This window comes from Megascapheus bottae, chromosome 14 (genome assembly GCF_031878675.1).
Source record: "Megascapheus bottae isolate mThoBot1 chromosome 14, mThoBot2.hap1, whole genome shotgun sequence".
Taxonomy (NCBI): domain Eukaryota; kingdom Metazoa; phylum Chordata; class Mammalia; order Rodentia; family Geomyidae; genus Megascapheus; species Megascapheus bottae.
The window spans coordinates 1970542-2091305 of NC_143522.1; the positions used below are offsets into that span (position 1 = coordinate 1970542).

Consider the following 120764-nt stretch of genomic DNA (forward strand, 5'->3'; position numbering starts at 1 on the left):
CCCTAGCTTTGAGAAAGCCCAAGGACAGTGCTCAGGTCCTGAGTTCAAGCCCTGGGACTGGAAAAAAAAAAGACAAACAAGGAATAGTTTTGTTAGAAATATTCTGCTTCTAGCTGCTTTTATTTTATAAAAATATCAATTACAGCATTCTATTATCCTTTTAAAAATAGTTTGTAGACCAAGTGCAAGCATTTTAGTGTTATGTTTTTTGTTTTGATGAAATTTTTCTTTATAATTAAAATGAAATTGATTTAATGAAACAATAATGAAGTTATGTTACCCTAGCAATAGAATATACAAAGCATTCAGAAGATCTTTGAAAGTATTACTTGAAATTTATATTTTTATTTTATTAAATCATACCCTAACTGTATACTATTTTCAGTCAAAAATATCAAAAATGGTCATATTTGATATAAGTTGCCAGAGTGCTAAATACAAAGTTAGAATGGATTTTCCTTTATATTGTGTCAGTAAATATAATAGTATTTCCATATGCTCTAAATTTTTTTAAAATGCATCAGGACATTTTAATAAGTTTTTATAATAAATTATGATCAAGTATGACAACAGAAATATAAAATATTTTTCACAAAATAGATATATAACTTTACATTTAGATAAATATAAATATATAGATCTGCATATTGTTCTGGTCTATATCTTAAAATTCTAATTTCTAAATGTTATATTTCAGAGCCAGTTATTTTTAAAGATTAAAAATAGAAAATAATTAACATTAGTAATGATCTCATTCTTTTACAAACCATAAAAATAACTTTTGTGTGTTGGGGGGGAGTCATGGGGCTTGAACTCAGGGCCTGGGAACTGTCCCTAAGCTCTTCAGTTCAAGGCTACCACCCTACCTCCTTGTGCAAAGCCCCACTTCCCATTTTCTAATGATTAGTTAGAGATAAGAGTCTCACGTTCTTCAGTGCCCAGGCTGGTTTGAACTGTGATCATCTGATCATCAGATCTCAGCCTCCTGAGTAGCAGGGATTACAGTGTGAGCCACCACACCTGGCATAAAAATGATTTTTAATCACAGAAAAATAAAGTAGTGATATTTAAAAGCTGTAATTAATACTTGTAGTCCATGTGTTTTATGTCTCACTTATTATGAAGTAAGTTTAAATTTGCCAGAAAATAATTTTAGTGGCTTGATTTTATGATTTATTCTCTTTGATATAACAAAGTATACCTGTCCCTCCCATCCTAGAATGTTTTACAACTGTTATCTGTCACAGAACAGCTAAAAAAGACTAATACATTTTATATATATATATATACATATAGCTTATGTGTAATATATATATTTCAATAGCATTTTTAAGTTTCCAGTTATTTCTCCTCATCAAGTTGGCTTAAAACATATTTACGAACACTGGCAGTCTACTTTCATATGGCTTTTCATTTTTTTGAAGTGCTTTGAAAGAGTTCAATCAACCCTAATGGTGCATTTTTAGTCAAGGAAATAGAATGGGGAGAAGTCAATTTGAGCTCCGAAATGAACAAGTGTCTTTAGGAAGAATAGGCATAAATGGGTTTAGAAAACAGAGGACGTGTAAAATGCAGCAAGCAGAGCACTTGGGGAAGCCAGGATACAATGGAAAGAGTAAAATACTGCAGAGCTTTTTAAGCTACATACAATTGGAACAATGGACTTGATCCAACCATCTACGTTAAACTGTTAAAAGATAAGTGAAAAACAAGTTGGAATTTTATAAAGAGTGTTGAGGCACAGTAAATGAAGAGCTGAATCCAAAGAAAATGAATGCAGTCATTCAACAGAATGAAAATGAAGTCAAAATTGGCCTATTTCCCTGGTTATTTTACCTTGTGAAGGACTCTGGTCTGTTTTAGGTATTAAGCCATTAATAGCAACAAACAAGCTTTATAAACTGCCATTACTGGGGTTTTTAAACAGAGTCCACATGTGTGAATTTTATAAATATACGCATGTGCATATGTACATTTATACATTCAAGTAAAAGTGCAACATAGGTCTCATGATTATAGGAAACAGTAGAGCCTATAACAATCATATTAAGCTGAACTTCTTGCACTCCATGGATAACGAAAGAGACTAGATTTAGGGGCCATCATAAAACTTGAAATAGAAAATATACTACTTATATACGAAGGAATTTTTAAATGTTTGACTTTTTTTTTTTTTAGTTGGTCATGGGAGTTGAACTCTGGGCCTGGGCATTGTCCCTGAGCAGTTCAGCTCAAGGCTACTGCCTTACCCACAGCACCACTTCTGTTTTTCTGGTGATTAATTGGAGATAAGAGTCTCCCAAACTTTAGTGCCCAGGCTGGCTTTGAACCAAAATCCTCAGCTCTTAGCCTCCTGAGTAACTAAGATTACAGGCATGAGCTACCACACCCAGCTTAAATGTTTGATTTTTTCATTAGGTAAGAATTGTAGTTGGCCTTCCCACTAAGGCTCTGATAATGACAAATTTCATAAAGGAACGGGATTCAAATGTAGAGAAGCTGAGAGGAGACAAGCATGCAGTACTTTAAATTATTTAAAATATTATATCTTAAACAGAAGTATTGGTGTTTAATGTAGCTGGGGGGAGGGGGGTATGGCCATTATAAAATGGGAAAAATATTGGTTTATAGACAATGAGAATATTTTGTTTCTGCCTAACTTTCCCATCCCCTTTTCAGATTCCATTGGGAAATTTTTTCCCAATTCTACTGATCATGGAACAGTAGTCACTTTGAGCCTGAAACTGAAAAAGAGATAGTAGGAAAGATTTCTCTGGTTTATTTCCTCCAATGCAATTTAGTCTCTGGGAGCCATTTTCCAGCCTCTAAGTCTAATTGAAGAATAGGCCAACACAAAGAGATACTGTTTTGACAATAGTATCCTTGCCTCCTGGAGCAGCCTTTCCTTAAGATGAACCCTTTGACTTTTCAATTATATGATCTGATACAGATTTCTGTCACTTATAAACACATGTTTCTTAGAATAATGCATGATCTCTGGGATATGTAGCCATTTTCATTTTTTTTGCCAGTCCTGGGCCTTGAACTCAGTGTCTGGGCACTGTCCTTGGACTTTCTCTAGGTTAGAGCTGTACCACTTAAGCCACAGCACCATTTCCTGCTTTTTCCTATGTATGTACCAAGGAATCAACCCAGGTCTTTGTGCATGGTAAGCAAGCACTCTGCCACTAGGCTAAACCCATGGCCCACCATTTTCATTTCTGCTTTTCATTTTACAATTACAGAAATTTGAGGAAATATGATTCAAGGTAAGAGTAGGGTAGGAATAAAATAAGTTTATAAAAATAGATTATTCTTTACACAAGTCAATCTCTTGGCATCAAAGGTGGATTGGGAAAAGAGAAGGATGGAAAATTAGCAAATCTTTGAGACACTAAACAGCATACCAAAGGCAGGAATTTAAAAGATGAACACTATTGTATAGAAAATATATGTTTTATAGAATCTGGTAGAAAAATGATTTCACCCTTATAACATGTTTCTACAGAGTAGAATCTGAATGCTAAAGGTAAAACATGTATAATAGGTTGAAGAATTGGTTCTAGACTGATCTGTCATCTATTATTACTGATCTATTATTACCCTACCGATACAATCTTAACTACTCTGGATCTCTGGCTTCTTACTTCTACAGCAAGCAATTCTCTTACCTCTCAAATTGTGAATGAATAAAGTTCATTTCATCTAGACATACTTTTTTTTGCTACTGCCTACAGCCAATAAGAAAATGAGAAGCAAGAAAGATATTCAAGTAGAAGAGATTTCAGATTACAAATTTCAGTTAAATACAATTTGATATTTATCTTTAGAATTCTCTTTCACATAGCTTTAGAAATTCTCTTTTCATTGTACTTTCCATGAACTAGCTCCCTGATTATCAATTTCTGATACATATCTAGAAATCTATTGTTTCCTGACCACTTTTTTATTAAAATATATTCTGAAGTTTCTAGAACCTTTACCATTTTCAGTTTTTTTGGAAGCTGTAGTAAAATGCACATAAAATTTACCATCATTTTTAAGTATAAAGTTCAATAATACTTCAGTCTCATTGATGTACAATCATCATTATTCTCCATTTCCAGAACTTTTTTTTTTTTTTTTAGCATCCTGGGGCTTGACCTCTGCCTGGGTGCTGTCCCTGAGCTCTTCAGCTCAAGGCTACCACCCTACCCTTGAGCCAAGCTCCACTTCCCCGTTTTCTAGAGGTTAATTGGAGATAAGAGTCTCAGGTCCTTTTGTGCCCCGGCTGGCTTTGAACCTTGATCCTCAGATCTCAGCTTCCTGAGTAGCTAGGATTACAGCCCAGCAAAAGTGAAACTTTTACCCATGAAATAATTCCACATCCCCAATCTCTTAACAACTGCCATATTTATGTTTATATACATTTATAATTTTCAGTATTTCATAAAATGTAAATAAGTATTTAGGGTAAAATGTATTATGCTAAATGTTTATTTTTGTTTGAGCTAATTGTTGAGGTAGAAATTAAGTATAGATGCATTAAAAGACATATCACAAGTATCCCTCTTTATGTTAAAGTCACATAATAAAATTTTCAGACAAAAAGGAAGCTTTGAAACTGCACTTATAGTGTGGTCCTCAATTCTTTGCAGATTGTAAATTATAGTGGGACTGTTACTACAACAGTCAAAATCTTCCCAAAGCAATCTTCAAGGCTAATCAACATAGACAAATCACTCTTTTCATTTCTGTAGCAATAATAATTTAAGCAATATCTTTTGATTGGAGTTGTCTTGAAAATTGCTTAGCCAGAGGCCTTATTTTAAAATGCAACAAGCCTGAAATATTAAGTGTAATTTGCCATGAGGCCTTACAGAAAGAATGAGAATGAGACATCTTGGTACATTTTTCCTAATTGTTTCTGATTGCTGCCTGGGCAGCTCCAGTACTTCTTATCTTCAAAATCACCTTTAAGGGTTTCAACATCTTTGATCACTACTTTTAATCAAAAAGAGACAAAGAGTAAAAATAATTTGACTATTACAAGGAAGAAATCTTCACAATGTTTCAACATTTTTTTTTTACTTGACCTTAAAGAGTCTTCAGAAGCTAAATAAGGTGACACATAACCTGAGGTTAATACTGACAGAAGCACTATCCCAGGAAAAGTGGTCAATATGGAAGGTGAAGCTTTAGTTTTCCAGTGATAATTATGTTTAAGTTCACTTACAATAAAGCTCACTTTTTTTTTTTTTGCCAGTCCTGGGGCACAAACTCAGTGCTTGAGCACTGTCCTTGGGCTTTCCTCAAGGCTAGTGTTCTACCACTTCAGCCACAGCACTACTGGCTTTTTTTTTTTTCTGTATATGTATTACTAAGGAATCGAACCCAGGTCTTCATGTATGCTAGGCAAGCACTCCTGGCCCAAAGCTCGCTTTTAAGTGGAAGTGATGTTACTTAAAATGTATGCACCCAAAATTTTAATTGCACAAAAAATAGAATGTTAGCCTGGTGCAGTGGCTCACGCCTGTAATCCTAGCTACTCGGGAGGCTGAGATCTGAGAATCAAGATTCAAAGTCAGCCCAGACACAAAAAGACCTGAGACTATTATCTCCAACTAACCTCTAGAAAATGGGAAATGAGGCTCTGGGGTAGGGCAGTAGCCTTGAGCTGAAGAGCTCAGGATAGTGCCCAGGCTGAGTTCAAGCACACACACACACACACACACACACACACACACGCACACACACGCGCATGCACGCGCGCGCATAAAAAAATTAAACACAAAACAATACAAGAGCAGAAATAGAGAAGTAGACAGAAATTTAGAAGTATAGTCCAGTTTCTTAATATTTCTAAGGAAAGACACTAGACTCTGGAAACTTTGACTTGTCCAATATCAAATTGTAAAATTTCTCATATTTAGTTATAATTTAGGTATCATGTACACTGATTAAATGTTTTGCATAGCTTCATGAAAAGTATCCACTATTTTAATCTGGAGTAGAGTTCTTATGTCTATTTATCCATGTTTTGCTAAGATCTGAGGAAAATGTTTGTCTAATAAATCCATGCCATACAAAGAGGGTGAGATATTTTCAGAGTGCTCTCAGGTAGGGAGGCTTGTGTGCTTGAATGGAAGGACCCATCTCTTTGGGAGGAAGTGGTAATGGATAAGGTATAGGGCATACAATCATTATACTTGAAGAAATTTAATTCATTCTGTGCATTGGGAAAAAAATAAAGATTTCTTCTGGAAGAGTTCAGACTATACTCAGGTTATAACTTTTTAAATGTATTATAAAGAATTTCTACATTGGTTTATTTGAAATAGAATAGGGAAGGGGGAAAACAAGATGAAAGGAGGGGGTGGAAGAAGGGAAATAGGGGACAAAAAACATAAGAAGGGGTAGCAATGTTTGTTAAGTAATGTACCTTCTATCTGTCGAATATATTGTAACCCTTCTATTAATTAGAATAAAATTTTAAAAAGAATTTATACATTGGAGAAAGGAGGCATAGACAATGGCTTATCAAAATTAGAAATGTAACTTAGGTTTTACATAGCCTGATCTTCTACTCTAGAATACATTTGAGTATATCAACAACAACAAAGAAAGGAACAGGTTTTCCAAAGGTAATGAATTGTGGAAGTTAGACTATATACCTCTGCACTAATAGGGCTAGCTAAAAACAAAATTTTTAATATCTGCTATTTCTAACAGAACTAATTATTTGTTTGGCTTTATTACATGTGTTAGGCAGAAAACATATGCCCTTAAAAGAAATCTTGTGTCTAAAATATTTTCAGTATTAGGAAGCCAGAATAGAATATTGACAAGGAAATAACCTGTAGACTAGTTTTATACAAAAGAGTCAAATAAAAACAACCCATTGTTAATATATGGTTATCTCCATAAGTAAATCCATTTATACATTCTATTCTTTACTGGTATAGAAAAATTGTAAAACAATATAACATTGTCTTACAATTCAGAAATAAAAAGATTTAAATTTCAGTAAGTCTTTTTTTTTTTTTTTTTGCCAGTCCTGGGCTTGAGCTCAGGGCCTGAGCACTGTCCTTGGACTTTCTCAAGGCTAGAGCTCTACCACTTGAGCCTCAGCACCACTTCTGGCTTTTTTCTATATGTGGTACCGAGGAATCGAACCCGGGTCTTCATGCATGCTAGGCAAGCACTTTAACCACTAGGCCAAACTCCCGGCCCCGTAATTTCAGTAAGTCTTAAATCTCAGCTGCCTGAGAACCACCAACATTCAACTTGTATTCTCTGTGTTCTTTTTATACCCCTGTGTTTTCTTTTAGAATATATGAAATTTTCAGTAATGACAGTGTTCTAAACTAATACTAAATATCAATAAAATTTTAAAATGTATCTGAGATTACAGATCCAAGATGACAAAAAAAGTAAGAGCTACCCAAGATAATTCTTAATCATAACCAATACCTGAAAAATTATTCTTTTATTCCCCACCTACCGATCAGGAATTATTCCAATGTTTTCAGAGCTGTAATTCAAAACATATACGTTACAATAAATGCTGAAACTAACTAGTGGCAAAACTCTGATCATGTTATCCATTGTTTTATACTCCTATTTATGTTCATGGGATATGACATTTTCTATATTAAAGCATGCTTCAACATGAAACTTTGTAATTAGTTATTGGTTACTCCGTAACATCCTCATACCTCCATGTCACCCAGACCATATGCCTGTGAACATGATGAGACATTCTAACATTTTTACTTGCTACATGCTTATTCATATAATATTTAAGAGAGATGCATGCCATAATTTTTACATAAATATAAAGAATTTTAAAACAATACATGGAAGAAATCAACCTAAAACAGAATAGTCCTACTCAGGTGTGCTGTGTGTCTTCTCTTTCATGTTCCACCCTGTATTTCTATCTTGTCTTGGTTTTCTTTTGTTTACATGAGAATTTCATTCCATTATGTCCTAAAAGCCAAATGCTTAACAACTAAGAAAGCCAACTCTAGGACAACTAAGAAAAGAATAAATATAATTTGCATTAATAATTTTAAGGTAAGAAGACCCAAATGAGACAGTCCTTGAGGCACTTAAGAATCCCGTGTGCAGAATTTGTACAGGATCAGTCACATAGGGACCCTAACATAGACAAAATGGCTTCAGTGTTCCCTTATATGAGTTTCTAAAGCACTTGAAATGAAACATTGTGCAAGCTCTGAGAAGTCATCTTGAAGACTCTAATCTGGCAATGTAGATGGTATCCAGAGCTTGCAAGGAACTTCCAATTTCATAAAGAATAGTGATGGTGGGCATTAAGCATATGGGTATGTCTTTGTGGATAGCTTGCTAACATTCCTAGATCTACAATTCCAAATGGATCAAAAATCTGGACATAAAAGCAGATACCCTGAAAATATTACAATAAGGAATAGGAGAAACACTAGGACTACTTGACACAGGTTAAAACTTTTTTTTTTTCCAGTCTTGGGCTTGACCTCAGGGACTGAGCACTGTCCTTGGGCTTTCTCAAGGTTAGCACTCTACCACTTGGGCCACAGAGCCTCTTCTGACTTTTTCTATGTATATGGTACCAAGGAATTAAACCGGGGTCTCTGTCCATACTAGGCAAGCACTCTACCACAAGGCCAAATTTCCGGCTCCAAACTTTCCTAATATAGACCCAGAAACACAACCAAAGGTTGGACAAACCCTTGATTGAATTGGGATTACATTAAACTGCAGAGCTTCTACATGGCAACATGGCTAACAAGATAAACTAGTAAGCTCACAAATTGGGAGATGATCTTCATTAGCCATACAACAGACAAGAGCCTCGTATCTAAGATATACTTGAATTAAATCCTCAAATCACCCCATTAAAAAGTGGGCTAAAGGGCCGGGAGTTTGGCCTAATGGTAGAGTGCTTGCCTAGCATGCGCGAAGGCCAGGGTTTGATTCCTTGGTACCACATACGTAGAAAAAAGCCAGGAGTGGTGCTGAGGCTCAAGTGGTAGAGCTCTAGCCTTGAGAAAAGTCCAAGGACAGTGCTCAGGCCCTGAGCTCAAGCCCAGGATTGGCAAAAAAAAAAAAAAGGCCAAAGACTTAATAAGAGACTTCTCTGAAGAATAAGAATACTTTCATACATGCTATGAGATACTACACTAGACCAATAAAACAAATATTGAAATAAAGTGAGTCATACAATTTCCTAATACACAAAGGTTTTTCTGAGTGCCAATGGCTCATGCCTGTGACATTGCCTACTGAGGAAGCTGAGACTTGAGGATTCCAATTCAAAACCTGACAGGGCAGAAAAGTATGATGCTATCTCCAATTAACCAGCAAATGACCTATTGGAAGTATGGCTCAAGAGGTAGAGCCCCAACCATGAGCAAATCCATGATCTCAGCTAGCTATAATTTGCCACAGCTTTTATCTCAGACACTTGCTCTTTTACCCTCCACTTTTGTTTTGAAAATAGCTTCTTAAACATGATGAACCAACTTCTGTTAGCTTGAGTTTTTTGTTCAGCTTCTTTACCCCTCTCAGCCTTCATGGAATTGAAGTTAGGATTTTGGGCTTAAAGGCATGTAGCAGTTGGTTTGATCTACCATCCAAATACTAAATCTTTTCCCCATATCAACAATAAACCTGTTTCACTTTCATATCTATATGCTTCCTGAGAATCACTTCTAATTACCTTCAAGAAATCTGCAAACTTAGCTGTTTGACTCAAGAGGCCTAGTTTTTGGCTGTTGACATGACTTCACTGATTTCTAGTTTATTTAAAATAAGGAATATACAATTCTTTTTGCATGAATTCTTAAGAGTCCATTGCAGTTACTGGCTAATTTCAATAGTGTCCTGACTCCAGGAGAGGGAGAGATAAATGAGAGCAAGAGGTTGGTAGAACACAACTTAGTGGACTTGCCTCCCTCCCCCACATTTGTTAAGTTCACCCCCACATTAAGTTCACCGTGTTCTAGGGGTGGAGTTTGTAATGGCCCCCAAACAAATGTGTAGAGGGGAAAGTCGACAGTGAAGAAATTGAGGGCCTACCCAATTTGCAGAGCCAGGTTAAACTGACAACCCAAAAACCTAAGAGCAACAAAATAGGAACATGTGGCTAAAAGGAAACTGGAGAGTAGATATGCTGAGTAAGGACAAAAGAACAAGGAAAGACTCAGTAGTCTTTGGTGACAAGGATGAATATGGAAAGACAGGAACGCCATCAATCCTAGGTGGGCCTGAACCCTGGCTAGAGGAAATACACAAAACCCCGAGACCATGCCATTACTGTGGTCCGGTCTTCCTCCTGTTTGGGGAGTTCCTTCTCTTTCTCATTTTCAACAGTTTTCGGCGTAACTTGTCCCCATTCTTCCACAGTGCGGGATCCGATGGCCTTAGCTTAAGTTCTGGTAGAATGGTGCCTTTTGTCAACATAAAAGCAACGGGGAAAAGCTTGCAATAAGGTGAGAATTTCCAAAATAGGAATGGGCAAACGTCAGAAAGATAACACCAATAATAGGCTTGCTCGATAAACTGTGACCCGGGTTCGATTCCTCGGTATCACAGACATAGAACAAAAGCCAGGAGTGGTGCTGAGGGTCAAGTGGTGGAGCGCTAGCCTTGAGAAAGTCCAAGGACAGGGCTCAGGCCCTGAGCTCAAGCCCAGGACTAGCCAAAAAAAATAAACAAATAAAAGCATTTATCTCGGTGGGGTCTCGGATAGTAATGGCCTGAGGTCGCTGGGCCCCAACACTCCGGAATCGGTCAACTAGGCCCAAACATGGTAACTGGAGGATCCCAAAATGGTGGTCACAGCATAGGCTGGGAGCCCTAGCTTGCTGGAGGAAGCGTCCCGTCACCGGGGCAACGACGCTCCTACGTAGGGGGCGTGGCTCGAGAGGACTCGTGGAAGAAACTTGAGTCCCAGTAGCTTCCACAAACCCAGGCCCGGCGCGTGCGGGCCTAGGCCCAGCGCGAACAAAGCGCGCTGCTTCTGCGCAACTCCCGGCCTAAGGCCCACCCGGCCCGCCCGGGGTGCGCGCGCAGGCTGGAACCGAGGCGAGCCGGCGTCGGCCCCAGATCCCGAGCGCGCGCTCCAGCGACTCTCGCGAGGCTGTGGCGGGAGTTGACGGTCGCCATGGCAACGGGGAGCGGCTCGGGAGGCTTGGTGTTTTTAGCTCGCCCGGGGCCCGCGGCGGCTCCTCCGCTTCCGCGTTCCGAAGCATCCCGCCTCCCGGACTCAGTTTACCTACAAACATGCTGTGCCCAGGGTGGCTCCGGGTGTCCTCTCCCCTCGGGTGACGCGAGGTACGTTCCCTCCCCGACACCCACCCGGGGCCGCGCCGCCCCCGGTCCCGCGCCTGGCCTGGCCTGGCGGGCTTGGCTGTGGGGCCGTGCGGTGGTCGCGCTGAAAACGGGGTGTGGCCTCGCCGAGAAGAAAGACTTCGGGAGCCCCGGGGTGAACGGCCCTTGGGCCCTCGACGGGCCGGTCGTGGGTCCCCGCGCGGTTTACCATCCACGCCCCAGTGGTCAGAGGAAAGCCCCCTCCATGGGAACGGGTCGTTCCCCGAGGGGCTCAGCCCCGCTGCACGGCTCCGCCTGTCCAGGCCCCCTCTGTGAACCCTACCGCCCTTACCAAATCGTTTGTCTGCCCCGAGCGCATCATTACTCCCTTAGGCATTCCCTGTTTTGGGTGTGCTGGTACCCAGGGCCTCGAACTCGCGGGGCCTCCGGCTCTGCCTGTCTCCCCCACAGGTTGGCGCTCCTAAGCTACAACTTCACTTCTGCAGGTTAATTAGAGAGGAGAGTTTCTTGGATTTTAACTGCCTGGGCTGGGTTCGAGCTCAGATCTCAGCCTCCTGACTAGCTGGGATTACATCCCTCTACTCCGTTTTGCTATTGTTAAGTGGGTTTTTTTTTTTTGGGGGGGGGTTCTCTTTCATTAAGTCATCGCTATTGTTAGGATATTTTTCCTATGAATTCTGTAGCCACTGCTACACCTCCCGCCCCCAAATCACCCACATTCACTTTGTTACTTTTACTCTTCCTGTTGAAAAATTGCCTATTACTAACTGTTGGAGAAAATACAAGACAAGTGATCATTCCCAATTGTAAGAGCTTGGAAGTGGCACTGTGGCTCAAGTGGTGAGGTGAAGAGCTCAGGGACAGTGCCCAGGACCAGAGTTCAAGCCCCACGACCAACCAAAAAAGAAAAATGAAATGTAATTCACATTGCATACATTTGTCACATTTAAAGTGTATATACATTTTAGTGCATACGCAGAGCCTTTACTACAATTTTAGAACTTTCATTATCCCTGAAGTCCCCCTTCATCCACTATCACTGTTGTCTCCATGTTTTAGGCAACCAGTAATTTATTTTCTATCCTTACAGATTTGCCTTTCCTAATAGGACATTTTATATACATAGAGCCTTACAATAATTGGTGGAATGTGACTATTTCGGTACGGTTGAGGAACCTTTTTCTGCCAAGGGCCATTTTGGAAGGCCATACAAAATTATCAGTATAGGCGCAGAGTGAGCGGAGAAGCATGTGTGCCTGCCTCATCATGTACATATGATTTCACAAGCCTTATAATGTCACAAGTCATCATTCCTCATTGGTAGAATAATGTTTTCAAAGTTTACTCATGTTGTACTGTATATATTACCATTATTACTTTCCATTATGTATATATGTCCTACTTTAGCCATTCAGCTATTGATGAACATTTGGATTTCCATTTTTTGACAGTAACAATATTTTTGCTCTGAACATTTCTGCTGTTGTATACATTTTTGTGTAGATGTGTTTTCATTTCTCTTGAGTATAATACCTATGATTGGAATTGCTCTTCCTGAATCATTTTCCATTCCTACTAGGTGTGTTTGGGGGTTTTTACTTTTTCCATTACCTTGTCAACATTTGTTACTCTTTAAGCAATCTAGGGAAATTTGAAGTGGTACCTCACTCTGGTTTTGATTTGCATTTTGTTAATGAATAATGTTGCTGATCTTCATATCCTGGCTTATTGGCTCCCTAAATGTCATCTTTAGGAAAATAACTTATAGTGGTAGCTATCTTTGTATCTCTGCATTCTGACTGGCACACTCAACAGTTCCATACTATTTAAGAAAATTCCTGTCTACATATTTTTTAGAACTACTTTGGTGGTCACAAATGATTTTTCTGCTCACCACAATTCAGCATTAATTTGTTTTATATCATGTTTTTTTGTGTATTGAAAAACAAGCCAGCTTTCAAGATGTTTTTAGTCTACTTTCATGTATTGTTGGGGTAAACTTTTGACAACTAAGAATTCCCTCCCAGTAGGTTGCCAATTTCTTATCCTTCTGGATAATTCATAAGAAATATGACTCAGATCCTAAATAAAGCAGTATTGCTGTCTTGATTTTGTTGGCCTACATTCAGAGTAGCATATGAAGAAAGCATATGGCCTAAATCAGTATTGTGATGCCATCTTTATCCCTTAAGCTCCTTTTTCACAGCTTTTGTTTCCTCAGTCATGAGCCATTTTCATTCAGCTGTGCTAGAGATAGCAGCATATAAGTGCATCCAAGTTCTTCCAAGAATTCAGCCTTTCAGAAGCACATACCAAATTATTACTCAGAGAGTGACTTTATTATCAGTGCAAATAATCCAGGTTACCATTTGTATAATTTTATGTAAGTTTTTTTTACTGTTGCTTCCTACGTTGAAAATATTTTTTAATTCTTTAAAAAAAATTGGGGCATACTGATGGTTTTTGATCTCAGGGATTTAGGTGTGTGTGTGTGTGTGTGTGTGTGTGTGTGTGTGTGTGTGTGAGTGTGCGTTTTCCATGAAGCTGTGCTTCCTGCTTTGTTTTCCCTCTGTTTTTGTTTGTTTCTGTTTTTATTTTGTTGTAAAGAATAGGTTGTTTCCCACCTGGGTACATGCCTGAGCTACATACTCACCTACTTTAGGCTAGGCATAATTTCTGTTTTTCTTTTCTTTTTTATTATTTATTTATTGCTAGTCCTTGGGCTTGGATTCGGATTCAGAGCCTGAGCACTGTCCTTGGGCTTTCTGAAGGCTAGAGTTCTACCACTTGAGCCACAGCACACTTTCTAGCTTTTTCTATGTATGTGGTACCAAGGAATCGAATCTGAGTCTTCTTGTGTGCTAGGCAAGCACTCTACCACTAGGCCAAACTCCCAGCCCCATGGCATAATTTCTAAGATCACAGACATTGTACCACTGTGTCCAGCTTCCCTCCATGGAGATGGAATCTCAGTAGCTTCCCACACAACTTGGTATGACAGGTTTGCATCACTGTGCTTAGCTATGTTCTGAGAAAGGGTCTCATGTATATTTCACCCAGGGCCAACTTTGACCCATGATCCTCCTGCTCTCAGCTTCTTGAGTAGCTAAAATTGTAGATAACATATGGCTTTAATTCAATATCTTCTTAAATGTTCCATGGTTTGTAATTTACATGTGTGTGTCCACACACACACACACACACACACACACACACAGAAACATGATTCTATGAGACTGTTTAAGGGGAGAAGGAGGAGAGGGAAATAGAGAGAGGGAGCATGAATAATTTCAAAATATAGCTATGCATAAAGATGACATAAGGAACCTCAGTGAAAGCTGTTGATCAAAGGGGCATTGTAAGAATGTGGAAAGAGAAAGAAGTTTGATTTGATTAAAATACAGTGTATATATGTCTAACATGCCATAATGAAACTCTTCATACAATTAATATACATAAAAATAACTAACAGTAAAGTTAAACAGTTAAGGGAAAAGGTATCAGCCAGAAGGCTTACAGAAAGGATGATGAACAGTAAAATTTGAAATTGTTTTAAGAAGGGGAAAGGGAAAAACATGAGAAGGTATCAGTGTGCGAAAAGTAATTCACCCCTACCTGACAAAAGTAACTGGAACCTGACAAATGTAACTGTACATTACCGTGACAATGAAAAAAAAAATGGGGAAGGGAGATAAGGGATAGTGATTGACAGGGATAAGTTTGATTTGGCTACATTGTATTTATATATGAAAAATGTCACAGTGGACACCCTTTTATTTTTTGTTCCCTTACCTTCTATTGAATTGCTGAACAATGGATATCCATTTTCTTAGTATTCCTAATATATTCTAAGCTGTCCATAGTATAAATCAGTCTTTAAGTCTGATTTGCTATCATATTTCCCTCATGTACAATATTCCTCCCTCGCTGATACACTCTTTCACTTCTACTTGTCCTAGCACTGTGTGCATGTCTTGAACTCAGGGCATGGACTCTGTCCCTTGCTTATTAGCTCAAGGCTAGCACTCCTTCCACTTGAGCAACAGCTCCACTTGTGGCTCACAGACTTTCCTGCCTGGGCTGGCTTTGAACCTTCATCCTCATATCTCACCACCTTGAGTAGCTAGGATTACAGACATAAACCATCAGCACCTGGCCTGAAGCCTTTTTTAAAAAATGCCCCATTAAAATAACTCAAATTCCCATTCAAATTTTCTCTCCCACGTTTCTTTTTTTTTTTTTCCCCAGTCCTGGGCTTGAGCTCAGGGCCTGAGACTGTCCTTGGACTTTCTCGAGGCTAGAGCTCTACCACTTGAGCCTCAGCACCACTTCTGGCTTTTTTCTATGTATGTGGTACCGAGGAATCGAACCCGGGTCTTCATGCATGCTAGGCAAGCACTTTAACCACTAGGCCAAACTCCTGGCCCTCTCTCCCACGTTTCTAAGGCTTCTGAATGAACCTACATTTATATTCTCTTCTACTTCTTGGTTTTCTCACTTAATTATTAATTATTCCTTCCTATGACTACTGCTGTACATTTTCATACATTTCTCTCAGTATGAACTCCATTTTTATGATATTGAAGATTAAGCCTTAGTGTAGGACAATGACTAAATTAAGAATGTACATCGAGGTCTTCAAGTTCTCCATTATTTTGTTTTGTGTAGGTAAAAAGACTTTCTGTATCTCAGTTAGGGCCATCTTTCTCCTTTGTTGCTTGATCTGTACTAATAGTGTACTTGGAGAAATACATATGAGGAGATGAGTAGTAATTTCTTTTGTTGTTAGCCTCTTTTCATATGCATTTCTTTTCTTTACTAGTATTAAGGTATTTGTAGACAGAGACCAAATGCTGAGATTGCTTTGATTCTCCCACATTTAGTAGAATATCGTGGTATGACAGGAGTTTAACATAATAAAGTTAGAAAACATATTTTCCTGTCTCAAAGGAAAGCTGTGAGAATTTGCTATTTTTGAAACTTCTTGCACCATACCTTGCCTCCCATGACACAGTAAATGCAAAAACCATAATACCACTTGAGCCACAGCTCCACTTTTTTTCATATATTTTTATTGTAATTAATAGAAGGGTTATATTATATTCACCAGATAGAAGGTGCATTACTTCACAAACATTGATACCCTTTCTCATGTCTTGGTCCCCATTTCCCTCCCCTCACCCCTGCCTCTCATCTTGTTTTCCCTCCTTCCCTATCCTATTTCAAATAACCAAATGAGCATATATACAGTATATCAGATGCCAAGATAAAATACTGTAACAATATGAAATAACCAAGGGACAGCAAAAGAGATGAGAAATGACATAGTACATTAAGGAAAATAATCACTCATTATATGTCTTTTGTTTCTATATCCTGGAGGTCCTTTCATTTAGTGTCATACAATATGGCTTTATGTATCCAGGTTTTGCTCTATTGTAAATCTCTGCTAGGAGAGCCCAAGGTTTCTACTGATTATGGCAAATGAGGGAAACTATTGAGCCTATGTTCCTTTGAGTCTGGCTTACTTCACTTAACATGATTTTTTCTAAGTCTTTCCATTTCCTTACAGATGGGGCAATGTCGTTCTTTCTGACAGCAGCATAGAATTCCTTGTGTGTAAATAACCACATCTTGTTGATCCATTTATCAACTGAGGGGCATCTGGGTTGGTTCCATATTTTTGCTATGGTAAATAGTGCTGCAGTGAACATCGTTGTGCTAGTGGATTTAATATATCCTTGTTTCTGGACAAGTGGGTAAATGCCAGGTAGTGGAATTCACAGCTCCACTTTTAAGGTAGTTTATTGGAGACAAGATTCTCATGGACTTTCCTGCCCAAGCTGACTTTGAACTGCCATCCTCAGATCTCAGCCTCCTGAGTAGCTAGGATTACAGGTGTGAGCCACCAGTGCCGGCTTATTTTGTGTTTTAAAAACAGTTTAGTGCCTAATATGTGCCAGGCAATCAAACTCTGATAAGAAGGCTCTCTCTCTTGTTTAAAAAATAATAAATGTAGCCGAGTGAGGAGGCTCATGCCTGTAATCCTAGCTATTCAGGAGGCTGAGATCTGAGAATCAAGGTTCAGAGCCAGCTGGGGCACAAAAGGACCTGAACTCTTATCTCTAATTAACCTCTAGAAAATTGGAAGTGGGGCTTGGCTCAAGGGTAGGATGGTAGCCTTGAGCTGAAGGGCTCAGGGACAGCACCCAGGCTGAGTTCAAGCCCCATGACCCACAAAAAATAAATAGATAAAATTAAAAAATAAATAAGCAATGTCTTTATTTATAGATGAAATTATAAATCCTTCCCTCAAAGAAATTAAGGAAATAAAATAGAAATGATGTCTCACACCCTCCACTCTAGGTTTTCAATGTGACATTTTCAAATAGCACTTTTTTCTTTTTCATAGAGCCTGCTGATTATGAAAAAGGATGTGACTTTCAGATGAATCCTGAATGAGAAGCATGAGTCCTAATGTTCCTCTGCTGAACGATTACAAACAGGACTTCCTTCTGAAGCGCTTCCCACAGACTGTTCTTGGAGGCCCTCGACTCAAATTAGGCTATTGTGCCCCTCCTTATATTTACGTCAATCAGATTATCCTCTTCTTGATGCCATGGGTTTTGGGTGGACTAGGAACACTTTTTTATCAGCTAGGTGTCCTGAAAGACTACTCTGCAGCAGCTCTTTCAGGTGGACTAATGCTTTTCACTGCATTTGTTTTCCAGTTAACAAGTTTATATGCCAAAACAAAATCGGCAACAGTAGAACAAATACTAACCACAGATATTTTAGCAGAGGAAGATGACCATGAATTTACAAGCTGTACTGGGGCAGAGACTGTTAAATTTCTGATTCCTGGCAAGAAATATGTAGCCAATACAGTTTTCCATTCTCTTCTTGCTGGGTTGATATGTGGTCTTGGAACGTGGTATTTGCTCCCAAATAGAATAACCTTGCTGTATGGCAGTACTGGAGGCACTGCTCTGCTCTTTGTCTTTGGATGGATGACACTTTGTATAGGAGAATATTCATTAATTGTAAACACAGCTACAGAGACTGCAACGTTCCAAACCCAGGATACTTATGAAATCATTCCTCTCATGAGACCACTTTATATTTTTTTCTTTGTTTCCGTGGATCTTGCACACAGGTAAAAGCATATCAGATTTTTTTTTAACTTGCTTTGTTTTTAAGTATAGCTGGTAAAAGGGCTCTTCTTTGTGTTTAAAAAATGATAAATCTATTACTTAAAAATCAAGACCCTGCCATTGGGTAGGAAGTTGTTTTGGTTAATCTTTTTGGACTAGTCTCTAAAATTCATATTACAAAGCACCTGTTAAAACTTATTGAAGATACAAAATGAAACAAAATGTCCTTTTAAAGATAAGAAGCAAGTTTTCAATCCTGTACTTCATGTTAAATAACCAATACTAAAAAAAAAAAAAAAATGGCTGAAACCTGAGACAAGAAATAGAACTTTCTGGGGCAGGGGTAAATTTAAAATTTATGCACTTAAATATTATATTAAGATTGAGTATACTTAACACGAATAGAAAATATATTTTATTATGGAAACAATGTGTAGAAGGAATTTTGATTTTTAAGTTATAGAGCAAAAATAATTTTTAAAAAATTACAAAATTGCTTGATAATATCATTTTCTTACCTTTTCTAAATCTGACTTTTCTTTCTCTGTTTCTGTAGATTGCAGCTTTCTCTTTCCCAGGTTAGTGTCCAGGTAGAAATGTGCAAAAAAGTTATGCATTGAATGTTTATTCCCTGCAAAAGCCATATGTTGAAGTCCAAAATCCCAGTGTAAAATGTTATTTGGAGATGGAGGTTTTGAGAAATAATTAGGTCATGAAGTTGAGCCCCTAGTCTGATGGGATTAGTATTCTCCTAAGAGACAGCAAGAAGGCAGCCATCCTAAGCCAGGAAGGAAGTCCTCACCAGAACTTGAACATACTGACAGCTTGATCCTGGACTTCTAACCTCCAGAACTGTGAGAAAATAAATTTCTGTTACTTAAGTCATCCTACTATGTTATTTTGTTATAGCAGCCAAAACATTTTAGTACTGACAAGATGCCGCCATCACAAATTCCTTATAACTGGGTAAGTGGAGAAGTTGGAAGTGTCCTGACTTACCTACTAGAAATTGTATTATTAAAGGAATTCTAATTATGTCTGATTATGTCTCCGATGGAAATGATGAATATGTTATTGGAAACTGGAAGAAAGATAATCCTTGTTATAAAGTAGAAACACCTTCACTAAACTGAGCTGGTGTTTTGCACAAGTCAGATTATCTTTATAGGAAATTAAATTGGAATTTTTAGGTAAGAAGAACATGAAGGAAAGTGAAGAAATAACCTGTTTTAAAAGGCAAAACATGAAAGATGAAGGAGTTGCTGGGTGCGGTGGCTCACGCCTGTAATCCTAGCTACTCAGGAGACTGAGATCTGAGGATCAAGGTTCAAAGTCAGCCTGGGCTCAAAACAACCTGAGACTCTTATCTCCAATTAACCTCCAGAAAATGGGAAGTGGGATTTGGCTCAAGGGTAGCCTTGAGCTAAAGAGCTCAGGGACAATGTCCAAGCCCAGGGATAGGGTGGTAGCCTTGAGCTGAAGAGCTCAGGGACAGCGCGCAGGCCAAATTCAAGCCCCATGACCCACAAAAGATGGAGGAGTTAAAAGAATTATGATTTGGAAATTTGCCATTTATAGTATTGTCAAACATGGAAAGTGATAAGAGTATCATGGATGTGACTGGATTGACTTAAAGCACATATGTGATTATGTGAGCAAAAACACTGCCAGTTTAAACTGAAAGGGACAGAGACAGGAACAAATAAAGGAAGGCTATTTAACTTCTTGGATTTGACAAGATGAGATGCTAGAACTGGTCAACTGTGAATGTGTGCTATTCTTTAAGAAAAGGAAAGAAAAACCATGTCCAAAGTTACTCAGAGACTATTGTCTCAGTTTCAGCAGGCTAGATGAACTCTACCTAAATCTTTAAGTGGCAGGACTACTGAGTACAGACACTGATTTAAGGCTTAGTCTTAAGCCTTAAGATCTAAAAATTTAGCCAAGTACTGGTACTGGTGGCTCACTTCTATAATCCTGGCTACTCAGGAGGCTGAGATATGAGAATTGCAGTTCAAAGCCAGCCTGGGCACAAATGTCTGTGAGACTCATCTCCAGTTAACTACCAGAAAACTGAAAGTGGCGCTGTGGTTCAAAGTGGAAGAGTGGTAGTCTTGAACTGAAATGCTCAAGGACAGCGCCCAGGCCCAGAGTTCAAGCCCCATGACTAACAACAGCAAAAAAAAAAAAAAAAAACTTAAGAATTTGCCTTGCTGTGTTTGGTACTTCTTTGTGACCCATCCCTTTTTTTTCTTATGTCTCTTTTTTGGGAGTAAGGTGCAATTTTTCCCATGTGAGCTCCACTTGTATTTTGGGAGTACTTACCTAGTTTCACAGGTTCTCAGAAAAGGGACTTTGTTTTACCAAGGATGTATCTCAGTTAATGTGATTTTAGAATTAATGCTGGGCAGGTTAAGACGCTAGGCACTGTTGGGACAGAATAAATGCATTCAACATGTGAAAAGGACATGTATCTGGAGGTAAGGTAGGAATGGAATGTTATGGACTGAATAGTCTCTCTCCTACCACCCCACCCCAAATTCTTGTATAGAAGCCACAGCCTTCAGTATGATGTTATTTGGAAATAGGGCCTTTAAAAGATTATTAGTTTATGAAAGGCACCTCAGTCCAAAGGAATTGGCCCATCAGACTAATAAGAAGAGACACATGATGGCTTGATTTCTCTACAGTGAGAACAGCAATATGGTAGCTACTCATGAACCAGGAAAAAAAGCTCTTAACAGACCTATCTTACTGACATTGTGGTCTTCAACTTCCAACCTCCACAAATGCGAAAATAAATTTCTCTTGTTTTAAGCCATGCTGCCTGTTGTATTTTGTTTTGAAAGCCCAAATAAGACATTTTAAAATGTTTGTATACTGAAACTGACCTCAAGTTTCCGTTCCCTATGCCAGTACATAATTCTCCAGTCCAGCAGGTTGTTCATAAATTAGAGATAGGCTCTTAGACTTTTCTGCCTGCACTGGCTTCAAACCAAAATCTTCAAGTCTCAGCCTCCTGACTAGCGAGTATTATACACATGAACCACTAGTTCCTGGCATATAGTTAGTTTCTTAATATCACTATCATTTACTAACTATAAAATAGACTACACATAAATGCTTAATTTCTTTAAAAAAATCAGTAAAAAATGAGTTTAGGTCTGTGAACATTTTCTTCTTGAGTCAAGTTGCTAAGATTGTTATTTTCAGAACATAAATTCTTAAGTTGCTTTCATACCACATATGAAATTAGGAGTTATATACCCATTGAAAAGATATCTTTGTAGAGTCCTAAGCTCTTTTAAGAAATCAGAGTTGAGGGCCGGGAGTATTGTCTAGTGGTAGAGTGCTTGCCTAGCATGCACGAAGACCCAGGTTTGATACCTCGTTACCACATACATAGAAAAAAAAAAGCCAGAAGTGGTGCTGCAGCTCAGGTGGTAGAGCTGTAGCCTTGAGAAAGTCCAAGGACAGTGCCCAGGCCCTGAGCCCAAGCCCAAGGATTGGCAAAAAAAAAAAAGGAAATCAGAGTTGATTTTTCATTTTGTTACTTTGACTTTCTATGTTACTCCTGTAGTGAAAGGGCATAAATTTAATATATTGTTTTAATATTTAAAGTTTGATAGTTATGGTGATTATTTTTACAATGTCTAAAAGACCAAGACATCCCCAAATATATATGTAAATATTCATATATATGTATGTATACATACATACTACCTGGCACTGTCCCTGAGCTTCTTTCGTTCAAGACTAGTGCTTTACCACTTGAGCTACAGTACCATTTCTAGCTTTTTCTGAATAGTTTATTGGTGATAAGAGTCTTACAACGTTTCTTGCTGGCTTTGAACCACAATCTTAAGATCTCAACCGCTTGAGTAGCTAGGATTACACTTTTGAGCCTCTAGTAACTGGCTCCCTGTTTTTAAAGAATAAAATAATCTGTTCTTGAACAGATTCCCCATTCTTAAGAAATAAAAAAGAGTTTGCTTCTTACTTCGTTTTCAGAAAAATACACCTAAATAACATAGTATAACTAAACTATGTATAAAATACACACACTCCTTAATTATGGAGAGTGAGCAGAAATACCAAATTGTTTCTTGGATTTATTGTGGAAGATTTAAGAGAAAACTAGAGAGCTGCACCCCATCATCCCATCCATAGTTTATGAATTTTCTATCTCTCCATACTTTATTCTAAGACATAATATATAGACTATATATACAATTATATATGCTTATATAATTTTAAGTGATTTTGTACATTTTTGTTTTGTCAGCACAAACATGAATTAAATTTAGGTGCTCAGCTTAGAGACTCAGGAATTATTTGGCTAAATGAACACATTTACATCCTGTTAGCCACTATGCAGACTGCTTTTATGGTATATGAATCTTAAGTATTCAGCTGTTAGTTAAAAACTTTTTTTCTTAAGGACTGATATTATTTAACCCTAGAAAATTCCTATTATCTTCAGAACATTAGGTTTAAACATTTTTCTCCATAAAAGGAGCCACAGTAAGCTGGGCGTGGTGGCTCATGCCTGTTATCCTAGCTACTCCCGAGGCTGAGATTTGAGGATTGCAGTTCAAAGCCAGCCCGGGCACTAAAATCCATGAGACTCTTATCTCCAATTAACCACCAGAAAACTGGAAGTGGTGCTATGGCTCAAGGGGTAGGGTGGTATTCTTGAGCTGAAGAGCTCAGGGACAATGTGTAGGTCCAGAGCTCAAGTCCCACGACCAACAACAACAACAAAAGAGCCACAGTAATCTAAGTGAGTCTGTTATATATGCAAGAAAAAATGTTTTACTTGGTATACTTACATTTATTTGTAAATTGATGTCCAATATCCTTTCAATTGTTTATAAAGATATTGTTTATATTGTGCTTATTTAAGAACAAAAAGATTTAAGGGTAGAACCTAATTTTGGTAAATTTCCTGAATTTACATTATTTTTTACACAAATCTTATGAATGTAAGGAGAGTATTGTCTTTTCAAAACAACAGCAACTGTACAAATCTGTATGTTTTTCTTCACCTTCCTGTGGCTTGCTGTGTAGCCTGATTTTGGTTGTTGTTACTTGAGTGTTTTCCTTTTAGAATGAAATGACCTCTAAAATAACAGAAAATAGTGTCCTCTAATTTATTTACTTTGTGCTCATTATCTCCACTTACAACAATTTGAAGGATATACATTATGAGGTACTCTAATTTGCTATAGTCCTGGTATCTGTGGGCAGATATGTCTATACCTTTAATATATTTATAGTTGTTATACATTTGTTCAACAGACCTTTAACTAAGTAAATATTACAGAAGTTGTCTTTCTCTTTGAAGCTTAGGTATCCAGGTATAATTACGCTATAAATTTTTAACTTTAGTTTTCTCTTTTGAAAGTCTTTAGTAATCCATACCTACTCTGACCCTGTTGGCTTCTGGACACAGTGTTTAATTAACCTTATTCCATAATAATGCTAATATGTTGATTCACCTTTTTTGCTATGCTATAATATTTATATTAAATTATTTGAAACGGTTTCAATAATTTTATATTTAGCTATAAAATTCAATACCGAGTGTCATTTTCTCTATTTCGTGTAAAGGCACTAGACCAAGCTTATAAGGAGATTATATTGTAAAAATCTGTGTCCTGAAAATCACAGCTTTGCTTGTACAAAATGCTAAGATTAGTTCTTGTTACCTCAGATTCTGAGATTTAAGAGGAAGGCAGTACAATACAGAGAATGGGAAGAAGGCAAGAACTTCCTTTCTTTGACACCTATTAATGTATGAATGCTAGTAAGGCGTTGGCTTTTCCCAAAGTTATTTGCAATTTTAAATTCTTAAAATTTTCAGACATTTTACAAATCCCTCTGTTCAATTTTATCACTATACAGTGATGGCTTTGAAGTGTTTCTTTGTACATTTAAATCCGTATGTCCTCTATAGCTTGCACATAATTGAGGTAGTGCCAAATAATGTGTAGACTGTTTGCAAGTTAGGATGAGAACCTTTAAGGATTCCTTCCCTCCCTCCCTTCCTCCCTCCCTTTCTTCCTTTCCCCATTTTGTGTATTTTTATATGACTTAAGTGTTTTCTTTATCCTATAGATTTCTTGTAAATATTCCAGCTCTAGAACAGATGAATCAGATTTTGCACATCTTGTTTATATTTTTACCCTTTCTGTGGGCACTTGGGACTCTGCCTCCACCTGATGCACTTTTCTTATGGTCAATGGAACAAGTTTTACAGTTCGGACTTGGAGGCTCACCTATGTCAACCCACCTGAGGTAATAATTTTTCTTAGTACTGAAATTTCATATAAATTTCCTAAAGAACATATTTCTTTTCTAGTAAATCCCTCTTTCTTTCTCCAGGTTATTGGTAATGTTTACCATCTCTGCTGGAACAGCTGTAACATCCTATTTCATTCCCAGCACTGTTGGTGTGGTTCTGTTCATGACTGGACTTGGATTCTTACTGAGCCTTAACCTGTGTGACATGAGTATTGTCTTCAAACACAGAGTGACCAGACATAGAGTAGAAACCAAATCACAGCCTTTCCCTGGGGATTCAGCAAAACTGTTTACATGGAAGCAGTACCTCATGTACATCATTATATTAGTTCTGGCTCTCTTAGAAACAAGTTTGCTGCATCATTTTGCTGGTTTCTCACAGATTTCCAAAAACAACTTCCAGGATACTATTGCCTATACTTTGGTGGTAATACTTACAGTACTGTGGATACTTAGGGAAATTCAGAGTGTCTATATCTTTGGAATTTTCCGAAACCCTTTCTTTCCAAAGGATGTGCATACAACTGTGACTGTATTCTCAGAGAAGCAAACAAACCTCCTGAAGATTGGTCGTGTTAGACGGATTTTGCTAAACCTAGGTAGGAAGATAAAAGCACACAACCTTGTATTATAAGCTGTCTTGGAACTCTTAAGTGTGATTAAACTCGCATTTGTGTGATATTATACTATATACAGTCAGTTGTATAGGGTATTTGATCTTACCATGTCCATTTATGTATACAGGGCTCTGCATCTTGATCAGAATCACTCTATCATTCTCCCTCCTCTTACCTTCCTCTTTCCAAAGCAGTCTCTACACGTTTCCTTGTTCCATTTTCACACATGTACCTAAATAATTTTGACTATATTCACCCTCCCACTGGTACTTACATCCCAGTCCGTGCATGTTTCTGCATCCTAGTACTTATTTTTGTTTAGTGCATGTTAATTGTTCAAAGGAGTTTACCACACATGGATATATCAGATTGATAGTATATGTGTACCATATACAGATATTTTATAGAGATATATAGGGAATGTATGTATATATATGCATATATACATGTATGTATGTATGTATGCATTCATGTATGTATGTATACACATATAATAATGCTGCAATGAATGTAGGTGTACAAGTGCCTTGATTATATCCTGGCTTAGATTCCTTCTGATAAATGCCCAAGTGGTATTTCTGTATTGTATGGTACTTCTATTTTCAAGTCCCAATGAGATACTTTATATCCATTTTCACAGTAGTTACACTGGATTACATGTCCACCAACTGTATATTAGGATCCCTTTTTCCCATATCTTTGCCAACATTTGTTTTTATTCTGACTGGAGTATGATGGAATCTCAATGTCATTTTGATTGTGTTTCCTTTAGGATCAGAGATGTTGAGTGTTTCTTCATGTATTTATTGGCCATTTGTACTTCGGAGAAGACTCTGTTGGACTTTTATCTATTCAGGTTATCAATTAGGTTACTGATTCTTTGGGAGTTTAAGTATCTTAAATTCCCAGTATATTTTAGATGTATACATCTGGTTATACATCTTGTCATATGTACGAATCTGGTAATACATCTTGTCAGATTTATAGCTAACTGTACATTGCTATCTTTTCAGCATAGTGGCTGTCCTTTGCTACACACAGACTTTTAACTTGATGCAGTCCCATTTGTCATTCCTCACTCCCATTTACTGAGCTATTAATGTTTTTGTAAAATTTCTTTAGCTAATTAATTAATGTTTGTGACAACTTAAAGTATGATAGAAGAAATTCTTATATGAATCAAACTAACCTTTTTGTTTGTTTTTAGTATCACCTTTTGCTATGATAGCATTTCTTTCATTGGATAGTTCTTTACAAGGACTACACTCTGTGTCTATTTCCATTGGATTCACAAGAGCTTTTAGAATGGTAATCCTAATTGCATTTAATAGTGCTTTATAGTTGCTAAGTGTAATTCTGAACTTTATTTAAGTTTGCTTGTATTATCAGACTCTACCCAGTAACAGGATACTTTGCATGCGGCAGGTCTGGCAAAATACAGAACATGCTTTATTGGAGACTGTCATTGTATCAGCAGTGCACTTGTTCTCCACTGCAGACTCATGGTGGAACAGAAGCCTGAATACAGGAATCAGACTCTTATTGGTAATTGTATTTTTTAAACAAATGTTAGCTTTATTGATATATATTTCACACACTATAACATTTTCCATTTAATGTATACTGTTCAGTGTTGTATATATTGAGCATTTTCATACCATCTCAATTTATAGAATTTTTTTATTTTATTGCAAAGGTGATATACAGAGAGGTTTCAGCAACTAGAATTTTTTAAACACTCTAAAAGAAAACATACATTAAGAGTATTTCTCATTCTCAGTCTCCATCCTCTTCATACCCACTCCAGATCCAACACTTACCTACTTTCTATTTCTACATAATTTTCCTGTTGAACATTTTACCTGAATGAAATATTAGGGAATATGTAGTCTTTTGCATCTAATGCTTTTCATTTATACATTCCAAACATCAGTTCCTAAGAGGTGTATCATTATTGTAATTCTTTTACTGCCAAATAATATTCCATTGTATACATATGCCACATTTGGTTGACTTACTCATCAGATGATAGCAAATATTTAGGTTGATTTTACAATTTATACTTGAAGATATTGCTATGAATATACCTGTATATATTTTTGGATGAGCATATATTTATTTCTTTTTTTTTTCTTTTTGGTTGGTTGTGGGGCTTGAACTCTGGGCCTAGGCGTTGTCTCTGAGCTCTTCAGCTGAAGGTTAGAGATTTACAACTTGAACCACAGTGCCACTTCTGATTTTCTGGCCATTTAATTGGTGATAAGAGTCACAACTTTCATGCCTGGTCTGGCTTCGATCCCTGATTCTTAGATCTCAGCCTCCCAAGTAGCTAGGATTACAGGTGTGAGACACCAGCACCTGGCTATTTCTTTTTAATATATATTACCATGGCTGGAATTTTTGGTCGTGTAGTAATTCCATATTTAACAGTGTATACTACAATAGTCTTCTACAAAGGCTATACCTTTTCTTTTATATATATGTATATATATATATTTTTTTTTCTTTTAAACCAGTCCTGGGGCTTGAACTCAGGGCTTGGGCACTATCCTTGATTTTTCTCAAGGCTAGTTCTCTACCACTTGAGTTACGGCACCACTTGTGGATTTTTCTGAGTGGTTTATTGGAGATAAAAGTGTTATGGACTTACTTGCCTGGGATGGCTTCAAACTACAGTGCTCAGATCTCAGCCTCCTAAGTAGCTAGGATTACAGGCATGAGCCACCACTGCACAGCAAGACTGAACCTTCTTATAGTTAGCAGTGTATGAGGATTCCATTTTCTCTGTATCCTAACTGGCACTAGTCCTTGCCTCATTTTTTTCATTTTAGCCAGCCATTCTTAGGGGTGTACACTACTCCTGTTGTGATTTTCATTTGCATTTCCCTGATTGCTACTGATCATCTTTTAATGCATTCCCTGTCATTTGTCTGTGTGCGTTTTGTTATTGTTGTTGTTTATGTGTTTTATTTTGTTTAGTTTTGTGGGGAATGCCAGTACTTGAACTCAGAGCCTTGTGCTCTCACTTGACTTTTTTTTTTTTTTTGCCAGTCTTGGGCTTGGGCTCAGGGCCTGAGCACTGTCCTTGGACTTTCTCAAGGCTAGAGCTCTACCACTTGAGCCTCAGCACCACTTCTGGCTTTTTTCTATGTATGTGGTACCGAGGAATCGAACCCGGGTCTTCATGCATGCTAGGCAAGCACTTTAACCACTAGGCCAAACTCCCGGCCCCGACTTTTTTTTTTTTAATATATACTGAAAGTGTTGCTTTAATGCTTGAACCAAACCTCCATATCTTTTTTTTTTCTGGTTAATTGTAGATAAGAGTCTCATGGACTTTGCTTCATGAGCCAGCTTCAAACCTTGGTCCTTAGATCTCAGCCTCCTGATGAGTACCCAGCTTAGATTTTTTTGGTTGTTAAACCAATCTTTATGTTTCTAAAGTAAATCCCATTGATCATATGGTACAATACTTTCCATGTTATAGAATCCAGTGGATGTTTTTATTTTTTGTTCATTTGTTTTGTGCCAGTACTAGGGTTTGAACTCAGGGCCTGGGTGCTGTCTTTGAGTTTTTGTTTTTTTTTTCCAAGTCCAACATTCTACCACTTGAACCACAGCTCTACTTCTGGATTTTAGTAGTTAATTGGAAATAAGAGTTTCATGGACTTTCCTGCCCAGATTGGCTTAGAATTGTAATCTTCAGATTTCATCTTCCTGAGTAGTTAGGATTACAGGTGTGAGTGGCTAGTATTTTGTCTGTCATTTCTATTCATAAGGTACACGTGCATGAATAGGTAGGTGTGTGTGTGTGTGTGTGTGTGTGTGTGTGTGTGTGTGTGTGTTTCTCTTTCCTGGGGATATTGTTGGTTTTAGTAATGAATGAGAAGCTTGCTGCTGGTGGCTCATATCTCTAATCCTAGCTATTTATGAGACTGTGATCCGAGAATATTTGGAGCCAGCTTGGTGAAACAAAACAAAGACTCTCATCTTCAATTCATGAACAAAAAGCTGTAAGTGGAGGTGTGGCTTGAGAAGTAGATCATCGATTATAAACTAAAATACCAAAAAGAGCAAGATGCCGAGTTCAATGTATTGGTACATGCATACACTTACATTTGCACTCACGCACATGTGTGCGCGCACACACACACACACACACACACACACACACACACACACACACAGACCCAAAGTTCAGGAGGTACTCTATAAGCTTCTGATTTTGGAAGAACTGGTGAAGAAGTGGTATTTATATTCTAAATGGTGTTAATATATATATATATTTTTTTTTTTTTTGCCAGTCCTGGGCCTTGAACTCAGGGCCTGAGCCCTGTCCTTGGGCTTTTTCCTTAAGGCTAGCACTCTGCCACTTGAGCCACAGCACCATGAATGTATGTGGTACCAAGGAATCGAACTTCGGTCTTCATGCATGCTAGGCAAGCACTCTACCACGAGGCCAAACTCCTGGCCCAATGGTGTTAATATTTAGTAAATAGTGTAAATGTTTTACAATACATGGTATTTTATACTATTAAAATAATTTGAATCTCAGCTTTCCTCCATGAGTAGTTTTTAAATTGCTAATTCAGTCTCTTCTTATTGATCAATTCTATTTTTCCTGTAATTATCTTTCTAGGAATTTGTAAATTTCATCTACTAAGTTATCGAATTTGTTTTCACCCTTAAAGTACAAGTAGTAGTTACTATGTCAATTTTCTTTAATGTTACTTAACTTTTTTTGGTGGGGGTGCTTAGTTAGTGAGGTTTGAACTTGGGACTCTGTGCTTGTTGGGCAGGTGCTCTGTGCCCAAGCCACACATCCAATCCCCACTTTTCACTGGTTATTTTTGAGATAGTCTTTTAAGTTGTTATTGTTGCTTTGTTTGCTGTGTCATGCACCAGGATGACAGGCATTTGTCACTACAACCAGCTTTTTCTATTGAGATGAAGTCTTAGGAGTTTTCTAAATAGGCTGGCCTGGAACCACAATCCTCCCAATCTCAGCCTCCCATATAGTATAACAGATGAATGATATTGCTTCCAGTCATCAGTTGAGAAGGGGTCTCATGTGTATGCCTGGGCTGTCATAAAACTACACTCAATCTCCAACCTCCCAAAGTAGCAAAGATTATAGGCTGTAGCGAGTACCCAACTTAGATTTCTTTCTTTCTTTTTTTCTTTTTTGCCAGTCCTGGAGACTGAACTCAGGGCCTGAGTACTATCCTTGGGCTTTCTCAAGGCTAGAGCCCTACCACTTGAGCCATAGTACCACTTCTGGTTTTTTCCTATGTATGTGGTACCAAGGAATCGAACCCAGGTCTTCGTGCAAGCAGTCTAACACTAGGCCAAACTCCCAACCCCTCTTACTTTCTTAAAACCAGAACTTACACATGTAATTACATTAGCTAAATTTATGGTTATAGAAAGCCAGGCACAGTGGCTCACGCCTGTAATCCTAGCTACTCAGGAGGCTGAGTTCTGAGGACCAAGGTTCAAAGCCAACCTGGGCACAAAAGGACCTGAGATTCTTATCTCCACTTCCCACTAGAAAATGGGAAGTGGGGCTTAGCTCCAGGGTAGGTAGTAGCCTTGAGCTTAAGAACTCAAGGACAGTGCCCAGGCCCAGAGTTCAAGCCCTGTGACCCACAAAAAAAAAAAAAGGGATTAACTGCCAGCCTTGAGCTGAGGAACTCAGGGACATCAACCCAGGCCCAGAGTTCAAGCTCCATGATTGACCAAAAAAAAACAATCACATTTAAGGGCTTTTTCCCATAAATTATTAGGGAAATAATAAAATTATGATTTTTTAAATACAGTCTCAGAAATACATGAAATTCATAAAAATGTTTATTTATTTAAAGAATTTATTAACATTGATTTTTACATCATATTTCAAATGTCATGTTTAATAAACAAGAATTCAAGAAGGGAATCTACATAGAATCACTGGCACTTAGATTTTAGAACATAATTAAAATTAGGTTGAGGACTTACATGTCATAGATACATACTAATCTAGGTAGTAAAACATTATGTCTATAGAGTCATAAATTTTTATGTCTATGTAGTTGTGTTTATATTTCCAATACCATGTCCGTAGCATTGGGTATGCAAATATTGAGTCATCGCTCTAGAAGTTCATGAAAAAATTTTTTAAATATTTTTTCTGTTTCTGCAGGTTGGTATCTTTCGTGATCGCTTGACTCAGTTTCTCTCTAAATTGCAGTTTGCAGTGACTGTACTTTTGGCAACCTGGACAGATAAAAAACATGGGAAATCAGCTACCACTGTGTGTATACTCAGCACTATCTTCTCTCCAGTCGTGTTGGTCATCATAGCTTTTTCTGCATTACTCTCTTCTCCCTTACTCCCCCTCTTCACGCTGCCTGTGTTCTTGGTGGGGTTTCCCCGACCCATGCAGAGTTGGCCAGGAGCAGTAGGCACTGCTGCTTGTGTGTGTGCAGATACAGTGTACTACTGCCAGATGGTCCCCAGGCTGGCTGCTGCACTGCAGACTGCAATGGCAGCTGGGAGTTTAGGTGAGTAAATGAGTTTACTTATATATATCAGCATATAAAAATCCAATACTTGGATCTAATAATTGGATATGTATACATAAATGAAGTATGAAATGGAATTTTATTGTTTGTTCCTTGTTTGAAGCTAAGCTGAAATTATAAAGTAATCCTTAGGGAAATTTTTCATTCGGGTGATTTGATAATTTTTTTAAAAAGTTTTGGCAGTTCTGAAGTTTGAACTCAGGGCCTCACACTTGCTGAGCTGGTGCTGTACCACTCTGTCAGGTACCTTTTTGGGGGGGTGGGGATTATGGGGCTTGAACTCAGGGCCTGGGCATCGTCCCTGAGCCTCTTTGTTCTCAAGGCTAGTGCTCTACCACTTGAGCCACAGTGCTACTTCAGGTTTTTGAGTGGTTAACTGACGGTGAGAGTCTCATGGGGATTTTCCTGCCCAGACAGGCTTTGAACCAAGATCCTCAAATCTCAGCCTCCTGAGTAGTTAGGATTACAGGCATGAGCCACCAGTGCCCCGCATCCACCAGCTCCTTTTTGTGTTAGTTGTTTTATTTATTGAGTCTCATTTTAGACCCAGGCCAGGCTGGGAATATGAATTCCTATAATGAATTATCAACAGCAGTTGTAATGAGCTTAATATTTGTGCTTCCTTGTGTCACTCATATAACAGGCATAGAGCACTCACCCAGCCATTTGTCTAAATATAGTCCAGCAGACATTATTATTTTTTTTTGCCAAGACTGATCTCAAACTATATCCCTCTGTTCTCATCTCCATCTCCTAAATAGGTAGCATTACAGGTTTTAGCCACTATGATTGGCCTGATTTAATGGTTAAAAAACAAGTATTTTCTTGAATAAATTAAGTTTACAGGACTTCCTGTGAAACATAAAAACACCTTTACACTTGCAATTTATAATGAATTCATATCAAGTAGATGCGGTAACATAAAGAGTAAAAACTAGCTGACTCAGAGGCAATATCAATGGCTAATGTCAGGTTCCTAGAAAGGAAAGCAGATATTCAGTATATCTTATTGTGTGCACAATGAGAGATTCTTACCAGGTTTGGTGGTTCCAAAATGCCAGCCAAGGTCCAACCTGTAGGCAGAGCTTTGGAAGAATAGCAGACAGTGCTCCTCTTCTGCACAACATGTTAAATGAGTAGGCATTTGCAAAGATTATTTCCATAGCATTATTTCTAATCATAAAAAATTGGAAGCCTTTAAAGTATATGTCAACAAGGAGATGAAGATTCAGTTATAGGGTTAGGAATGTAGCCTAGGGGTAGAGTCTTGCCTAGCATGCATGAAGCCCTGGGTTCCATTCCTTGGTATAACGTACATAGAAAATGCTGGAAGTAGTGCTGTGGCTCAAATGGTAGAGCACTAACCTTGAGCACACATAAGCTCAGAAACAGCATGCAGGCCCTAGGACTGGCCAAAAATAAATGCTTTTTGGCTTTTTTTTTTTTTGCCAGTCCTGGGCTTGAGCTCAGGGCCTCAGGGCCTGAGCACTGTCCTTGGGCTTTCTTAAGGCTAGAGCTCTACCACTTGGGCCTCAGCACCATTTCCAGATTTTTTTCTGTGTATGTGGTACCGAGGAATCAAACCTGGGTCTTCGTGCATGCTAGGCAAGCACTCTAACACTAGGCCAAACTCCTGGCCCCAAATAAATGCTTTATGTTGCAAACTATAAAAAAAATTATGTGAAAATTTAAAACCACAATGCATTGTTATTTAGTTATATACATGTATACTTAAAAGATACAAACTTTTAAATCAGCCTGAAACTGGCTTATATGTACTTCTTTTCTTACTATACTTCACATGTACTTACAATTTTTATTGTTGGGGTAATATAAAGAGGGGTTACAGTTACATTCGCCAGGTAGTAGGTGCATTACTTCTCACACATTGATACCCCTTCTCATGTTTTTGTACATGTACTTACCATTTTAATCAAGTCTAATTTTTGGTCTAGAGAAGCTACCCTTTATTTTATATATGATAATACACACACACACATATATATATATATATATGTATTCCTACTGCTCATATAGAGCTTAATTAGTTTAATGCCTCCTGATATGCAATTAATGGGTTTTTTTGTTACTTACCTAAAGAGAGAATAAAAGATGGGAATTAGTTCTAAATTTGTTATCAATTTTTGAAGATTCATATGGCAAAACAATTTGAAGATGTTTTTTAATTTTTTTATTTTATTTTAGGTATCCTCTTACCTGGATCTCATTACATGGGCCGTTTTCAGGATCGTCTGATATGGATAATGATTCTGGAACGTGGCTATACTTATTGCTGTATAAACATTAAGGTCAATGTACATTTGAAACTTCCTTAGCATTTTTATGATATATATATAATTTTATTTCTTACGTGCACATCAGATAATCCCATAAGTCAATTTGAAAGAAATTCTTTCACTTACCTGTGAAAACAACTATTGACATTTAAAGGTCTTTCAATAAACATATTAATAGCTGACTAGTACTGATTGCATAATTGAGCATGATAACAAACATACCTGTTTTCTTTTCTTTCAGTCCTACTCTTGTTATCCATATCTAGCTGAACATCTCAAAAACAGGACTCAATAGTGGTTTAACTTACAAAAGTATTTTCAGTTTAATAAAACCATCTTCCCACCCTATTCTGCCTGTTTTCTCCTTTATGAGAAAAACGCCTTACTGTTGCCATATCTCTTATTTCATTTTCCTGTTCCCAACTCTAGGATTTTAACCCTACTACTCCACTACGACTGCCCTTGTCTGGGCCCTCACTGACTGTCACATTGATAAACCCAAATGTCTCCTCTTAGATTCACCTTTCTTTTGATAGTTGTTCTCCCTTGCATTGTAGATTGTTCTTACTTTACTCTTCTTTCATGGTTCTCTTTTTCCTAGACCTCTTTATATCAGTGTTCTCATTCTTAGAAGTCCTTAAAATAGCTGTGCCCTTCTGAAATTATGTTTGACTCTTTTACTTCTGCACTCTACATTCAGACAAACAAGCAATCTATTGGCTCTTCTTTTAAATTAGCTTTTTATTCTATCACTTTTTGGTACAATGTAGACAATAGAATAATGTTTTTGTTCTCATATAAGTAGGGTAGAATGGTGCAACCCATAATTCTAATTGTGCTTTAAAAAAAAAGAATTCTGACTTTTAGGAGGGTTTTTTGTTTGTGGAGGGGGTTGTACAGTTCTAGGGTTTTAACTGCCCAGCGCTATCCTTGAGCTTCTTTTACTCATAGCTTTTTTGCTGTACCACTTGAACCACAGCTCCATTTCTGGCTTTTTTTTGGGGGGGGGGCGTTAATTGGGAAGAAGAATCTAATCTCATAGACTTTTCTGCCTGGGTTGGCTTCAAACCATAATCCTCAGATCTCTGCCTCCTGAGTAGCTGGGACTACAGGAATGTGCCACTAACACTTGGCTTAAAGGTTTTTACTGTATGATTCAGTCTTGACAATAGTCTTATAAAATTATATTTATAGTCCATAAACTCTCTTTCTAATATAATTTCCATAATCTCTTTTAAGTAGTGGTAATATTTTCTTATCATGTTTTTATTAGCTTTATATTAGTTATACAGAGGATTTCATTGTTACACTTCCACACATATTTATGATATATTTTAATTGATATTACCCCTCTGTCACTCTCCCTGCATAATTTTTAATCTCTCTATCCAATATCAGATGTATTAGCCAGGTGCTGGTGGCTCATGTGTATACCCTTAGCACAGCTCAAAACTATTCTAGGCAGAAAAGTACAAGAATGGGCCGGGAGTTTGGCCAAGTGGTTAAAGTGCTTGCCTAGCATGCATGAAGACCCGGGTTCGATTCCTTGGTACCACATATATAGAAAAAAGCCAGAAGTGGTGCTGAGGCTCAAGTGGTAGAGCTCTAGCCTTGAGAAAGTCCAGGGACAGTGCTCAGGCCCTGAGCTCAAGCCCAAGACTGGCAAAAAAAAAAAAAAAGAAAAAAGTACAAGAATAACTAGCAAGAAGCAGGCCTAGAAACATGGCTTGAGTGTTAGAGCAGTAGCCAGGTAAGCAGTATGAGTGAGCACAGTACTCTGAGTTCAAACCCCAGTAATGCCAAAAGAAAAAAGAGGCGGGGAGTATATAAGTATAGCTCATGAGGGGAGAAGGCACTCAAGACTCATCGTGCATCTACCACAAAATTAAGGAAAGTAATGGGAAGGTTGGGTCGAAGAGAAATGAGTTAATGACACTGATCACGAGAATTAAATTCATAAACTGTTAATCAGTACCTACTTAGTGCTTAAAGATAAAAAATGAAGTATAGCTCTTTAATTTGTCATTTTTCCATATTTTATGATGAAAATATGATATTACAAGATTAATGGTATTCCCAATATAATAAATAATTATAAAACTAAAGCACTTTTTATTTCTTCTTTAGGGGTTAGAATTGCAAGAAACAACCTGTCATACTATAGAAGCCCGAAGAGTTGATGAAGTATTTGAAGGTGCTTTTGAGCAAGAACACACCAAAGTATGCTCCTTTAATGAACACTTTGGAAATATCTTGACACCCTGTACTGTTTTGCCCGTAAAAGTATATTCTGATGCCAAGAATGTCCTGTCTGGAATCATTGATTCTCATGACAACTTAAAAGAATTTAAAGATGACCTTCTCAAAGTACTTGTGTGGATACTTATTCAGTACTGCTCCAAAAAGCCCAGCATGCAGGAGAATATACCCAAGACTGAAAATAAAAGGGAAACATCTCTAATAGTCTTGCCTGCTTTGAATAGTGTACCTCATCCCAGATCCCTGGAAGACACAGATAGTTCAAGTTCTGCAACTTTCAACGACTGGTCTGATGATGGTAATCTTTTTGATGATGAGCTAACCATCACAAAAGGAAAAGAAGAAAAAAATAACTTCAAAGTGGTACCAAGTACAAATTTGCCTATTCCAGGATCAGTCAACTCACAGAGAGCCAGTGATCATCCCTCAGGCACAGTTCCTGAAAATGATCTTTTCAAAATAATTATGTTAGGATACCCTGCCGTAGACAAAGGAAAACAAGGAGACCTGGTATCTATCCCTCTTAGGGAGTTCTCTTGTTCCCATTCTCACTTACTGAGCTTACCTCAAGAATGGACACCAAGTTGTATGCCCAGTTCTAAAATGAAGGAGATGAGCTCGTTATTTCCAGAAGACTGGTACCAATTTATTTTAAGGCAATTGGAATGTTTCCCCTCAAAAGAAAATGCCTCAAGTGTACTAGAAGAGATTGCAAAGGATAAAGTTTTAAAAGACTTGTATTGTCATACAACAATGACTTGTTATTTTAGTTTATTTGGAATAGACAATATGGCTCCTACTCCTGGTCATATATTAAGAGTTTACAATGGTGTTTTACCCTGGTCTAGTGCCTTGGATTGGCTCACAGGAAAGCCAGAATTGTTCCAGCTAGCTCTGAAAGCATTCAGGTAACTCATTTCGATTATATACAAGTTGTATAATTGGCCTAAAAAGTCATTTTATAGTTACCCAAAAGACTGATTTCTACTGTTTTAAATCATTTCTTAAAAGTGAAAAAAAAATGGGCTGGGAGTGTGGCCTAGTGGTAGAGTGTTTTCCTAACATGCACGAAAACCCGGGTTCGATTCCTCCATGCCACATACACAGAAAAGGCCGGAAGTGGTGCTGTGGCTCAAGTGGTAGAGCACTAGCCTTGAGAAAAGCCCAAAAATAGTGCTTAGGCTCTGAATCCAAGCCCCCAGGACTGGCAAAAAAAACCCCAAAACTTATTTACTGTGATATATCTGCAGCTCAGTTAATTTCTTCTTTTAGCTGTTGCTGCTGTTTTTGTTTGGCTTAAACTCAGAGTCTAGGTACTGTCCCCATTGCTTAGTTGTTTCTCTCAAGGCTAGGACTTTACTTCTTGAGCCATCTCTGGCACTACTTCTCAGTCTTAGGTGGTTAATTATCAGTCTCAGACTTTCCTGCCTGTGGTGGCTTCAGACTGTGATCCTCAGATCTCAGCCTCCTGAATAGCCAGGACTGCAGGTGTGAGTCATTGACACCCAGTTCCTTCCTTTGCTTTTTATGTTAAGTACTCTGGCTTACTAGATTTCTTCACTTCAGCAGCTTCCTTTCTCAACTTTTTATCTAAAATACAGACTATTTAAATTCAAAGTCTTAAAAATATTGATTGAAAAAATCTACTTTATCCATGGAGTTGATTTCAAAATATCCTAAAATTGTTTGGGTCTTCATTGTTTTAGGTATACTCTGAAACTAATGGTTGACAAAGCAAGTTTAGGTCCCATAGAAGACTTTAAAGAGCTGTTCAAATGCCTTGAAGAATATGACAGTGATTGGTACATTGGCTTGGTATCTGATGAAAAATGGAAGGAAGCAGTTTTACAAGAAAAGCCATGCCTGTTTTCTCTGGGATATGATCCTAATATGGTAAGGTTAAAAATATTTTTTAAAACATTTTCATAAAAAAAATTTTCATATATTAACCCTAAAGCTTAGAAATCAGTTCCAAAATATTTGAACTGAGTGATATATGATATAACATTCTAGCTGTTAATTCTAGCTGTTACAGTTTTCAAGACATTTATAATCATGACTTCATGGTCAAAATAGCTGGCCATGTACACAGGAAGATCACAAGTTCAAGACCAGCCTGGGCCACACCATTTCCTGATGCTTGTAATCCTAGCTACTCAAGAGCCTGAGATGTGAGGATCTCAGTTTGAAGCCAGCCCAGATAGGGAAGTCCAAGAGACTCTAATCTCCGGTTAACCACCAGATAACTGGAAGAAGAGCTGTGGTTCAAAGTGATAGAGTGCTAGCTGAGCAAAAAAGCTCAGAGACAGTTCCCAGGCCATGCATTCATGCCTTATGACTAGAAAAAAAAAAGTCCAATATTGGAACACCTAATTCATTATTTTTGCCAACTGAAGAAGCAATTAAAATGTTATATATAACAGCTAATCTGTAAATCAAGTACATGTAACTTGCTATAACATCTTTAGCAAGATGGATTGTATTCTTATGCCCAGTCAAGTGTGAGAATGATGGCTTTGCTTTTAATTTTCTGAATGAAAATTAATTTGTACACAGAAAATTCTTTGTGTTCTATTTCTTCCCCAAAAGTACCAAGGTTTGAGCTCAAGGTTCTACCTCATGAGTTATACCTCTGGCTCTAGATTTTTATTTATTTATTTATTTATTTATTGCTTTAGGTTATTTTCCAGATAGGGTCTCATGTTTTGGTTGAGACTGGCCTCTAACCTGAGATCCTCCTACCTATAGCATGACGCTGGGACCACCAGTGCCTACCCTCCAAAACTGACTTATTAAGATAGAGCTTGCTGCCTCTTTTGTCTGGCTGGTCTCAGACTGCCACCTTGTCTATTTCTGCCTCACGTGTAGCTGTGATTATGTGTGTGAGCCACAATGTCCAGCTAATAAACTATTCTCTATTCTAATAAAACTTTCTCTTACTGACATCTCTACTATATTTTAAACAAATCTACCCTGAGAATTCAGAACTTCCAAATACAAGATGGTTGTTTCAGGATTAAATACTTGTTCTTACACTTAAAAAAGGTCATTGTTTTTGCATAGTACGAAAGATTCAACCCTACTGGGAGTTCCCAGTCTATCATAGTGTTAGGACTTCTTCTACAAATGCTCTCCCAAAGAAAAACTAAAGGAAACAAAATTAAGAACTAAAATCCCCAAAATCATCCTAAAGGCCTACAGCAAATTAAGAAAAATCAGTTCTGGAAAATTAAATTCCTTATAGGAAAACCCCAATACGAACAGCAAGAAAGCAGTATTTGGACCAAAAGCACAGGATTCTCTTTCCCTTCTGCTCTCTACTGGAGGACTGTTTTCTCATCTACTTTCTAGCTACATGTTGCTAAAGTCAACAGGTAGACTCCCTTCTAGCCATCTCTCTACACAAGGCAGAGGCTTTCTCTTGGGCATGTTGTCACTGAAAATACTGATTACTTATTAATAAGATACAGGCTATATAAGGTAAGTTAAGGCAAGTTAAGGCATGTGGTCCCTGTTCCATTCCATTAAGTGCTCATCTTCTAAACCAGGAATGTCTAGATCCAGAACTCCACCACACAAACCCATCACAAGAAAAATAGAGCTCCAAAACTCTTCCCAAAGGAGTTGGTTCCATTTACAACAGTAAAAATGGACAGTGGAGACATGGAAACACAAGATGTTCTTAAAAACACTGAAAGCAGTGGCAAAAAGGAATTATAAAGAGAAATACTTATGTCATTGAACATATAAGGTAAATGTAAACTGGCTGGATAACAAGAAGAGAAACAACAAAGAAGCCCTTCTGAGATCAGAACAGATACCCACACACTAAAGGCAAACGCTCCTTTGTAAAAGTCCACGTTTAACTGGATCTACCTATAGAGCAATTTATCTTTCTGTGCAGCAGTCATCTGGAAGTCAGGGAAACATAACAGTTGGGTGTTAGCATTTAACAAAGGGAGTCCTCCCCAAACCTAAGGTAACTGGGCATTCACTGGGCTGCATTCCTAGAAGAGTAATATCTGAGGTATAACACATTAGGGGTACTTGGAGCAAGCAAGTTTACTTCTCTAAAGTTATAAAGTCATTTACTAAACAAGTATCTAACAAATGGCCTATGACAGAGAGTGAGTAATTTCTGTAAGGTTATCTAAGATGCCCAATTTTCAACAAAAAGTTTAAAACATGCAAAATATAAGGTCTGTCCCAAGAAGGTTGCTCTAGCCTCTCCCACTCCTTCACCTCCATTACCTAGGTAACTGACATACCTGGAGGCAGTTACCACTCCCTTCTCTGAGTTCATATCATGGACCACTTCCCTAAGATCTTGGAGGATACCAGGGTCTGAGGTCACATCCGAATCCAGCTAGGTCACATCCTCATCCAGAGTGGCCACCCCTGCCCCACCTGGCCATGCCATCAAATAGGGAACGACAATAGAGACAAACTATAAAAAGAAAAAAATTACATTAGAAGGGCTCAGTAGTAGATTTGAACTGGCAGAAGAAAGATCAGTAGAGATTATACTATACAATCCAAAGAAGAGGAGAAAAATGAGTTCAAGTTCAGGATGGGCATACAAAAAAAGGAAAGAAAAAGAAAAACATGGAATTATATAAGTATTAAGTCTGTAGTATTTATAAATATAATATGCCTAATAATATCACAAAAAGGAAGAAAAGAGAATAGAACTATGTAAAAGTAACATTACTATGTTTTACTCGTTAGTTGTAAATTAAGATTGAGTTAGGTTAAAATGGTAAACATCTGATACTATTGCTGAAGAAGTGGAAAACATTCAAAGAAAATGTCAGTTACAAAGTATTTATGTAAAAGAAAAATCATAATGGAATAAAGGTGAGACAAGACAAGGAGATAACAATACCAACTACATCAATTATAAAAATATTGTTGGGAAAAGTTAAACATATGAATAACGTTAAATGAGAATGGATTAAATAATCTAAACAAATCTAAACAATGAAACTACATGTTGCCTACCAGCCACACACTTTAGATTCCAAAACAAAGTTCAAAGTAAAAAGATGAAAGCCGGGGGCTGGGAGTTTGGCCTAGTGGTTAAAGTGCTTGCCTAGCATGCATGAAGACCCGGGTTCGATTCCTCAGTACCACATACATAGAAAAAAAAAAGCCGGAAGTGGTGCTGAGGCTCAAGTGGTAGAGCTCAAGCCTTGAGAAAGTCCAAGGACAGTGCTCAGGCCCTGAGCTCAAGCCCAGGACTGGCAAAGAAAAAAAAAAAAAGATGAAAGCCGGGTGTGCTGGCTCACTCCTGTAATCCTAGCTACTCAGGAAGCTGAGATCTGAGGATCAAGGTTCAAAGCCAGCTCAGGGGCATGGCATTAAGGACAGTGAGATTCTTATCTCTAGTTAGCCACTAGAAAACCAGAAGTGGCACTGTGGCTCAAGAGGTAGGGCTGTAGCCATGAGCTGAAGAGCTCACAGACAGTACCCAGGCCCAGAGTCCAAGCCCTGAGACTGATCTAAAAATGAAACAAACAAAAAAAAAGATTTTTCCTGAAAATAGAAACCTCAAGGCAATTGGAATACTTACACTACTAACGGGTAGACTTTAAGAGAAAAACAATAAAAGAATCAGCCCACAGGGTCCGGGAGTTTGGCCTAGTGGTAGAGTGCTTGCCTAGCATTCAGGAAGACCCAGGTTCGATTCCTCGGTACCCCATATACATAGCAAAAAGCCGGAAGTGGTGCTGAGGTTCAAGTGGTAGAGCTCTAGCCTTGAGAAAGTCCAAGGACAGTGCTCAAGCCCTGAGCTCAAGCCCAGGACTGGCAAAAAAAAAAAAGAAAAAAGAATCAGCCCATTATAAATACAAATAATTAATGAAACACACACCAAAATACATGAAGAAAAAACTGACAGAAACGTGGAGAAGAACAAAAACAACTGGAGATTTCTATACCTCCATTTTCCATTGTGCAAATTGAAAAAAAAATCACTAACAGATGCGAGCAGCACTAATCCAATAATACCAGACACCTGTGGAGTGTCCCTCCTAACAGTGACTCAGCATGCATCCAACTGTGCATAGGGTCATCCAGATGCTAGCACATGAAACACATTTCCATACATTCAAAAGGATCAGTGGACGCCTTCAAATATGTCCTCACCACAACCAAAAGAAAGGTATCAAAGTTACAGATACATTCCTAAGAACTCAGTGGCGCAGAGATCCAAAGTGAAACAGGAAAATACGTTGAGTTAAAGATGAAAACCCCATATACCAAAACTTTGGAAATGGATTTAATGTTCTCCTTTGAGAGACATATAGCTATCCTGTTGATTAAATGACATTTTTCTTCACATACTTATTTAGAGAGCTAAGATAATACAACTGAATTTTTAACCTAAAGGTAAGTTTTTATCTTAAAGGTAAACTAATTTGTGTGTGCTAGCTAGCCCTGGGCTTTTGTGCTAAGGCTAGCACTCTACCACTTAAGCCACAGCTCTACTTCCTGCTTTTGGGTGGTTAATTGGAGATGAAAGTCTCATGGATTGCTACAAACAGCACTCGTCAGAACTCAGCCTCCTGAGAGGCTTGGACCACCAAACCCAGCTTGCGTGTACATTTGAAAATAGTGTTTTCCTTTTTATTAATCTTGAAAGAAGGCTTACCTGTGATGGGTTTTTTTTTCTCCAAGGATAGAAACAAAGTAAGATCTAAATGTAATCTTTCTCTTTCTCCTCCCACTCCTGTTACACTTGAAAGAGAGGTTATACTAGCAGAGTGCTTACCCTTCAAGAATTATTGGTACAAGTTGGGAAGTTAAATTCTGAAGCTGTTAGAGGTCAGTGGGCCAATCTCTCGTGGGAATTGCTTTACGCCACCAACGATGATGAGGAGCGCTACAGCATCCAGGCACATCAACTACTTCTCAGAAACCTCACGGTGCAAGCAGCTGATCCTCCCCTGGGCTATCCAGTTTTCTCATCAAAACCTCTCCCTATACATTTGTGTTAGAAAGCCCCTTTCCACTTGTAATGCCATCAGAGGAGGCAATATGTGCAAAGCTGCAATGTCCTCCTTCATGGTGAAAAACACAACAATCTTATGTCTAACATAAAGCTAGAATTAATGGCCAATATTTGTGCTCTGTAGCTTATCTTAGGCTTTGACAGTTAAACTTTTGTTTAAGATTGGTTACTAAATTTTTTATTGCTTTGTTAGATGTTTGATAGGTGACTTACCTTACAAAAGTCAGCAGCCACGTAATTACATAAAAAGCATGTTTATCAGTGTTTTTAATGATAATGGATCCTTTTGAAGCTTAACATAATGTATACATGTATTTATTTGAAAAATAGTTTTGTAGTATTTTCAAATGTACTGTTTTATTTTTGCATTTAATATGATCTAAATGTTTCTATATAATATATTCCTTTTTATCATAATACTTCAATCCAGAAACCTTAAAAGCTTTTAATAAAATTTCTCCAATAAACTTTATGTTCAGTTTCGCAGTTTTTATATTTAATGTTAATTGGGTCATTTAAAATCAGGCATGTGCAACAATTCAGCTCTGGCATGGCCTCTAGAAGCCCGTATGTTCAGTCTTGTTCCCCAGAATGGCTCTATTGAGAGATGGAGGAACCTTTAAGAATGGGATCCTCATAGAGATTCTAGGTCATTGGAAGCATGACCTTAAAGGAGAAAGGAGGACTCAAAATGCTTTGTTCTGTCACAAGCCCAAAGCAATGGGGTCATTTGGTCATGAACTGAAACCTTAAAACTGATCCAAAAATAAAAACTTTTCTCTGAGTTGACTGTGTCAGGTATTTGTTGCAGTAATGGAACATTAACATCAAGAGACAAAACAACCTGATCCAAAGACAAAAGGAAAACAGACCCCCCCAGGAGACCAAATAATAGTAACTAAATATAGACTCTCAGATTGTTAGTGTTTTGACTATACAAAAGGTAAGATTGAAAATTTGAACAAAGAATTAGTAACTATTAAGAAGAATCAATTACTAAATCCAAAAAGAAAAAAAAAATCTGGGCACTGGTACTCAAGAGGCTCAGATCTGAGGATCTCAGTTTAAAGCTAGCACAGGTTGAAAAATCTACAAGACTCTGAATACCAGATATTAATTGACACACACATATATCAGAAAAGTTAAACTGAAGGTAGTGAAAGAAATAAAATGATGTAGATGAGAACAAAAACTGACATAATGGAAATAAAGTAAATCAAGTACACCAGTTGCTCTGAAAACTTTATAGAGCTTTTGAAAATCAATATGAAAAGTCCTCAAAAGTGTTAAAATAGTAGTATAAAACATTCAGCAATTCTACTTATACATATATATTAAATATACTTTCCATTGTTGCTACAAAATACCCAAGGATAGTACTGTATAAAGAACACTTTTTAAGCTCACAGTTTTGAAGCTTGAAATCCAAGATCAGTGCCTCATCCATTTGCCCTGGAGACAGACTTCACTTAGCTTTAATAACAGGACAGAGAACACTGAATTCTTAGGATAATCTTCATCTAGTAAGGTGGAAAATACCACCCACTTTGGTGGCTATTCAGAAGAATAGTTCACTAATACTAAAGCATTCCAATAGAGCAAATTACATACCACAAGTAATAAACTATGGCTGCTGTGGTTCTGCTTAATGCTTCAAATTGCAATTTATTTCTACCTGTCCACTCTTCTTAAAGATTAGAAACAGGGCCGGGAGTTTGGCCTAATGGTTAAAGTGCTTGCCTAGCATGCATGAAGACCCGGGTTCGATTCCTCGGTACCACATACATAGCAAAAAAGCCAGAAGTGGTTCGGTGGCTCAAGGGGTAGAGCCCTAGCCTTGAGAAAGTCCAAGGACAGTGCTCAGGCCCTGAGCTCAAGCCCAGGACTGGCAAAAAAAAAAAAAAAAAAAAAAAAAAAAAAGATTAGAAACAACATGGAAGCAGAAATATTCAAAATGCTGCTTTATATTTTCTCAGTGTTCTGCAATACAGTTTTGCTGCTATGCTATAAAGGTTTCTGTTCTTTCAGTAGGTAATGTTGCAATTTAATCCCAAAAGCAACAGTAGTAACAGTCATGACCTCTGGGAGATGAATGAGATTAGGTACCCTTAAAAAGGATTTGGCATGGAATGTTTTCCTGTTATCCTTCCCCGACTTCCTTAACAGAGGACTGAGTATACCCATCTGGAGGAACAGTAAAAAGGTATCTTAGAGGAACAGAATAACCAGCCAGACCCCAGTACCTTGACCTTGGGCTTTCCAGCTTCCAGAACTGGAAAATTTATATTTTTATAAATTTAGTATAATTAACTTTTCTTTTGTTCAAGGATGTAATATGTGTTTAACAGCTTTTTGCAAGATTCATGACAATAATTTAGAATTCATTGTATGTTGAAACTTGATTCAAAACTTAAAGAAATCTTAAATTAGTCTTATATTGATTAGTCTTCTTTGTAGATGAGACTGGTGTAGTTCTCCAATTGAAAACTTCCAACTGCTTCTATTAGTCATGTTTTCTCTTCCAGACTTTAAAATAAGAGGAATCTGCATCCTGTGAAGGAATGAAAGTAGCATGCATTAGTTTTTAACAATTAAGGCCTTCTGGTTTTGGTTTTGTTTTGGAAGCCTGGAGTTTGACCTTAGGACCTGGGCTGTCCCTAAGCTCTAAGATAGTGCTCTACCACTTGAGCCACAGCTGCACTTCAGCTTTTCGGTGGTTAATTGAAAATAAGAGTCTCTATAAATTATACCGTACTCTGGGCATTCACACACAGTGAGACCAAAGGAGGACACTCTGAGAAGAGGAATACAAAGGTGCAATGCCGACATGCATCTGATCATACAAAATAATATTTATTGGAATGAACTCCAGAAAATAGAAATGAGATTTTTCCTTTGTTGCTGTTTTTTTGTTTTTGTTGGTTCTTTTATCTGTTCTTAGGAGAGCAAGCAGGAGGGCACAGAAATGGTGGGACAATGTGTAAAATATGCAGCGATGATACTCACTAGACACTATGTTGAAAAGGATCTATACAACCTTGTGGGTGGGAATGGGAGGGAAAACGGGGAGAGCCCAAAGGACAGGGTCACACTGTCCAAAAAGAAACGCACTCAGTACCTGACTTGTGTAACCATAACTTTATAGTAACAACTTAAAACCTGTTTTCATTGTCCTTTCCAAGTAATCAGGAGTCTTCCAATAAGGAAAAGTCCAGATCTCCATGGATTCATGGCTGAATTCTATATGACTTTTAAAATTGAACTAACAAGTACTCCTTAAACGTTTTCATGAAATAGAAACAGAAGGATCTATTCCAAACACATTTTATGAAGCCAGCATTACACTATTCCCAAAGCTAGGTAGGAATCCAATGGGAAAAAAAAACAAACCAATATCTCTGATGAACACAAAGCTCATCAATACAATACTAGCCAACAGAATCCAGCAACTAATAGAAAATATATGTACATTATCTGGTTCTATCCCAGAGATGCAAGCCTGGTTTAAAGAAAAGAAAAAGAAGAAAGAAAGTAAGTCTTACAGACTTTTCCTGCCCAGGTTGGCTTCTAAGCTGCTAAGATTAGAGGTATGAGCCACCAGTGCCCATCTAATCCTGTTTTGAGGCACTAGCTATATTATTAATCACTGTGAAGAATTATTTCAAAACTTGAACAAATGCTTAAAGGAGATTCTAGAGCTATATACAAAAAAAAAGCTTTATGTTTATCACTATTATAATTTCTAGCGTTGGTCAGATTCTACTCATGTCCTTTGTTAAATGCTAAGTTTTCTTATTACAAATAAGCGCTAATAATTTCTCATAATTGTCCTTGTAACTGCAGATAAGTAATAGTACTAGAATTATTTAGGAAATAACTATTAAATTATTTGTGAACACAGTATATTTAAAGAAATAGGACTGGGGGTGTGGCCTAGTGGTAGAGTGCTCACCTAGCTGCATGAATCCCTGAGTTCCATTCCTCGATACCACATACACAGAAAATGCTGGAAGTGGCGTTATGGCTCAAGTGGCACAGCGCTAGCCTTGAGTAAAAATTGTCCAAGGACAGTGCCCAGTCCCTGAGTTCAAGCCTCAGGACTGGCTAAATGAATTAACTAAAGCATTCTAATAACCCCTAATATATTATTTTCATTTGGGAAGATAGACATTTATTTCTTTCAAGAACTTTCACTAGGAAAAACAAAATATATTAACAAAATTTAGCAGTGTAGCTTTGTTCTTTGGTTTTGTGTAAAAGAAAATGAGTATTCATGTCTCAGAAACAGTACTGGGAAATGAGAGGACATTCAGTTCACCATTTAAAAAAGAATGATAAAACAATAAAACTATGCACAAGCAATTCAATAAAGAGAGTATCAGGAAAAGCCACTGACTTTAGAAAGTCTAAATGTAATCAAACTGTGGTGTCTAGGTGGTGTTAATTTCTTACAGTTAGATATTTTGTAAGCAAAACAAAATAATCATGTGGAAATTTCAGACAAGAAGCTCTCCAATCTCTGCCTCTCTTTCCCTCTAAAATAATTATTTCTGTAATATATTCTTTTTCTAAATTACTGATAAACAATTCAGAATGTAAATTGGTACCAAGATTATGATGAATAGTATGGAGATCCCTTTAAAAAGTTTCAAGAAATTGAATTATGGGCCAGGAGTTTGGCCTAGTGGTAGAATGTTTGCCTCGCATGCATGAAGATCGCAGTTGGATTCCTTGGTACCATATATATGTAGAAAATGCCAGAAATAGTGCTGTGGCTCAAGTGCTAGAGCTCTAGCCTTGAGAAAGCCCAAGGACAGTGCTCAGGTCCTGAGTTCAAGGCCCAGGACTAGAAAAAAGAGGGGGGGGGAATAGAATTATTATATGACCTTCAGTAATGTCATTTACTGGTCATTCATTACTCCATTTTCTGTGGTTCTGACAAAATAGCTGAGACTGTGTACTGTATAAAGAACAAGCAATTTCTATATAACAGGTGTGGAGGCTCAAAGTCTCAGACAAGGGGGTGTCACCTGTCAGCTTCTGATGAGGAATCCCTCCGCTGGGTCCTAACTTGGAGGAACAATGGAAACAGAACCAGCCACGTATAGAAGGGAACATATTTGTTGGGTGGACTTGCTTTATGACAAATGACTCCCTCAAAAAGCAACCCTGTTCCAGTGAGAAGTAGAGTAGCCCTTAGGAGGCTAAAACCTCAAAGACTAAGATTGAATGCCAGCCTGAGCTGAAAAGTCTGTGAGACTATCTCAAATTAATCTCCTGGATTGAGGCCTGGTTCAAGTGGTAGATCAACAGCTATGAGCAACAAGCCACCTAAGAGTGCCAGGGCCTTCACTTGATCCAAGCTCATTACATTTGTGATATTTATACAGTATACAGTTTTGAGGAGCAAAAGAGACATTAGCTGTCTCAGAAACAGTTAATCACGTTCCCCACTCAGTGCTGTAGGAAAAATGATGAAGGAACAATCAGCCTTTGTTTTCAGACATGGATGTGAGTACAAGAACAGAGTGATTTAGGAGCAAGGCAAAAAGGGAGGAAGCACACATCTATCTTCAGAGTGCAGCAGGTGATCTGCCAGGAACATACAGAAAGATGACCAGACCTGGGGAGAGCTGGGAGGGAAGGCCAGGTAATCAGTTCGAGGAGGTGACAACTGAGGTGGGACCTCAGGTGGTTAGAAGATGGTGGGGAGAAGTAGTGAGGAAAGAGTATTGAGATGCTGTCATACAATAAGTGTAAAAGGAAAAATATGGCAAATTTTCACTTGATTTTACCTCTTAGCAACCTTAATTCTCCAGACTAGTAATAATTTATATCATTAGATATGTGTAGAAACAATATTTTGGTATCTTTATGTTTATATCCTAAGAGCACAGAAAATGTGAAGTAGTAGAAAATGTACTTTTCTGCAAAACTGGTATATATTTTAAGAAATACATAAATCCTTCTTACCACACCCTTCTTAAAGTTTTCAATCCTTTTCTTCGAAAGCTTGCTGATTAACCACCAGCCAAAGGTTGGCATATACTGACATATATATACTGCCAACAAGAAAGGTTGATCACCAATCCAAACTTCTTTCAGGTCATTGGCCATGGAGATGAGCATCAGTTGCACACAGCGACTAGTTGCCATCTTGTACAACTGGTCTCCAGCATTTCCTACAGTCTAAAAACAGTTGTAAAAAAAAGTGAACATGGAGTCCTTATCTAGGTTATATCACAGAAGTCTTAAGACCAAAAGACCATCCAGTCATGTGGCTCCATCATTTAGGTTTTCAGGCTCATTGAGCACTCCCAGAGGGACTAATGGGAGTTATAAATTCAACAATATTTCCAACGCCTAACAGAAAGAATACACTTACCAGATAAGACTATGCAGGCTAATTCATGGATGAAGAATTTTTACTTTGTACATGTGTGGGGAGGACAGGAGTATTTGAGTGTGTCTCTACTAAGACCTGGACTCAGGCATTTGCATTCATGCCCTTGTTTAGATTTTTTTGCTCAAAGGAAAAACAAAAACAAAAGATCCAGGTGCTCTGCCATTTGAACCATCCCTTGGGTTCCTGCTTTTTGATGATTAACTAGATCAGAATTCGCATAGTCTTTTATGCCAGGCTCATGTTGACATCTGATCCTTAGATCATGGCCTTCACAGTAATTAAGGTTACAGGTATGAGCGATTAGTGGCCCAAATGGATTTTTTACTTTTAATCAGAATTGCTGAGAGTGCTAGATTAAAGCGGTTTCTTAGTGGTGAACAAACCTATTGTGTAACAGGACACATGATAGTAGACCACTTGGTGTTACTTTTGCAATTTATTAACCTTAATTAAAACTAGTGGCTGAAAGCACAGTGTTGTTAATTAGGTTTTGGGAGTAATTCCTAACCACTTCTTTTTTTTTTTTTTTTTTTTGCCAGTCCTGGGCTTGAGCTCAGGGCCTGAGCACTGTCCTTGGACTTTCTCAAGGCTAGAGCTCTACCACTTGAGCCTCAGCACCACTTCCGACTTTTTTCTATGTATGTGGTACCGAGGAATCGAACCCGGGTCTTCATGCATGCTAGGCAAGCACTTTAACCACTAGGCCAAACTCCCGGCCCTTCCTAACCACTTCTGACATTTTAAAAATACTGTTGATATAACACACCAGGCACCAGTGACTCACTCCTGTAACTCTAGCTACTCAAGGGCTAAGAGTTGAGTATTGCAGAACAAAGCCAGTCCAAGTAGAGAAGTCCATGACACTCATCCCCAGTTAACTACAAAAAAAAAAAAAGTATCTTAGGTGGTAGTGTCAGCCTTGAATAAAGCTACGAGTTCAAGCCTGACCTGACACCAAAAAAAAAAAAAAAAAAAAAGATATAAATAGTAATATTCCCAACAGGAATTTTTACCTTCGTGGTTTCCTCAGTTAGGGCATTCTTCACAATATTTGACTGCACAGGTCCGGGGCACACAGTGGAAATGGATATGCCTGGATAGCTGGCAAGTTCTGCTCGGAGAGCATTAAAAAAGCCCTAACAGAAAAAAGGAAGCAATAACAAAAATAAGAAAAAGATACATGAAATTCAATACAGACACATCAAAACATGTTCTGTATTGCCTCAGGGAGAAAAAAAGGAAATGAAATCACAGAGTATATAGAAGAAAGCCAAGGTGGACTCCAGTATGTCATGAGGATGTGATGTGAACACAGAGAAAAGTGGCCAGGTTGACGAGCCTAGGTTCCAAAGAGCAGAAATTGTATCTTCTCTCTCTGTTCTAGTTCTGTTGCACCATGTGGCACAATACAAGGGCTCCATACTCACCTGTAACACAAATACAAGAAAGCGTGGCTGAAGACATGTCCTCTATAAAAATCCTTTCCCTATCCCCACATCTCACACCTGCTCAAACAACTTCACCCAGAGATGGCTGCATCCCCCAGAGGCACTGCAAAGTCAATTCTGTCAAACTTGAATTTGAGCAACCTTACCCGAAGAGCATGCTTGCTGGCACAATAGCCACTGGAAAGGGGTACAGATACAATTCCCGCAAAGCTATTCACAGTTACAATCTTCCCTTGCTTCCTCTCCAGCATATGAGGTAGGACACACTTAGTCAAGGACACTGTCCCTAGGTAGTTAACGTCCATTAGCTCCTTGAAGACATCTATGCTGGATTCCATAAACAAAGAACGCTGAGATATCCCACCATTGTTGACCAGAATGTCGATCTAATTTAAAAAAAGAACATTTTCAAAGTGAGCATTTTGAGAACGTACCTAGGTGATAGCTGGTTTTATCATTAATGTTAGAACCAATGGGGCAATAGAATATCTCTAGAAATGAGCAATAATAAGATGATATAACTAGAATTCATCTACACAAGTCTCATTTTTGCCAAGCACCAACGGCTCACACCTGGAATTCTAGCTTCTCAAGAGGCTGAGATCTGAGGATCACAGTTCAAACCCAGCCTAGGCAAGAAAGTCTGTGAGACTACTTATCTCCAATTAAACACACACACACACACACACACACACACACACACACACAGCCAGAAGTGGCTCTGTGGCTCAAGTGGTAGAGCAAAAGAAGCTCAGGCACTGGCCGGGAGTTGGCCTAGTGGTAGAGTGCTTGCCTAGTAGGCATTAAGACCAAGGTTGATTCCTCGGTACCACATACATAGAAAAAAAAAACAACAAAAATGGTGCAATGGCTGAAGTGGTAGAGCTCTAGCCTTGAGAAAGCCCAAACACAGTGCTCAGGCCCTGAGTTCAAGCCCCAGGTCTGGCCAAAAAAAAAAAAAAACAAGCTCAGGCACAGTGCCCAGGTCTGGAGTTCAAACTCAGGACTAGCATTGTTCTGCAAAGAAGAATCAGTTATTGTAAAGATGTGAAAAGCAATTATCTAAAGCTAAAAATACAGAGATTAGAAGGCCTTCTTTGTAGGCCTCATCTTGCTGTGTGGAACCCATCCGTCAAGCTCTCTGTAAATGAGAGAATCCAAATCTCATCAGCAATCACTTCTAAGCCAGGCAAAGCAACAAAATGAATATTCTAGCAACACACAGAGATGTTACTTACTTTTCCAAACTTCTGGAGAACAGTTCTGGTTGCCACCTCATGGGAACTTCTATCAGTCAAGTCAAGGGGCAAAATCAGAATATCTTTTTCCTTTAAACTGCCATTCTCTAAATAAAGACACACAAATACTACTGTGCTATTACGTCATTAGTCATTAGAAATCCTTGTTATTCCCATTTTAGCATTAACCATCCCATACCTTACAAGAGGAATTGGCAATCCTATCATTTCTCCGGGGCCTTGTGAGTGTTTCTTATTTAGCAGGAAGAGGACAGTGGTAATACAGAAATATCTTAAGGAAAAACTGGCTGGCCTATCAAGAAGGAATGGCACGCTGCACTCTGGCAAAACTCTTATAGTAGAATCAAAAGATTATACTATCAGATTAAAAAAGAACGAGGCTCAAGAAAATGAGTCAAGGGAAATAGCACAAATCTATATGATTCCAGAACTTAGAAGAGTCTGTAGAATGGTAAGTTCAAGGACAGCTTGAGATTCATTATAAGATCACATCTCAAAAACAACAAAATTAAAAAATAAAAATGTAAATAACAAAAAGCAAAATACAATACCTTAAAAAAAATACAGAGCCATATTATGTTTTACAATAGATTAACCAAATTTGTTATCTTAACAAAATACTTTTTAACACACAGTTTATATTATAGTTTGGTAAGAAGCTCAGAAGCCTTGGGCCAAGAGTTTGGCCTAGTGGTGCAGTGCCTGCCTAGTATGCACAGAGACCAGGGTTCGATTCCTTGATACCACATATACTAGAAACGCCAGAAGTGGTGCTGTGGCTCAAGTGATAGAGCACTAGCCTTGAGAAAGCCCAAGCACAATGCTCAGGCCTTGAGTTCAAGCCCTAGGACTGGCAAAAAAAAAAAAAAATGCTAAGAAGCCTTGTAACAACAGCTTCTCTTTAGAGGCTAAGGTCTACAAGAGATAAGAAGACACAATGCACTATTTGTTTCTCACCTAGAAACAGTAAGTAGGACTATCACTGGCCCTTCCTTCTTCTATTCATCAAAAGAACAATTGAAAGTAATTTTCCTGAACCCTGCCTTTAAATAGAAGAAGTGCCAATAAGAGCATAGGAGAATGATTCAGTGATAAGGGCCTTGTTAGACAAGCATCTGACCCTGAAGTCCATCCTCAATACCATGTGTAGAGCAAGAGTATGACAGCAAGGGTGAAGAATGCCAGTAAGTAAAGCAAGCAAGACTTAAAAAAAAAAGTATTAAAAGTACATTATTAAAGGCTTGTGTGTTAAAATAGGAAATAGTGAAACACTGTGTATGTATTAAAAGCAACCAGAAGCCTTGTATCAATGGTCTAACAGAAAAAGAAAAATTAACATCTCTGTAGGAGCAAACTTTACAAATCACGGCCATGGAGGACCAAAGATGAGAGAAATGGTACAGCGTGGCCAAGTGTCAATGGATGATGAATGTAATCCTAGCTATTCAGGGGGCTAAGATCTAGAGGACTGCAGTTCCAGCCCCAGCCCAGGCAGTACAGTTTGCCAGACTCCATTTGCAAAATAACCAGCAAAAAGCAGAGCAGGGCATGCAACTCAAGTGACAGAGCACCAACCTAGCAAGTATGAGGCCTAAGTTCAAACCCTGATACTACTTTTTTTTCAAGGGGGAAAAAAAAAAGATGACAAACAGAAGCACAAGAGGCAGAGGACTTATAAACTAGTATCAAGAATTAAGTTTTGTGTCCTTGCTGACGGTGTATGGGGATGAATTCTCACATTGGTCTGTGGTTAGCTCAATCAGAGATAGAAAAGAATGAGTTTTGAAAGAATGATAGATGACCAAAATGTGACCTGGGAGAAAATTCAAAATTATCTCAGTTTAGATACTAAAGTCCCTAGCATGTAGTAACTTTTCTTAAGGCTGTTGTTTTTAAAGCAGCCAAAACCCAAGCCATCAAAAATACAAACACTAGGCTAAGGCTGGTGGCACATACACATCTAAAATCCCAGCAGGCAGGTCTCTGAGGTGCCTGGCTTCAAAGCCAGCCTGTTCTGTACACTGTAGTACATTAAAGGCCAGCCTGAGCTATCAAGTGAGACCTTGTCTCAAAAAAAATAAAAAATTTAACACTGCCTTAGCATACAAATATGAAAGATGAATCCCAGGTTTTATTTTTTAAACCTAAGTTCATTCGTTTTCTTCTATCCTATATGATAGAAGTTTTACATCATCCCACATGACTTCAACATTTGACATTAAGCAAAAGTGAACGAGTCCAACTTTGTTTCAGTGTCATTACAGGCTTACGCCTGTAATCCTAACTACTCAGGAGGCTGAGATCTGAGGATCAAGGTTCAAAGCCAGCCCGGGCACAAAAGAACCTGAGACTCCATTTCCAGTTAACTCCCAGAAAATAGGAAGTGGGGCTTGGCTCAAGGGTAGGGCAGTAGCCTTGAGCTGAAGAGCTCAGGGACAGCACCCAGGCCAAGTATAAGCCCCATGACACACTCCCCCCCCCCCAAAAAAAAAGAAACAGAAAAATCAAATTATACTTCTGCAAAGCTATAAGTCACTCAGTGACTAAAAATCCACCAGAATTTGAGAAATGGTGGCTACTCCCTAACACTAAGGGTCACTGCAAAAGCTAGGTAGACTAGGATCTATGGGTTTTGGCTGCTTTGCACTATAATAAAGAGAAGGCAAGGGCAGCCCTTTGGGAGATGACAAAAGAAGAGGTCAAGGTCAGAGTGCTTAGAGCTCTGGAAGCATCACCTCATCTCTCAAAATTTCCCAGAGTTTCAAGTGAACTGGATTCTGACTCATTTCTAGCAAGCTCGACTGCTGTTCTGGATTTACTCACCCAGGCATCTTCTTTTTACCCTCTCCAGCTCATTTACTCTTCTGGCTGATAGCACAAGAGAAACTCCTAGTTTAGACAATTGGTAAACCAGCTCCTCGCCAATGCCACTTGATGCTCCAGTTACCCACACCACCATATCCGTCAGCTCCCATTCTGTGGGGGGGAGGGGGGAGAAAGGCCAGGGAGCAAAGGAGGCACAGATTAGACCCTCACTGTAAAGAGTAGAAAACTTATGTAAATCTTAAAAAAAATGTTGAATCTCTTTAAAATGAAAACATCTATCTAAAGGCTTAAAAAATGAATTGAAACCACACTTTCTGTTGCTGTTTGCCAGTCTAGGTCTTGAAATCGAGGCCTCATGCTTAGCTTTTTCACTCATGATTTCACTCTACCACTTGAACCACATCTTCATTTTCAGCTTTTTGTGAGGTACATGGATATGTGACCCATGGATTTGTTTTGATTAAGCTAGTTCCAAACTTCTATTTTCAGATCTAAGCATCTGAGTAGCTAAAATTATAAATGTGAGTCACTGGCACCTGGCACAAGCCATATTATTAATAATTGTACGTGTGTGTGTGTGTGTGTGTGTGTGTGTGTGTGTGTGTGTGTGTGTGTGTCCATGCGCACGTGCATGCATGAGCATGCTTGAACTCAGGCCCGGGCACTGTTCCTGAGCCACAGCTCTATTTCTGGTTCTTCAGTGGTTATTAGAGATGGTCTCACAGACTTTCCTGCCCTGGCTGGCTTCAAACTGCAATCCTTAGATCTCAGCTTCCTGAGAGCTAGGATTACAGGAGTGAGCCACTGTCACCCAGCACAGAATTTCATACATTCCAGAATTGTGAGAACCTGTAAATGCTGAGCCGTGAGGTCTAATAAAGAGAATTAGAATGACATTCTCTGACTCTCAGAAAGTTGGGAAGGGCCCAAGGAAGACTAATTCACTCAGCACTATAGAAACCCAAGATTCTGTCCTAAATCTGAGTTAATTAGTATCCAAACTTCTTTGGACCTTGGAGTTAAAACTGTGGTTGTTTATCTCTGCTTCCAAAGACAAGGAAGTCACTGATCCTGAGATTGTTTCACTTGCTTATGTCTATAACTTCAAAGAGATTGCTACCTTACTTCCTGCACATACTCCCCTATCTCATAATTAACAAATACTCTATTAAGGGAAAGTTGAGCTGATTGGTGCTGGCAAGAGACACAGGCCCCCTGACTCCCCCAAACCAATTCCATGGTCAGTTTCCATCACTGTGTTATTAACAGGACTCTGCAGGATGAGGTGCTGGCAGAGGTTTGCAACACAGAATCTTGTTAAAATCTCCAGATTATATTCCTAGTTAAGGCTTCTAAACCCTCAGTTGGGCTCCAAGGTTCTCATCTAAGTATTTGATGAAAAAAAGTGAAGCTTAGTGGATAGAAAGTCAATGCCTAGACGTAATTTCCTTGTCTGTTAGATGAGGAATTCAGAGGAGATGATCACAGTGGGTCTTGACCAATTTTTTGTTCTATTTTTCCAATTTTTTGCAGTGGACATATTGATAAATAATCCAAATATACCAACTTTTGCTCCATGTTTTGATATAATTCAAAGTAATATCTTCTCTATTTGACAGTGACATCTAATGTCTATCAGATAATATCATTTTACCAAATTGGTGTGTTCTCATCTTAAGAGAATCTTGAATTCATACAAGATGGAAGAGACAAAACAGAGATAATGCATTCTGCTTGCCACATAATGTTCCTGTGAACGACTAGAATGTCACAGTACTAAAGCAATGACAAATGGTTTATCTGCTCACTGCCCATCAGTCACTGTGTACTAGACAATTCCTATGGTACAATTTCCCTCTGTAGCTTCTTGCAAGAAAATAACAAACCAGGTATCACTTAACTCCAGAGATCTGACTTTAGATCAGAAAAATTAAAATCAGAAATCTAGTGACCTGTTTTAGTTAAACTAGTTTAAAACTGCTTCAAGGGAAAATTTTTAATCCTGTTTGGTTACCAGAACCAGCTCTGGAGATGTCAAATGCCAGCTTCAGCACACTAGCAGGGAGCATCTGCCCACATGGGAGCGCCATGCCTTTATTTTCCCATGACCAGAAATGCAAGTCAATAAAGCACTTTACCTCTAGACCACTCTCCTGGCCCACCATAGATACTTTTAAATGTTTCTCAGACATTCAAGAAAATAGAACTTGTAGATAGCTCTGAATCTAGCACATAGTCAATGCTTACGAAGTGCCAATTCTAATTATCACTAAAGAGGTTGAGCAGAAGGATTTTACAAGACATAATACCCTTAATCAACCACTCACATGTTTCATTTTCTTCTAGCAGGGCAACAGGACTCCTGGTCTTAGTGGCTCAATATTATTTTAAAAAATATATATTTTATTACACTCTATGAACTTAACACATTACCTTATTAAAACCCTACTAAGGACCTTATGAAGTAGGCATGATTATCTCAGTTTCACAGAAGTAGAAGCTGAAATCCAATGAGATTCATATACCCTTCTAATCTATAAACTCCTTCAAGGCTGGGAGCCTGTCTGCCTTCTTCAGGGCTGTGACCTAAGTGCCTGGCAGAGACTGAAAGACAAATACCTACTGATTAAATACCCATGAGCCCGAGCAGACCTGTGATAAGAGCCCAGGCCCATCTAGCTGCAAAGTCCACACTGACCATTATCCTATGCTGTGTCACATCAAGGGTAAAAGGCCTACCTCGTGGCCCAGTGCTCACTTCCTGGTTTTGGAAATCCAACCTGCCTGTCTCCTGGTTGGGAGGTTTGGCTGTGGTTTGTGATGTAAAATAAGGCTACCTTGAACCCATGGATTGGCCCCGCTGCCCTATCTGACCCCACCTACCTCCCCCTGTCCTGCCTACTTTTATGTTAATAGACAATCCTGCTTCTTACTTTAGCCCCTGGTATCTTCCCATTAAATGAGTCTGCTGTGACATTCTCCCTGGCACGTCTGTGTTTTCCCTCTGAAGAGGGAGGGTTGGGTGAAGGTGGCCAGCTGGCCCTATCCTTTCTCAGTCTAGTCTTAGTCGGGGCGTGTTCTCTTTGCCCTTACTGCTGGTCAGGAGGCAAAGAGTGCTAAAAACCCCAACACTATGCAACACTATGCTACACTACAAATGATCAGGTTTCCCCCCCCCCCATGCCTTTCCCACACAGGCAAGTGTTTCACCACTGAACAACAGTCCCCGCTTTAAATAGCATCAATGCTTTTTTTTTTTTTCTGCCAATCCCGGAGCTTAAACTCAAGGCCTGAGCACTGGTCTTGACTTTTCTCAAGGCTGGAGCTCTACCATTTGAGCTACAGCACTACTTCTGGCTTTTTCTATGTATGTGGTACTGAGGAATCAAATCTTTGTGCAAGCTAGGCAAGCACTCTACCTCTAGACCACTCTCCTGGCCCACCATAGACACTTTTAAATGTTTCTCAGACATTCAAGAAAATAGAACTTGTTGAGTGCCAGTGGCTCATACCTACTCAAGAGGCTGAGATCTAAGGATTAAGGTTCAAAGCCAGCCAGTCTTTAGTGGAGAAAGCTAAGAAACAGTACTCAGGCACTTATTTCAAGCTCTGGTTCCTGTACTCACACACAAAGGAAAGATGGAAGAAAGGGAGGGAGGAGAAGAGGAAGGGGAAATACTATTTATCCTTTTGAAAAATTTGCTGTAAACATCTCCAACTCTACATCTGAGCTACAGTGTTTGCTGTTCTTGAAACATAGTTGCATAAATGACTAAGAAAAATTAAGAACAGAAATCATATTCAAATGCTTACCCTATCAATCCTTATTCCAAAGTGTGGCAAAATTCAGATTCTACAATCAATGTGGTTTCCTTGGGAAGTATTTACTAACCATATTAGAGTTAGTGATCATTTTATTTTTTCACCAGTAATAAACATTAGGTAAAACCTTAAGTAAAGCCTTAATGCTTACCTTAGTACAATCTCAGATCTCACTCCTGTTTTTTTCACCCTGAACAATCTATGTTTAATTTATCACTGACTTTTACTTACCAATTCTAGAGACTCTGCCACACAAAATGATCTGAAAGCAGATCCGTAAGAGTTAAAAGAAACCTAGAGCTCAAACCCATGACCAACAACAACAACAAAAAACCTAGAATTGATGCCCAATCCAGTTTGAGAATTCTCTCTTCTGGCCTGGATTGCTCTGTTTTTCTCTCATTCCTAGAAGGATGTGGGAGCTGGTGTCTCTGAACTGAGGGTGCCTGCTGCTGCCTGCTCTTGTCCACTCCCAGTTCCTGTCCTCTCCTATTAGTCCTTACATGACAGGGCCTCCAATTTCCTCCCACCCAACCCATCTCCTCTGCACTGCTCACATAGATCGCAGTTGCTGTTTCAGACAGAGACAGCAAACATCTATGATGGCAGCCCACACTTGCCTAAACTTTTCTGGCACTTTGCAGCTGCCTCACTTCATGGCTATGGTTAAACTAAATTCTGAGTTTTCCCCATGGCCTTCCATGCTCTAGATTTGTGCCATGGATGTTTCAGAACAAAAGTGCAGTATCTCAAATCAGTCACCCTATGTGAGATATGGAGATACAGGGAGTTTCTCTAGAAGATAAGCAACAGACCAGGGACTAGGGGCAGGCTAGGGATAACTGTATTTTTTTTAACCACACATCTTTTGGATTTTTTTAATTTCGTATTACATGAACTGTGTTGCCCAATTAAAAATAATAAACTTACAGAGAAACACACACACAATACTCACATGGTGGCTGATTGTGCACTTGAAGTGCACCTGCTTAAGTTGGTCAATCAACAAAGTCCTACCATTAATAAATGCATGGTATAATGGGGGATTTTGCTTTCAAAGTAAGAAAAAGTCCACCAGCCACAACTTTCTATTTGCCATAGTTGGTGACCTTTACAACACAAAATATTGTACTGTTTGATAGTTTTTTCAGTCCCCAAAGAACAATTTTCACCCTTTCACACACACTACAATCACCGACCCATTTAGAAAAAAAAAAAAAAAAAGATAGGCTATCTATTGAGCTACCAGCACTTATTTTCAAGCAAAACCAATCACATGTGTTGGGAATTTTCTTTCTGGAACTTAGGTCAGGAAAAAAAAAATCACTTTACAGTGCTTAAACATACATCCAAAGCACACTTTTGAGAGGGTCGTTTCATATGACTATCTACAAAACAATACTGGTAACACCAGTTTTGTTAGAGTGGTTCTAACACTGGGTCAGTGATCACACAAGGCAGAACCTGGGTTTAGCAAAGGAACCCACAAATACGTTGTGTGGCCATTCACCATGAAGCAAGGTACAGAGTGGAAGCCAGCTACGACCTTGTTCCTGAAAATATTAAAAAATAAATTTTTTTAAATCCATCATCAGTGAGTGGGTCGGTGAGGGACTTGGAATATTCTCAGATTTCATTTCCAGACCACAGCAGAGTAGAAAGTGGAGGAGCCATGACTTCAGGAAGAAACCGAAGTCCCCTGGCCCCCAGGCACTTTCGCAAGCTTGCTCGGTAGCTTGGCAAGCTCCGCAAAGGTTTCCCAAGATGGAACGGGAAACACCACAGCCGGGCGGAGCCTCCGCCCCCGGCATCGCGTCTTCTTCCCCGACCTTCAGCCCCCCAAAGGCGGTACCTCGGGGAGGGCGACAGGCCCTCGGGCCGCCGCGACCCGTCCTCGTGGGGCGGGCGGCCTCTCGCGGGGATGCTCACCTGGGCGTCGTCCCTGCCGCTCGGCCCACATCAGCGTCAGGTCGCAGTCCGCCCGCACGAAGCACAGCAACACCACCAGCACCAGGAGCAGCGCGCACAGCTCCAGCAGCCACAGTACCAGTGCCCAGCTCATGGTGGCGGCTCCGGACTCCACCGCCCGAAGAAGCCCAGAGCCACTGCTTAGAATTCAGCCTCCCCGGTCCGGCTCCGCCCAGACAGAGAGAGATGTGAGGCGAGGCCCGTGGGGCGTGGCTACGGCATCCCGCCCCGCCTCACCCCGCCCAGTCCCGCCCAGAAAGAAGACCGGGGGCGTGGCCTAGGGCCTCTAGCTCCGTCTGACCCGCCCATTTTCCCCTCAGAAAGAACTTCGGCTTCCGGCACCGCCTCACCTCGATCAGCTCCGCCCATAGAGGGGATAGAGGGCGTGGCCCAAGAACTCGGGATCCACCCTTCCCCGCCGGACTGTACCCAATGAGCTGAGAGGAAGGCGTGGCTCTGGCTCTTGGACTCAGGCTCTCCAGCTCCGCCCCTCCATCCCAGGCTGCCCTGCGAGGGGAGTGGGCACTAGGCGTTGAGGGGCGGAGTTGATACTAAGGGTTTCTGTCCTTCCATGCTCCTGATGAAGCGTTGCTGCAATAAATGGCTTGGATGTCCTAACTGCTTGGCAAGACTTAATGGCAGGAATTAATTTTTTTAAATAGCAAGAGACAACTTAAACATTTCTTATCCAAAATACAGTCATCTGTACAACTTTTCCAACTCAATATATATGAACTTTCCCACAATCAGTACAAATTGACACTGGATCATATCTTACCAAATAAAGTAAGAACAACTTCACAAAGAAGATAGGAGTTTGTAGTGGGGACTTAGTAAAGTTCTAATGAAGTTACAAGCCAAATCTCTACTTTCTAAAAATAAGTATACTCAGGCCTACAAAGCTAGCAAATATTCAGAAAGCCATCTGGTGCTAACACCATAGGTTGACCTTTTTTTTTTTCTTTTTATTAGTATACATTAGATCTACGAAGGGGTTTCATTGTGACATTTCCACAGGAGTATAAAGACATTCCAATCAACCCCATCCCCTCCATCTCCTCCATCCCATTCCCCCTTCTTCAAACGATTTCAACCGGCTTTATTGTTCTGCTTGCACTGATGCAAACAAACTGCTTCTATCCCCATTCATCCTCCCAGGGACTTTCCAAAAACCTTTTTCATGCTAGTACTAGTACTTGAACTCAGGACCTAGGCATTATCCCTTAGCTTTTCCCCTCAAGTCTGATTCCCTACAACTTGGGCCACAGCTCCACTTCTGGCACTTTGGTTGATTATTGGAGATATGACTTCCTGACCATCCTGGCTTTCAACTGCTCCCCTCAGATCTCAGCCTCTTCAGTGGTTAGGATTACAGGTCTGAGCCACAGGAGCTTAGTTGAAGTACCTTCGAACAGCCTGTTGCTATGGCAAACTCCTGTCTTTAGCTAATTTCATAGCCCAAAGCACACCACAAGGTCTAACTATTTCCCCAAGTCAAATCCAACTTTATATACATTTATACATACTTAGCTGCTAGGTAAAAGTCTTGTCATGAAATTTCTGCCATGTTTTAAACATTGAGTTTCCCTACTGAGCTATCAAAAACGTCACTGATAACAATTTTGAGATATAACAGGAAAAATTCTTCTGTAGGACCTACTGCAAAGAAGAGTTCTGTAAACTATAGATTTCCCTTAAAGAAACGGATGCAAGAACTATGGTTATGGGGTTGGGGGTTTGGCCTAGTGGTAGAATGCCTGCCTAGCATACATGAAGACGTGGGTTTGATTCCTCGGTACCACATACATAGAAAAAAGCCTGAAGTGGTGCTGTGGCTCAAATGATAGAGTGCTAGCCTTGAGAAAAGCCCAAGAACAGTGGTCAGGCCCTAAGCTCAAGCCCCAGCACTGGCAAAAAAAAAAAAAAAAAAAAAAAACAAAAAAAAAACACAAAACTGTGGGTATAATGTTTGAAAAAAAAATGGAAATCATTATAAGACTTCACTCCCCAGTAAATAAAGGGATTGTTTACCTGGACTCACAGGCAGTTTAATCATTGAAAGATACTGTCCAAACTGTGGCATGTACCTTTAAAATAAAACTAAAAACCACTCTGTCTTGTGCCAAATCATCACACTTGTGACATAAATAATAATATGATCCATAGCAAGAAGTGTCCACAAGCGCCATGGAATGCACAACTGCATTTCCCAGCACTCTGGAAGCTAAAGCAGGATCAAGAGAAAGGTTGCAGCCAGCCTGGGCTGCACTGTGGACTTCAGTTCAGGCTGGGCTACTTGATCAGAACAAGTCTTGGGGGCAAAGAGGTGAGAGGTGGGAAGGAAGAAATAGAGGATGGGACAGTGGACATGAGACTGAAAGCCTGTCAGGAAGAAAATAAGTTCTGCACTGTTTACCTCAAGGATAAGAGGTTTGTGTAGGTTCTGAATGTCAGCCTTAAAAATATGTCTCTTTTAATCTAACTTGGCCCAGTATGAATGTCTCATTCAGATCAGTATGTGTACTAATTATAAACTTAGATTCAAAATTAAGTATCCCACTTATTAATTTACAGCGTTCATAGCTTAACTCTTTAATTTTATGTGTTGATTTGGCTAAGCCATGTTTCTGGTAAAACATGGTCTCTAAACTGTTAGATACTGTTGTGAAAGTATTTTTTAACATGTGATGAACATTTAATTGAATAGAATTTCAGTAAAGCATATTACTTTGTACAATCAGTTGGGGTCTTTAAGAGGAAAAACATAAGACTAAGGTTCCTAGACTGCCTTGAGAATTCATTAACAATACAAATTCTTCCTTGAATCTTCAGCCTGTTATTCTGTCCTTAAAACTCCAGAATTGCTGCACTGAACAATCCCACCAGCCAGTTCCTTAAGTAAATCGAGCTAGGTATCCTGTGGCTCATGTCTGTAAACCTAGCTACTCTGGAGTCTTAGGTCTGAGGACTCAAATTCAAAGCCAGCCTGGGCAAACAAATCCAGGAGACTCTGATCTCCAATTAACCACAAAATGCTAGAAACAAAAGTATGGCTCAAAAGGAAGAGTTTCAGCCTTGAGTGAAAAATCTGAGCAAGAGCTCAAGGCCCTAAACTCAAACATACACTAGCAAACACACACCCACACTCATATGTCAAAGTCCTACCCTCAAGTATTTATTCACAGGTAAATCTCTTCATCCTCATGAAAATAATACTCATTACTCATGAGACGATTCAAGGGGGAAAAAAAGCCAAAACCTGATTTATAAGGATGAGGGGAGAGATGGGAGAAAAAGAACAGGGCACCAGCCAGGAAGAACAGTTCTTGTTCACAGTTTACCAGTGTCTCATATGTAGCAAAGAACACAAGTTGGGTTTTGATGCAGTTTGGTTGTGGGATACACATGACGGGCGACCTCCCAGCTGCTTCCCAGTGCCCTGCCCCCTGCTCAGCGAGGGGCCTTTGAGCAGTGGGCAGCTAGCTAAGGGCATCATATTGTAAGAGAACCACAAGCCAACCACAAATAGTACAATGTCTGAGCACTCAGTCTCTCGCTGATCCCAACTGTGCAGAGGAGAAAGAACGCCTCTCATTTTTTTGGTGCCTTCCAGTTAACTAACTGGAAAGGAGCTAAGTTGGCCTTGTATGATTGCCCTTCTCTGTGCAACAGTCCACTACATAGGCCACAGTCAATAGGTTTTAGCCAAATACAAGTGGCTCATATTTGTAATCTTGAGGTTGAGATCTGAGGCAGTTCAAAGCCAGTTGGGGCAGAAAAGTCCTCAAGAGACTCCTGTCTCCAATTAACCACTTAAAAACTGGAAGTGGGGCCAGGAGTTTTGGCCTAGTGGTAAAGTGTTGGCGTAGCATGCATGAAGACCTGGGTTCAATTCCTTGGTACCACTTACACAGAAAAAGCCAGATGTGGGGCTATGGCTCAAGTGGCAGAGCTCTAACCTTGAAAAAGCCCTAGAACAGTGCTCAGGCCCTTAGTTCAAGCCTAGGACTGGCAAAAAGAAAAACAGGGGGAGGGAAATGGGGACCAAGACATGAGAAAGTGTATCAATGTATGTGAAGTAATGCACCTTCTATCTGGTGAATATAATGTAACCCTTCTATTAATTACAATAAAAATATATGGAAAAAAAACCCAAAACTAGAAGTGGACCTATCACTTAAAGAGGTACAGCATTAGCCTTGAGCAAAAGAGCTCAGGGACAGCGTCCAGGCTTCAGTTCAAATCCCACAATTAAGAAAGGGAAAAAAAAAAAAAGGTTTTATAGTAGGTACCCTTCACTGGATAGTGGATATTGTGTGTGTTGGAGGCCTTTATGTTTTTAATTAGTATATTTAAATATATTTAAATTATAACAGACCAAAGGGAATAATATATTACCAAGAGGTTTTGGACTTGAAGGTAGATATCAGTCACTTTGGACTGTCTGTCAGAGTGATGAATGGGAGAGTCGTACTCTTGCTTGCTTTTCAGTCAGCAACATTAAAAAAAAAAAATACATGTGGCTAGGCATGAGGAGAATACCTACACTTAGCTAGTGGAGCCAAGAAAATTAAGAGTTAAAGGCCGATAATGACCTACATACCCTCAAAACAAAGCAAACATGAAAAAAAAGAAAACATCAGGCCTACCTTGAGTGTTAAAGTTCAACAGAGAAAGTGACATTTACATTAAAACCAAACTGATATAAGAACAACTTCAGGAAGGTAGAGGAAACTACATAAAAATTGGAGGTTGTTTTACTTAATGTGTTTAAATTCATAAGTGTTTTCTTTCTTTCTCCGAATGTAAATAAATTGAGTCTAATTTTAAGTAGTGCCATGTATAAGACGCATAAGAAGAAAAGAATATAGGATAAGTCCTCAACCAATGGGCAACATGTGACAAGAATTGAGCCCAAGATATCCCTCCCACTGCCTGAAAGTCAGGTTCAAGGACTGACATGTGATTCAACACATCCCCTCAGCATCCTCCATGCACTGACTGGCCGGCTAGTGCTCTTGGGAGATTTGTCTCTTTCTATGGGAACATGCAGCTTGGAAGCTGTTTGTATTCAAACTATTGACACATTCAAGAGAGATCTCTTCCAATGAGCCAATAGGCAAGGACAAACAGAATCTGTGAGGAGAGCCACACCATGAGAGGTACTGGCCACTCAGAGATCTCTAGCTTCTGAAGCTTTTCTCACAGTTCTATGACCTGCCCTGCCTACTTCCAAGTAATACATACAAAAAGGTCTTTCTTTGGGAAGGCTCAATTAGTTTGAATGAATTTTGTAAATCATGTGCAACCAAGGGACCTACATGATTGAGTGATTCCTAGTTTTCCTTCATAGAGCTCAGAATTGAAACATTGCTGTTACAGTTTTAGTGTTAATTGCAATGGCAATTTTACTCCTATTACTTTCTTGGTTCTTCTCCATTGACCTTTTACTGCTCTACAATTTGCTTCAACACTAAGACATAGATAATGGGTCCCATCTTGAAGAAGATGGAACATACTGCATTTCTCACTGCTCTAAGTCCAAGTTCAGAAGTTCTCTACTTGCATCATCTCCACTCCATCACCTTCGTTCTCTCTAGAAGTTATTCCATTCATACTGGTTTCTTCACTGTTCCAGGAAAACCACTCTGGGGTCACCAGTGACTCCATCTTGGCATGTTCAATGGTCAGAGATCATTATACTGGACTTCAAGGACAAGACAGGTCCTGGTATTCCTCTGATATCACAGTGCTGGTTCTGTCTCCATCTCTATTGCTGATTTTTCCTCCTCTTTGAAGCTTGAATGTCAGATTGTTCCAGGACTGGTTGTGTCCCTTGTCTCTTTTTTCCATCTCTAAGGCATGTTCTTTCTTTCTATTTTTTCTTTCTTTCTTTCTTTCTTTCTTTCTTTCTTTCTTTCTTTCTTTCTTTCTATTTTTTCTTTCTTTCTTTCTTTCTTTCTTTCTTTCTCCTCTCTCTCTCTCTCTCTCTCTCTCTCTCTCTCTCTCTTTCTTTCTTTCTTTCTTTCTTTCCATCTCTCTTTCTTTTGCCAGTCCTGGGGCTTGAACTCAGGGCCTGAACACTGTCCTTGGGCTTTCTCAAGGCTAGAGCTCTATTACTTGAGCCACAGCATCATATCCAGCTTTTTCTATATATGTGGCAAGCACTCTACCACTAGGCCAAACACCCAGCCCCTCTCTTTTTTTTTTTTCTTTGTTGTACCAGTCCTAGGGCTTGAACTCAGGCCCTGGGCACTGTCCCTGGGCTTTTTCATTCAACGCTAGTGCTCTACTACTTGAGCCACACATCCATTTCTGGCTTTTTGGTAGCTGAAGATAAGAGTCCCACACACTTTTCTGTCCAGGCTGGCTTTGAATTGCAATTCTCAGATCTTGGCTTTCTGTATAGGTAGGAATTTCAGCTTTCTGTGTAGGTAGGATTATAGGCATGAGCCACTGGTTTGTGTGTCCTTTTAATTATTTCTTTGTGTTTCCAGCGCTGAACTCATCCTTGAGTTCTAAACTCAACCTCACTAAAGATCTAGTTCAGATCTCAAACTTACAAAATATCCAAAGCAGACCCATTTTTCCAACTATTTTGTACAGGCCTCAAACCACAGACTAATCTCTAACAGGATATAGAATGAAATGTTTCTTATGGCCTCCAAAGTGGAACCTAAAATCCAGTTCTAAATGGAAAAAAAAATTTTTAATCTATTACACAATCCATGTTCTAAAAAGGGCCAGCCACCTCCTTAGGCTTATTTATAGCCAAGGAACCTGTTTTTGCCACTCCCAACTATGAGCCCTACAAATCCCTTTCCCATCTCCAATTGGTCCTGAAGGGAATTGTCAGACACAGTCTTGGGAGACAGGCAGTTAAGTCAGAGTCAGCAACTTTAAGCAAAGGCTGACGTTTTCTCCCCTTCCATGTGAAAATTAAAGTAAGAGCTCCCTGCCCCCAGACAAGTGAGGGACATTCCTGTGGTGGCCTCCCTTCAAGAAGGAGATGGCGTGTTCACCTGCTGTCCACCTCATGTTTTTAGGCAGCACACTTAAGCAAAGAAAAAGGAAAATGATGTGAGACAGCAAAATGGACAAAGGGCTCTCTATGAGGCTGCCTGGGACTGGGGCTGGGTGTGGCAAGGACCCTAGAATTCTTCCCAAGGTCAGAGATACTGGCCCCAAACCAAAAGGATCCCAGCAGTAGTGCATGGGGGAAGGAGCTGAGAGGTTAGAAGAGGTTGAGGGAATCACGTGCTTATGGCAGGGAGCTATGCAGAGACAGCACTCCTCAAAATCCTTCTAAGAGGAGGCTGTGGGGAGTAGGCTGGAGATGAGAGGAGCATGAAGCTGAAGTGGAGGTGGACATCTTAAATCAGAACAGGCGGCGTCAGGCACTATGATTCCTGCATTGTCAGGAAACGGTGCCACTTGTTAGAAAGGAAAGATTCTGCTGCAATTTGACAAAACCTGTGTTTTAAATGTATGCCTCTACAGAGTTAAGATCATTCAGACATTACATCTACTCTAGTTGGAGCTGCTGTCACCCCATTACCACTCACTCCTCTGACCTCCCAGGTCTTCCTGGTTCTACTCTTGCCTCTTTACCCCGTGTCTATTCCCTTTCTTTCTCTTTTGGGGGGACTGGGTGGAGATTAAGGCATGAACTCAGGGCCTCCTGCTTGCTAGGCAAACACTATTTTGCCACTCTGCCCTTTTTGGACTAGTTGTCTTTGAGGTGAGGTCTGCCTTTTTTCCTAGGCTAGTCTGGACTTGGATCTTCCTGTTGGTGCTGTCCAGAATAGCTAGGATGACAGGTATGGGTTAGGGTGTTGGTTAAGGTGGAATTTCAAGAACTTTTTGCCCTTCAACTCTGATCCTCTGAATCTCTCCCTTTTATAGTTAGGAGAACAAGCTTCAGCCACCATGCCCAGCTAGCCCTTTTTCACTCAAAAGCTGGGGCTATCTCTTAAAGGTTTATGTCAATTCCCAACCCAAAGTACTTTTTAAAAAAAGACCTAAACTTTGCAAAATAATATTAATGGATTTCTTTGGTGTTTAGTTTATTTCACTTAGTGCAATAGCTTTGGTGTTCACCCTATTATGAGATGTCTCAGAATTTCCTTTCTTTAAGATTAATCAAAATGCTATTGTAGGTATCCAATACATTTTGTTTATCAATTTATCTATCAATGATTATTTGAGCTGTTTCTATCTTTAGGTAAAAACTATGCCTCCATGAACACTGGCATATAGCTATTTGGGCACATGCTTTCAATTGTTTGGTATTCTGTCCAGAAATGGAATTGCTGGCTTTCACACTATATCTGAGCCCACTTATAGAGGACCAGTCATGCTGTTTTCCACAGTGGCTTCACTGCTTGTCATTCTCAGCAACACCATAGAGGGTTCTGTCCTTCTCCATCCCTCACCAATATGTATTTCTGTTTCTTTCTAGCCATCTTCATGGGCTTAGGTAGTATTTCATTACAGTTTCTTACAGATAAGTGATTTTGAGATGCTGGGTGCTAGCCCTCTGCCACTAGAACCACAGTGCCACTTTCGGCTTTTTCTGTGTATGTGGTTCTGGGGAACTGAACCCAGGGCTTCATGCATGCTAGGTGAGTATGGTACCACTAGGCCATGCTCCTGCTCCTGGCCCTGCTCTTTTATTTTTTAATTTTAATTTACTTTTTATTGTCTGGGTAATCTAAGAGGGGTTACAGTTACATTTACCAGATAGTAGGTGCATTATTTCTCACACATTGATACCCCTTCTTATGTTTTTGTTCCCATTTCCCTCCCCCCACTCCCTGCTCTCTTTTTATTAATTTTTTAAAGTATATAGTATCTGTGCATGGCGTTTTATTGTAACATGTTATTACCTTGATCAAACTCAACCCTCCATCAGTCTCCCTACCTCACGTCTTAAAATAATTTCAATATGCATCATTGTTCTTTTCTTCATATGTACATACTAAATATTTTGACCATATTCACCCTAATACATCCCCTCCATTCACGCTCTACTGTTCTGCTAATACTTGTGCCCTGACACAGCCTGTTTTATTTTCCCATCACTACAACCCAGAGGTATTCAAGTCTCTTGCATAAAATGGCACAATCTTTTCATATAATCTACACACATCTTCCACATATTTCATTTGATTTTTGTACCAATACTTAAGCTTGAACTCTGGGCCTTGACACTGTCCCTGAGATTTTGTGCTCAAGGCCACAGCTAGTTGAATTCACAGTCTTGGAGCCCAATGACATAGAGGCCCAACTGTAGTTACTATCTGATTTTTTTTTTTTTTTGCCAGTTGTGGGGACTGAACTCAGGGCCTGAGAACTGTCCTTGGGCTTTCTTGAGGCTAGAACTCTACCACTTGAGCCACAGCACCACTTTCAGCTTTTTTTTTCTTCTATGTGTGTGGTAGAGAGGAATCGAACTCCAGTCTTCTGGCATGCTTGAAGCACTCTTGCCTCTAGGCCAAACTACCGGTTCAACTATCTGATTCTTTACAGGACAAGTTCTACATAAAACGGGAGCAAGAGATCCATGGGCACAGTCTTCCATGAGCCAAGGAAAAACTGGCAGCATGATCCCTTGTGCTATCTCTCACATTGAGAAGAGAGCTTGGTATCTGAAATGCTGATATTCATCAACTACATCCTAACCTCAAACTTGTTTTTCTTTTTTTCTTGTTTTTCTTTTAGTAACTTTTAAAGTGAGTAAAAGTGCAATGGACAAGAAGACCAGTGGTAGTGTATTTTCTTTTACTGCTCACACCACGTCCCATTCATTGCCCTGCCACGAGTCTAGAGTGACTACTTCAATAATCAGCAAGATTTGGAAATTATCTCCTTGAGTTCTTCAGAATTCTCTTCTAGTATTAGTTAATTTAGCATTCCTTTTGTAAAGTCAATGTTTCTGTAAAGCAAAATGGGTGTTAGTCTTTATCTGCATCAAGCATGTCATATTTGTAGATGAGAAAAATGAAGCTCAAGGAGCTTAAAAGATTTTCTACCCAGGAGTTTGGCCTAGTGGTTAAAGTGCTTGCCTAGCATGCATGAAGACCCGGGTTCGATTCCTTGGTACCACATACATAAAAAAAAGCCGGAAGTGGTGCTGAAGCTTACGTGGTAGAGCTCTAGCCTTGAGAAAGTCCAAGGACAGTGCTCAGGCCCTGAGCTCAAGCCCAGGACTGGCAAAAAAAAAATTTTCTAAAGGTCACAAAGCCAAATGAAAGGTGAAGAAGCATTGAATTGTATAATTTCTAGTCTAGAGCTTCAGAACAAAAACAGCAGCAAGAACAACAACGACCAAACTGTTAATTTAGCCCCTGGGCTTATATCATATGGTGTGAGCTGATTAAATGTGAATTCATATGGTTTTACTGCAGTAAGAATCATGTGGTCTGCATGTGTCTTGAACATTACATGAAGAGAAAGATTTCATCACTGAATAAGTCAGCACTGCCCTCTACTGGGCACTTGTGTCCATTTGACAAGAGGTGTGTCCAAGATTATCTAAATAGATTTTTTTTAATAGATTAAATTTTTTTTCAATGCATGATTCATGGAAACTATGTGTCAAGATGTTTGAATATTCCTCTATGCCTGATAATCTAGTCATAAAAATCATCTCTTCTCCCAAAACAACCTTAATTTTTGAGTTGAGAGAACAAGCTTAAAAAGTGAAGAGATAATCAGAAAAAGAGACATAGAGATTAGAAAAGAGAGGACAGTAGACCCCAAATATACCCATACATGCAAGCACACTGCAGATCAGTGTGACCAAAGCATGGTACAAGTGTGTATGAGATACTAAGATGACATGCGCTGGAACAGTTAACCAGCTTAAAAAAATGAATATTAGAAAGTTGGACTCTTCTTGTCTGGGGTGTAGGTCTCAGTGGGAAAAGGGAAGACAAGTGGGGAAAAGGAGAGAGGACAAATATAGACAAAATACATTAGCTAATATGTCAAAGAGGAACAAGGCAACGTCATGAGACTGATGTGAGAAGGGGGAGGGAGGAGGAGTGTAAATGGCAGAGAGATGATTATGATCAAAAACATTATACGCATACATTATCTTGTTAAAATGAAACCTCCTATAATTTAATTGATGTCAATCTAAAAAAAACCAGCCAAAAAATCCTTCAATGATACATTACAAATATTGGGCCTTAGCTATGTGTAATAAATCTTAGGTATTGAGAGAAACACAGAGAGAAAGACAGAGAGACAGACAAAGAGGGGCCAGAAGACAGACTATAATAATCAGAGTAAGTGGGAGTTATTTTTCTCCTTTGGCAACCTCAAGAACAAATTCAAGAAAAGCATTTTTGATGACATCAGCAGCTATAGCTCGTATGATCTGTGTATTAATTCTAACTCATGGAACAATTTCTTTTATTTTCTGGAGACAAAGTTTAAGCTGTGCATACAATGGACTATAATGATTGTTTTCTTGCTGTACAAATGCTGTGCTTCTGTCAAAGCAGATTCAGTTATGTTTGGTTGGGAGTCAGTCAGCTAACTCCTGTGCCCAATATAATAACAGCATTAAAACTGTCTGGCAGGCATGGAAGCACATACTTGTAATTCTAGCTGTTCAGGAGGCAGAGGTAGGAGAATCTCAGTCCCAGGGAAGACCTGACCACAGTTCAAGACCCGATCTGAAAAAGCAAAAGAGCTGGAGTGTAGTAAAGTGGTAAAGAGCCTGTCATCAAGTGTAAAGTTTTGAGTTCAATTCCTAGTACACCACACATAGACACACACACACACACAGACACACACACACACACACACCCCAACAGAATACACCACAGAAATGTGGCTCAAATTTTGATTTACAAGAAAAAAACAGTAATAAAAGACACTACTGATTGAATAGGTTTTTTTCCATTTTTGTTATTATATGGGTAATGTACAGAAGGGTTACAGTTACATAAGTCAAGTAATGAGCACATTTCTTTTTGGACAATGTCACCCTTCTCACAGCCTCTCCCAGCTTTTCCTTCCCTACCTTACCCACACACTGTAGAGACCATCTTCAAGTCCCTCCATTTCTGTGTCTCCCCTCACACTGCCACAGACATGTAAACCAACAAACAAAGTAAAAGGAAAAGAAAAAACAGCAAAAAAGAAAACGCCTCTTTTTTTCCCATTTCTTAGAGTTTATTTTGATAAATATACTTTGTATGATCAGGTGCACATAGGCACTGAGCCTTTGTTTCTTCTTCCAAGAGGACCCTCCTCCTGTCTCACTCTATGTGAATGCCCAGCGACCTGTATAAGTCATCATATCCTGGCATATGAATGAGTAGTTTCTACACAGAAAAATACAAAGAAGCTAGGCCCAGGTGGCTCATGCCTGTAATCCTAGCTACTCAGGAGGCTGAGATCCCAGGATCAAGGCCAGCCCAGGGACTAAATTAACCACTAGAAAATGGGAAATGGGACTATGGCTCCAGGGGATAGGGTGGTAGTCCTGAGCTGAATAGCTTAGGGACAGGCCCAGGCCCAGAGTTCAAGCACCATGGCTGACAATCAATCAATCAATAGAAAAAGGAACAAGAGAAGGAAAAAGAAAGAAAGGGAAAGAAGGGAGGGAAGATACTATACATTACTGTTCCAGAGACTAGTTTATTGTGTGTGCTGTTTACAAGAGGTTTTGCTTTTGCCTTTGCTTTACTTTGTGTTATTCATTTATTTATTTAGACAGTCCTGGGCTTGAGCTCAGGGCCTGAGCACTGTCCTTGGACTTTCTCAAGGCTAGAGCTCAACCACATGAGCCCCAGCACCACTTCCAGCTTTTTTCTATGTATGTGGTACCCAGGAATTGAACCCAGGTCTTCATATATGCAAGGCAAGCACTTTAACCACTAGACCAAACTCCCAGCGCCTATTTATTTATTTATTTACATAGGTTCTCTGTGTGGCCTATGCTGGGCCTCAACTTGTGATCCTCCTGCCTTAGCCTCCTATGTGCTAGAAGTACAGGTATGTGCCCTCATTCCCAACTAGACACAGGTTTATAAGGCAAATGGAAGTGCAGGTGAACCATATTTTCTGGGTTTAATAGTCCCATCAGATTCTCCAGGCCTACCTCTGGCATCTCCCCCAGATCTTAGAAAGAACATGGGCCACGTGAGAAAGGGTATCAAAGTATGTGAAGTAATGCACCTTCTATCTGGTGAATATAATTTAACCCTTCTAGTAATTACAATTAAAAATATATGGAAAGAAAAAAAATCCAAAAAGAAAAAAAAGGAAGAAACATGGGCTTTGAACGTGACAGACTTGAAACTCAATTTCCAAATCTGACCTTGTATGATTTTGAGATTAGCTTTACTTTCTTTATATGATAGTGGTATGCAACTTACCTTCTTTTGGGGCAAATTAAATGAAATAGATCATATAAAGTGTTCAGGCATACAGGTAGCATACATTAGGCTTCCAAGCAATTTTTTTTCCTTTCCTTACAAACTCCTATATCCTCCTCCCCCATATTTCACTCATTTGCCGTGTTCATGTATGCTTGCGAAACTCCTACGTCATCTTCAAAACTCAGTTCTAGTGCCACTTTTATGGGGATGAGCCTGGAATTCTACCTCTCACTGTTTTGTTTTGTTTTTGCTCTCATGTATTCAAAGTACCCGAAATGTACATCTAATAGAGAACTTGTCATACTATATTACGGTGGCTTGTTTCTATTCCCATTGAGTTATAATTTTAAAGTTAAATGTATATTATTTTGCCTCCCTCTGGATGGATGGATATATGTTAGAGTTTCTAAAATGTCAATCTTACTTCTTTCTTCTATGAATTCAGAACTAACTAAGCAGGAACTGTCTTCTTATTTCTTCCCGTGGGTAGATCTCTAGATGCTGAAAGTTAAACAAGATTTCCTGAGTGTCACCTTCACATGAAAATGGCTTCCAGCCTCACATCCATGAATCAGAGAGATGATACAAGCCTGATAGCAAGGCCATCCTCGGGCCTTACCCCTATAGGCACAGGGGCAAGAGGGCCTAGATGCTCTTTGTAGGCAGGATAGTTCTTAACTGCTCATGCCTTCATTGGCTGTTTGTTCCTTGTGTTGGGTGCTGTCTGAGGGAGTAGGTGTGGTCTGAAACCCAACCCACACTTCAACTAAACTACAGCTCCAGGTTTTAGTCAGTTGCATAAAAACATCTGTTCACAGAGTTGTCTGCCTGAGAGGGACCTTTTGACTCATTTGTGCAAAAGCTGTACATAAACTCTCAGGGCTTCTCAAACCTCACTAGTCAGATGAGTCTTTCTTGCCCTCAGAGAAGACTAGAACAAATGAAAACACAGAAACTCTTTATTTAATACTTCAAAAAAAAAAGATGTTTCCTCTTAAAGACAGGAAGAGTTCTTCCTAAGGATATAGGAGAGGAGAGGAGAAGAGATGAAGCATTATCTGAACATCTATGTGCTCAATACTAAAGCACATACATTGGATAAGCCATTTCTTACTATTTAAATAAATTTGTCAAGATTGGTGTTTTCAGATGACCATACTAAAGATTAAAATTTAAGAGTACACATCCAAAAGTGGTAACACTTACATCCACGATCTAAACTGAAAAAACATCATTAAAGCAATAACAATGTTTTAAACAAGTGTGTTCCAAAAGTTCAATGACTAGAGCTCAGCAAATATTTTTCTAAGTTAAAAATGAAGAATTAAAAGCCGGACACGGTGGCTCATGCTTGTAATCCTAGCTACTCAGGAGGCTGAGATCTGAGGATCGCAGTTCAAACCCAGCCCAGGCACTAAAAACTGTGACTCTTATCTCCAATTAATCGCTAGAAAACAGGAAGTGGGGCTGTGGCTCAAGGGATAGGGTGGTAGCCTTGAGCTGAAGAGCTCAGGGACAATGCCCAGGCCCAGGGGTAGATTGGTAGCATTGGGCTAAAGAGCTCAGGGACAGCAACCAGGCCTAGAATTCAAGCCCCATGCCCCCCCCCCCCCGCCACCCAGATACACACAAATGAAGATTAGATTCTTTTTTATTTTTTTTGCCAGTCTTGAGCTTGAGCTCAGGACCTGAGCACTGTCCTTGGGCTTTCTCAAGGCCAGAGCTCTACCACTTGAGCCTCAGCACCACTTCTGGCTTTTTTTTCTATGTCTGTGGTACCGAGGAATCGAACCCTGGTCTTTGAGTATGCTAGGCAAGCACTCTACCACTAGGCCAAACTCCCAACCCAGATTAGATTCTTTTTTATTTTTTAATTATTTTATTGTTATAAAGATGATATACAGAGGGGTTACAGTTATATACATTAGGTAAAAAGTACATTCCTTTTTGGACAATGTCACCCCTTCCCTCACTCTCTCCCAGTTTTTCTCTCCCATCCCCACCAACAAATTATATAGTACATGTTCAACATAGTGTATAGTAAGTACCACTGCTACATTTTTTACTCTATCCCTCCATTTCTCCACCTACCCTTATACTCCCAAAGGCATAAATAGATGAATAAAAAGAACAAAAAGGGAAAAAAGAGACAAAAACAACAAAAAAAGAAAAAAATCCCTCGTTTAAGATTAGATTCTTGAGTTAACTCACAGAATTGTTCCTTGATGTGGCTTGGATGCTTAAACTCTGAAACAAACCTTCGATTTCCTCTGACCATTTGGTCCCACTAGACACCCTCCTGAGCCAGAAAGCTTAGAAATGGACTAATGGTATAGAAAGAGATTGGAAGGAAAACAACCAAGTCCCTACAAATAAGAGTATGAACATCTTGGGCTGGAAGTTTGGCCTAGCGGTAGAGTGCATGCCTAGCATGCACAAAGACCCTGGTTTGATTCCTCAGTACCACATACATAGAAGGAAAAAAAAAAGCCATAAGTGGTGTTGAGTCTCCAGTGGTAGAGTTCTAGCCTTGAGAAAGCCCAAGGACAGTGCTCAGGCCCTGAGATCAAGGTCCAGGACTGGCAAAAAAAATAAAAGTGTGAACATCTCTATGACTGGATTACTCAAGCTCAGTCCTACTAACACACAGGGTCAGATAATTCTTCATTATAAAAGACTCCCCAATGCATTCTAAGATGTTTAGCAGTCTCTCTGGCCTCAACCTACTTGATACCAATAAAAAATTTCTACCACCATCACCCTGCATAACCAAGAGTATCTACAAACATTATCAAATGTTTCTTGGGAGACAAAACTACTCTTGAAGCTTTGGAACACAGTGGTTTCTGGACAGTATCATATCCATGTATGCCATCCACAGCTCTCACAGAAACCTCAGGTTTCTGTGAATAAGAGCACAAGTAGTAAAAACAAAACAAAACAAAAAGCCTTTTAAAAGTAGAACACAGGGGCCGGGAGTTTGGCCTAGTGGTTAAAGTGCTTGCCTAGCAAGCATAAGGACCCGGGTTCAATTCCTCAGTACCACATAAATAGAAAAAAAAAAAAGCCGGAAGTGGTGCTGAGGCTCAAGTGGTAGAGCTCTAGCCTTGAGAAAGTCCAAGGACAGTGCTCAGGCCCTGAGCTCAAACCCAGGACTGGCAAAAAAAAAAAAAAAAAAAAAAAAGTAGAACACAGCTTGGCACTGGCAGCTCACACCTGTAATCTTAACTACTCAGGAGGTTGAGATCTAAGGATCACAGTTTGAAGCCAGCCCCAGCAGAAAAGTCCCCATGAAATTCTTTTTTTTTTTTTTTTTTTTTTTGCCAGTCCTGGGCTTGAGCTCAGGGCCTGAGCACTGTCCTTGGACTTTCTCAAGGCTAGAGCTCTACCACTTGAGCCTCAGCACCACTTCCAGCTTTTTTCTACATATGTGGTACCGAGGAATCGAACCCGGGTCTTCATGCATGCTAGGCAAGCACTTTAACCACTAGGCCAAACTCCCGGCCCCTCCATGAAATTCTTACCTCCAATTAACCACTCAAAACCCAGAGTGGTGCTATGGTTCAAGTAGTAAAGCAGTAGCTTTGAGCACATCTCTTCCTTCTTTCAGCCCCCTTTCCCTTTTCTCTGTCCATCTAAGTCCTCTTTCCAGGTAGCATCAAGGTGTGAGAAAACAATAGCTAGTGATGTCTGAAGTGTCAGTCTAAGCATCCTTTTGTGCTCAAGTGCACAAGTCTTGAGGGTTGTGACAGTTTTGTTTTGTTTTGTTTTGTTTTTAAAAAAAAAGAGCATTAAAGGATTTAATACCGCTCTAGATAGGCTTAATATCTTTCTAGTTATTTTTAATACCTAGAAAGATTTAACACATTTCCTTACAGAAAGCATGTATAAAAATTGCTTTCCCATCTGAAATAAAATACAGTGTTCCCTAGTACAGTTTAAGATATTTTAGGTGAATTATGATACTCTTGTTTTCAGGTGGTGATTTGCTATCAACAATGGGCCTTTTCTTTGGCCACATAGAGAAAAATGTGGGTGTGTACATAATGAAGCAATTGTACAGCTGGAAATAGTGAATAACTCACATCCCTCACAGAGAAAGGGTCATGCTACCTTCACAAGGCACGCCAAGAAACTCCCATGATGCTAAGCCACAAAGAACAGTTTCAGGTTTCACAAAATACTTTGAATCTCCTCCTTTATTCTCTCATCTTACTATTCTCTCTTTTTTTTCCCAATGACCGAAGGGTGAAATCTCCTTTGCAGGCCGTCAAGCTCAACTGCCCCCCTGGGGAAATTCAACTTCTCTCTGAAAATTAAAATTCCTCTCTGAACAACATCAAAATTCCAAGATGAATACAGATGTAATGAGTTGGAGTAACTCTAAAGGTTGCACCAAGCAGAGGAAGAAATAGAATTCTAAATCCTTGATAGACATTAGGCATTCTCTAACTGAAAGCTGAATTCCAGGGGTTCGTTACTACCATTAAACTGGTCGCTCCCATTTATCCTCATTCTCTATTACGAACGTTTTCAGAGAGGGTTGAAAAGCATATGGATCGTGCATACACATAGGGTAGGGTGGTTGAAAACTGAGATTCTGGTCCCTAATGATTTAAATCTAGACTCTCAGCTCTGCCACTTTACTGGTTCAGAACCTCCACCTCAACCACTGTGTGCCTCTCTTTATGTGTCCAGTGGGGATCATTATGACTGCTTTTTAGAGTTGTTATGAGGAATAAATGAGTTGATACTTGCAATGCTTAATTACTCTTTATAGCTAGTGCTAGAAAAATAGTCATTATGGTGCAATATTGGAAAAGAATAGAACAACATGAGACCTTTGTCCCATTCTTATCATCCTGCAGTACTCTAGGGGAAAGGTTGGAAAATGAACTTATGTTTTTGCCACCTCTCTTCCTTCTTTCAGTCCCCTTTCCCTTTTCTCTGTCCATCTAAGTCCTCTTTCCAGGTAGCACCAGGGTGTGAGAAAACAACAGCTAGTGATGTCTAAAGTGCCAGTCTAAGCATCCTTTTGTGGACGGCCTTTGAATTTCCCCAAGAGACTCAAAAAGGCTGTAAATATCACCAGAACTTAGGGCACAATATTTCTAGCCCTAGCCCTTCAGTAAGGACTTATAACCTTCCATGGAGATACTCTCTCTGGTCTACACATTGCTGAGGCTGACTTCACAAAAAAACATTTATGTGAATCTATACTTCTGAGCTTAAAATTAAGTTAAAAAACAAAACAAAACAAGCTGTCTCCCATGTCTGCAATATAGCATATGGCACATTGTGGCACTGTCTTAAAATGAGTCATAGTAAACCCAAGTTAGAAACACTCATAATTTCCAGATGTCAAAAGATTTTTTTAATTAAACCATAAAGCAAGCAAGATGGAGTACTGTTCTTAATACATCTTCTTTTACTAGCTGTTAATGTTTACTCACTTCTGATTTTCCTAAGATTATCCCCTTCTAAGCTGTGGCCTAAATGCATTTAAATTGCCTTTGAATATCCCAAGCAATCCTTACTGCCATGGAAACAGAAGCAAGGATATGCAAGATGACTCCTTTGGGGCATAATTTGGTGCTCTGGATACTTTTGATTGGTTGTTCCCTGCTCTGCCACCCTGTCTTTGAAATGTAATCGTGTTGGTTGTAGTTACTTTTATTATCCATGACAGCGTACAATTCACCAAGTACTGCAAAGTGTCATTCATCCGTCAAAGTCCTTCCTGAGACTTGGGTAGTATTAACAAAGCAAAATACCTAAGAATCAGAAAACACCAGCAGATTGTTCCAGAATGATTCAGGCATTTATTCAATGGTCTATGAGATAATCTATGCTTTTCGATTCTGTATTGATGGAGGAGAAGAGTAGGGTCTGGTGACCCAAAGAACGTTGCCTAACACCCTGCCTCTTGAGCATAACAGTGAGATATTGTACAATTCTATATAAAGAACATACGAAACTGGAGCATTAAGACACCCAAACTGAAAACTATCTAGCTCCTGACTTCATTACAAATATATTTACAACCTTGATAAAAGTACGTAGCTGGGTTTTTTAAAAATATGTAAATGGACATTTATAGCATAGAGAATTAGATCTTGAGTTCAGTTTGAGGCCAATGCTTATAAATTAATAAATTCTTTGGGTGGAAGATTAGATATAAAGAGCAAATATCATTTCCCTTGTCTGTTTCATCAATCCATGATGAAGATAGGAGGAAAATGTCAAGGTCAAGTCTGTATTTCTTGTTTCAAAAATACCATCAGAAATAGGAGCATCTATCTCAGCCACATGAAGGAAGAATGTTTTTCTACTTCTTAAAATAACCAGACTCATGAAACATTCAAAAGCACAAAACAAATATTTGTGATTTGGGGCTCTCTTTTCTTCTCTTTTGGAGTCATCTGAACTAGTCCAGGCATATGAGAACACATGGGAATAGAGACCAGCTGCTCTTGGGTAAATCATACCACAGCAATAAAAAGTCACCAGGGAAGAAGGGAAGGAGCAGGAGTGGATAAGCTAGACTATCTGACCTTCACTGCGTTCAGGATTGATTGTGGCCTTCAGAGGCTGAAAAAGTAAAACATGAGCAACTAAGAATAAGCTTTACAGTATAGAAAAGTTCATGAAATATAGTACAGGTATCTCTACTAGAAAAAAAATGGCAAGAAAGACTGATGTTTTATGTAGTGGCTATAACATACCAAAAACAAACAAAAATAATCCTAAAGGAAATTTACGAATCAGGTAAGTGAAATGCTATTTTATGAACAAAAGCGATGGAATTATTTAATTCCAGCCGTTGTGGAAGGTAAGGCAGATGTAGATCATGTCATAGCCACTTGCTCTCTTAACAACATTCTTATATTTGGAGGGATTCCCAAATTATGAATCTGCTTCAACGGAAAAATACAGGACTCATCTTCCCATTCGCTTGACAAGAGAGATGTAGATACATAACCTAGACTACACTGATTGAATGCAGCCAACAGAGACAATGGAAAGAGGAGGACACACGTGCTGCAGAGGATTTATTTCTGATGAAAATGTCAGCAGAGTCATCTAGCCTTGAGGGCAGCCCTGGCTGGCACTGGCCAGTGCCCAGATGCAGTCAGTGGGTGAGCTGGGGTGGCGCCTCTGGACAGTGGCGTCTTCTCTGGAGCAGTTCCATAGGATGTGTGTACTGTCTTCCGAGACTTATTCTTGACCCATCTGGAAGGACCAATTCATTCCTCAGTTTGCAACTAAGGATACTGACGGACATGGTATGTTTGGTTGTACATCCTTAATGCAAATATAAATTAGAACACTATTTTTGTAAAGTGCTTTAGTAGTCTTATCATTTTTTTTCTCTTTAGTACCAGGTTTGAACTCAGGACCTCATACTTGCTCAGCTTGCTTTGCTCAGCTGGTGCTCTATTACTTGAGGCATGCATCCAGCCTTGTGTTTTGTTTGTTTGTTGCTGGTTATTTTGGAAATGGAGTCTTGCAAACCTCACTGTTTGGGCTGCCTTTGAACTGTAATCTTCCAGATGTCAGCCTCTGAAGTAGCAAGGATTACAGGTGTGTCACTACCTTCCAGCACTGAACTTCCTTTTTTTTTTTGCCAGTCCTGGGCTTGGGCTCAGGGCCTGAGCACTGTCCTTGGACTTTCTCAAGGCTAGAGCTCTACCACTTGAGCCTCAGCACCACTTCCGGCTTTTTTCTATGTATGTGGTACCAAGGAATCGAACCCGGGTCTTCGTGCATGCTAGGCAAGCACTTTACCACTAGGCCAAACTCCTGGCCTGAACTTTCTTCTGGGAATTAAACTAAGGAAATAGTCCAAAGGGAAGAAACCAACCCGAGGATTCATCAGCTTCGTAAGCCAGCATGGTATATACTTGGTAGTCAGTAGGATGTCAGCATTTATTTATTTTATTATTGTTGTTATTATTATTTTGTCGATCATGGGGCTTGAATTCTAGGCCTGGGTGCTGTCCCTGAGCTCTTCAACTCGAGGCTACCACCCTACTCCTTGAGCCAGAGAGCCACTTCCAGTTTTCAAGTGGTTAATTGGAGATAAGAGTCTCTTTGAATCACCATCCTCAGATCTCAGCCTCCTGAGTAGCTAGGTGTGAGCCACTCCACCAGGCTGGATGCCCACATTTCTGTGGATGGCATGTCTACATTCTTACAGAAGGAAAGGCAGGGCACTTAGAGCTGCATTTACATAGAACAAGTGGAGCTTTTAACTTACACTTGATACTTATTGGAGGTTTGTCACAAATAAATGAATCTATTTTCTGTTTCTCTGACAAACTGCCTTAAGTGGAGCTATGAAGTAAAGACCTTAGTTTTGGAGGATAGATGGCAAAGATCAAGCAGGTCCATTGATTTGGCCTCTGGTGAGGGCCTTCTAGCTACATTACAACATGGCAGTGACCTCATAACCCGGGCAGATGGAAGTCATAATGGAGACAGGAAGTAAAGGGCCAGAGCCAGGGCCAGACTTGCTAGTTTTATAAGAACGCATTCTCGAGATTGTCATCTGTTTCAAAAGACCAGCACTCATTCTTTTATACTGCTAGAAACTCCATGCCCTACCAGCCTTCTAGATTGTTCTGCCTCTTAAAATTTCAACCACCTCAACATTGCCACACTGGGGAGCATCCCCAAACCCTAGCAAGGTTGCTTGTGAGGGATGAACTTCCCTTTCCCCCTCACTTTCTCCGCATCCATTCCCCAGGCCTCTGTTGTCCTCCCTCAGTGGCAGGTCTGGGAAAGGAGACCAGAAGCTTCCACCATGGATTGGATAGCAGAGATTTGGAGACAGAAAAGGATCAAAGTTAAGTAACCTTCCATACCTGTGAGATTCAACTTTCTGCCACTTTGAGAATGCACAAGGGATTCTGTCAGCTTTTCAGTCACCACACAAAACCACAGGTCCTGGAAATCCATGTGTGAAAGAAAGAATTTCAGGGTGTCTCATAAAATGTAGAGTCTCACTGGGTGCTGTGGCTGAGGCCAGCTACTCAGGAGGCTGAGATCTGAGGACTGAGGTTCAGAGCCAGCCTTGGCCCTAAAGTCCATGAGACTCTTATCTCCAATTAATCACCAGAAAACCGGAAGTGGTTCTGTGGCTCTAGGAATAGGGCGGTAGCCTCGAGCTGAAGAACTTAAGGACAGCGCCCAGACCCATAGTTCAAGTTCCACAACCGACCAAAAAAGTAAATAAAAATCAATCAATCAATCAAAAGAGTCTCACAAGATGAAAGTTGGGTAGTTTTTGTTGTTGTTTGTTTTCTCTGTTATTGGGCTTGAACTCAGGGCCTGGGCACTGTCCCTGGCTTGAGTTCTTTTGCTCAAGGTTATTAGCACTCTACTACATTGAATCACAGCTCCACTAAAGATGAAAGTTTTTAGCAAGGATTTATTTTACTTTAGCAGGGTTGAAGTAGAGAGAAATGAAAAAGAAAGAGAGAGAGAGAAAAAAACACTTCCTGCTTCTTGTGCATGAAATGGAAGTTAAAGACTCCTTGTGAGTGAAGAATGAAATTGGAGGTAACTAAATCCTAACCCTATCTCTCCTGGGGCTACCTCTACTGACAAACCATTAGGCAGCAAATAAAAATTATTAGAGGTTAATATAGCAGTACAAAGAAAAATCATTCATGATATTTTGTTAAGAAAATAGAGCTAGACACAAAACTATATCTATACATGATTTATCCAGTTTATGAAATGATCCTTGGATCAGAATCAGGAGGAAAGAGAAAAAGAGTATGATTTGTTGAGAGGCAAAATTATCACTAAATATTTTGAGAAAACTAGCTTTGAAAGAGTGCATATCCATACTTTTAACATGAGGCTTTAAAGAGTTAAAAATATATTTCAAAATCTTAGAGGTTGTTAATTTTTTTTAATTTTTTTTTTTTTTTGCCAGTCCTGGGCTTGAGCTCAGGGTCTGAGCACTGTCCTTGGACTTTCTCAAGGCTAGCGCTCTACCACTTGAGCCTCAGCACCACTTCCAGCTTTTTGCTATGCATGTGCTACCAAGGAATTGAACCCGGGTCTTCATGCATGCTAGGCAAGCACTCTACCACTAGGCCCAACTCCCGGCCCCGAGGTTGTTAATTTTTAAGGAGTGACTTTGAGAATTCTTTTCATTGTCTTCATGGTGTATTCTTATTTGGTGTGTGTGTGTGTGTGTGTTTCATTCAGGTAGCCTCACAAATCATAACACAATATAACACAGTGTCATTAGAATTTTCACTTAATAAATGATTAGTAGCTTTCCATTAATTTCAGTTTCCTAAAATATTTTAGTGGCTATATTTTTTCCTTATGAAATAAAGCCCGTTTATATACCTAATATTTTCTTTTGTTCTATTTTTTCCTATTATAAGAAATGTACAGGAATATCTTCACAGATAGACCCTCAGCCACATCCCTAATTACTTAAATGAAATTTCAGACGTATTTTACTTTTCAATGGCTAAGTCTGTGGTGGGGGGGGGGTGGGGAGGTAAGTCCTGAGACTTGAACTCAGGGCCTGGATGCTATTTCTGAGCTTTTCTGCTCTCGAGGCTAGAGCTGTACAACTTGAGCCACAGCTCCACTTCCAGCTTTCTGATGGTCAGTTAGATATAAGAATCTCATGTGCTTTGCTGTGCAGGCTGGCTTTGAATCATGATCCTCGGATGTCAACCTGCTGAGCTAGGATTACAGGTATGAGCCACCTGGTAGCCTGAAACTTTCTAATATTTTTTGACACATATCATGAACACATTCTGAATTTAGGTTGCAGCAAATTATACTTCAATTTAATATTCACCAAAGAAATACATTCCCCACAGTCTCACTGTTACTAGAGATTAGTCACCAACTTGGTATGGTAGTTCATGATTGTAATCCCAGCTACCTGGGAGGAAGAGACAGGAGGATCACAGTCTGAGATTTGCCTGAGTAAAGGCTGTGGTCCCCTCAGAAAAATAAAAAAACTAGGGGCCAGGAGTTTGGCCTAGTAGTTAAAGTGCTTGCCTAGCATGCATGAAGACCCGGGTTCAATTCCTCGGTACCACATACATAGAAAAAAGCCGGAAGTGGTACTGAGGCTCAAGTGGTAGAGCTCTAGCCTTGAGAAAGTCCAAGGCCAGTGTTCAGGCCCTGAGCCCAAGCCCAGGACTGGCAAAAAAAAAAAAAAAGAAAAAAGAAAAAAACTAAAAGAGCTGGTGGCATGGCTCAAATGGTAGATCACTGGTCTAGCAAGTGAAAGGTTTTGAGATAAAACCCCAGTACTACTCCCTCCTCTCCCTCCCTCCCAGGGAGGGAGCAAAGAATGGAGGAAGAGAGGGAGGAAGGGTAAGAGGAAGGAAGGAAGGAAAGAAGGAAGGAGGGAGGGAGGGAGGAAAGAAGGGATACAGAGGAAAGAACAGGGGAGAGAGAAAAAGGAAAAGAGAAAGATGAAAGCACGTTGAATCAAGAAAGAATATTCACAATCTCACACTACAGCCAACTATGTAATTATTCGTGACACTACTGGAGGGTGGCTGCTGAAGAAAGGTCACCTCCTTTAACTGCTGGGAGACCATTGAACAAGTGTCTCTTGCCCACTGAGTGTCCCTTCTCTTTCTCACAAGGAAAGAATCCTGCCAACTCTAGAATTCCCAGACTCCAACCAAGTCTGTGCATAGTTGTGCCACTCTCACCTCTTCCCTTCCCTTCATTCTTTCCTCCAATTCCAGGAAAAAAAAAAAAAAGCTATGACAAATGAGACTACTTATTTTCCTTTTTTTTTTTTTTTTTTTGGTGGGTCATGGGGCTTGAACTCGGCCTGGGCGCTGTCCCTGAGCTCTTCAACTCAAGGCTACCGCCCTACCCTTGAGCTAAGCTCCACTTCTAGTTTTCTAGAGGTTAATTGGAGATAAGAGTCTGAGGTCCTTTTGTGCTGGGGCTGGCTTTGAACCTTGATCTCAGCCTCCTTAGTAGCTAGGATCACAGGTGTGAGCTACTGCCCCCCGCCAAGATTGCAGCAAATCTTTCTCCCTTGTGTATAAATGGCCTCAGGTCCTCCCAATTCTAAAGGAGTTCCTCTTCCTTTTATAGCTGAGTTAAAACACCCTCACTATTGCTTCATTTTATCTCTCTGTGGTTTCCCAGTGAGGACTCAAGGTCAAGGATGGGAGGTGTCTGAAGTGTGTGCGTGTGTGTGTGTGTGTGTGTGTGTGTGTGTGTGTGTGTCTATGTCTTTGTGTGTGAGAGAGAAACTATCTACATAGTACTGTTGATAAGTCTCATATTACCGAAACTGGGCTTGGGCTTAGGCTCTAGGATAGGTGTCTCAACCCTCACTGCTCATTAGAAGGATTTTTTTTTTTTTTTTTGGCCAGTCCTAGGGCTTGAACTCAGGGCCTGAGCACTATCCTTGGGCTTTTTCCGAAAGGTTTGCACTCTACCCCTTGAGTCACAGTACCACTTCCTCACTGCTTGTTAGAATCCTTTGTGAAACCCTTAAGACTCCTCACTCTTTAAGGAGATACCTGGCATTAGTGGCAATTTCAGTGTGTAGACACCCAGGGGAAAGTCGCTGTATTAGTGAACCTGCTGAAATTAACAACCCGTTACTGTTTTTATTATCAGGTAGAGGCCATGATGGTTGAGATCAAAGGACCTACCCACAGAAATGTGGCACATTTTCTAACACTGACACATGGGGATCTGTATCTTTCTTAGCCCCAAGTTGTATCCTCTCACCAATGTCATTCTAAGTTTGTTACACTGCTGGATTTTTTATATTGTTTATTTTTTGTCGGTCATGGGGCTTGAACTCTGGGACTGGGCGCTATCCCTGAGCTCTTCAGCTCAAGGCTACCACTCTACCTTTGAGCCTGGGCATTGTCCTTGAACTCTTCAGCTCCAGGCTACTGGCCTACCCCTGGAGGCACAACTAGCTCCACTTCAGTTACACTGCTGGATTTTACTGACTGTTGTGATAGCACATTCCCTGAGGGATGGGTTATATGGATTATTTAGGCTGTCTGAGTTCTCCAGACTACCTGTGGGTTCCACATTACAAACTCCATGAGTTTGTCTGTGTGCACTTATGTGCATATGTGCTTGTGTTTTCTGCCCTGAATATTCATTTCACTTCTTGATTCTGAGGGAGATGGACTAAAAGTTACATTGATCACCAAAGATCAATGATTGAATCAATCATTGCTATGTAATGAAGCCTGAATTAAATACATTTTTTAAAAGGACAGGGTTTGGAGAGTTTCTAAATTGGCACATACCCAGAAAAAGCATGAAAGCTCAAACTTCCTTCTCCCATATCTTGCTGGATCCATTTCTTCCTCTGCTCCATTGGTATTCTTTGTTATATCCTATAAAAATCCCTGAATTCACTGAGCTGCTCCAACAAATTAATCAAATTCAAGAAGAGTATAATGGTAACCTCAATTTATAGCCCATCCTTCAGAATGTAATTGACTGAGCTGGGCATTATGAGATACACCTATAATCTTAGCACTTGAGAGGCTGAAGCAGGTCACTTTGGGCTCTATATCAAGACACTTTGGGAAAAAGGAAAGGGGGGAGGGAGGAAGGGGGAGATCAAGGAAGGAAGAAAGGAAGGAAGAAGAAAGGAAGGAAGGAAGGAAAGGGAAAGGAAGGGAAGGAGGGATGAAAGGAAGGAAAAAAGAAGAGAAGCTAAAAGGAAGAAAAGAAAGAAGAAAGGAAAAGAGGAAGTTGACAATTACTCTTTGCAGTCACCTGCAGTGAGAGCAGTCTTATGGGACTGAGCCCGCCACCCCTGGAATCTGATGCTATCTACAAGTACACACTGTCAGGTTTGAGTCTAATTTGAGGACAACCACCTGCTGTCCACTACAGAAATGCTTGCTGACTTGTTTGATGGGGGGGGGGGGAGAAATCACCATTGATTTTGAAATCATAGAAGTGTTCACGGTTGATGGTTGAATGAGAGGATAGGAGGAAGTGGGTTTTGTTTTTAGTTCTATATTCAGTATCTCCAGTCGAATCTCCTTTCTGAGATTGCATAACTAATTGCTATTTTTACTTCCCCATTTGCATGTCTGACAAGCTTCTAAGATGTAAGACATCAAATTCAAATCCGTAATGTGTCCCCACTCTCTCTTTGCTCTCCCTTTGTACTTCATCTGTCAGTTACACCACCAGGTGCACCGTCCTCAACCCAGCTCCCATTTCCCATCTGCTCTGCTTCTTTCAGCCCCAACTTCAATACCACATCCCTCACTACTAAGTGTTATAAGTAAATCGCACCTCTCAAATAGTCCATGTCAATGCTCAGGCAAGGGCACTAGAGCCAACCATGTAATCTTTCGTGTCAGCACTGGGGTGTGGCTGCTCAAGAAAGCCACCTAATTTAACTGGTGGGAAAACACTTAACAGGTGCCTTTTACCCACTAAGTGTCCTCTCTTTCCCAGACTTCTCTTTGTGTGTTTTCTTATCCACAATCCAAGCCACCAAGGACCTTCATAATAGCCTCTTTACTGTTGCTGTTTTGGGGCTTTATTTTGCACCAGGGTCTCAATGTACGGTCCAGGCTGGTTTCAAGATCCTCCTGCTTCAGCTTCCTCAGTGCTGGGATTACAGGCATCTTCCAATGTATTTGGCCCTACAATAACTTCCTAACTCATTTTTCCTTCATCATTTTTTTCTAACCCATTCTTCACATTAGAATTAAGGAAATGGTTGAAAGATTAAATTTGATTAGGCCATTTCCGACTTAAAATCCTTCCATGACTGTGCATTGCATTGGAATAAGAATTCTCCATCCATAGTGTTCCCTACAAAACACTGCATAGTTTAGCCCTCATAAACCATGCAATCTCATCCATGCCTGTCCTGTGACTCAGTATCCCCCAGACACAACAATTAATCCATGGTTAGGGTGGGCAGTTATTTGCTTATCCAAGCCTTGTTCTATGTTTTGTTTATTTATTTTTAACAAGGCTGTGCCTTTTTGGATAAACTTGAGTGACATTTCTTCAAAAAGTCCTTTTCTAGCAGCCTAATCCAAGTTATGAGTTTCTGTACACAGTGTTTATCATTGACAATATCCACTTTCCCTTTTCCCTGATATTTCAAGCAGTGCTGCAATAAGCATGTTTATATATGCATGCAAAGGGTTTCTCTAAGGGAGTGTGTTCCAAACTGTGGGTTTCAACTTGCAACTTGCTGGTGAAATAGCAAGTGTGTGTGTGTGTGTGTGTGTGTGTGTGTGTGTGTGTGTGTGTGTGTGTGTGTGTGTTGTTCTGGGGTTGGAACTCAGGGCCTGGGCTCTGTCCCTGAGCTTTTGTGTTCACGCTAGTGCTATATCATTTGAACCACAGTTCCACTTCTGGCTTTTTGGTGGTTAATTAGAGATGAGAGTCTCACATACTCACTAGACACTATGTTGAAAATGAACTATACAATTTGGGGTGAGGATTGGTGGGAGGGAAAAAACTAGGAGAAAAGGAAGGAAGAGGTGACACTGTTAAAAAGAAATGCATTCATTACTTTACTTATGTAACTGTAACCCCTCTGTATGTCACCTTTACAATTAAAAAAAAAAAAAAGAGTCTCACAAACTTTCTTACCCAGGCTGCTGCCTTAGAACTATAATCCTCAAATCTCAGCCTCCTGAGAAGCTAGGATTACAGGCATGAGCCACCAGCACCTGGCATTAGGAATGCCATTTAAAAAAAAAAGGAATTAAAAAGAAGTAGAAGACAGAAGGGCAAATGCTAGAGTATAGTGTATACAACAAGGCTTTGTTTTACGAAATATTGATTTCAGGGTGTGTTTGTGTGTACATGCAAGCATGTGAATGCGTGTTGGGTCACAAGGTAAAATTGACTTACTTCAGCATGTAAAAGCTTTTTAAAGGCCACCATTTCAAGAAATGGCTATATTTTAGGCATGCTTATCTTAAAGGCACAGCATTCAGTCATAATTTTACACACAAGTAGAGGAATACTTTAAGTTCCAATGAAAATATATGTGAACATACATACTTGGTACTTTGTTCTTGGTTTACTCTTGTTAGTTTCCATAAACTTTTGCTTCATAAACAGTACTTTTTTTAAAGGGGAGAGTCTTAGGATAAAACATCTTACAAATATTTTATAGGGGTGAGTTATTTATGTCGAAATCAGTGTTGTTTAAGCACACCGACAGTGACAGAAAGCAGGAGGTCTAAAGTTTTAGCATGCATTCTTTTTTCATAACTTTCCACATCACCAATTTACATTATGGCTAGAAATAAATCCTCTGTGTTTACTTAAACACTAAAAGTGCAGAATGCATTTATTTTATTGTATAAAACTCTACTGGAAAAATCCTGGCTGCTTAGAATAGTAATCCCCAATCCATGGGCAAAATACCATTTCCATGTGCTGTTTGCTATTCTTGGTTCCATTCCGTTCACTGCTGCCCTTTAACCCACCTTTACTGCATAGCACAGATCTGTCACGGTGCCAATCCTACCAGGCCAGAGCAAACAGCTGCCTCTGGATAGAACTTGAAGGGAACTGAAGGACAATTCTTGACCCTAAGCTTCTATGCTCCCATCTGTTTCCCACCATTGGAGTGATTTGCTTGGTATCAGTCAAATGACCCTTGCCTAGTATACATGAAGACCTGGGTTCGACATAGAAAAGCTGGAAGTGGTGCTGTGGCTCAAGTGGTAGAGTGTTACCCTTCTACTCTTGAGGAAAAAGGATAGTGCTCATGCCCTGAGTTCAAGCATAGGACTGGCCAAAAAAAAAAAAATCTAAAGAAGTAACAGTTTCAACCATTGGCCAGAGGTAAATAAATTCATGTATTAGGTTTGTTTTAAAAGCAGGACAAGGACTTTGAATGAATGGAATAGAAATTATTCAGATCTTAGGATGGGAATGGGATCACTTTATTTCCCCCAGTAGATTTGAAGAGAGACGACTTGGAGACAATCTTCCCCTATTTAGGTTTTGTGGAGCCATCTTGGAAACATAATGAAGCACAGTAAACATTCCAGCTCTATTCTCTTCCAACTCACTCAAATGCTTCATGTATTGTGAGATTTCAGGCTTTACACTATACTTACCCTCAAACACAGCTCATAAGTCAGTGTTTGGAATATTCCAGTTTAGATATCTCTCTGGTTTATGTATCACCCTTGTACATCTATTGTAATTGCCCTTAAGACTAGTTTGACTCTTCTTTTTTACCAGTTTTGGGTTTAGTTTTGTTTTCGTTATTGTTTTGTTTTGGGGTTTTTTGGTGCCAGTCCTTGGCACCAAAACTCAGGGCCTGAGCACTGTCCTTGAGTAATTTTCAAGGTTAGCCCTCTACAACTTGAGCCACAACACCACTTCCAGCTTTTTCTGTGTATGTGGTACTGAGGAATTGAACCCAGGTCCTTGTACATGCTAGGCAATCACTCTATCACTAGGCCACACCCCCAGCACCCAGGTTTTTTTTTTTTTTTTTTGCCAGTCCTCGGCATGAGCTCAGGGCCTGAGCACTGTCCCTGGATTTTCTCAAGGATAGGGCTCTACCACTTAAGCCACAGCACCACTTCTGGCTTTTTGCTATATATGTGGTACCAAGGAATCGAACTTGGGTCTTCATGCATGCTAGGCAAGCACTCTACCACTAGGCCAAACTCCTGGCCCCTGTTTTTTTTTTTTTTTTTTTGTTTGTTTGTTTTTAATCAACTCAAATAGATACTCCACTTGAGCAAAACCAGTGCTGCCATGTAGTGTAAGACAGCAATGAAAAGAGGAATGCTGGATTTAAAAATCAACCAAAGAAAACAAAATCAGGCCAAGTACAGGTCTGTTTCTAGGGACATAGCAAACTTACATTTGGAAAGTTGCTTTTTAATCAAAGATAACAAATAGCAACTTGTTTTGGTTAAATAAACTCATTCCATAATTAGTAAGTATGAAGTCTATTGGAAGAATAGTAATAAAGAGAATATAAGTCCATGTTGTCATTGTTGATCCAAGATTCATTGTGGGAAGTGAACAGGCCTGAGTTCTTGGTCTTACTCACTGTCCAATGCAGTTGAGTACAGCCGTCTTCCCCACTTAACACTACTCTTAACACAGGGATAAAGAGGAGAATCTCTTCTGTTAAATGAAATATGTTCCTTTCAGTTAGGTGAATGCATCTCTTCCTCATTTTTTTGCAACAGATAGTCATGGTTGCCTGGTGAATACAACTTCACAGAGTTCCCATCATTAGTCTCACCTGCCACTTGTACAATTAAGAATAGGTATTAACAATATAATCACACAAGTGAGGACTTGGCCAAGCCAGGACAGCCCTGAAAGGTTCTCTTTCAGTATCAACTAGATGAACAGGGAGGAAGTATGGAAAGAATAACATTCTAGGAAGAAGGAAAAGCAGATACACTAGCCTGTTGGTCTCAAGGAAGCAGAGCACAGGCATTTTTCCTATTTGGAATTTAGAAGGTGGGGAGAGGCCAGATCATATCAGAAAGTGGCTTGATAAAGGATTTACATTGGTCTAAGGATTCTTCTCAGTGATGATGCAATCACACCACCTCTATGCACTGGACATTGGCCAGGCTCTCCACACCAGAAAACACTATTATTCTCACTTTTCAGAGTTGGAAAGAAAGATCAGAGAAGCAAGTGACCTGCCAAAACCATATAGCTACTCAAGGATAGAGTCAGGATTTAAATGCAAGTCATCTGAGTCCAAAGCCTTTTGCTAAAACATCAAGTTCCTGAAAATGGCTGCCTGTTCAAAAGGCGATGCTGCCAGGTACCTGTGTCTCATGCCTATAATACTATTAAGGAGGTTGACTTCTGAGGAGCCCAATTCAAAGCTAGTAGGAAAATCTGTAAGACTCTTATCTCCAATTAGCCACCAAAAAGCCAGAAGTAGAGCTTTGGCTCTAGCCTTGAGCCTAAAAGCTTAGGGATAGTGACCAGGCCCTGAGTTCAAGCTCCAGGACTTACCAAAAAGAAAAATACAAAAAATCAGTGCTGTCACCGCACCAATCTCCTGTGCACCTGGTTCCTGAAGGCTTCTCTGGTGTGTATGTACTGGTACTGGGGCTGGAATTCAGGGTCTCATGCTCTGTATTGGCATTTTCACTCAAGGCTGGTATTCTACCATTTGAGCCACACTTCTACTTGGACTTTTTTTCCTTGTTAGTTGAAATAAGTGCCTCATGGATTATTCTGCTGGAGGCTGGTTTCAAACCACAATCTTTAAATCTCAACCTCTTGAGTACTGGCACTATAGGAGTGAGCTACCCATGCTTCAGCTTCCTGAAGGCTCCTGTGGGGGTCTAAATCCCAGGGCTGAGGGCACAGCCCTCAGACAAATTCAGATGTCAAGTTTGAAACCTGCTATCTTTCATTAGGACACACATTAGGATTCTAAGAGGACACCAATCTCCGTTTCATGGCTCACATTAGCTTGTCTTAAGCATTAAATGGAATAGCAGAATAGCCTTTGGAAGGTCGGGTTTCTCCATGCTTCTGAGCCCCAAACAGTAACGGCATCCTTTAGACTTCTCTGAAGCATAAGTCTGTGCCCCGTCCCAGGGCCTCCATGTCAGTATTGCAGACCACAGACCTTCTCTGGGAGAGAACTTGGTTTCAGTACATTCATAGCTGTCACTCTCTTTGAAGATGAGGGGGAGAACAGATGCTGGCTTCAAGACTTTATGAAGGTTCAGGAATCTAGCAGACTGCTTCATTCACAAAGTAAAAGCATGACTTCCAAAAACCCTAGTTTTGCCCTACTTTCTTTCTGGATTATATGGAATGTACAGTGGAAGACAGGGCTAAAAAAATGTGTGTGTGTGTGTGTGTGTGATTTTTCCCATCTCCTCATATAACACACTGCATCTTGTGCAATGACCCTAACAACCATTGAATACAGGAATCCTGGAGTCTTTTATATCTAACAGTGATTCAGATTAGAGGTGTTCTATTAAAATGTTACCTTTGGGGCTGACGTAGCCACCCAGGTTTTCCCCCAGGAAAACCAAGTAAATATCCCCTTATCTACACAGGGAGATATTCAGAGACTCCAGGGGACAGCTAATTCTTTGCTAATACTCCCTCCTTTTCAGAACATCCCCAAAACAACTCACACAGAGGTAGAGCAAGGCTTTGCTGCAGTTACCTCAGCTGGATTCGTGGCTTTGCTGTGTGATTCTGGCATGACGTTCAGCCTTAATTCCATATCTATAAAATGAGTACCTCAAGCCTTTTCCTAGGGTGCTCATTCTGCTCCAAAGAGCTCATATAGATAAAGCGATTTACACAGTGCTGTGCAGGAAAAGTTGGTAAGCCCTCACTAAATGTTAGCCATCATTTCCTCAGCAATTGCTAAACAGAGGTGAAAGGCTCAAGGTGGGTAAGAAGAAAACTTCCCCAGGAAATCTGTAGCCTGGTCTCTCCGCAATCAGTGATTCCACCCCTTCTTATTCTGGTCTCCAATCAAATCTAAGGGTCCCTAAATGAGCTGACAGTAGGCTATGCACTTATCTCCCTGGGCCAGAAGAGAATAAATATTGCCAAAGTTGAGACCACATAGGTTAAAAGATCTGAACTTATCCTCATAAATATTCTGCCTTCATCTTTTCTTGGCTGTCTGATCCTAAGCAAAATCATTTATACATCTCCCACATTTCATTTTTCCAACCTGTAAAATAAAAAGTAGCAGTGAGACCTACCCAACAGGGGTCTATACAGATTTGTGAAATCATACAGAAAGGTTCTTTAGGGTATAGTTAAATTTTATAATGGAGGAGAGGAGGGGTTATTGTTGAAAATGTTTAACTTCAGCTGGAAAACTTCCAGCAACAATGAGTTCATAACAAGATGATTACGTCATGGTTCAATTATAACTATTTAAAGTTTTCCTTTACAGTAAGTGACTATCAGTTTTTCCTTTCAATCTTGATATGTATAGATTTTATAGGACAAGCTCCAGACTCTGTGAATCAGAAATTCTGTGGAAAGGATCAGGGCTTTTATTGTCAAAACCCACTACAGGTACCTGAGGGACACTAACTAGCTAAGGCTACTCACCCCTGGGCTGTAGACAAAACCCTCCTGGAACTAAAGCAGAACTTCTTGAGGCTGACATCGATATGATCAGATTCTACAGATGACAGGGGCAGACAGCTATGCAATCTCAAACACTACCTATATAGAGAGATTTGCCTAGTGAGACAAAAATAAACCAGGAAAGATTCTGATTGGCTTAGACTTTCTGGATTTATCTGAATTATCCTCTAAATGAATCAACTTTGAGGTATGAGGAATCTCTAAAGTGACATAGAAGAATACGGGGAGGAGAATGCAATAGGGCTCACTGAAGATTAAGAAGATGCTGTACCTTCAGACTTAGGAGCAGTTAGTGTGTTTGGAACAACTGAAGGAGTGAGTGGGGGTCTCACTTCTGCTCTAGAGATGAGTTTCTCTACTGCAATTTTCTCTCTTCATATGCACTGGAGGCCAGTATTAACTACACCCTTAAGTAGTATTGTGGTATTGTAAAGTCTGAAATTAAGGCTCATTATTACATGCTGCCTTGATATCTTATGAACGCTGGAGGTCCTTGAGCAGCCTGTCGGTTCTCCTCCCTTCTCTGTCCTTGTGGATAAGGTCTCCTCGGAAGACAACCTTTCCTTATCAAAGAGACCAGACACAGCTCCTAGTTACCCCTTTGCAATGGGTCTCAGATCCTTGCCAGCTACAGAATTATTCAAAAGGGGCCAATCCCATTCTGCTGAAGGAATTGAGAGGTACAATATCCTCTTGATACCACCAAGCCTGCCTCTCACAGCCCCAACTTGCTCACTCCATGCTTGTCTCTGCATGGCACGCAGTGCCCTTCCCTCTCCACTCCCCCCATCCTCCAGGCTGTGAGTATATGTGACTAATAACTTCTGTTAGTTTCTAGAATGTGTCAGGTGGCAGGTGTCTGTTGTCAGCCATCCCAGAGCCAGAATCCCTAACTCACCACCAGGGAGAAGAGAGGCAATTAGAAGAACCATGGCCACATCAGTCCTGAAGAGAGTCCTGAAGAGAATGCTTGGACCTTTTCTCAACACTCCTAAGCTGCACCTGTTCCCTGAAGAGTATTAGCTTGCCGCTCTATCCTTCTGGATGCTATGTGCTGTGTGTCCCCACACCTTCCACCTCAACAAGTTTACCAACTACATGGGGATCTCAGACTAACTTCTTTGAGGTCCATAAAAAGTATTTTGAGCATTTTTAAATTTCTCTAGCAATATCCATGCTATCAAAGTCCTCTTTAGTGTTCTACTACACATCTACCCCACGCTAATGATCATCTACACATATTCTGTTGATAAAGGGCATTCTTGTAATGAAGACTCAGACATCTGGCAAAAATAAAAAAGAGGTAGATTGTAATAGATCTTTTCCCAAAATCCTCTTCTCTAAATGAGAAGAGACTTTATTTTCTTCAGTTTCTTTTAACACTTCAGCTGGTTCAAGTTTGCTGATGGAACAATCCATTGCTAGTTGACCAGTCTATGGCAGACTTGTACTTTCTGTGGTGGGCCTTAACCTGCCCCTGACTGTTAGGGAAGAATATTGTTCTGAGTTGACGCTACCAAGTTGCTCTCCTACTTTAGGGTAAAGTCTCACAACTTTATCACTACAAGAGTAGTTCAGCTGAGCATTTAGCAACTAGAGTTATTTATGGTAGTTGGAAAATACGAGTGATTATCTAACTTCAGATTAGAGAAAGCCGAAGTTTAAAAGCAAAATATCAAGCCTAGAACTGGTGGCTAGTGACTGCAATTTTAGTTACTCAGGAGGCTGAGGTCTGAGAGTCTCAGTTTGAAGCCAACCCTGGGAAAAGTAAAGGAAGCTCTTGTCTTAAACACCAAAAAGCTAAATGAATAAATGAATGAAAAGGCTAAGGGAAGCACCTCAAAAAAAAAAAAAAGAAAAGAAAGAAAGAAAGCAAAATTAAAAGCATAGTGGAAGAGATAATAGAGTCATATGGCTAACCTTAAAAACTCCAAAGTAAGGGGCCAGGAGTTTGGCCTAGTGGTAGAGTGCTTGCCTAACGTGCACAAAGACCCAGGTTCGATTCCTCAGCACCACATACATAGGAAAAAAAAAAGGCAGAAGTGGTGCTGAAGCTCAAGTGGTAGAGCTCTAGCCTTGAGAAAGTCCAAGGACAGTGCTCAGGCCCTGAGCTCAAGCCCAGGACTGGCAATAAAATAAAATAAAATAAAATTCCAAAGTGAGCCAGGAGCAGTGGTTCACGCCTGTAATCCTAGATCCTTAGGAAGCTGAGATGTGAGGATTGCAGCTCAAAGCCAGCCCAGACACTAAAGTCTTATCTCCAATTAATCAGTGGAAAACTGGAGGTGGCTCTGTGGCCCAAGAGGTAGAACAGTAGCCTTGAGCTGAAGAGCTCAGGACAATGTCCAGGCCCAGAGTTCAAGTCCCATGACTAACAAAAAAAAAAAAATACAAAGTGAGGTTAAAGGTCAAATTGAGGGAAAGAGGAGACATCCATGAACTTCAGAGGGTTCAAATGTCACTGCTACAAGGATTCATCCAAAAACAACACACACACATACACACACACACACACACACACACACACACACACACACACACACACACAGACAAATGCCCCAAAAGAAAGCCAACTATTCCAACAGAAAATTCATCTAATCTAGGCCCCAGTGGCTCATGCCTATAATCCTAGGTACTCAGGAGGCTGAGGTCTGAGGATTGCAGTTCAAAACCAGCCTGGGCAGGAAAGGCTATAAGACTCTTATTTACTACAGAAAAAGCTAGAAGTGGCTCAAGTGGTAGAGTGCTAGCCTTGAGGAAAAGCAGTTGGGTGTTCAAGTTCCAGAACTGGCAAGAAAGAGGAAAAGGTGGAGGAGGTAGAGGAGGAGGAGGAGGAGGGACAAGGGGGGGGGGACAAGGAGGAGGGGGACCAGGACGGGAGGGGCAAGGAAAGAAAGCAAGAAATGTAATCTAAAGACATGATTAAGCAATTTACAAGGAAATATAAAGTAAAATATTTTTGCCTTTGATAGTGGAAGTCTTGGTCTGGGCAGCTACTCTCATCTCCCTCCCCCACTCCCGGGCTTGGACATTCTGATGTGATAACCTAAGATGATGCGCCCATAACCAGTCATGCCAAGAAGCTCAGAGAGGGCAGAGCCCCTCTGGCTTCAGCAGCAGCAGCAGCAGCAGCAGCAGCAGCAGCAGCAGCAGCAGCAGCAGCAGCAGCAGCAATCCAGGTTCCAAGAGCCACCAGAACTGGCAGAACTGCCAGCATGGTGTCTGGTGTCCAGTGTCCAATGTCCAGGCCCAGTGCCAACAGTGGTAGGTTCTCACTGAGGCCGTGGTACAGGAGTCCAACCAGACCAGGCTTTCCCAGCCTGCTTTTGAAGCCCAAGGCTCCAGCTTTCCTTACTGATTGTGGGCTGCCTGGCACCTAATAATAAATTCCTGTGGTGGCTTCTTATATCTAAAGAGAAAGCTCTCCAACCTCGTTAATTTCACTTCCTGGAGTATATCCTACAGAAACAATTTGAAATGTACACATATAAATAGCCTAAGCTCATTTGAGAGTCGCAAAAACGTGAAAACAGTATCTCTATATGAATGTTCCACTGTGCGGAGTTGATTGTGAAGGAATTATAACATGGAATATCATTTAGAAATAAAGATCATGTCTTAGGACTGTAAGCATGGCTCAAATGATAGGGCCCCTGTCTAGGAAATGTGAGGCCTTGAATTCAAACTCTAGTACTGACCCTTGGGAGATGGGAAACACTCACATTTGTGAATATCGTGCTCTTGGTTGAGTGGAAGATGATTTGCACAGCATATGTAGGCCATAGGTTCGACAACTAGCACCACAGTAAATTAAATGTATTTATTTATTTTGAACATAAGTAAAATTATGTTCTTTAAGAATATATAAAGAAGCCAGGCACTGATGGCTCATGCCTGTAATCCTCACTACTCAGGAGGCTGAGATCTGAGGATTGTGGTTTGAAGCCAACCTGGGGAAGAAAAGTGTATCAGACTTTTATCTATAATAAACTACTCAGAAAAAGCTAGAAGTGGTGCTGTGGCTTAGATGATAGAGTGCTAGCCTTGAGCACAAAGAGGCTCAGGGACAGCACCAGGTCCTGAGTTCAAACCCTAGGACCGGCAAAAAATTAAATTTCAGAAAAAGTATATTAAAACGTACATGAAATATTCATAATATATGCACTACAAAAATGTTTAATAAGAATCTAATTTTTTCACTGAGTATGGAGGCACAATATGCAGAATGCTAATAATTATTTTGTCTTTTCAAACATCTGCTGGAGAAAGCCTCTCCTCCTAACTGGAGTACTTTATTTATTTATGTATTTAATTTTCTGCTAGTGCTGCGTCTTTTGTTTTGTCTTTGATATGAGACTAAAGTACATTGGTAAGTCTCTTCTCTTGCTCCCCCACCCCACCCCATCTCTGGTGTTTGAAGGGCCACGTGGTATAGGAAGAATACTTTACCACTTGAGCCACACCCCCAAACTTTTAGTTATTTTCAGATAAGCCTCTGGGCTGCTTGGGGCTGGCCTTAGACCTCATTCCTTCACATTCTAAGTAGCTAGGATTACAGGCATGCACCATCATACTAGGCCCAGTTTTGTTTTCTTTGTACTTGTTTATTTTTCAGTTCTTTATAATAAATATGTACTGTGTATGTCTCAATAAAACTATAATTTTTATTTTATTTTATTTTTTTGCCAGTCCTGGGGCTTGAACTCAAAGCCTGGGCACTGTCCTTGGACATTTTTTGTTCAAGGCTAGTGCTCTGCAGCTTGAGCCACAACACCACTTTTGGCTTTTTCTGTGTATGTGGTACCAAGGAATTGAACCCAGGGCTTCGCGCATGCTAGGCAAGCACTCTACCACTAGGCTACACTTCTGGCCCAAACTATAGTTTTAACTTGCAAATATTTGTTTAAAAATGCAAGATGTTTGAATGAAAGGAAAGTTCAAAAAGTATGTGGACTCTAGAGATCACACATGAAGGTGGAGGGACCCAAAGTCTTAAAATGGCAGAGGGCACAAATACATCCTCATTCTCCAACAAGGACATGTCTTTGCCTTAGCTAATGTTCGTCTTTATCACATTCTTTACAGTGCCAGAGTGCTTTCCAGTTTATGAAGTACTTCTTCTGTATTATTGTTAGGCTGTCTTTACTAAGAAAATTAAGCCCTAGAGAACTTAAATGATTTGTGGAATGTCTAGTGTTTATTATGTGGAACCGTTGGACCTAGAAACCATGTTTTCTGCTTTTGATTATTTCTGAAGGTAGAAAAACTAAGTGGTTGAAAATGTGGACTTTGAAGCCAGACAAACCTGAGAATTCTCCAATACTAGCACAAAGTAGTAAATTGTAACCACAGTGTTTAAGTGAATAAAATAAAGCCAAGCAGCAGAGTACATTCCATGTAGGGAGTGTAACTATATTGTTTCATTTGCTCTAATTTAATTATATATGTGAATAAATATATGTGAAATATACGAACTGATGTATAAAATGCTATATATTTATATGTTAAATGAAGCCTTTCTTGGTTTTCCCCCTACCCCATCACATATTGATTTATGCCAGGCCATGATCAAGAAATACTTTTAAAATAATACATTAAATTATAAGCTCCATTGGGCTGGGACCGTGTCTGTCTTGGTCTTGATTATTTTCCAGCCCTAGCATATGGTCAGAATTCAGTAAATATTTGTGACCAACTGACTGAACAAAACAAATTAATAAAAACCAAACATATAAGAATTAACCTGAAATTCTGAATTCCCATATCATTTTTATAAAATGTTTATATGTCTCATGCACAGAATTAACAATATAATTTGTTAGCTCTAGGGTAAAATGAAAATGTGGAATCCTTGTCAAGTACTAAGAATTTTAAGCCTTTGTTAAATGGAAACTCCTTTGTATAACTACCTATAAATATAATAATAATGAAGGAGGAGAAGGAGAAGAGGAAGAGGAAGAGGAAGAGGAAGAAGAAGAAGAAGAAGAAGAAGAAGAAGAAGAAGAAGAAGAAGAAGAAGAAGAAGAAGAAGTAGAGGAGGAGGAGGAAGACTCTCTTAAATGGAAGCTAAGTTCTAATAGGAAGGAGATATTACTATAAATTGAAACTTTCTTACTCACTTTCTGCATTGCTGGTATCCAGAAACACAGCTTGTTTTTGTGTATTGATCTCATACCCCACAACCCTCTTCCACCTTTTCTTCCTCCTCAACCTTCTCCTCCACCTTCTTCTCCTCCACCACCTTCTCCTCCTTCTTCTTCCTCTTCTCCCTCTTCTCTCCCTTCTCCCTCCCCCTTTCTCTGCCTCTCCCTCTCCTTTCTCTTCTTCCTCCTTTTTCTCCTCTTCTTCCTCTTCTCTTCTCCTCTTCTCTTCTTTTTCTGACTTAGGGTATTTTACTATAATGGCCCACATGGACTTAGACACACATCTTAGTTTGCAAATGTGGCTTTCTCTCCACTTTAAGTACCTACAGCTAAAAAGTGAGTGGGGGGAAGAAAGAGAAAGGGAGAGAGAGAGAGAGAGAGAGAGAGAGAGAGAGAGAGAGAGAGAGAGAGAGAGAGAGAGAGAGAGATATTCAGGGACTCCAAGAACAATATTTTGTGTTTGTGTGTTTTTGTTTGTTTGTTTTGGTCATGGGGCTTGAACTCTGAGCTAGGCATTGTCCCTGAGCTCTTCAGCTCAAACCTAGTGCTCTACCACTTGAGCCACAGCACCACTTCCAGTTTTCTGGTGGTTAAGTGGAGGTAACAATCTCACAGTTATTTGTGTCCCCGCTGGCTTTGACTATGATCTTTAGATCCTAGCCTCCTGAGTAGTTAGGATTACAGGCATGAGCCACTGGCACCAGGCTAATATTTTGTGTTTTGAAATAGTATTTTTCAATCACAAACCTCAAAACATCTTATTTTTTTAAGATCTGATTAACATAGGGTCCCAGTTAATTTTTTTAAATGTCTATGGAGCAAGTTGTCAGGAAATGGAAAACATGTAAGTGGAAAATAGAAGCACAAAATTGGAGGAAATAATTGGATCTGTATAGGCAGTCTTTTTTCTTTCTTTCTTTTGGTGGAACAATGTTTGACCATGCTAGGCAAGCACACTACCACTTGACCTCAATCCTCTTTGTTTTAGTTGGTTTTTCATATAGGTTTTTGAGCTTTTGTCAGCTGGCCTCTAATGTCAATCTTCCTACCTCCACCTCCTAAGTATAGCTATCGGTATACACCACTATGCTTCGCCTAAAAAATATTTACTGGCTCTGGATTCAGGAAACCGGAAGTGTATATTTAAATCATTTAATGTGTGTGAAGTGAGAGTACCAGGCCCCTCTGAGACAAGTACATCCTCTCATCAAGCAATAAAGACTCCTTTAAAAGGAAAACACATTCTGATAGGAAAGAGATGTTACTGTAAATTAAAGTTTTCTTAATTCACTTTCTACATTATTCATTGCTGGTGTATAGAAACACAGCTTGTTTTGTGTGTTGATCTTGTACTCTACAATATTCACGAATCCATTTATGAATTCTAGCAGCTTTTTTATGAATATTTTGAGATTTTTTTTCTTTCTTTCTTTTTCTTTCTTTCTTTTTTTTTTTTTTTTTTTGCCTGTCCTGGGCCTTGAGCTCAGGGCCTGAGCACTGTCCTTGGAATTTCTCAAGGCTAGAGCTCTACCACTTGAGGTTCAGCACCGCTTCCAGCTTTTTTCTATCTATGTGGTACCGAGGAATCGAACCTGGGTCTTCGTGCATGCTAGGCAAGCATTTTATCACTAGGCCAAACTCCCAGGCCCCTATTTTGAGATTTTTCTATATGTAACATAATTGCATCTGTTTTACTTGTTTCCAGGTTGCATCATTATTTCTTTTTCTTGCCAAGTTTAAGAACTTAAAGGTGAATCCTTCTTGTAAATCCTAATGGAAGAAGGGATTTAAGTTTGAGGTTTTACTGTGTGTATTGTTTTCTGTCAAAATCTTTTGCAATTAGGTCTCATGTTATCTTTTCCCTCTTGATATCAATCTCTTCACACTACTTCCAATCTGAGATCTAAAGATTCTGGAAATAGCCCTTGTGCTGTCAGGTTCCTTCCTAATTCCAATATGCCCATCTGTCAATGTCGGGAGCAAGAGTGGAAACAAACTGTACTTTGATTTGCATCAGATAATTGCTTGATTGTCTTATTGTTTTTTGGCCTTCTCCTGTTCAATTGATCTGAGATTTACCATATGAATGTAACCCTCAACAGCTCCCTGATTAACGATCTGGATGTAACACCTGGGAGGGCCCTGGTCTCGGGAGGGGATAAAAACTTTGTGTGAAGAATAAACGAGGCAGCAGTTTTTGCTTGGGCTGCAGACCTCCTGGACCCGATGTGTTTGTCTCTCTTCTAATTTTTCCAGTCCCTGCCCCTTATTTCAGGAACCCCAATTTGCTGCCGGGAGGCCCCGGCATCTGGCGCCCGAACAGGGACCCTGAAAATCTGGGACGAAGGTGAAGGACCCCTCCCTGTGGTAAGTAACACATCGTAGGACTATTAAGAGAGTATAGTCAGGAGTAATAATTATGGGTCAAGCTAATAGCCATGAGTTATTTCTACCGATCTTAACAGGCCTATTTGAAGCCCACGGAACGTGGGTGGAAGAGGGGGTGCTTCAGAGCTTCCTACAGTTTCTCGAGGAAGCATGCCCGAGGTCTGTAGAGGAGGCATTCCAAAAAGCCTGGCAGCGGATAGGAAAAAGAATTCAAGATTATTATGAGGTATATGGCCCCGAAAAGACCCCAATAGAGGCTACTACTGTATGGAATTTAGTAAGTAAATACATAGATCCTCTACATGAAGATGCTGAATTTAATCTTGAATTAAGGGAACTTTATGAGTTAAAGGACCCTTCTGAAGAACCTGAGGCTGAGCCATATGCCGCAGCCCAAGAGAGTCTAAGTGAGATCTTGCAAACGGAACAACAACCAGTAGATATTGAGTATCAGAATTCAGGTTTGAATACCAAGGAGGAAAGTTATGATGAGTCAATGGAGGGCCGAATGGCTACGATGGAGAAGAAGTTAGAAGAAATCCTACATTTTCTTCTGTTTATATTGTTCATTATATGGATGACATCTTGTTGGCTTGTTCTGACCCTATCGTCGTACGACAAGCCTTTGGACAACTAAAGCAGGATCTGAGCCTCTTTGGCCTTGTAATAGCAGCTGAAAAGGTTCAGGAACACCCGCCTTTTACATATCTAGGCCATATATTAGGCCCACACTATTTTAAAAGCCAAAAAATACAATTAAAAACTTCACACTTAAGAACTCTTCATGATTTTCAGCAATTCTTAGGAGATATAAATTGGCTTCGGCCTTATCTAAAGCTCTCCACAGGAGAGTTAAAACCCCTCTTTGATCTCTTAAAAGGAGATACCAACCCTACATCCTTGCGCGAATTAAATCCTGACGCCAGGAGGGCCATCCAAATTGTAGAAAAGGCAATTTCCCAGCAACAAATGACCTATTGTGACTATTCTAAACCCTGGGGAGTTTACATTTTAGCTACTTCTCACTCCCCAACTGCTGTATTGTGGCAGGATGGCCCACTTTTATGGCTTTATCTACCATCAACACCCGGCAAAGTGCTGACCCCCTACTACGAATTGGTAGCTAATCTGATACACATGTGCCGAGTGGATTCCCGTAAATATTTAGGTCAGGAACCTCATTTTATCTGTGTCCCATATAATTTACAACAACAAGATTGGCTATTCGCCCATTGCGATCCTTGGGCCATTGCTTGGGCCAATTATACGGGAAAAATTTTGCATCACTACCCGTCTAACAAACTTCTCCAATTTGCTGCGTGTCATACGTTTCTATTTCCTTCCATAGTACAGGCCTCGCCTTTATCTTCTGCCGCTTTGGTATTTACAGATGGATCCTCAAATGGAACGGCTGCTTTGACCATTAATGGGAAAACTCAATCTTGGGTTACAGGTTTTTCCTCCGCCCAAGAGGTGGAGTTAGAGGCTGTTTTACAGGCACTCGTCCTGTTACAAGACGAGCCCTTTAACTTATACTCAGACAGTCAATATGTAATTCGTGCTCTTCAAGTCATAGAAACTGTTCCCTTTATTGGAACTACTAACTACAATATTCAGACCCAATTTCGCCAAATACAAACTTTGCTTTGTTCTCGCAACCACCCCTGTTTTTTTGGCTTTGTTCGAGCTCACACTAATCTTCCTGGCCCTTTAAGTGAGGGCAATGCGGTCACTGACTCTGCCACCAGAGTTTACTTAACTCAGGTTGAACTTGCTAAGCAGTCACATGCCATCCATCATCAAAACAGTCGAGCCTTGCGCCGACAGTTTAAATTATCTAGAGAAGCCGCGCGGCAAATAGTTAAGACTTGCTCCAACTGTGTCCCTTTTTCACCAGCCCCCCATTTAGGCATAAATCCACGAGGACTGCTTTCTAATCACATTTGGCAGATGGATGTCACGCATGTTCCATCATTTGGCCGATTAAAATATGTTCATGTTACTGTAGATACTTATTCTAATTTTATCTTGGCCACCCCCCTTGCTGGGGAAGCCACTAAACATTGTATCTCTCACTGCATTCGATGCTTTGCTGAGATGGGGATTCCCTCGCAAATAAAAACAGATAATGGCCCTGGCTATGCAAGCCGAGCATTTCAATCCTTCTGCCATTCCTATAATATCACTCATATTACAGGCATTCCTTACAATCCTCAAGGTCAAGGCATCGTGGAGAGAGCTAATGGATTATTAAAACATCAAATTGCTAAAATACAGAAAGGAGAGTCATATCCCGCTACCCCTGTGAATATACTTAATCATGCTTTATTTGTTTTAAATTTTTTGAATTTGGATTCAAATAATTTATCTGCTGCTCAGCGATTCTGGGAAAAAAGAGCGCAGCGTCCTTTTGCCTTAGTAAAATGGAAGGATCCCCTAACTGGTGCTTGGCATGGACCCGATCCTGTTCTAACCTGGGGTCGAGGGCATGTATGTGTTTTTTCACAAGGAGAAAATGACGCCCGCTGGCTGCCTGAACGCTGCGTTCGGATCGTGGAGAGTGACAGTGGCCATCCAAGCAGTGACTCACTGGGCCTACACCCCCAACCCTCCAGTGGTGCATCCTGCGACGTGGGAAGGACCTGAGTTATTTGTGCATGTCAATCGGGACTGCTACTGATCCACTTGTTCCACACATTCATATGAGCTGTGTTTCTCCTCCTTTTACTATTATGTAGGGACCTTTTAACATATTCATTGACTCTACACAATTTAATATGTGACATTATTTTGTCTTTACCATCCCTCTTCTTAATAACCTTTTTTGTAAAAGATGCCCAGGTGAAAAGCAAAGGCCTCCAGAGGTAAGTAGAAGTCGGCCGACCCCCTGTATGTCTGTGTTTTGTTTTATTTTTTTTTATTCCATTTTATTTTATTTTATTTAAAAAAAAAAAAAAAAAAAAAGGGTGCACTGTGGGCCTAAAATAGAGGCCTGGGTGGTCAAGGGACGCCTTGACCCCCCTTCCCATTCTGAGTTTCTTGTCAATATCAAGGCATACCAGAGAGTCCCACCTGCAAGACATGTCTAAATCTAAAATTAGCTGTTAAGTGTATCTGATTGAGTCCAATTTTCTTGTTATATGTCAATGTCTGATTATTTAAAAGTCTCCGCTTCTCTGTCTTGTTCATGTTACATATTTTTCTTTGTCCAGTTTTTGTCTTTAAAATTGGTACCATTTCTAAGTGTGGGTCCTTATGGTTTTTCTGTGCGTACTCAAGCACACATCCTTGTTATTTATTTGAACATTTCTGGGCCTAGCATGGCCGCTCCCCCATGTCTGCAGTTGTAACAAGCCCTGGAAAAATAAATTCCAGCTAAGCTGCCTTGCAAAAAGTTTTGTTTCGAACCTGATTCTCACCTGTAAGAGTAAAATTGGCAAAACTCTCTTGACACAAACTTCCGGAAATTGAACGGCCGATATTAATTTTGCGCGCTTTATGATCTTTGAGTATGAATGTGTGTGAATGAGTGAGTGAACATGTTCAAGGTTAAATTGTCAGCATGCTGAAAAAAAAAAAAAAAAAAAAAAAGGATAAATTTATACTTAAACACAAAGACAATTGGGTAAATCTAAGCTTAAAACCTCAAGAAAAATATTAGGTTTGGATGTTTTACAATGTCTCAAAGAATTATTGTGTTGTCTTAAAGAAAAACTGGTAAATATTTTTCTAGATCCTGAAATCTGCATTTTATTGCAGGGCATACAGCTGTTTACATTGTAAACATTGTATCCTGTTCAGCTCAGAGGTGTTAGGGAATTTGGGATTTATTACTTTAAGTTAAAGTTTGGAAACATGTATTAGAGATTTAAATGTAAAATTGTTCATTAACGTCAGAAACTTTGCCTGTCCTTTCTTGCAAACTGACACTAGAAATCTGATGGTAAAATGTGGATAATGTGATTAGTATTTTAAAGGAATGTTAAAAAAAAAAAAAAAAAAAAGGAAGAAAACTAAGTCCAGACTTGGACTTTTGGTGCACTGATGTCTATAGTTCTTGCATTAGGGAAAAACTGTTATTTGAGTTTAAACTGTCGTTGGAGTTTTAGACAGTAATCTAAACTGCATAAGAGCCCCTTTTTTCTAAAAGGCAAGAGGAGTGCCTTGGGCCCTAGGGGGCCTGAGGGCAGGAGCTCTTTGTGCCCTTAAAGGTTTTTCAATTGCAAATAAAGGCTAAGGTGTTAATTGTTTAAGCCAGTATCAGTAAAAGTTATTAAGAACATTGGAAATGGGTTTCTAAACAATATTTGAAAGTGAAGTTGTCTTATATGTTTAAAGAAAGAGAGAAAAGGAAAATCAGGACTACCAAAGTAATTGCTTAATTGCTATTTCAGCTTGCTCTTGTAACTTCCAGCTAGCCCATTGGAGAAGAACAGCAATCCTTATTCAGATGTAACTTTGGCCTTTTCCAGGTTCTAGGTAAGCTCATGCTTAGAGACTATTTCTGTGTCTACCACCTTGTTGCTCTATTGGAGATACATGGCCGTTCGTAGGACTCACTGATCTGAAAACTGCAGTTTTGAGCCAACCCCGGGCAAAGCAAAGTCCCTGTGAGATTGTGGTGTCTAATCTGGCAGCAGAGTGCTATTAAGGCAGAGTTGCTTTGGAGCTTGAAGCCGCAGAGTGCTAGCTCTGAGCTGAACAGCTGGGGAACAGCACTCAAGCACCAAGCTCAGGACTCACAGTGGCAGGGTGCTAGCCTTGAGCTGGAGAGCTGAGGGACAGTGCCCAAGCCCTGAGTTCAAGTCCAGCAACTAAGCAAGTGAATTGCCAATGGGACATTTATCCCTGTGTGGGGAAACTCTACTGGGACACGACGCAGAAAGCCTCTGCTTGGATGGCAGAGATGGTGTCAGATCTTAGTCACTTGTGCTTGGCCGATCAAATTAATCAGAGCCGGGAGGTCATAGAATAGTTTGTAAGCATGCCTTACTAATGCCCGTGCCTTTCATAACTGGGCAGGAACTTGTCAATCTTCTGTGATAGTGGGTAGTTTAAAGCCCTAATTGAGCAAAATTTTTATTTATTTATTTATTTATTTATTTTTGACACCAGCCACAAATTCAGGAAAAGTTTGTGGATCTGAGACTTGTGTCTCTATTAATCTGTTTAGATCTGACAACTGAAGCATTGTTAAGGTTGCAGAAATTTAGTTCCCCAGACAATCAAGAAAAGGCTTTTGCAAATGGGTGCTATGTAACTACACTATTGTAGCCAAAGATGGTTTGTGCAGTTGTTAAATGTCAAATATGATCTCTAGTTTGGAGTAAATTATTATTCCTGATATCTAATCCTTGCAATCCCTAATAAACAGGCTAGGCTTTTTAAGGTCCCTGGTCAAGCACAGAGACAACGCCCCTGAGTCAGCTTGAAGAAGTCACAGAAGCCGAATCTCCGCCCATCTATCCCCTTTAGATGAAGGGACCAGTCATTTTTGGAAAGTGAGACAGGATAATGAGATATTAGAGATAGTGAAAAGAATAGAAATTGCACTTGTGTTTCTTTTAAAATAAAGACGGGGGATATGTCGGGAGCAAGAGTGGAAACAAACTGTACTTTGATTTGCATCAGATAATTGCTTGATTGTCTTATTGTTTTTTGGCCTTCTCCTGTTCAATTGATCTGAGATTTACCATATGAATGTAACCCTCAACAGCTCCCTGATTAACGATCTGGATGTAACACCTGGGAGGGCCCTGGTCTCGGGAGGGGATAAAAACTTTGTGTGAAGAATAAACGAGGCAGCAGTTTTTGCTTGGGCTGCAGACCTCCTGGACCCGATGTGTTTGTCTCTCTTCTAATTTTTCCAGTCCCTGCCCCTTATTTCAGGAACCCCAATTTGCTGCCGGGAGGCCCCGGCATGTCGATGATTGTGATGTCTGAGCAAAAAATAAAACAAAAAAAAAATAAAACTAACAACACAGAGAATTTGTCACTTAGAGCAACTGAACACTCTATAACTTGGGCCATGCCCCCAGAAGCTCCTCACTGCCAATACAGAAGATGAGCAGATGACTTTTCTCTATGACTTCTGAATGCTCCCTGGGATTCACTCTAATTAGTCCATTTAGGTTGGGAGCCAAACCCTGTGCCAGATTCTAGAAGCAGAGGAAGGAATTACATTGAAAGAAGAAGACCTGCTTCTTTCAAAGAAATATGGCAGAAAACTAGCCTTGAGAAAGAAAAAAAAGAAGTAAAACTAGGTCAGAGACTCTTCATTGGCTGATGTCTTTAAAACAAGGATATATTCTCAGTTTACTTAAAAATTAAAAAAAAAAAACAGTAAAAATCAGACTCAGAAGAAATTCCGAGCCTGTCTGCTCATTTGATCAACACTTTGAACAGTGACTTATCCCCTCTGAGCCTCTATTCCTCTTTGGTAAGATGTTGGTAATGACATCTACTTTGAATGGACAATGATAAGATTAAATTAAATAATACAGAAAGAAAGACTCTAGCAAATAGGACCTGGCCAATAAATGATCACTTGCCATGTTTAATAAGGTTGTGATACACACAGTATTTTGTTGTATGTTGTTAATTACCCTAATTCTTTCCAGAGGTACGGAATGGGAAATTACATCATCCGGAATATTTTACTCAAAAGTCATTGAGAGGATTGGTTGTCTTTTATTCTTTTTCCATTGATAGATTTCAAATTAATTATGAAATGGGCAAGAAGGATCTACCCAAATTAGGTAAAATTGCAAAGAGTGTTTCCTGAGTTTTTCAACAACTTCTAGTAACACTGACTTTGGGAACTGAAATGTAGGACAGTAGAAATACTACATGTTGTCTATGTGTTAATATATTTCCATTTTTGCTTTGGAGTTCTGGCAAAACTGACATGTGATGATGTTAGTGATGAGACCTAAATACTCTGCACTGGAGTCAATGTTTATGAGTACACAAACCCAGATACGATACCTATGACTCATCACGCCATACAAATCACTGGCATTTTATATCAAGCCAAAACTTTTCTTCTGGCATCACATGTTTCAAGTACCCACATTGTTTCCTTTAACCTTTCCATGCTTTTGTTGTGATTGACAAAAGAGTTTTGTATATCTTGCCTACTTGGACAAAGGTCAGTGCTTTTGCTGTCTTCATAAGAGACACACATATGGTTCTCTTAAAGTTCAGATGCATGCATTTCTTTTCAAGAGCTTGGTAATTTTCACAAGGTCTAATTTAAACTAGAAATTATTTCTTATAGAAATTGGTAATGGCATCGCTTTGACATCTATAAGTCTGATAAATACGAAGTTTGCAAAATATTCTTTATATCTCCTTTAATGTTTAATGTTGTCTGACATATAGTAGGTCCTTACTCAGTGGTTAAGGAATGAGAAAACTTTTTCTTTTCAAGGGCTACTTGTATTATTTATAATAGCATTTGTAGGCCATACAAAAGTGTCAGTACAGGCAGACAACCATGGGCAGCCAACAAGAAGCATAGGAGAAGCATACATGTCTGTTCCATCACGTCCCACATAACCATCTGGGCCTTCTATGGCCTGTAGGCTGAATATTCCCCAATACTGGATGATGAATTACTCTTTCCAGTGGGGAATGCTTTTATGATTTGTGATAATGCCTTTCCATGGTCCCATCTATGCAAGAAAAGAGAATTATAATTCAAGGATAGCTCAGGCAACAAAGCAAAGAGATTGCACTGGAAAAGCTAATAAAGCAAAAAGGGCTAAGGTACAAATCAGCCAGTAGACAGTAGTTCCTGAGTGCAAGTCCCAATACTACCAAAATAAGTAAATAAATAATAAAAGATGTGGTAGAATATCATCTTCAGCCTTCTTTTTTGTATTTGTTGAAAGAATAGTAAATGAAAAGTAAGAAAGTAATGAGAACAGTGTTGGATGATATTTCATAGGGAAATAAATATTCACCTAAAATTGAACTACTTAAGAAAACTGTTGTCTTATCTGTATTTAATCTGGTCTTTCCACAAGGAACTACTTGCTATATTTTACTAAATTTGCAGAGCAAGGTTACTTGATGAGTCATTGGCAAAAATATTCTTCGTAAAAATAAAGCCATGAATCCCAGTTTTAAAAAAAATGATTAAGAGGCCACATTCTTACCACCAATAAACAAGGCATCATTTCAAGCTGGAAGCTAATTTCATTTTCTCTTTAAAGACAAATAAAACTTACATGAAAGGACTTTTTTGCTTTCCTGAAATCTCTTTCTTATATTGCAACAAGAAGAAAGCACACATCTAATCACATCATCCACCAATAAAAATCTCTAGTGGTTTTCCATCACATTTAAAATGAAATAAAACAAAAGGCCTACACATCTCCTATATGTGTCACATTTTTCCTTCCTCAGCCTGCCAGATATCCCAGAGTTCCTTCTGTTCCTGGACATGACATGCTTACTTCTACCACAAAGCTTTGCTCTTTCTTGGAACACCACGCCCCAACCCTTCAAATGACCACTTCCTCTGGTCATTTAGGTCTGTCCAGCTGCCACTTCCTCTAATAGTCTTACTCTGACCAAGTCATGTGAAGTAACCTGTCCTTTATCACTTCACACTCTGATATACTTTGCTCTGCTTCTTTACAGCAATACCTCTCTCTGCAGTGCCCGTATTTGCTTTCTGTTGACTCCAAGTAAACCTGAAAACACTTCCCGTCACTACAGTATCTCCAGTAGCTGAAGCTATCTCTGGCATACCTCAGGGGCTTAGTACCTGTTGGTTGAGCAAAATGCATAGGAATTCGAGTTCTATAATTCAACATTACAGATACCAAAGCATTTTAAATATAGGAATATCTGGGTGCCAATGGCTCATCCTTGTCATCCTAGCTACTTAGAAAGCTGAGATAGAAGGACTGTGGCTCCAAGGCTGCCCAGGCAGACAAATCCAACAAATCTCCAATTAACCAGTAAGATGCCAGAAGTGGGGGTGTGGCTCAAGTAGTAAAGTGCCAGCCATGAGCAAAAAGCTAAGTGAGAGTTCTGGGCCCTGAGGTTAAGACCTAATGCTGCCAAAAAAGAAAAAAGAATTGGGGCTTGTTTGTAAAACACTGTAAGAATAATCTAGGGTTTAGACTTGAAACCAAATGGCCACCTCTGGTACAAATGGGTCAGCAATGATGAGGGAGGCAGAACTCAGTCAGAGGACCTTGGACCCCTGATAGACTACAGACATGACCTATGGTTCCTCCTTAAGCCAAAGGACTAGAAATCACACATCTTGGAAAGAATGATTGCTGCCTAATACCAAGCAACTCTAGTAGGAACTTACAACTAAGACTCATCTGTTTTTTTTTGGGGGGGGGATGACGGAGGTGGGGAGGGTCATAGGGCTTGAACTGTCCCTGAGCTTTCCAGCTCAAGGCTACCACTCTACCCTTGAGCCAAGCCCCACTTCCTGTTTTCGAGAGGTTAATTGGAGATAAGAGTCTCAGGTCCTTTTGTGCCCAGGCTGGCTTTGAACCTTCTCAGATCTCAGCCTCCTGAGTAGCTAGGATTACAAGTGTGGACCACTGCGACCGGTCTCATCTGCTTTTTGCAAAGTAGGTCAATGTTCCCTCTTCAAGATGAAGAAAGAAAGCCAGCCCAGAAAGACAAATCTGAGAGACTTTTATTTCCAATTAACTTGTCCACAACCTAGATGGACGAGGGATAGCCTTTGAACAAGTCAAATCTATTGCAGTGGTCAAGGGGTGTCCTCATGAAGCCCAATATTTTTTTTAAATGTTTTAAAACCACTCTTGCATTGGATGTCTTCAAATGGATCAAATATACTTGACTTCTCCATGTTTCCCTGTTCTTGAATTGCATTATACCTAGCCTGATAGGAGTAAGCAGTATGATCCTTAAGAGAGATACTCAGGTTTTCAGAACTGGGTTGTTTTTCCCCCCGTGTTGCAAATCAAAACCAGGAGGCTGGGGCCGGGAGTTTTGCCTAGTGGTTAAAGTGCTTGCCTAGCATGCACAAGGACCCGGGTTCGATTCCTTGGTACCACATGCATAGAAAAAAGCTGAAAGTGGTGCTGAGGCTCAAGTGGTAGAGCTCTAACCTTGAAAAAGTCCAAGGAGAGTGCTCAGGCCCTGAGCTAAAGGCCAGGACTGGCAAAAACAAAAAAAACAAAACAAGCAAACCAAAAAAAAAAACCAGGCGGCTTCGTGGATGCTTGACAAGCACTCTGCCATTCAGCTACATGCCCAGCCATTGACTTTGGAGTTTCTGATGCTAAGCCTCCTGCTTCTCTACAAACAAGTCTCTGAATGCGTGGGCCAACTGCAAGCAGCATTGAGGCTCTCCATGCACACAGAACAAAGGTGAGAGGATCCCTGGGTATTGTGCAGGGTTTTGTCTTATTACCTGTGATTTCTAGGAAGTATGTGGAAAAGAGGTGTACATTAGCTGAAGTCAGGAGAGAAATCTTTGTGTGAAGGGCAGTAGCATGGAGGAGACAGCTGAAAGCAAAACTGGAGGAAACGTGATCATGTGGTAGAGAGGGAGAGAAGGGATGACATGGTCCAAAAAGGAAAGCACTTGCTACCTGACTTGTATATCTATAACTCCTCTGCATATCACTTTTATAATAACCATAAAAAAGAAAAAGAACACATCAAATAAAAAAACAGTGATCAGGATTTTAGACAGCCTTGAACATTTTCCTATGCAATGTATTCCTCTATCTTCTTCACTAATAACATTGGGATAGTTCTTTTCTGTTACTGCACTTAGATTTTTGGTGGAGTGGTGAACTGGAAAGAATCTCAAGAAGAAGAGTAAGTCACAAGTGGAGAAGAGCTACCTGCCATGAGCACCTATGCTGAGTAATCTAGCAAGTAAGGAATACACTATTATTGTCTTTCAGCCCATACATGCTTGAAACTATTTTATCACAGTGGTAAACCACATCCTAGATAATACAATAGGAGTAATGCCAAGTAAATGAAGCCTAGCATAGACCTTCTGTGTCATTCCCATTTTTATGCACTTGTTCATCCCATGGATATTTGTATATAGAATTGTGTGAAATTTAGTTTCAGAAACACTGCTTTCTATTCACCAGTATTATTTTGAAATGAATATGATACAGCTATATGATGCAGAACATGGACTGTCAACCCAGCAAAACAAAGTGGTAAATAAAACAAGAAACAGCAGAATATCCAGCTCAGATATTTTAAGAATAATTACAATATAATAAAGTGAGAGCAATACAATGAAGTTAAAATAAAATTAAAGTAGCTGCCAATTACAGGCATTAGCTACCAGTGTCCAGCTATAGTGTCATTCTTAATATTATTAATTTTACAAAGTCTCACTTAGATATACTCATATTTTCACAGTTTTTTAATCATATTCATGCATCTCTATCATGCTTCCTCTCCTCCGACAAGTCCTCGTTAGTACCTTCAACTGAATTGCTTCTGCTTCAATATCTTTTTATGTAGACTTGCTAATGATATTTGTCTGACTGTGTCCTTATTTCACATTAAATGACCACTGTGATCATGTATCAAAAAAAAAAAAAGAGAAAGAGAGTAAGTCATCTCCCAAAGCTTCTACAACAGGAAAAGTGGAGATTTGGGAATCAGACCATCCCAAATGCATAAAAAAGCTCTTTTCCTCCTTTGTAAAATGGAAAGAGTACAATAATTCCTTAGCAAAGTTGTTAATGATCATTAAATAAGATAGCAGTCATAAATGACTGGTATACAGTTTGGCATATTCTATGCCAGGATTCCTTTTCCTTTTCTTTATATTGACCTAAACTTCTCTTCCTGGTAATTCCCACAAATTCATCCCAGATCTACTCTGAAGGACACTAGACAATTTTGTGATCATGATGATACTGGCAAATATTTAACAAGCAGCTCTCCAAACATTGCTCTGATGAAATGTTTGTTGGTCAACCTGTTCACTGACAGTAAAAGAAAAACAACAACCACGAACCAGACATGTTAGCATGGTAGCTAATGCATGTTATCTTAATACTCAGGTAGCCGAGATCTAAGGATTATTGTTCAAAAGCCAGATCACACAGGAAAAAAGTTGATGAAATTTGATATACAACTAAGTAGGAAAACAAAAGCAAAAACAAAAACCACAAGTGGTACTGTGGTTCAAGTAGTAGAGTGCCAGTCTTGAGTAAAAATACTAAGTGAAAAGATGTAAGATCTGTATGGCACACACACACACACACACACACACACACACACACACACACAATGTCAGAAGTTTATCAGTTGAATTTGCTTGCAATTCAAGGCTCACACTGAGACATAGCAACACATGACTAGAAGGCATTTTTTTTTCCCTAGATGATTCTTTTATTAAGGAAGACAACTTCTTGAGCCTTCTGCCAGACTCTCCTGAGATCCCACTGACCAGAATTGGGTCACATACCCATGTTCTAAGTCAGAGCTTCCTGTTTTTTCATACCATGATACAAATAGAAAACTCATGTTTTCAATATTAGGAGGGATACCTGTTTGTGGCTAGATGAGACCACTGCAGGACTTTAGCTTTTTAGTTGCATGCTATTGTCATGAACACTTTGTCATATCTATGATCGATTAGAGACATGCTGGTACACATTAACAGATAGGCTGTGCTATAGTCATTCTTCACACAACACCATTTCAATCAATGACAGAGATATGTCCAATGGTAGTCCCATGAGACTATAACAGAGATGAAAAGTCCTCCACACATTGGTGTCACTGATGATACAGTCCTAGAGCTTGAGTCCTATTGTGGTGAAGCTGGTGTTAATTTATTGCTCTAGCCATCATATAAAAGTATAACACATACAGTTAGGTATAGTATGTAACAATTAAAAATCATGACAAATAATGTTATCATTTATGTCCTTTTTACCATTACTGTAGGGTGCATGCCACTTATAAGATAAATTTGCTGTAAAACAATATGCCTGTTACTCTAAATAGGCAGTATCACCTAAATCTCATATTCACCCCATTTCTGGATAGCATCAGGAGGGGATGTTGACTGAGAGATCTATACTAACTTGGTTTGTGCAAGTACACACAATGACAAATGGCCTAACAAGTTCTCAAATATGCCTCCTCATTAAGAAACACCAGTGTACTCTAAGCTAAAAAGGAAAGTGGAAGAACTTCTATATACAAACATTAGCCAAGAGAAAATGTGGAAAAAAGAAATAGGTAGTGGTAGGTACAACTAATGTTGTCAGTCATATTTTCCTGAGTATCTGATTCATTCTGGTTCTCACAATACATATTGAGAAAACGGATTGTTTTGTGGTAAAAGAAAGTGAAGTGAGTAGAGCCCGGCTGGCACAAGGGATATAGACCCAGCAGTGCCCTGACAAATATTTATTAACTAGCTTTCCAAATGAAGTTCTGAAATATCTATCAGTTAACATGTTCATCAGTGGTAAAAGTAAAACAACGAATATGTAGGTCAGGGCTTGTCTGTCAGTGATCTGATTGGCTTCATCGCTGACCTGGATGGTTTTGCGCTGTTCATCATGTAAAAGTCATTTAAGGTTAATCTGCATACCACATGTTCTCTTCACTTTCTTAAAAATATAAGCCAGGTGCAGTGGTTCATGCCTGATGAACTAGCTACTCAGGAGGCTGAGATCTGAGGATCAAGGTTCAAAGACAGCAGGGGCACAAAAGGACCCGAGACTCTCTTATCTCCAATTAACTTCTAGAAAATGGAAAGTGGGGGATTGGCTCAAGGGTAGGGTTGAGCTGAAGGAGCCCAGGGACAACACCCAGGCCCAGGGGTAAGGCGGAGCCTTGAGCTGAAGAGCTCAGGGACAGCACCCAGGTGGAGTTCAAGACCCATGACCCACATAAAACAACAACAAAATACAGATAATCAGCAAAGCAACAAATCAAGTCCTGATCTGTGATTTTTACTAATTTCTATGGTACAAATAATTCATTTACAGTCAATTTCAAGCTACAGAAGTAAGTCCACTAAGTGTGTCATTAGAAAGAAATATGCATGGGCCGGGAGTTTGGCCTAGTGGTAAAGTGCTTGCTTAGCATGCATGACAACCTGGGTTGGATTCCTCAGTACCATATACATATAAAAAAAGCCAGAAGCAGTGCTGTGGCTCAAGTGGTAGAGCTCTAACCTTGAGAAAGTCCAAGGACAGTGCTCAGGCCCTGAGCTCAAGCCCAGGACTGGCAAAAAAAAAAAAGAAAAAAGAAATAGGCAATCACACTTTACAGAGAATACCCACCATCCAGGTGCAGGCAGAATATATAAAATAACTTGAAGAACCTAAAATGTATTAAAACAATTGCAAAGTAGGGAGTCTTTGTTGTGCTGATGCTATTTAAAATCTATTTATTGAGAAGTTAAAATAGGTTTTATTTTGTTTTGCTTTTTAGAATTGGTGTCTGAACTTAGGACCTACAGGCTATGCCACTTGATTCAAGGCTCCAGCTCTTTCTACTTGAAGGTTTTTGTTGATTTGTTTTTAGTTAAGGGCTCATATATTTGTCGGAGTCAGCCTGGACTAAGATCCTGCTGCCTACATCTCCTTCACTGTGCTTATGTGCTAAGATGGAGTCTAACTTTTTGCCCAGGTTAGCCTTGAACTATAATAAATAGCTATACAGATATGAAACACAAATTTTTTGTGTGTGAGATGGCTGAGCTTGCTCAACTGACACCCTTTCCACTGGGCCATGCCACTAGCCTTGCTTTCTGCTTGTTATTTTGGAGACAGGGTCTTGTGTAGTTTTCTGTCTAGCTGTCTTCAAATCATGATATTCTGAATTTAAATTCACAACATCAGCCACTAGGACATGGCAATTTTTTTCCTCAGGGATGGAATTCAGGGCCTGAGATGGTTAGCCAGGTGTTCTACCACTGGAGGTATGATCCCAGCGCATAATTTTTTAATACTGGCTATATTTAGCAAACAGCGAGAAACTTTTCTGAAAATGTAACCATCTGCTTTCCTGAGCACACAACTAGTTCCCCACACCACTAGCTAACACGAAGGAATGTCAACGTTCTTCCTCCCCTTCCCGCGTCCTGCCACTGCTTGTAAGTGCTAGTGATCTAGGGTGATGTTAGTTACTGCTTCTGTAGTGCTGTTTTCTGTAAAGGATGAGTGAGCACAACAGTCCTTGGCCTGCCTACACACGAGAACGTTTAAGAGGGTGAAACTGGTCGGTCTACTGTGGGGTAGTTTGTAAACTGTTACACTAGATACTGATAAAGGGCTTTATTATGCTGGCCATTTATTTCATCACTTTATTTCATCAGGCCACTGTTAAGATTGTAAAAATGTGGTGCCACTTCAATGGTGTGATTTAGTATGAAATCTTCCAGAAAGCCCAGGATAGACAGTTAACTCCCAGGAGATTGTTCTCAGGGATTCATCTAATCTAGTCAACTACTCCGTGTGTGTGTGTGTGTGTGTGTGTGTGTGTGTGTGTGTGTGTGTGTATGTGTGTGTACCAGTACTAGGACTTGAGTTTAGGACTTTGTACTCTAGTTTTGCTTTTTCACTCAAGGTTGACACTCTACCACTTGATCCACGCATTCTTTCCGGCTTTTGCTAGTTAATTGGAGATTAGAATAGAATCTCACAGATTCGTATTCCTGGACAGGCATTTAACCTGACTCTTCAAATGTCAGCCTCCTGAGTAGCTAGGATTACAAGTGTGGGCCCCCAGCTCCTGGCTAGTTTGATAGCCGTTAGTGAGAGTAGTTACCAATAGGCCTGGGAACGTAGCTCAGTAGTATGCTCTTGTCCAGCACACACCAGGTCCTGGATCGCAGCCCCAGCCCTAAAAACAAGAATAGTTCCCCTTTATTGGGGAAAGAAAAATATTTCTTATAAGATTTCTCATGTGTTGTTTTGTAATCTGTTGGATTGTCTGATGGGGAACTCTCCCTGGGTTTGGAATGCTTATCACTTTCCATAGTTCAAGATTCTTTTATTTTTGAAGACTGCTTTGCTTTAGAGGTATCACCAAATTATTTGGTACATTCTCCTCTGCTGGAGATGGTTTCCAAGTTGCTAACAAAATACCCCAAAGATCCTAGTTGAAACTCTAAACCCCAGTCTCTCAAGTTTGCTAAACTTCTCTCTAGCCTATACATAGTTCTTGCCAAACTCTTTTCAAGTTCGGCCCTCTGCTTAGCAGAAATCCTCCTACCTCTGCCTTTCCAGCCTCTGCTCACCAGTTAACTCCCCATTCTTCAGTTCAAATGCTACCTTCTGAGAGAGTTCTTCCTTGAACACCTCTGCCATTTCCCTTGTATTCTTATTTATTGCCTTCATGAGACTAATTACAATCTGTTATTTCCCATTTATTTGTTTCCTTTTTTGACTATGGTCCTCACTATAAGGTCAGTTCTCGGTGAAGTTTGCTCC

General features: G+C 39.7%; 2 protein-coding genes across 6 annotated transcripts; one reads left to right on the plus strand and one right to left on the minus strand.

Moving 5' to 3' along the window:
- The first annotated feature begins 11158 nt into the window (after nucleotides 1-11158).
- Nucleotides 11159-43987, plus strand: Pcnx4 (pecanex 4). 5 transcript variants are annotated; one of them, XM_090344220.1, is made up of 12 exons: nucleotides 11159-11319; nucleotides 17729-18472; nucleotides 24591-24770; nucleotides 24858-25375; nucleotides 26166-26249; nucleotides 26601-26701; nucleotides 26819-26938; nucleotides 31575-31935; nucleotides 34162-34265; nucleotides 36381-37420; nucleotides 38219-38405; nucleotides 43259-43987. In XM_090344220.1, the coding sequence occupies exons 2-12, from the start codon at nucleotides 17775-17777 to the stop codon at nucleotides 43508-43510; spliced, it is 3645 nt and encodes a 1214-aa protein (XP_090200346.1). In that variant the 5' UTR covers nucleotides 11159-11319; nucleotides 17729-17774; the 3' UTR covers nucleotides 43511-43987. The 5 variants fall into 5 exon arrangements, with proteins under 5 accessions (XP_090200346.1, XP_090200347.1, XP_090200349.1 ...); XM_090344221.1 differs by having other exon boundaries at nucleotides 31623-31935; XM_090344223.1 differs by lacking the exon at nucleotides 43259-43987 and adding an exon at nucleotides 39191-40567.
- Nucleotides 43988-44753: 766 nt separating this feature from the next.
- Nucleotides 44754-61424, minus strand: Dhrs7 (dehydrogenase/reductase 7). The gene is made up of 7 exons (XM_090344225.1): nucleotides 61215-61424; nucleotides 55461-55613; nucleotides 52617-52723; nucleotides 51525-51764; nucleotides 50944-51066; nucleotides 49498-49713; nucleotides 44754-46075 (listed from the first exon to the last, which is right to left on the minus strand). The coding sequence occupies exons 1-7, from the start codon at nucleotides 61345-61347 to the stop codon at nucleotides 46028-46030; spliced, it is 1020 nt and encodes a 339-aa protein (XP_090200351.1). The 5' UTR covers nucleotides 61348-61424; the 3' UTR covers nucleotides 44754-46027.
- Between the last annotated feature and the right edge of the window lie 59340 nt (nucleotides 61425-120764).

Coding starts and splice junctions, on each gene's coding strand:
- Pcnx4 (XM_090344220.1), top strand. CDS start 17,775: ATGAGAAGCATGAGTCCTAATGTTCCTCTGCTGAACGATTACAAACAG. Junction 24,771..24,857: donor CCTATGTCAACCCACCTGAG/GTAATAATTTTT, acceptor TTCTTTCTCCAG/GTTATTGGTAATGTTTACCA. Junction 34,266..36,380: donor ATTGCTGTATAAACATTAAG/GTCAATGTACAT, acceptor TTTCTTCTTTAG/GGGTTAGAATTGCAAGAAAC.
- Dhrs7 (XM_090344225.1), bottom strand. CDS start 61,347: ATGAGCTGGGCACTGGTACTGTGGCTGCTGGAGCTGTGCGCGCTGCTC. Junction 55,614..61,214: donor GCGGCAGGGACGACGCCCAG/GTGAGCATCCCC, acceptor TCCCCCCCACAG/AATGGGAGCTGACGGATATG. Junction 49,714..50,943: donor TAACTGAGGAAACCACGAAG/GTAAAAATTCCT, acceptor AACTGTTTTTAG/ACTGTAGGAAATGCTGGAGA.